We start from the raw sequence: 144,179 nt of genomic DNA, 5'->3' as shown, positions 1-144,179 counted from the left end.
CATACTGATAGCAGAAGCCAGGAAACTCCTCTTGAATACCAGATCGCGCTTGTCAATAGACACACTAGCTTGTCGAGTCGAATATGAGATCAGTGAATCTTATCTTGGCTCGGTTTGATTGCAACCCTACTCAGCACACTTTGCAAATTTGCATCGTCGCTATTTTGTACCACAAGATTTGCTCCCTCATATTCTTTTTTTTTCTTCTTCTTCTTCTTTTCTCTCTCTCTCTCTCTCTCATTTTTTTTAAATTTTTACAAAGAATAACTCACATAATAAATGGTTTAAGTATAATTTACTTGTCATTTAATTGTAGAAGAGCTATCTACCTTTGGTTAATAGAAAATAAATAAGTAAATGGGTTTGGAAGTAAACAAATAACAAGGGAAAGTGATGAGGGCACAAGATTCCCCTATTGAGCATGGGACTACACAGCAACAAATGAGATACAATTGCTAAAAACTGATTTGTTTCGAAAAATTGTGATGGTGTAAAACTTGACTTGAAGAGGAAAGAAACGAAGAAAAGACCACGCCCACAATCACCACCTACTTAGGTTGAACCAACACCAACTACTGCCTTCTGCCATCGTCTCACATCCCCTACCTCTCTGAAGTTGGTAGCTATGTTGTCATCGCTTACCACTGTCACACAACCTCCTACCCTCTGTCATTAATATACCCCAATTTTTGCGGTTGCTCGCAATCGCCCCACACACCCCTTCCCCTCTAAAGCACTACTTGTTGCTGTCACTCGTTACCATAGCCACTTGTCATCGTACACCCCTTGTGTTCGCTTGCCATCACTCATCGCCACCTCTCTGAATCACTATCCACTATTGTTGCCCCGCTGCTGCACACCTTCTTCTTTGCCACTGCTTATTGTCGCCACACACCCCCTTACTTTCTATCGCCACCACTGCACAATCTCCTCTATAGTGGTTATTTTCTTGAATACATACTCATAGCAAGTGCCAATAGGCTCCTCTTGAATACTAGATTGAGCTTGCCAATAAGCGTACTGGCTTGTCGAGTCAAATCCTAGCTTAGTGAATCTGAACTTACCTCAATTTGATTGGAACCCTACTCAACACTTTTTGCAAATTTGCATTATTGCTATTTTATACCACTAGAACTTATCGCTCCTATTCTTATTCCTCTCTCTCTCTCTTCTTATTCTTTTAAATTTTTATTTATTTATTTTGGCTAATTTTTGAATTCCTATTCTTATAATTAGTTTAGCTTAATTCAATTTAATTAACACCCTTTGTGATGGAAAGAGTGTGTATGATCAAAATAATTAAACCGCGTGAACCTCCATTATCATTTTTAAATCATAGGAGAGATTTTTCCACAAACAATAACTCAAATAACAAATGGTTTTGAGTATAATTTACCTATTATTTAATTATGTAAGAGCTATCTACCTTTAGTTAATAAAAAAATAAATTAGTAAATGGGTGTGGAAGTAAACAAATAACAAGGGAAAGTGATGGGGGCACAAGATTCCCCTATTGAGCATGGGATCACACAGCAGCAAATGAGACACAGCTGCTAGAACTTGACTTGTTTTTATATATAGAAGAAAAATTGAAAATTGTGAAGGTGTAAAGGTGTTTGTACCTAATAAAGCTTAATTATTATATGTTTAGGTACAACTGCAAACTGATGGTGAAATTTGTTCGTGCGATTGCATGTTAAGACAATTATTCCAACAACGAACCTATCAACACTTTTACACCCAAAATTAAAGCAGGCCCCAAGTGCCCATTCGTTGGCTTTTCTCTTTGCTTTTTACCTTTTTTTTTTTTTTAAATCCATATATAATATTATATAAACAATGCATCAAGCATGTATAACTTATGATGCATGGAAACACTATTAGGGCACCATTTCAATGTTTTTAAAATATTGAGCTGTTTTGTAATATTAAAAAAATATCAAAAATTAATTTTATATACGAGTTATTTAAGCTCGTTGATTAAAATTCTATATGTGGGCTTACCTCAGGAAACTTCAATCTATCCTACAATTGACAAGATATTCACTTATCACAAAGTCAATTAACCACCAAATTAATGAATACTATTTCCAATTGCAAGTACATTTTGTTTTATATGCATCCCAATAATTTCTTGCATTGTAAGCTGTTGTAACGTGTGTGTGTATCTATATATATATATATATTAATAGTACAATAATGTAAAAAACAAAATTATTGTGTTACATCACATATGTTGCATATTTGTTGAAAAATATTTATGGGCATTTCTTGTGATGACCAATGAGACTTTGCAAACTTAAATCGGAGTCTCAAAAGTATAAATTAATAGTCCAATAATGTAAAAAACAAAATTATTGTGTTACATCACATATGCTGTATATTTATTGAGAAATATCTATTGGCATTTTTTGTGATGACAATGAGACCTTGTAAACTTAAATTCAAGTCTCAAAAGTGACTATTGTGAGGTACATATTAATAGTACAATAATGTAAAAAACAAAATTATGGTGTTACATCACATATGTTGCATATTTGTTGAGAAATATTTATGGGATTTCTTATGATGACCAATGAGACATTGTAAACTTAAATTGGAGTCTCAAAAGTGGCTATTGTGGGCTACATATTAATAGTCCAATAATGTAAAAAACAAAAATATTATGTTACATCACATATGTTGCATATTTATTAAGAAATATTTATGGATATTTTTTGTGATGATCAATGAGACTTTGTAAATTTAAAACCGATGGTCTCAAAAGTGGCTATTGTGGCCAATCTTAAGGACATTTGGTTGCAAGTAGTTGTAGGTGGTACCTAAGTAATGATACAAGAAAGTTGTACGATTGGACCCTACACGCCATAAAAGGTGATGTAAAATTGTTTGGCACTACAATTGACTTTTCCTTCTTTTTTTTTTTTTTGTCACGTAGCTGTTGTAGAGCTCTCACGCCAATGAAAATTAAGTTGATGTACGTACACGTATTGAGCTTATTTATTCATTTAGTTACGTTTGTTGGACTGTTCTTAAATTTAGAATCATCACCTCTCTCACTCTCTTGTACGAATTTGGGATCGAAAGCAAAGTATACTCAAATTATCAAATACACAAAGTATTACACAAAAAATTTAGAGTTTATGTGATTACATTACTTAGAATTTAATTCTAGGTAATGATGGTATAGAAAACAAAAATCACCCCATCCCCTTCAAAAATAAATTCTATGGAAAGAAAGTTTAAATGCTTGTACCATACACATATTTTTTATAAAAAAAATTAAGGGTATATGATTATTTTCATAAAAAATATATGTAATAATTATACATGATTAGACATTTTTTATGGCAAATGTGTGCCATCAAACAGAGTCTTAAATTAAAAAATAATTATAAGAAAAAAATAAAATATCATTATGATAGTATTATTACAATAATTTTAAGGTATTACCTAGATCTATCATTCATCTATAAATGTATATAAAAAATAATTTTTATAAATCAAAAGATAAATTACGAAAAAAGTAAAATTTCAATTATAGATATATTTTAATTATAATTAAATTTATATTTTGAATTACAATTATCACACCACCCTAGTGGTGGTTTGTTGTAGAACCCCCATCATTGCATTCCCCTCTCCCATCTGGCTACTCTCCTCGCAAGTAATAGTGGTTAGTGGTGCCTTTTGCTCTCCCCTCCATCACTAGTGGCAACAAAGTAACAAAGTCACTCGTCTCTCTCTTCTCTGATGACAAGCAATGCCCCTTTCTTCCCACAATGGTTTAGGATCAATTAATTCCATAGATAGTAATTGATCCTAAGATTGGATCAAGACATTGATATGATCCATCAACAAAGTATAAACAATATAATTTATAAAAATAGTTATAGTTTTATAGAACTTTTATATAAGAATGTTTCTAGAATGATGTGATAATTATAAAATTTCTCTTTATATTTCAATTTCTTAATTTATAATTTATATATTAGGACATATATTCTAATATTTTGATGGGCCTTTTCTTTGTAATATATAATTAAGAATATTAATGAATAATGCATTATTTTATTTAAAAACTTTATATAAAATTTGTAATTGATTATTAGTGTTTAGGGGTATATTGAACGGATCGGATTGTTCAAATTGAATGAACTAAATCTATTTCAAAAACTGAATTAAATTGACTAAATAGATGCTTAAAACAAATAAATTGAAAATAAAAGAAAAATAAAAAAATCAGAAAAACCGAATTGATTGAAAAAATCAAGAAAAACTGAAAAAACGATATTGTTTTTGACATTTTAATCAATTTAGTTATTTTAATTTTTTTCATTTAAATATCGAACTGAATCAAAATAACCAAAACACACAAATTTAAAAACCGAACCAAACTAACCTATATTTTGAATTGAACCAAACTGACGATTTTAGTCGACTTGATTCGATTATTTTGGTTTAACCAAAATCTTACTCACCCTTAATTAGTAGACTTATTGTTTGAAAACAAATTAACAGCCTTTATATATACATTTACATTATTGAATTAAGACTAACATTATTTGTAAAAATAAAATGCACAACACATTGAAATTAAAAGTCAAAAATGAAGTGCTTTGGAGCATATATAACTCAAAATATTATTATAAAGATACTGCGTGCTTCTTAAATGTGTGTGTGTGTGTGAGAGAGAGAGAGAGAGAGAGTATGTAAGCAACACAATGACATTAAAATCATTGGGTGCTGTGGGGGAAAGACAAAGAGACCATCCCCGAACGTATGAAACAAACAGGCCTCCTGTTCATGGCCCACTCTCCTTGAAGGAAAATATTGTATATCCCTTTGGAAACAACATGACGGTACGTACTGACCAAAACCTAAAATAAAGTAATGAAAATAAACACCGTCAAGCCCAAAAATCTTTCATCATCCCTTTGGCAACCACCCTCTTCAGCTAGCTCTCTCTCTCTCTCTCTCTCTCTCTCTCTCTCTCTCATCGGCCCCTTAATGCTATACAAACAAACATTGAGTTGAAAAGGTATATCCCAACAAATCCTGGATTCCATCACGTTGAACTAATTAATAACCTGTTAAAGTCTTTCAATTCAAGAGTTTCGTTTCCCCTCTATTATCTCTCTCCTTTATTGCAACCATATAGACAGTTGCAAGTAGATAGTGCTCTACTACTCTTTCTCTCCTCTCTTGTTGTTCTTGATCTCTTTAGTACATACGAGTTACCACAGACAGACAGACAGACAGACACCATGAAAAGGAAGAAGAACAACATGGATTGTTTTGCTGTCTTGGACCCCTCCTTTACTTTTGAAGACTACGAGAGGTTTTCATCATCATCAGAGCAGAAGGGACTACTCCTTCTGGGATTTTCTCAACGCCGTCGGTGCAGAATTCTGGTAGATTTTTGTTTCCCGTGAAGAATTCGATCGCCGGAAAAACAAAAAAGAAAAAAAGGATTTTCAGCGGCGTACGAGGGAAGGCCAGGCATTTTTCTTCTTCCTCATCGTTCTTTTCCATTAATTGTTCATTTTCATTCCCCTAGATCAGTAGTTTTCACTGGGCTTTTAGATGATGAGTACAAGAGAGTGTACGTAATGAAATTGCTGCTTCATGAACTGATCTGAGTCAGATTCATTCAAATGAAACAACTTCTAGCTAGCTAGCTTGCTAGCTGCTTCACCTGGTCTCTTCTAATTAGAATGAATTAATGATCCATTCTGTTCCCTGTTTTCCCTTTTTTGTTTTCCTTTTCTTAATGTAATTAATAAGCAGGTTTTGTTTGGAAATTGAGTGATGGGTACTCCTCCTCAGCTGATGTATGAACACACAGTTTATTTATTATTTGGTGTCAGCTGGAATGAGCGAGCAAGTAGGGCTTACCTTGCATTATGAGTTAACAGTAGCACTTGGCATATTAGACATTGTCATTTGCACTCATATATAATTGGCCAAATAATGGTTGGTAAGATGGCATTTCAATTGAGATGACTTCATCTATTTGGTGATAAGTGTGTACCGAGCACATACCCTTTTCTAAAAATTTCAATAATGTTAAAGCAAAAAATATATCTTTAATCACACACATATATTTTACGTGAAGTCTTTATTTTTAATTATTATTTAATAAGATATTTAATAATTTTACTTTTTTTTGAAGTAGAGATGTTTAGTGAAACATTTTGAAAGTTTAAAGTGTCACACGACTTTTTTATAATAAAGTACATAGGTATTTTTATATCACCCATTTATCTTGTGTTGCTAATTAATGAGATTCAATGCATGGTTTAACTAGTCATTACCAAGTTAAAAGCATCTTTTCTTAGTCTTTCTTTTTCTTTTCTTTTTTTAAGTTTGTTCTATCCCTTTTTTTATTTTTTTCTCTCTTTATAAATTAAAATAAGGTTAAATTGCATACACACAAAACTTTATGGTTTGATCCATTATCAAAAACATTCCCTGTACTTTAAAATAAGCCAGCGCCATCTATTTTATATCAACGAAACGATGACGTAGTTTTGAGTTAGAAAATGATTAAAAAATAAAAAAAAAATCACTAAAATTAAAAAAAAAAAAAGAATTAAGAGAAAATGGCTCGTCCAGTCAGTTGAGAACCCATCGCCGACGATACACCACTCGATGGATTCTCTATAACTGTCAGAGAAGAAGAGAGACAAAGAGAGAGGGAGGAAGAAGAAGAAGAAGAAGAAGCAGAAGAAGAATCGTTGTTGCTACTACACCTTCTTCATCTCTAACACCATTCATGTTCTTTCTAGGTTTGTTATTGTTTCTGCTATTTATTCTTCATCTCCATTATTGATTCAGTCTTAGCAATAAGAGTTCTAGAACAGGGTCTTTCAGCGGGTTGTAATGACGACCATATCTGGGTCTTCAATGAGTTACATTGAATCACAGCTAGGGTTTCACCAATGGAAAGGAAGATGAACAAGTGGTGGTGAAGGCAATATTGAGTAGCTAGATGTGGTAATGATGGTCAGTAAGTGGGTTGGATCTTGAAGCTAAAACTCTGTCAATGGGTTATGGATTTTTCTAGAACCTATCGTGTGGGTTTATCCAAAATGGTGAGAAAGATAAATAGAAGAGGAAGGGAGGGAAGGAGGAGAAAAGTCATCGCCAACTATAAATGGTTTCCGACCAACGACTCTTCCTTCTTCTTCTTCTTCTTCTTCTTCTTCTTCTTCTTCTTCTTCCTTTTATTTCTTAATTCTATTTCTTGTTTTGTTTTCAATTAAATTTAATTTTATATAAGTTAATTAAAGATATTAAAATCAAACCCACATTATTTTGACTTAAAATAAATGATGTTAGTTGTAAAAATTAACTAAAGGGTGTGCATGCAAAGAATTGAAACTATAGAAGCTTTTAGGGTCAATCTTAAAGTACAAGCGATGTCCTTGAAAATGGGTTAAATTAGAAGGGTGCGTATGCAATATACCTTTACAATAAACTACATAATACTCAAAAATAGAATTATTTAAACAAATATATATCAATCATTCCATGATTTCATAACCAACAAATTAGGTGAAGAATATTAGATTAAGAGAGGAGGCTCGTGTTTGGTAATCAACAACCAACGTAACAATTGTCAGAACAAAAAAACAAAAACATGAATTCTATATAAATAAAAAAATGTTGGGGTTTAACTCTTCGTAATGATTGTACACTATTCGAATTAGTGACAATATATTGGTGCCCAAGTATAGTGTTAATTTTGCAAGGTTCTCACATTCTCATGGATGAATATGAGCATAAAAACTAATCCAAAATCATAGATTAAAGATTGAGATTTTGGATTGGGCAATCAAATATTACAACTTTGACAACAAAATCTTTTTTGACATTAGTGCAATATGTTTGACTCTATCACATCATGTCCCCAATTGCAATTTCAACACTAAGTCCTTAATCAAATCACATATACATATGTTATTCATTAACTTAGTGTAACACCCCGCCTCGTCAAGTATGTTACTATAAGGAATTATCGATTTTTTTTTCCATACATAAGTTCGACACACTTAGTATTTCAAAGAACAATCTTTACATGCTTACAAAATCCTAGAATCCTAGTCTTGCCTATTCAACTAAGAAGATCAATAGACTTAAGCCAAGTAAGACATACCATTACACAACGAAAATTAACAAGATCAAATATCATAGATTACTACATTTGCTCATACATAATGTCTTCTAATCATAATAAGGATTACAAGACTTTGAAAACGTAAATAACAACTATCATGCCTCGTTTGGAACGTTTGAATGTTCCATGAGTATAACCCAAATTAAATGTTAAATCATCTAAGTAATAGCATAAAAATAGTTTTCATAGAATGCACGAATGATCATGGGCATGACATATATAAACAACACAACACGTCAATCTTGAGAAATCTCCCTAGCATACTCAATCTCTGGAGTGCATATCGGCGTTCACCCGTGGAAAATCCATTCCACAACACACAATTGAGATTGATCTTACCGCAACATACTTAACCTTTGGGGTGCACATTGACATCACCCAAGGAAATTCGTTCCTCATACAATTGAGATAAATATTGCCCCATTCTCAAGGAGACCCCATCCCATCCCAATGGACATTATAACAATGACATGAATTTAAATACATCGATGTCATGAAAACCACATGATATGTAATTTTTACAAAACATTTCCAATTGATGCATCATGTAATAAATTCAATATGCTTGTAAATCAAAAGCATTTAGGGCAAACCGTTCACATGGAATAAACTGAGTTTGATAACAAAACCACTCAATTGATGCCAACCATTCACATGCCAAATCCATTTGTATGAAACCAAATCAAGTATAGGGTCGAACCACTCACCTTGAATGAAACTTAGAACATCTCAAAACTCGTGCTGTAACACCCCACCTCGCTGGGCATGTCACTATAAAGGTATTTCCGGGAATATTTTTTTTTTTTATTCTACATCATCACGCGCGGTGCTTCGTGAACGACCTCCACATGCACACACAGGATCCCGAAAGCCCCAGTCTTGTCCATTTAACTAAACAAGATCAATAATCTTAACAACTAAACGAGACATATCATAAAGCAGCGGATATATTAACATCAAACACCGTGATTCTTACATAGTATTTCCATAACAAATACGTATTACAGACATCCAAATGATAACAACGTTATCATACAACTATTCTTATACAAGCTGAAATACATACTAAAACCCTCAAAGGTTACAATGACTATCAAACTAAGCACCATAGACCTTCAACCGGCCATGTCCTTGCCCTCGCAGAAGTCCCTGACTAGAACATTGAATGTTCCAGGGGCATAACCCAAGTTAGATGACAAAACATCTAAGTGACGGCACGAAACAGTTTACATAATGCATGAACAAACATACGAGCATGGCATACATAGACAAAGTGACATGGAACACGTCTATCTTGAGAAATCTCCCTGACATACTCAACCTCTCGTGGAAAACACCTTCCACACACCGTTGGGGTTGACCTTGCCGCGACATACTTAATCTCTCGAGTGCCCTACCGTGTCACTCGTTCACCAGGATTAACCTTGTCCCATTCTCAAGAAGACCCCATCCCGTTCCATACTGACCCAATAATGACACGAAAATCAATACCCTGATGATATGAAAATCACACGCCATGCACCGACTCTTTTGCAAGTAAGAACAGTTGATGCAATATACCACATGATCAATATGCAAATGATGCCATATATACACATAAATAAAACGCGTAAGTATAGCATCCCGAGTTCTGGTCTCGAGTGCCCTACCGTGCCACTCGTTCACCTGAACTCACTACACTCATACCAAGACATATCCAAAACAAGGGTAAAACTAGAGTCAAACCACTCACCTTATGCGAAAAGTCAATTTTCACCTCGTAATGCGTGATAAGCCTTAAAATGCGTGTCTGAGTAATTTTTTGGCTTTGGCATGCTCCCATAACCTGAAATTAATCCTCAGAATTTTCTGGGATTTTTTCGAGAATTTTCTCTAATTTTTCCTATTTTTCTTCTATTTTTCCTTTTCTTTCTTTTTTTTTTCTTTTTTTCTTTTTCTTTCTTCCTCTTCATCTTCCTCCTCCCGCCGTCTCTGTTCTTCCCGCGAGCGCACCAGCTACCGCGTTGCTGGCCTTGCCATTGTCTTCTCCGGCCGCCATCGGCCTTGCCGTCCTCGCTGCCACGCACCGCCCCCGACGCGAGCCTCCACGCTGGACTCTCGCACGACCAGCTTCCATTGCAGCTAGCCATGGCTGCTGGCTGCTGCTTCAACAGGCATAGTAGCGTCGCCGGTCGCTGCTGGCCACTTCCCGGCCACCTTCGCCTCGGATGCTGCTTGTTACGACCACTTGGAAGCCCGTCGGTCACTGCCATGGCCACATCCAGCCTCCTCGCGGCTGCTCTAACTCCCAAGCGAACTGCCATGGTCACAACTTGCGGCCATGGATGCTGTTCGCCTGCTGCGAATTATCGTTTTGGCTTCTCTCGTGGCTGCCTCCGACCACCGGCATTGCTCCTAGCACTCACCCTCGATCCCTCAAGCTCTCAGCTGTTTGCTCACTCTCGGCCAGCGTCTCTGTTCGGCCATAGCTTGCAACCTTCTTCATTTCCATTTTCTGCTTCTTTCTTCTTTTCTCTTCTTATTTATAGGCTAAGCACCGACTAAATTTCCTTGGCCACCACTCCTTGCTCCCATTTGCATCAAAACTTGGCCACTACTCCAAGGAATTTCGGCCATGAAGCTTCTCCGAAGCTTCCTAGAAACCAACCACACGCATGCGTTATATGTGTATAGCTATATATATATATTACACTATTAATATAAAAAAATTACACATTAACCCCGAAATTTCCATCTTAATTTCACTTGGGTAAATCTCTAATTGCAATTACATCCTTCAACCTCAAATTAATTTGCATTATAATACCGAAAACGCAAATTTAATAACTTCAAAGTTACTCTATAATGACGATTTCACCCTAATGTCCTCACCGGGCTATTGTTTCATCCCAAAACCACTGAAGGGTTATTCCTTATGAAAAATCGGAGCCCCCTCAGGCTTCTGTTGACTTCCCGGAAGTCCCTTATAACAATTCGGTTTCTGAGCCTAATTTGCAGCTACATTTTAGATATACCAAAAACTGTTCCCGATCCCACTTCTTTCATCACTAAAAATCATAATTCGAATCACTTGTCAATACTATACAATTTTCCTTGGCTATCTAGGGTCCGGGGTACTCCCTCTAATTGATTCAGTCACTTAAGACTGCGATAGTGTACCCTAAAGCCTCATTCTTTTGATAATTCCAGTTATACCCTTCATCAAATACCATTTATACCCTTAATAATTTCTCAGGTATTACACGTGTCCAACCTCAATTTTCGTGCCAGGCCTTAATAATCGTACTATTACTCTACTTTGAGCCTTAATGATCCCTAAACATCATATTCATTCAAAGGAATATCAATACCTATCTTTCCATAATTTTCCTTCATTTTCTTCCTATTTTTTCCTCAATAATTCTAAAATAAATACCTCCTCAAGATTTTTCCAAAATTTTTCACCACCATCATTCATAAAATAATATTCTAAAAATAATTTCAAAAATACCTCAGACATCACGCGCCCTCATGCACCTGGTGCATGTGCTGCGTGCGGAATATGAGTGTGTATAGCACGCGCCTTTTCTTTTCAGGCGAGCACTTTGCTGTTGATGACCTAGAAGTTTCTTTGATGACTGATCTTACTCCACCACCTTGAAGCACTCTTCAAGTCAATCCTAAGGGTACCCTTGGTTGCCCGAAAACACCATCGAAAAAGCCTTAAATGATCGATTACAAGTTTGGCTCTGGCAGCCCTCAATTTTTTGGTGAACTCACTAAAACCCACTCAAACCTATACCAAACCTCACCAAATTCTCCAGAAAAACTCTCCAAGACACGAGGAATAAAATCCCCCTTATCCACGACACTCAAATCACTCTCAAACACCTTGAATTTAAGCTCAAACTTGAATGAAACCCTCGGCCTTGAACGTTCTATTTATAGCCAAATTCCAACCGAAATGTGTCAAATCCCGAGTTTACTTAACCCCTAAGCTTCAAATTTAGCATCTAAGTGGCTGGAGTAGCCCTAAATGATGCTAAAAATCCCTTAACTTTTTTGGCTAGATTTTTTGGTCATTTCGACATTAAATTCCATTAAATCACGACCAATCTCAGCCAATAGCTACCACAAATCGATTCATCATAGCCTGGAGCACCTTCTAGGACCCTTGGACAACCTTCTTGATGGTGGTAGGACAGTTGGTAGGCGATTTGCAGGTTTCACACCTAATTTTTAAAAATTACACTTTAGTCTCCTATCTAATTTCCAATTCCATTTTAGACCTTTCCTTGAAACCCCTGGGCTTTCCAACAATTCCACTTAGCCCCATGAGTTATAAGCTCTTCATTTTATCCCCAAAAATTTAGAAAAACATCCTCTTGACCTCCATCGGCCAAAATTAATAATTTGCACTTAGGTCCGAATGTCTGAAAAATTGCATTTTGATAATTATTTTGTGAAGCCTTTGAGTTATGAGTCCCTAACTTCTTTTCCACATTTTATCCTACAAATTTTGTTCTGCCACTTTCGTTTCACCATTTTTGGCCAAGATTCATAAATTATGCTTTGGCCCTAATGTGTGAAAAATTGTATTTTGACCCAAAAATTCTATAAATTCCAAAATACTTTTAATATAAAATTTTGGGTATTACACTTAGTGTCAAGGATGCCTTCCAAACATGTTCCAAACATTGAGAAATATCCTCCATCGTGCCATAAATAGCTTGTCATGACTTGTCAAAGCCCATAATTTATGTCAATGAGACCTTTTTAACCTATTCAAATGCATGCCTTGAATCTCAAACAAACCCAATACCCGAGGGGATATTAACCTTTCCAAGAGAAGAAAACTAGAATGTAACCTCAAGTTCTAGGCTTCAATGTTGTGATACCACTTCTGTAACACCCACCTCGTTTTAGGGTACCACAAGGAGAAAATGACTCATTTCCTTGGGAATAATACTCAATTGTTAACTTGAAAGTAAAGATAATTGGATTCAATTAGTGGTATAGGTTATCCCTCCCACCAAGCTAAGAAGGAAAGTTACAAAATAACATTCTCCCTAGTAAGTACTCCTTTTTGCATGACTTCAGTCTAGGCAAAGGTGAGAATTTTTCCATTCTGCACTTATAAACAATTTTGGATTTCCACCTTATACATGCATATCATGACATTTGAACTTGTTAACTCACCACAACATTTACATCACTAGCATTCTAGCAATCATACAACCAAAATATTGGGACTTAGGCCTACATACATAATTTACAACTTACAACTTAATTTACAAGTAATAATTAGTTAGAGAAAGTAAACAAGTGTAAAGGATGTGTAATATGTATGCATCTATGACATATGAAAACATTTCATCAACCACAAGACTTGACTAATCTAGCAAGTGCCTTAATTGGAACAGGTTATCAAACATCCAACCTTTTCCTTTGTACAAGAATTTTCCCTGTCGAACCGTGGCACTAAGAATTTTTTACAAAAGCTAGCCTTATAGTTCCTCAATCAAACGAGCATAACAAACACACCCTGGATCACAATCCTAGATGCCTATGGACCTATTTCAAAGCATCATTTATGTATAACACACTTCATGCCAAAATAATTCCATGCACATGCAATACACCATACATGGTGCCCATTCTAAATGGTCCTTACCTATTTCCTTTGTACTCGATCGACTGCAATTTCCATGTTGTAGGGATATTACAAAATCATACGTAACACACATGAATGTTAAATTTAGCATGTAGGTTTTACTATGACCCTCAAGCTCTTAGGAATTACATTTAGGCTTGAAGCTATGCTTTAATTATGTTAAAGCCCATAAGGTTCTTGAGGGCCCCAAACTATACAATATTTACATAAAATCCCATAACTTTCATAAATTAGGTTTTGGCCCTACATTTTACCAATACCCTAAAATCTTTGCACACAATCAAATCATGACCCTAGGGTTTTTTTTTTTATGTCATTTCCACCCCTCAAGCTCTCCATTTATTGCACAATGCCTCTATAATTTCAAAAAAAATGCACACAACCCCATGGATGAAACTTTTGATTTATTAAACTTCAAGTTAAACCCCAATTTATTGCAAATTAACCATATGCAAAGCACCAACTAGGGCCTAGGGACTCCATGAAAAGTGTGATTACACTAAGCACATACCCTAATAGATTCATTAAAGTTTTTGAAAATGTTTTATAAAAACATAAAACGCAGCAGAAATTGAAGAAAAATCTCTTGCAAACTTAGATATTTTTAATAATGTGCATATTTTTCTTCACAATGAAAACATATGGTAACGATTAATTAATGGAGAAGAAGTTATAGATTGTGTCCTTTTTGTATGCGGTTTCATACTCTTTAGAGTTTTTTCACAAACAATTATGTGGCTCATTCACAATTAGCTTCGTACTTGCTTTTACCTTTGGCTAACCAAGGCTCCTTCACAGGTGTAAAGGACCAAGTTAGTCCACACCAAGCAAGCTAGTTGAAACCCTTCGCTAGTCACTTGTGCTAGACAAAACGGAGACAAATATGACTCTAAGTTGGTTACTAGTTTCTTTTAAGAAAATCTGCTTGTTTCACAAACAAAGGTCAAGAAGAAAGAAGAAAAAGCAAAAAACTAATAAAGAAAAGACAAAGCATGGATAACCATTATCTTTTCCCTCATTCTCTACTCTTCTTTCATTCTCTCTCTAATAATTGCACTTTTCAGTGCACTTAATGAAGGTATCATAGCATTAAATGTTTCGATGATAGAAAAGAAAAAGATTGGCCTCGTTTCCAAAAACTCAGCCAAACAAAACTGTCAACTATTTCTAAGGATTGATTAACAATTTTCTCAAAAATCGACTAGTCAATCAGTTTGAAGAATTGATTGATAGCTTATTGTCTCTCGTGGGAACTTCTATCTAATTTACACTTAGGTTTGCTATTAATCTTAACAACACTTCCATTAACCCTTACTGAAACATAGACCCCCGTTAACTCTTAATAACACCTTGACCCTTTGTTGACTCATAATAGTGTTTTGATCCTTTGTTAACTCTTAACAATGTTTAACTACACCAACTCTTAAATGATAGCCAAGAACACAATGCCAACTAAGTAGCACTAATTCAATGTTTTACTTTCGAGTGTGTGACTTTCTAGGTTCACTGTCAAATAGCAACCATGAAACATCAAACCTCTTTGAAGCCGATTGAACTATTTGATCTATTTAGAGAATCTCTCCATTTTCTCAAAATACACTAAAAGATTTTGAGTTACATCTAGCATTATATCAAGACAATCCTCCCATTAACTAACATCTTGATCGAGTGAGAACTATAGACTGATTAAGCTCATTGGGCTCAATTTGGTGTGATTGAGATGACACATTAGAAACTCCTTAATTTTCAATCATTCATACCCTAGCCAATTGTGTCACCTAAAATCTGAGGATCAGTTACATAATCACAAACTAATAGCAGATTATCAATCCTCTCAACCATGTGATTTGCTATTCACGTCATGTTCTGTAAGTGTTCAACAAACACCTATCCAGATGTTTACTATATGCATCTCATGTAATATGGCATGTGAGTCACCATCCTTTATCCTTAACATTTTACTTTAATCAAAGATAGTAAACATGTACTAGTCTATAATCGATTAATCAAAGTCCCTATTTGAGAAATCTAAGGGCTAGGAATACTTTAAGAAATCTTGTATTAAAGAACTTCATCACAATATTCTTAACAACTTAAGAATGAGGTCTTCAACAAGAGATCTAAGGACTCATTCATGAAATTAAAGAGGTATAAATGAAGATAAGAACATTTTATTAATTTATAAGAATAAATCATAATGCCTAATAAATGTAAGCCAAATCTAGCATTAAGGTATATCACTAACAATCCCCCACTTGCACTACTGCTAATTTACACATCACTACTTCATTGTCTTTTAGTATCTAATACCTATCTTTTTAAGATGGCTATCCAGTTGTGATTGTGTCATTGCCTTAGTTAGTGGGTTTGCAACATTCTCTAATGATGCAACTTTCTACAGCTGCACATCTCCACGTGCTAGAATTTCTTTAATGAGATGGAGCTTGATGTGTTTGGACTTTTGGTGAGACTTTCGGATATAATTTCCTAGCTTGTGTAATGGCCTCATTATTGTTGCAATACAAAGGTATTGGTAACTTAGTGGTTGAAACCACTTCCAATTCAGAAATGAGCTTTTTCATTCAAACAACTTCCTTTGCAACATCATATGAAACAACATATTCGGCTTTTATGGTGGAATCCACAGTTATATCTTGTTTGGAATTCTTCCAATTAATTACTCCACCATTGCAAATGAATATGAACCCAGATGTAGACTTTTTATCATTTATATCATATTGAAAATTTGAATATGTGAATCCGTCAACACAGAGTTAACCTTTTCCATAAACAAGAAGCATATCCTTAGTCTTTCTTTAGTACTTTAGGATATGTTTCACAGATATCTAGTGTTCTAAAGCTATATATGACTAATATCTATTTGTAACACTTACAACATATGTTATATCAAGCCTCATACATAGCATCACATACATGAGACTTCCTATAGCTGAAGCATAAGGAGTCCTTCCCTTGCGATCTTGCTCTTTAAGAGTCTTGGGAGACAACCCCTTCTTGGAATTCTTCATGCTAAACTTCTTTAGCATCTTTTCTATGTACAAACTTTGAAAAAGACCTATTAATCCCCTCGCTCTATCTTTATAGATGCAGGTCCCCAAGGTATAGGTCATCTTTCCGAAATATTTCATGAGAAATTTATTGGACAACCATGCTTTGATTGACATCAACATGCCAACATTGTTTCTCATAAGAAGAATGACATTCACATATAAGATGAGGAACATTATAACACTCCCACTGACTTTCTTGTATAAACAAGGTTCATCAAAATTCTTTATGAAATCTATTGTTTCCAAAATACAATAATGAATTTACAATGTGGGAAAGGTGATCTTGACATTCCTGTGCAAGGATGATCAGGAGACTTTGAGGAAAATGATCAAAAGGCCAAAATGATCAGGAGGCCCTGAAATGAATGGCAACTCTAAAATGAATAAGAGGCCCCGAAACGAGGCAAACCCTCCAATGCATAAGTTAGTCTTCGAGTGTTTGAGCGCAAAATCTGAAGTTACAGTGGCAGAGTAAGCATACCAGAGAGATAAGGCAGGCTTCTTATTTATAGAGGAGGGAAAGAGGGACACGTGGTAGCCGTCCCACGTTTTAGGATGGAATATTCCTAGCATATTCAGTGGAATCTTAGCATATTCTTATAAAATCTTGGAATACTCCTGTGGGTCCCCCAAGAGGGTCGTGGGAAGAGACTCTCGGTTTGGAAAGAGGCTCTAGAGGGTGACGGATGGTGTGACCGAACTTTGGGAGTGGTGCGATCATGGAGATGGGGCAGATGGGTTTGGTGAGACATGACCAAGTGGGCACTCAGTCATGGCCGAGCTACCATTTGGTGAGATGACCGAGTGAGCACTCGGCCATGGCCAAAGTTACCATTTCCCTAACTTGGTGATACTTCTTCCTTGGCTTTCTTTTGGCTTGATTTGATTTCTTTTTGCTCACCAATGGACTATCTTCATAACTTGGTCTTTCTTAACCAAGTAGCCATTCATAGATTTTGACTTGGATCCACCACTTGGGCCCACTCCATATCCGAGCTATTTATAGGGTATATCAAAATTAAACTCTTCGATCTCATTATCAAACTGAATATTCCAACTTCTAGAAGCTTACTTAAGACTATAAATGGATCTATTTATTGTGTTGTAACACACTTGAATCACCACATACCCAAGAGATGGGGTGAATTGGGTATCTATAAAAAGTATGACACTTCTTTGAAAAACAACTTAGACATGATTTATACACATATTCATTTGATTTCAAACACATATTCTTTTGAGTTCAAGAAAATATTTCTTGAGATATTTTTCAAGATAAAATATTTACCAATGGAGATTTTATATGGCTTGTCAATATGTTTGGAAAAATTAGCATCCTTAGGCCATGTGTAATACCCCTTATTGCATGGTGTTGGAAAAGAATAATTTTCACTTATTTTGAAAGGACCTCGGGTGGTCTGGGAAGGCCGAAAGTTGATTTCAAGAAATTAATTTATAAAATTGTTAAATTGACGGCAAGGAATACCCCGGGACTTGGATGTCCAGGGAAGAGGGCATGAGATTAGTAAAGCATCTTGAGATGAGGTTAATGACGCTGGAAGTAGTTTGATCGGGAATAATTTTTTGAATAAATTCTGTATAAGCCCGAATGGGTGCCAGTACCGAATAGTTGTAGGGGTCCTCCGGGAAGCTGAGAGGACCCTAGGAGTGGTCTGGTTTTGCGAGTGAGGCAACCCTGAAGTGTTTTCGAGTGGAATCGAGATCCCATGCAAGAGTAGGGATGTTTCAAGTAAATGTCGGTAATTAATTTTTGAAGAAATCAAGATTTTTGTGCTGTGATGATAATTATTTGAGGTTTGGAAGGTCCAAGTGGATTTATTTAAAATTCTCAGGTGGAATAAAGGAAGTCCTCAAGAGGAATTATGAAGAATTTGGGGATTAATATATAATATGTATATGTATATATATATATATATTTGTGGGCGTGAGGTGAGCTTCTAGGAAGCTTCGTTTGTCTTTAAAATTTGAAATGCAGAAAGTAAGAGCCGAGCGAGAGAGATGAGATCGAAAGGGAGCCTGGTCGAGAGATTGTGAAAGAGAGAGAGAGAGAGAGAAAGAGAGATAGGTGAGAGATGGATGGAGAGATGAAGAGAGAAATGGCGAGAGAGAGAGCTTGAGGTGTGGGCGGCCATGGTGATTGTGGCAGCAACGAGCGGAGTTGGAAGCGTGCGCGGGGAGCTGGGGTGGCTCACATGAGGTGACCAATGGTGGCACATAGAGGCGGTGACGGTGGCCGGAGGTGGTGGTGATGATGTTGGAACAGCATCGCGCAAGCAGCGTGCGTGAGCGAGGGAGCCAGTTGCGGCTGAGGCGGCCTGTGGCAGAGGTCATGCGGTGTTCAGGGTGGTCGGTGGTGGCAAGTGGCAGTTGCAGCGATGGCCGAGGGAGCCAGATAATGGTGCGCGTCAACATTGTGCGCGCGGGAGCAGAGGAAGAAAAAGATAGGAGGAATGAGGAGAATAAAAGAAAAGAAAAAAAATAAAGAAATAAGGGAAAAATAGGAAGAAAATGTTAGAAAATTTCAAAAAAATTGGGAAAAATTCTAAAAATTATTTCGAGCATTAAGGAGCATGCCAGAGGCTCAAAGACGGGGTTTTGAGCGCAAGGCGACATTCTAAGAGGCAACGTCGATGTGGGTGTTTGGCCAATTTTCTCCTTCAGATGGATTGAGGTAAATGAGTTTTTTTTTTTTTTGAGTTAATTTATTCAACGAGTTAATGTAGAATAATTATTCATTGGATTAAACCCTGTGTCGGGGTAATTTGGAAATTTGTTGATGGATGGTTTTGGCGGTGTGTGGCGAATTTGAGGGCATTGGTTTAATGTCGGATGTTAATGGAGTTGGGTTTGTGTGTGTTTGCATCTAGGATCTATTGGGTAGGCGGTGACCCTAGAAGAATTCGAGGTTCAAGCTGTAGTTCGTGCCAAGGCAGGAGAGGCTTTAAGCCAGGTAAGGGATGACCCCAAGTGCTGAGGGGTCTTACTTGCATTTGTAAGTGTTTCTTTATGAGTTGCATGTAGTAGTTAACATCTTCATGATATGTGTCCTAGTGTACCTATGGTCATATGGAGGACTAGTGTTGTGGGAAGGGTTGGTCGGTGCCTTAACCTAAGGAGGTTATGAGGGCAGGGAAGACTACCCGTTTGCATTACATGCTCTCTCATACTTTATTTACTTATTCATTGCACCTTTACTGAGTCTTATGACTCATGAGGTTTTACCTCATGTTGTAGATGATGCAAGTCCAGATGGTGCTGGGAGGCTGTAGTGGTAACTAGCATTGTTGCCCGAGATGTGTTATTGTATATTCACCTGTATTTTCTTATGTGTTCCTGTATATATTCTTGATCGTGAATATAAATGTTGTTGAGCGCTAGATGTATTCAGTTGTTGTAATCACTATAATGTGATAGGTGTTTATGAGATTGCTTGCTATATATGACTTAGTTGGTGGAGTTGTGTTCGGATCAGGTAAGGACCGGAAATGTATGTTCCCATAAATCCCTAGTACTTAGTGGATGTTTGATGTGCTAGTTTTGTGCCTGAGTCACCTTTAGCTTGCTATGAGGCGGGCTAAAGAAAGGTGATGCTTACTCGGGTTTCAAGTCCCGGTCCATTGTGTTTCCTTATCTGTGTTTGGGATCGATTCCTCGAGTGGAGTGAAGGGAATGACGAAGCCTAGTGCTCACTTAGGGCGTTTCCTATTGAAACATAGTCCAACCCTTCAATTATTAGCTTAGCGAGTGAGTAATCCGATCGATTATTCACTGGTGACACTTGTAAGTGGGAGCGGGTCATTACACCATGAATGCTTCATTAAAAATTTCAAGGATATACAAACTATTTCATTTTCAAATTCTAAAATCATTAAGTTTTTAATCATTAAAATCACATTAAAAGCATAACACTCTTAACCTTGCATACTTTATTACTATATGTGGATTCAAAGTCTCATGGTTGTTCCATAAATATATCTTCCTTAAGATAACCATTTAGGAACGCGATCTTAATAACCATTTGCTAGATCTCGTAATCATAGTGTGCGGCGATAACTAGCATAATTCTGATAGATTTAAGTATAGCTACTGACAAAAATGTTTTCTCATAGTTAACCCATTATCTCTAACAATACCCTTTCGCCACCAGTCTAGCTTTATGGTCTATACCTCCCTATTAGCACCAATATTTCTCTTGTAGATCGATTTATAGCCTATAGGTACTATACCTTCAAACAGATCCACTAAGGTCCAAAATTGGATGGAATACATAAGATTTCATTTCTAACTCCATAGCTTCCTACCACTTCTTAGAATTAATATCAAATATTGTCTCCTCATAAGTGATAGGATTAGTCACATGATCACTATCTCCATACAGGAATATTTCTTGTATCTCCTCCATAATAAATCCATATCTTCTAGAAGATGAAATACTCTACCAGATCTATGAGGACCTTATGTCATGACATTATCTGAACCAAGTAATATGGATTCGATATCCTGATTTGGGTTAACTTGTGGTTCTGAGGACCCATCCTCCAATTTTATTTTCTTCCCAACGCCACCTTCTTGAATAAACTCTTAATATGGCATATTTAATGATCAACAATCTATGATCACTAGGGAAGTAGAAGTAATATTCTAAATAATCCTTAGGATAACCCACAAATCTACGCTTATCAAGATATGAGTTCCAACTTATCTACTTTAAACTTCTTTACAAAAGATGGACAACACCAAATCTTAACAAGCTTAAGACTCAAGGGTCTCCTAACCCATATCTGATATGGCATTATCCCAATAGATTTAGTCAATGCCTTATTTAAAAAAGACATAGTCGTGAGAAAGGTGTATACCCAAAATGAAATGGTTAAATCAATATAACTAATCATTGAGCACACCATATCCAACAAGGTATGATTTCTTCTCTTAGAAACCCCATTAATTTATGGAGTGTCGAGTGGAGTCAATTGAGATAGTCATTAAACTTTGTACTCAAGTATTCACCTCCCCAATCTGATTAAAGAAACTTAATACTTTTCTTCTCTAGTTTTTTACTTTAGCCTTAAACTTTTTAAAGGTTTCAAACTTGTACTTCATTAAGTACACATAACCATACTTAGACAAACCATCGGTAAAGGTTATAAAGTAGTTATAACCATCTCATGCCATTACACTAAATGGTCCACATACATCTATGTGGATTAACCCCAATAGTTCTGTAGCTCTCCCATTTTATCCAACAAAAGGTAATTTAGTTATTTTGTCAAGAAGATAAGATTCACAAGTCAGCCCAAGTCTAAACCCATGGGTTTATAAATCCACGTCATGCCAACTCATTTATCCTCCTCTCATTTATATAACCTAGTCTCAAGTGTCACAACTGTTTAGGATCAACTTCATTATTTCAAGAAAACTTCTCGCTTGTAATGGTTGTAACATTTAGATTTTTATCTCACATTCTTTCATGTAATTTAAGAAGATAAAGATAATTAATCAGTATTTCTATGCCAATACATTCATTACCATAATGAATTTTGCACATATTTTTGAAAAAGGAAATTTGTAATTTTCCTTCACGAGTCTCGGAATGCAAATTACATTTTGAATGGCATTAGGTATATACAAACAGTCATTTAAGTTTAATACATGACAAGAAAGTAAAAGTGCATAACTAGGCCCTGTAGCTAATACAATAACTATTGCTCCATTTCCCACTCTCAAGACTATCTTCCACTTCCCAAGAGGCCTACTTTGCTTTAGATCCTGTATGGAAACACATATATGAGATGTTGCACCAGAATTTAAAATCTAGAAAGTATACACTAAGCAATCATGAGATCAATCTCAATAACAAATAAGGAAGAATTACCTTCGCCTTGAGCCTCCAGACACTTGATTCTCAAGCTCTAAAGATAGTTCAGGCAATTCCTCTTTCAGTGTCTATCCCTTTGGCAGTGGAAACATTTTCTTTTGTTTGCCCCTTCCTTTAGCTTTGTTTTGGCAATGTCCCTCTTAGGCCTCAATTTCTTCTTATTTTTCTTAAATTTATTTTCTTTGAAGATAAAGAAGAGGTGATGGCAAGAATTCCTTCTTTGCACTTTCCTTTCTTTTGGATATGTGTTGTTGTTAACATATTTAACAACTCAGGGAGCATGGGCTCTATTTATTCATTTGAAGGTGTTAAAAATCTAGAAATCTTTGCTTATTGTCAGAGTTTCCTTTTATTAGAAATCTAGAAACTTTCTTCATTGTTAGAGTTTCCTTTTAGGATAAGATTCTACTTTCTTATTTGTATTTTTTCCCTTACTTATCATTCCTTGATTAAGTTGACTAATCCTTAATTTTTGGATTAGTTACCTAAATTAGGATACACTCTTTTATTTAAGGGTTAATAGACTAGTTTATCTTGAACATAGAGCCATTTTGCAATTTTATTATGTTTTGAGATTTGCTTCAATTGGGTCATCGAACTTTAACACTGGTGTCAATTTTATTCTCAATTGACTAGGCATATGGCCCAACTGACGTGGTTACTGAGGTGGTGTATTGATGTGTCGAATAATTGACACATTAGCAAAATAACGTTGTTTTTCCTTGCTCTTCCCGCAAACCATAAGGCAAAATGACCTCGTTTTGGTAAAATTAATAATCAAACACACAAACCCAATAATCAAGAATCAAATACACAAATCAATAATTAAATACATAAAATTAACAATCAAATACAAAAATCAATAATCAAATACACAAATCAATAACCAAATACACAAACCCAAAATCACAAAATATGAAAGTATTCGCCTCCGTCCTCACTCTTCCTCAACTCTGGCTTCTTGCTCTTACTCACGTGCTTAACTGTAGTATTCATCCTGTTTATTGTAGTTCCCTCGATTCTCTCTTCCATTGCCAAGATCTTCGGTGTAACGTCCCATTTTTCGAGCGTGTTATAAATTAGGACAATTTTGGGATAATAAAATTTTTTTCTTTCAAACTTAAAGCTAAATCATATCATTCCTCATATCTATCCCAAAATTTTCATATATTTATCTCGAAAAAGAATCATCATAAACATTAAATGCGGAAGCTGGAATCAAACCTTAACTTTAACAGTAATAATAATAGGGTTATACATCATCATTCCTTAAATGTTCAGAATTCAAAATAGTAGAACTTAAATACATGGGCTACATAGCATACATTTCATTCATCATGCACTTCGCTAAGTGACATTTTTCATGTCTCATTCTTCCTCATTTATGCTATAATCTTCATCTGGAACGTTTGAATATTCCAAGGACAAAGCCCAAGTTAGATGATGAATCATTTAAGTAAGAGAACAATAAACATATTTCGTGCATGAATGAAAAATACAAAATGTCATTTTTCATATCATTTCAGTTTGAGTCGACTACACCCAACTACTGCTCCCCATTTTTACAGTCTCCTTACCAAGCCAAGGTGTATGAGTGCACCATTGGCAGAGCAGCGGTACCAGTCCATAATCCCAAACCCTTATGCAATGCATGATCAATAATATTATCGTGAACATATGCATATTTCATCATCAATACATGTAAATGCAATCTACATGGTATATTTATATTAAGGCATGACAACATGATAAAATTATTTACTTAAAATCGGGTTTTTGGGTTGAACCACTTACAAACCAAGCATTTTCCATAAAACTAAATCCAGTTGGGAAGTACCACTTGCCTTCTCAAGCTAATTGGGCTACCTCGATATTCGCGCATTGCCTCAAAATTCATGCATCATCTCGATTTGTGTGTCAACCTCAAAATTTGCACAAGTCACTTCAACTTTAAGCCTTAAAGCATCATAATCACCATATTTATTTAAATAAGCATTAAAACCTATTTTTTCATAATTTCTTGCATTTTCTTTATTTTTTTCTCTATTTCTTCCTATTTTTCCTCAATAAATCCAAACTAAATATTTCTCAAATATTTTCTCAAACATTTCACTATGAAAATTTCTTATAATAATATTTCTGAATTTTTGAAATTTTCTAGAGAATTTTACTTACCTTAACTTAGCCTCTCAAGCTTTCTCAGTATGCGTTCCATATCCTCAAAATGCGTGCTCGAACCATTTTCTCGTACAAAATCTCTGAAATATTAATAAATATCCATTTCCTATTTTTTCAGGAATTTTCTAGGATTTTTCAGGATTTTTCTCCATTTTATTTTCCTTTTTTCCTTTCATTTTCTTTTCTTTTCTTTTCTTTTTTTTCCTCTCTTCCTCCTCATTCTTCTTCCTCCCGCTTGCAACTCTCGCGCACCAACCATGCGGCCTCCTCCGCTTGGCCCTTCGCCGGCCTCCCCAATCGTGCTGGACCATCGCCGACCTTCATTACTCCCGCGACCGCCCTCGACAGCCTCCCCTGCCTTGCGTCCGACCATCAAGCTCGTGGCCATGGCTACCATGGCCGCAGCTTCGCTGCTTCTGGCCGCCTCTTAGGCCTCTATCAAGCCCTCCTACCGCCATTGCACCATGCAGCCATCATCGTGGCCGATGCTAGTTGTTGTCGTCACCCCTGCTTCACTCGAACTTGTGGCCATAGCCGCTTGAAGCTTACAGCTATGGCCGTTTACTGCTTTGGGCCTCCACCGATCGGCCTCTCTCTCTCGCACACAATTCTCTCTCGATCTCATACCCGACCAAAGCCCTATCTCGGCCATTTCTCTCCATCGCAAGCTCTCTCTCAATCTCCCTGCTTCTCCTCCTCTCTCGACTAAGCTCGAGCTCTCTGCCTCTTTACTCTATTCCTTCCCCTTTTATAGCCATTTCCACTACCAACGGCCTGCCTTGCCCATCCCTCTTAGTGTGCAAAACCTTCCCAAACTTGCAGAGGTATGCCTTTCGGGTTGTAGAAGCATGACCATTGCATGCGAAGATATATATATATATATAACTATATATTACACTAATTTATACATTTAAATCTCACATTTCATCCTAAATTCATTAGGACAATTCCTTAATTGCAATTACATCCTCAAACACTGAATTAGATTGCATTCCAATACTGAAAATCCAAAATTAATAATTCTAAGCTTAGTTGAAAAGGACAATTTTGCCCCAGTATCCTCATTGGGCTATTGTTTCATCCCAAAACCACTGAAGGGTTGTTCATTACGAAAAATCGGAGCCCCCTCAGGCTTCCGTTGTTTTCCTAAAGGTCCCTTACGATAATTCGATTTTACAGCCTAAATGGCAGTTACATTTTAGCTATACCGAAAACTGTTCTCGATCTGATTTCTTTCAATGCCATAAATCCTATCTCGAAACGTTCGTCGAGACCATATCATTTTCCTTGGACAATTTCAATCTGAGGCATTCCTTAGAGTTGATTCGGTACTTATAACTACTATCAAGTAAATTTTTCTGTATTCTAAACTTCCTAAATTATGTGGCAACCTCACAAAAATATGGATTCTTACATTCTCTCATCCTTACAAAATTTCGTCCTCGAAATTTGTCACATGTTCTAAATCTCAATATTCCATCCCCGAAATTAGCACATGACTAATCAAATAACTAGGGAAGAACATACCTTAATACCTTATTTCAAATAATCCCGTTGTAACTCTTCACAAGAAATCACATATCCAAAGGAAAATTTATACCGACTATAATTCTCTCTTAACCACATGATCTTTGGCACGTATATCCTATTCGAAACTTGAGAATGCCACCGCGCATCCCAAATTAAAACCCTTAGGTTGGCCATGCTCACCAATCCCTAGACAAATACACCTGCATGCCTTCTGCCTTGGTCCCTAGGCTCAAATCTGCTGCTAACAGGCCACACACCCATGGTGTTATCGTCATTTTAGGGCCTTCTTGTCCCGTCTCCAAGAGTTGTAATTGACCCGACTCCCGTCACTTCTAATACTTTTCTCAATACCAACCTAAATCTCCAAATCTCATGGATCCTCGATCCTTTTCGGAGTTACACTTATTCAGGTTACCAACCTCTATTCAAACATTTGGCTCGTCTCCCGAAACCTATCGGGATATCTGACTTTTTAGAACTTCCAATCCTCATGGTGCTTATGACAATCAATCTTGATTTCACGTTCACCAACTTAGAACCTCGTACTCTCATAATTTCTTTCATGGTTTGCTTACGACCTAGCAAGCCAATCCCGTTCTTAACATCTATTGTGATGTTCCTTAACATTATCCTCAATGTTCCTCATGTGTCTCCTTGTCCAAGGAGTACACCAATATCATCAATAGACACAATTACGATGCGACTTCAATGTAGATGGTACTTTGGTCAAATCATTAAATCATGACTCCATTGCTGATTTTTGGAATACCTCATTCCTCGATTGCACATCAATCTAGAAAATATCTTAACCTCTTGCAGCTATTTTTTAATTCATCAAATTCGAGGTAAAAGATATCGACTTTTAATTATCAACTCTTTCAAAGCCTGATAATTTACGTCCTCAATCAAGTCGCACGCGGCTAATCATCCTAGAACCTTTAGCTATCATTGGCAATCATTATTAAGAAATAATCCTGATAAATCTTTCGAGAAACCTCCTAGTATTACAACAATGAATTTAGTTGACTAGAAACGACGTTGTCAAGCCGCCAAAATCTACAAAAATAAGAAAACAGTCAAAGGGCGCGTGGAGGTTCCCATGCAAACACTCCAATACTTAAATCAAATATTGAAAATTATGAAGGTTGTATTGAAACCAATATCAGAGACGTACCTCTTTATGAATGAGTGCCTACTATTTATAGAGGAGTATGGAATAATCCCAAGTAGCCCAGGAGTAGAATTCTTGTAGACAATGCCCATCTTGATTAATCATAATTTGATTGGGATTAGGATTACCATAGATGACATATATCTTTTATAGATGATGATTATCTTACCCTTTTTGGGGATAGAATTTCTTATGGATGATTGTTTATCCCAATATTCTGAAATCATTTCAGAATTTGAATTCTTCATGGATAATTACTTATCTTCCCAAAGAAATTTTCAGATGTCGGAGTTATCTAGTTTGTGTATTTGTGTGGGACCCCCCGCGTATGGAAAATTTATGCCTTTTAGCCCAAAAGATTATTTTGGGCTTTTGGGGTTATTTTTCTTTTAATGAGATTTTTCCCATGACATAACAATTGCTCCCCATTCTTGCATTTGGCTATAAGGCAAAGGTAAGAGTACACTGATTATCTTATCCCTTATGCCAGGGATATGTGGCCAGCAGCTAGTATCACTATCATTATCATGAACAAAGGGATGAATTGGCGGGACGATGGATATGGCATCTCTTTGCTGTTGAGCTTCTTGCAGGACAATAAAAATTATGTCATTCGGCCACCAGGCAAAGTGGTGTATGTCGCTCGCAAGGAAATAGATATTATGCCTCGTCACTGTCAGGCTACTTGCAGAACAATGGTCTTATACCTTCCCGTTACTAAGCTACATGTAGAACAATAGTTTTATTTTCTCCTCATTTCAAGTTATACGCGAGACAATGGGTTTGTTGTGTTTGCCACGTTATCGGGTTGTTAGTGGGATAATGGTCCTTTAGTGTTTACCGTGTTGCAGGGATGTTAAAGGGATAATAGGCCTTCAATGTTTACTGCAATGTCAAACTATGGGTGGGATAATGGGCCTTCTGTGTTTGCCATGTTGTTAGGCTATGAAGGGGACAAAGTGCCTTCAGTGTTTACCGCGTTACTAGGTTGTGAGCAAGACAAAAGGCTTTCAGTGTTTACAGCATTGTCGGGTTGTAAGAAGGACAATGGACTTTTGTGTTTATCACGCATGCTATGAGCGGGATAATAAGCCTTCAGTGTGTACCATGTTACAGGGCTGTGAGTGGGACAATGGGCCTTCAATGTTTATCGCGTTGCTAGGCTATGATCAGGGTAACGAGCTTTCAATTTTAACCATATTGTCAGGCTATGAGCAGGACAATGGGCCTTAATTTTCTCCTCGTTGCTGGGCTATGTGTGAGGCAACAGGCTTGTTGTCTTCCAGGTTGTCAGGTTATGTGCGAGGCAACGAGACTTTTGTTTTTTCCTCGTTGCTGGGCTATGTGTAGGGCAACTGACTTGTTGTCCTCCTCATTATGGGGCTATGAGCAGGGCAGTAGGACTTTTGTATTTCTCTCGTTGCTAAGCTATGTGCGGGGTAATGGGCTTCGTTTTCTTCTCGTTGTCAGGCTATGAGCAAGGTAACGGGACTTTTGTATTTCCCTCGTTGCTAGGCTAAGTGAAGAGCAACAGACTTCATTTTCTCCATGTTGTTGGGCCATGTGCGAGGCAATGAGCTTGTTGTCTTCCTCGTTGCGACTATGTGAGGGGCAACAAGACTTTTGTTTTTCCCTCATTGCTAACCCATATGCAAGGCAACATGCTTCGTTTTCCCCTCGTTACCATGCTATGTGTGGGGCAACGGGCTTTTTGTTTTCCCTCTTATTGCCGAGCTATGTGTAGGGAAACAGGCTTATTTTTCCCTCGTTGTCAAGTCATAAGCGGAGCAACGAATTTGTTTTGCCCTCATTATCTGGCCATGTGCAGGGTAATGGGCTTGTTGTCTTCCTCGTTATCAGGCTATGAGCATGGTAATGAGACTTTTTTCTTTCCCTCGATGTCAGCTATGTACGGGGTAACAGGCATCATTTTCTCCTCGTATCAAGCCATTTGTTGGGCAACGAGCTTGGTGTCTTCCTCATTGCTGAGCTATGAGTAGGGTAAAGAGATTTTTTGTTTTTCCCCTTCGTTATTAAGCTATGTCCAGGGCAACAGGAGTTATTTTCTCCTTGTTGCTGGTGTAACACCCCGTGTTGCTAGTGTTAGGAGAATGAGAAAGGAAGTGAGAAACTTCCAAAAATGCCCTTGAGAAGGTGATGGATATTTGAGATTAATGGTGCCCTATGAGAGGGGCATTTTGGTAATTTGGATAGTGAAGTCCAATAAAGGGTAATTTGGTAAATTGAAAATAATTCTTAGGTGGAATTAAGTATGGAAGTGAATCAATTTCTCATTTTTGTATTATGCGAAGATAAATGGGATTAAAAATTCAATAAGGGCATTTTGGTAATTTAGCATATAATTTTCGATGAAAAGTGGTTGAGTACATGAAAATTTAAGGAGAATGTGTATATATTTATGTATGTGGAAATTCTCCTCTTTTTTATCGTAAGTGATGTGATCATTTATGGAGAAATAAATGGATGGCCATGATTTAAGAGATAAAGCCAAGTAAGTGGTGAATTGTGGCACTTGGCAAAATTTTGAAAATTTGAGAGAAATTATGTATTTAGAAATATGGGTGCATAAATATATATATATATATATGTGAATTTATGAGTTGGAGAATGATTTATATAAATCAAAAAGAAAATGGAAAAAGGCGTCATTTTGGCCTATGTGAGTGTAATCATTATGGTGGAAAACAAAATTAGTCATGCATTTATGGTGGAAAATGGGAGAGATAAAATAAATGCCCATGAAAAAGATTTATGTCTCTCAAGTTGTCATGGTGAAATTAGTCTCCCAAAAATTAAATTGAAATATGTCTTTCAAGAGATATATATGCATGATGGATGAAAATAGTCTCATTAATTTAAATGAGAAAGAAATGAAATTTCAAAGGATGAGATTTATTTTTGGATTAGGAAAGTGATCTAAGGGCCACCATTTAGTCTTGAAAGTTGGCAAGGATTGCCAACATAATAATGAATTAAATTAAAGAGTAATTTTGGATGGTGGAGATTAAAAGGCTAAAGGAAGTGAATGGCCAAGATTTATTTTTATCAAAGCACATGGATTGTGCTTTTGGTGAAGGGCTAGGATTTATTCTCTTAAATCCATAAAGATCCAAAGGCTAGAATTGGTTCTTGAAAGATGGGAGAGTTAATATAAATAGGCAAGTGTAAAGAGGACTTGTCTTCTTTGGCCATTTGAAGAGAGAAAGAAAGAGAGAATAATGGAGAAGAAGAAGAAAGATAGAGCAAGAGGTAAGCTCTTGACTTGGTTAGTTTCAAGTAAAAGGTAATGGTTTTCTTATCTTTCTAGTTTTCAAGAAAGCTTCAATGATCAAAATTTTCCATTTTGTCTTAAGGGGATGGAAAGTAAGAAAGTCTTGGAAGTTAAAGAGGTTGAAACGCTTAAAGGATAAGAGGTAAGGGATGGCCCCATGGGGAGGTGGCCTTGCAATGGGTTGTAAGTATGGTTCATAAATGTGTATGTTGCATTTTGCATGTTCTATTATGTACATGAGACTTATAGCCATAGGGTAGATTGGGACATGGTGGGAATGGTGGGTTGATGCCTCTAACCTTGGTGGGTTGTGAGGGCAAAGAGACCTAGCCACACTTGCATGCATTTGGCATCATATATTCTTGTTATGTCCATATTTACTTTGCATTACACCCTTATTGAGCTTAATAGCTCATGAGATTTTTACCCTTACATATAGGTTGTCAAGGCATGGGAAAGTCAAGGCAAAGATGGGATAGTATGTGGAGGCATGAGAACGAAGATCCAAGATCATTGTATGGCTTATGGAAGCCTATTTAGATTGTATTTGATTCATGTTGTAATTTATTTGGTTGGTGATGCCTTGTTAAAGCTTAAGACCATGGGTGTATTTTATTTTGGTTGTATGTTTGGTGTTTGTTTTGGGTATTGGAAAATGGAGGAAAAAGTTGAAGACTTTTAGTGCTTATTTTTTATAAGTAATTTCTGGAAAATTTGGGCTATGAAGCCTAAAGAAGAAAAAAAAAAGGAAAAAAAAATTGGTGAAGGCTGGTAGCAGTAGTCAAGGCCACCAGGTGGCCCCCTATGGGGCCACAGCAAGCGGGTATGCAGGCGCACTAGTGTCGGGCCCGAGTGGCCGCTCAGCTCACTACCAATCCACGTGGCCAGTGCACTACAGGGCCCCGGGCGCGCCAGCTAGCCCAGCTGCCCAATTTTTTTAAAAAAATTTCAAAAATTTGGGGATTTTAGGGCATTTCCTGATTGATTTTGGGTCTCAGGAGAATTTTCAAAATAAAGGGATTTTTCGAGCATTTTTGGAGATAAATGTCAAATTTGTGGAAATTGGAAATTCGAAATTTTTCCTTGAATTTTGGGAAAACGAATGGGATGTTTGGAATTTTAAATTATATGGAGCCTGGTGGAATTCTTGGAAAGAAGAAGAATTAAAATAATAAAATTGATGATTGGGCAAGTTTAATGGAAATTAATCAAACCAAGTGTGGTATGGTTAAAGCCCAAGTTTGTTAGTCGATCCTGGGATTGAGGGAAGGGAAGGAGGATGCCTAATTCCCACCTAGGGCATTTCGTGTCGAAACATAGTCCGCCCTTCACAAATGGCCGAGCATATGAGCAGTTTTGTTGACTGTTCACGAGTGTCACCCGTAAGTGTGAGCGGGGTGTCACAATTGGACCATGTATGAGGTAACGAGCTTGTTGTTTTCCTCATTGTTGGGCTATGAGAAGGGAAACAGGACTTTTGTTTTTCCTTTGTTGTCTGGCTATGTGGGGGATAATGGGCTTCATTTTGTCCTCATTGCTGGGCCACTTATGGGGTAATAGGCTTGTTGTTTTCTCCTCATTGTCAAGCTATGTGTGGGGCAATGAGCTTGTTGTTTTCCCTTTGTTATCGGGCTATATGTGGGGCAGCAGGCTTGTTTTCCTCCTCATTGTTAGGCCATAAGTAGGACAATGAATTTATTTTTCCCTCGTTATTAGGCTATGTATGGGGCAACAGGCTTGTGTTTGCCTCGTTGCTAGGCTGTAAGTAGGACAATAAGCTTGTGCTTTCCTCCTCGTTGTCAGGCTATAAGCAAGACAACGAGATCTTTTTTTTTTCTCTCTCGTTGCCAGGGTATATTTGGGGAAACAGGCTTTGTTTTCCCCTTATTGTCAGGCTATAAGTGGACAACGAGACTTTTACTTATTTATCTCGTTGTTAGGCTATAAGTAGGGCAACGGATTTGTGTTCTCCTCATTGCCAAGCTATAAGCAAGGCAATGGACTTGTGTTTTCCTCATTGCCAGGCTGTAAGCGAGACATTGGGCTTGTGTTTCGTCCTTATTGTCAGGCTATAACCAAGGCAATGGGACCTTTTGTTTTTCCCTCATTATTGGGTTATGTGCAGGGCAACGAGCTTCATTTTCTCCTCGTTGTTGGGCCATGTACAAGGCAACGAGCTAGTGTTTTCTCCTATTTGTCACGTTGTAAGTGGGACAACGGGCTTCTTGAGAATAACTTTTACCACATGTGACCGAGGCGAGTCTTCTTGCTCATTGGCATTATTGACCCCCAAGCATCTTAATAGACATGTTTATAATGTCACGACTCCCCATTGTCGTGTGTATATGCTTGCTGGAATTGTGGGCGTAATGCTTACATTTGCAATTAGAAAGAATATCATATTTTATTTTTGCGGTTTGGCATAATGCCAACATCTGCAACTAGAATGAATATCTATTTTTTGGTTTCGCGATTTAGCGTGATGCCTACGTCTGCGATTTAAAAATAATATCCATATTTTATTTTTACAGTTCAGCGTAACCCCTACGTCTGCAATTAGAGGAAATAACCATATTTTGTTTTTGCGATTCAGCATAACCCTTACATCCGCAATTAGAGAGTAACTATTTTTTGTTTTTGTAGTTTAGCATTACCCCTATGCCCGCAATCAAAGAGAATAACCATATTTTATTTTTGCAGTTCGGCGTGACCACTATGTCTGCAATTAGATATGATAACCATATTTTGTTTTCGCAGTTCAGCGTAACCCCTGCATCCATATGTGTTCAGGGCGAGTCTTTTGTCGTCTCATGTTATTAACCCCTAAATAGTTTAATATAATTAATTAAAATCAAAATCAATGGTGGGAGTATAAGGAAATTAATTAAAAGTGATGAGGAGAAAAAACTCTCTTCCCAAATCTAGAACAAATCTAGGTGAACTCGATTCAACAGATCAGTCGCTCGCCCTGGCCCTCACCCGCGCCTGCTTGCTTACTTCTGTCGTCGTGCCACTTGCATGAAGTGGTTGTGTGGCTGTTTGCTGCTACACCTTGGCTTGCTTCTCCGCTGGTTCAAATCAAAACCTTGCTTCTGCCTATATATCTAGCAATTCTCCAATCAATAACAATTAAAATGCCACAATGATAAAAACAAGGGGAATGAGCTTTAACTAGAGCAATATTAACGAAGCTTCTATCGTGGTTGTGTTCACCATCATCGCTTCTTGTCGCAGCCATCGTTCGTCGTTGAATGCCACTATCGGCATTGCTACCCTCGCTAGCCATTGTTTAGTCGCTGCCTCCTTTTAGCCATCGTAGCCGTTTAAACCCCCCTGCATTGCGACCATTTTTGTTTTTCTTTCTGTTCAAGAGTCTTTGGTCTTGCTTCATCGCCGACTACTGTCGTTGTTGTCTCACAGGAGTTTTTTACAGATGTCTTCCTAGGGCTCTTAATAAGGCATCCAAACGAATAATATCTACTAGTGGGAGGAAGAAGCATTATCTATATATTGTTGTTGCCATACTGCCTGGCCCACTACTCAAGCTTTGTGCCACTACTTGAGTCATCATGTAGCCCTTGGCCTGTGACGGACTGCCTACTCATGTGACTTGCTTGCCACATTGAGGCTTGCTTGGGATTTGTATAAAGATTTAGAGACTTGGATCCAACAACTCTACAAAGGAGTCCGCTGCTGAGGAATGAACGAAAGAAGGATGACAATGATGAAATTAGAGACTACTGAATCAAAGCCATAATCCACTAATAACGATGACAGTGATGATAATGATATAGCGGAGTCGATTAATGGTGGCTCCCCCAATTTAATTGGTTGGACAGCCTTTTGGAGGTTGTAATGACAGCCTTCAAGAGGTTGTTATTGCTAGGGATACAGAGAGTAAAAATATATATGAAGATTACATGGTAACAACCCACCCTATACAAAATATCAATTCCAACTAATACAAAATATGAAATGAAAACTATAATACTTAACCACTATTATAACATCTGATAAACTTCTAATCTCAACAACAGGCGCTTCTAATTGGCAACAACAAACAAATAGTGACAGATAGTACCAGAACAGCAACACAGGGACGATGGGTGAACATAAGCTTTAGTAACAACCACCACACTTGGAATGTGGAGGAGACATGAACAAACTTATGAAACATGGAGGAGGCAAGAACATAAGCAGGTCGAGTCACACTTTGTGATGTCCTGAAGACAGTTAGCGCCCTACACTGGCGGCTAGCATACTACAACGACTGTCTCAGCAGGATGAAACAACCTTTCCGGTGAACGGCAACCACGAACAACCAGAGCTGGAAAAACTCAGAAAACGGACTTGATCTCAGTGATAGAAACTCTAGAAGACCAAGTTCTTCCCAAAAAATTGGAAGAAGCTTAGGGAAATATATAGGCTAGAAGAACTCGGGGGCCAAGCAAAACTAGAAGAACTTGGGGACCAAGCAAGACTAGAAGAACTTAGGGACCAAGCAAAGCTAGAAATACGTAGGGACCAAGAAGGATTAGAAGAACTTGAGGGCCAAGCAAAGGGAAGCATAAAAAGCCATGGGCATCCTTGTCACCTACCGAAGTGGGACAGCATCCCACTGCACACACACACACACTCACTTCCAACAATCCCCTACATGAGTGCATGTGTGAGGAAAACATACAAAACGACATGGAGTCACTAAGAGCAAATAGACAAGTTATGCATCAACAAGGTGTCTTTTGAACTTGAACCTTCCTTAGTGAATATCTATCGAACTTACTGAAGAAATAGTGAGACTGGCTCTTGAACTATCCTTCTGAGGGTAACTCGGGATAATAGACATCACACATAACTTGTCTTGACCCACTGAGTCCTATACGATTATGTCCATTTTGATCCTAAATAGCACCCTAGGTTTCATGAGAGTTCTAGAGAACCCAAGCCATTGAATAGTTCTCATAGAAGCAACCCCACTTCTACTCTCATATAGAGAAGCATCAACTATGAGTACCCTGTCACACTTTCCAATTTCTGAGACATGGGGAGAAACTAGACGTTTCTTAGTGTGTCACCTATGACTTATTCTAGCCAGTTGGCCAATTTAACCTGAATATTGGGATCTCTAGACAACTAGGTTTAGTTACCACCAGAAAATTCATTTTAAAGGCTTTAGCCCCATTCCCTTAGATGTGAATCTGACTTGCTCACAAGTCACTCCTTTTGTCAAAGGATCAGCTAGATTTTCTTTTGACTTCACGTAGTCAATGGAGATTATTCCATTAGTGACCAATTCTCTGACAGTGTTATCCCTATGCCTAATGTGTATTGACTTCCCATTGTAAACACTATTCTTAGCTCTCATTGAGGCAGCTAAGTTGTCATAGTATGCTTGCTCTATAACCCACTTCTCCCATATAGCCGATGACTATATAGTCGATGACTCCTTCTAAACACTATTCTTAGCTCTCAACATAGTCGATGACTCCTTTTAAAATGGATCGTCGACCGCCTTTCTTCTCTAGCACCATCACCGAAAAATCCCTTCAAGTTAAGAAAATACCATTTCCTCTGTGACTCACTTCTCCCATATAGTTATTAAGCCTCATTACAGAGTCATCTTGGATCAGTGGTTGCTTGGAGTGATTCAACTCCTTTGCTATTCTGGAGTTGACGTACTAATCTAGAGCTGTTTCTCAGCATTTCTTTGTGTTGCTCCTTTGCTTATGCTATGGTTTTTGATCCCGTCTATGTGTGGATCTTTAGTGTTATTTCTTATCCTATTTTATGTATTAATGTACACTAGGGTATGCCCTGCTTTGAGTTCTGTACAAATATTTTCTCTATCTATACATATTTTCTTACTTCAAAAAAAAAAAAAAAATACAAAGGAACTCACGTGTGCTTGACGTCCTGATGGTTGATCCAATCATTAAGTCACTTCCTCCCTTTTTTGTTATTTTTTTGTTTCCCAATAAGGCCCAAGGATATGATGAATTTTTCGGGTTATCTTCATAGGTTTCGGCCCGGGATTGAAGTATAGTCCAAAAGTACCACCCATTGGCAGCCCATAAAAGAAGTCGGGCCATAAGCCCTTTATTAAGCCTTTGGATGAGAAATGGGTCGAGCTCATTTACTCAAGGCTTAAGGAAGCCCGAGCCCAAGCCCATTTACTCCCCTGCCTTTCCCTAGCTTTGTCATATATAAGGGCTCTTTTTCTTTCTTGTTGCACTCATTGACTGTCGATTCTCTCTCTCTTTGCTTCCCGATAGTTTCCTTTGATGGCCGATCTTCGTGAGTCGGTTCTTCCTCTTTTAACTAAATCTCCCTTTCCATGGCAATGGTCTTGCTTTCCTTTGGAAGCCCTTGGTCGATCAGTGAGTAGCCTTTATTTATTCATTTCGGTAGATCCCTTAGAGGTAAGCTTTCGGTCACTACTCTTCATCCCATATCTTCGTGATTGCTCTTGTTCCTTGGTGGATCCTACTGTAAGCATAACCTGAGTGGTTTGGGTAAGAGATTTAGCATTCTAGCCGAGAGGGTTCGTGGTCGAATTTGGGGGTTTTTGGGGCTTGGCTCTTGTGTGCTTTCGTGTGGCTTGGTATCCCTATTCCTTGGAGTTACTTGGGTGGTACAAACTGGACAGATCCAGATCTGAGCCTTGAAATGCCTTTTATAGGGAGTTTTATTTTTTACTCGTTTGTGTTCTTGGTTGTTTCGATCTTTTGGTTTTGATTATAATCTGTACTAACCCTCTGTTTTGGTAAGTGTTCATCTGCAACAAATGGTATTAGAGCCTTGTGTGGCTCCTAGGTTGTGCGACATCAAAACCTAATCGGAAAACCCCTCTGGTTTTCTCGATTGATTTACACAATAAGCAATTCTAGGGTTTACGTTGAATCCGAATCGTTTTACTCCGATTGCTTTGTGCAATGAGTGATTCAGGGGAAACCAACCCCAGATCCGTGATCACCGGACCGAGTAGCATCATCCTGACTGGTGCATGCCAGCCTATTCTCCGGCCAGTGACGACACGTGTAGTGGTAGGCTGCGGAGCATAGAGGCCGGCATGTCCACGAGACCTGACCCATTTTCTTTCTAGATCTCATTCTTGAGATCTAGCTTGGTAAATCTGTATCAGCTTGTTTGAGATTTTGTCTTACAATTACTATTCTCTGAAATTTCTTTTCAGTGCCTATATTTTGTTTTGTGTGTAATATCCGAGATTTTTAAACCCAAATTTGGAAGGAAAAAGGACATTCCAAGAAATTTTGAAATAAAAGTTAAATTTCGGAGCTAGTGGCGAGATCGTAGATATTGAGACTGGGTAAAAGTGTAATTGACTCGAAGACTTTGGGGGACCTAAGTGAAATGGACTTCAAAGTTTTACTAAAACCAACTTTGGATTCCAAAAGTTATTAAAAGTGGCTTTGGATCTCAAAACTTAATTCAATCAAGCTTGAGACACATGGAAACCATCCATTGGCTCTTTGAAGATAAAAAATCAGGAGTAATCATCGAGCACCAATCTCAAGGGCCACTTGTCAAGAGGAGGGGAATCTCATGATTACGAGTAGCAAATGGCACAAATCCATTGAGCCAAGTGGCAAACTCTCATTAGTGTAAGATGCCTATATATACTAAAAACAATTTAAGCCTTTGGGCACCACTTTTGAGGGGGGAGGTAGCATATAAAGGAATGAAAATTCTGCTGGAAAGAAGGGAGGAAGCTCTGCCCGACTGGAAGCCAAAATTAGGCCGTTAGAAAATACGAATCCATCTCAAAATTCATGCAAGAAATCATCAAATCTGCAAGGTAAGCTCAATTTCTTTCTATAATCACGTAGAGGGTAGAAAGAGGAGTCTGTAGGTTCAAACGGGACTCGAATCGGAGTTAAAATGAGCAAGTTATGCCCGTTTTAATTTTCGAGGACGGAAGTCCGTGCGGCGCATGCACCACATGTAATACCCAGGAAATTATTAAGGGTATAAATGGTATTTAATGAAGGGTATAATTGGAATTTGTGGAAAAATGAGACTTTAGGGTACACTAATGCAGCTTTGAACGACTAAATTAGTAGGAGGGAGTACCCCGGACCCTAGACGATCAGGGAAAATGGTATAGTATCGACGAGTGATTTAATTTATGATTTTTAGTGATGAAAGAAATTGGATCGGGAACAATTTTCGATACAGCTGTGGATCAAGCTGAAAAATCGAATTGTTGTAGGGGACTTCCGGAAAGTCAAAGGAACCCTGAGGGAGCTCTGGTTTTGAGTAAGAATCAACCCTAAAGAGATTTCGGGATAAAACAAGGGTCCCGTGAGGGCCCGGGAGCGAAATCGTCCTTATCGAGTAATCTTGGAATTATTAATTGTGGATTTCTGGTATTTGAATCTAAATGAAATTTGCGTCTAAGAGTGTAAATATAATTGTGAAATGCTCAGAGTAGGATTTGGAATTAATTGAGAGATTTATATATAAATAATTTGAATATATAATATAATAAATTATATCTATATATATATATGGGGGGGAGCAGTGAAGCAATCCGTGGGGTGCACATTGGAAGCTTCCAAGGAAGCAAAGTTTAAATTGAATTTAATGAAACTGTGTGGTGCCCAATTGAAGTGGAAGGCAAGCATTAAGAAAATAATATAATATAGATAAGAATGGTGACTAAGTTACAGAGATTTCTTTAATATATTAAGAGATAAACTTTATGATATATATATATATATATTATGTTCAGGTGCGTGATGGCCAATCTTTGGCCAAGTATGATTAAATAATATATGCATGGAGCCCAAGTATTATGTGTATATATAAGGAGGGCAACTAGAAGAAGAGGGAAAGGCAGAGGCAGGGAGAGCATGGCCGAGTGAGCAAAATTAAGAGAGAGCAGAGGGAAGAAAAGGAGAGAAAAGAAAAGGAAAAGGAAGGAAAGAAAAAGGAGAAAAATAGTAGAAAGTTTTTAGAAAATTCTAGAAATTTATTTGAAGTTCGAGGAACGTGTTTGGGCTCGGAATTTAGTATTTAAAAGCTTAGCACCAGAGTTGAGGTTGGACGAATTTTGAGGCATTCTAAATTATATTCAAGGTGAGTGTTCTACCTAAAAACTTGGTTTTAAGTTATGAGTGTTCGCCCCCAAAACTTGATTTATTGTACTTGTTCTATCTGAACATGTGTGTGATTTCATGCAAAATGGTTTTGTGCATTGAAATGGTAACCAGTGACGGTTGGTTTTTATGAGGGAGGTTCATCCCTAAACGTTTTGAACTGGTGCATTGTATTTTATAAAATGTTGTTTATATGATGCATTGAATTGTGAAATATGGCATTGTCTTGAGTTTTGTGTGTACGTATGGAATGTCAGCCTCGGATGTTGTCTAGATAGTGTAACCATAATTCTCCAAGGGCGTGATGGAATAATAGGGGTATCTGATGCTGGTGTGCATGTTAGGATAGCCGTCTTGGTTTCCGTGCCAAACCGTTTGGTCAGGGAAGTTGCACTAGGACGACTAGGTGGTCCATATAGTGTTGTTCATGTGGGATGTCAGCCTAGGATGTTGTCTAGATAGTGTAGTCGTAATTCTCCAAGGGTGTGAAGGAATAATAGGGGTATCTGATGCTGGTGAGCATGTCAGGATAGCCGCCTTGATTTTCATGCCAGGCCGTTTGGCCAAGGAAGTTGCACTAGGATGACTAGGTGGTCCATGTGAAATTTTGGAGTTGGGATTGTATAGTGGTTCCTGGATGCTTAAGGTGGGAACGTATTCTGGTGAGATGCGTTGGCAGCCCCATTTAAGCTAGAATCGCGTCGTGTCGTCGTGTTGTCGAGTCGATATGGTGGCATAGCTTTTAGAGAGATTGCTCTTTTCCCGTGGTAGGGTTAAGTGCTGGGGATTCTCTTGGGCTAGGGCTTTCTGGGTGTATTGGTTTATTTCATGTCTTGCATTCATTCATGAAAAATGTGATTTTGAACTCTCACTTAGATGATTCATCATCTAATTTGGACTATGTCCCTGGAATATTCAAACGTTCCAGGTGAAGGCAGCGGTGCGAAAGGAAAGGGGATTGCCGAGGAATGATGACGATTAGTGGATAGTTTACTTTATGTCATTTTCAGTTATATCGTTTATTTTGATGACATCATGTAATCGTTGGTTGACTTTATATTATAAATAAAGTGGGTTTCGGTTATGGTTTATTGAGGTTTCGATCTAGCTTCCGCATTTGAGTTGATGTACCTATCTTAGTTTATTGATAGTTCATAATTGATATACTGAGAAGGTGTAACGGGATCTTCGGGAAATGGTGTTTGTGTTGGGTTTCTGTTATTTGTTTAGGAAAAAAATTTATATCCCCGGAATCTTACGTTACGTAACGCCCTCCCGGGAATTGGGGTGTTACATCACACGCGCCCAGCAGGGCTACGTGTCCAAGCGCGTGGCAGCTCTTTGTGGCCGCACGTGTGGGCGCGTGAGATCTCCTCTGGGCTTGAAATTTTGCATGTAAACTCCTATTTTTAAAGTCTACCTACCTATCCAAAAATATTTTAGGTTTGTTTACCAAAAGGTCTCAGTTTTTACAGAAACAGCTCACTTAGAGCGATGTTTGGCCTTAAACTTCGCAATTGAGAAGTGAGAAGCTTCAGTGAGTGGTTCTTGTGTATGTAAACTATTCTTGCATGTCTCTTGCTTCAACTTGATCACTCTTGACTTCATTTATAAGTGGTTGTGGCTTGCATTTCTTGGTTTCCTTGTTTCCGAGCATATCCTCCCTATTTTGCACGTATCATGGCATTTTGTGATCATAGCGTGAGTGGTTCCTTAATATACTTGTTTCATGTTGGACATTTGTTGGTTCATTTGTGAATGGCTTGTGGCTTACATGACATATTTCTCTCAGTTTGTGCATATCCCTTCTGTTTTGTCGTGTTTTATGGCATTTGGTGACTGTGGCTAGTCGTTAGGACATCATGGCTGATCTTGCGATGATCACATGCCTTGCATTCCTTACGGTGGGCCAAGGAATTTCCATGATGACTACGGGGGTGATTGCAACACCTTGACACATCATGGGTGGTCTTGCGGTGATCACGTGCCCCTGCGTTCCTTACGGTGGGACAAGAAATTACCATGATGATTGCTACACACTGGCATTGTTACCACAGGGGAGTTTTTTAAAGCTGCATAACATCTTATTTTCTACCTTTCCATTCACTTTCATTCATTCCACAAACCATCTCACTTTGATATAACTGTCTAACTTGGGTGTTTCATACTCCTGGAACATTCAACGTTCCAGGTATAATAGACATGCCAGGTTCTGGAGAGACAAGTAGGAGAATTGAAAAGGAAGTGATTGAGGCTCAACACAAAATCCTTGTGGTTAATATTGTATATCTAAAACTTTATATTTCAAGTACGGTGTAACAAGAACTATTGGGAGTCTTGAATCTATTTCTATTTCCCCTATGTAAAGTGTGGATTGCTTCCTTTTCCTTAGCTTTTGGGGTTGTGAGAACTTTAATCCATGCTTGTATTAAAGGCGTGTAATGGACATATCATGGATTCTAAGTCCTACTTGAACTTGTAATAAGAAGATCTAGTGGAAATCCTAGCTCTTAAGCTTGGCAGGTTCGATCCTTACTTCTGCTGATAAAGGATTTCCTAAAACGCCCGAGTGATGTACATAGCATGTAACAATGGTTTTTAGATTCTTAATGTATTAAAAACATGGGGCGTTACAGTTGGTATCAGAGCTAGAATAAGTAGTTTGATTTGGATTTGAGCTAACTAGCATTGAAGATATAATGGTGACATGGGATATTTTGGGATATGTTTGGCGTTACTAATCTTTAAGTTGTTTGGTGAAAGAATAGGTTACGTGACATTTGAGGTTGTTCCCGACGACTATGGTTAGTCCAACAGGTAAGTAAGCAAGGGATGAAGTACAAGTAAGTATTTCTATTATTTAGTAGACTAAGACCCGTTGCTACCATCTTAGGGAATGCACGAGATCTTTGGAAACATTTATATAAATGGTTTATTAGAGGATAATAAGCACCTAGGGAACTATTTCATTATCTATTTATTCTACATAAATTTTTGAGTAGGAAGACTATTTTTATCCTGTTGGAATGCCAAAATTTCAAAAGATATAGATGAGCGTCAACAGAATCTGGTGGGTAAGTAGAGTGAGGTAAGGTATGGGTAAGTATTTTAATTAAACCCCTAGTTAAGATCATGAGTGATTTGTTTGATTTTGGAAACATCCTTCCTTATAAGCAATTGCTTAGGGTTTTGAGAAATTACTTATATTAGATATAGTCCATTTTGAATCTTGCGTTGTTTTACAAGGACTCGATAAGTTTGGTGCTTTAGGAAATGCTAGGTGATAATCGTTGGGAGACTACCTCGCCTTACAGACCTTTAACCTTAAAGGATGTTGAAGATCCTAGGCACCAAATGCTTGAAGGATGCCTAATTGTCTGACAAGATAAGACTTGGTACGAGTGTTTGACGAATCTATAATCTTGAGGATTTTAGACAATAAGTACTCGGGAGATTATTATGAATTGTTTCGCAGGGATTGTGGAATTTGAAAGATTATCTGAACTGAGGTTAGGAACCTGGTATAAAGGTCTAGTAAGCACCTCGTTCATGAAATCCCTATGCCAATTTTGGAATTTGGATATTTGAAACTTATAGTAGTAATGGTTAGCTAGATCCAGATGAGGGGGGAAAGGTGGAAACTTATTATTTGTGTTTTGAGTCCTGTTAGTTAGATACAAATGTTTCGAATTATTTTACTGTTAAAGGTTTAAATGTTGACCTCGTGATTTTAGGTGTGGATATTTCAGATGGTGAAAACTCGACATTCTAGAAGATTTGAGCCTGTCACCCCAAACCATCATGAGAGCAACACCCAAGAAGAGGAAACACAATATTCTCGCAAGGAGATATCAGAAACTCCACAAGGAAATCCGTCTCAAGGAGAAAACTCGGAGGGTGGAAGTCGCATAGATCGAATAGAGAGGGTAATGGAGAATATGTTGAACTTCATGCAAGGGATACACCTAACAGGTCAGGCTAACCCCCGAACTCCTGATATCGTTGACAGATTTTAGCGGTTGAATCCGCCTATCTTTCGAGGCAAAGCAGAAGCCGACCCAAGTGGGAGCGAATATTGGATTGAGCAAATTGAGAAAATCTTTACTTTTATCGGTTGCAACAAGGGGGGTAAAGTAGGTTGTGCCACTTTTATGCTTCAGGATGAAGCAAATCAGTGGTGGAAGACCATGCAAAGGACCCTACAAGGATCCAGGGGGCAAGGTACACCAATTGCTACATGGGCACAATTTAAAGAACTATTTAATGCTAAGTATTTCCCTTTGTGTAAGAAAATGGAGGAAGGTCGAGAATTTATGAATCTAAAGTAAACTAGGGACATGATCGTTTCTCAGTATGAAGATAGTTTCACTCTGTTAATCAAGTATATGCCCATTTACAACTTGGACGAGGAGGCAAAAGCTCAGAAGTTCCTTAGCGGGCTGAAACTGGAAATCTAGCTAGCATTAAGTTCTTTAGGGGCACGTACTTATGCAGAGGTGGTTTTATAAGCCTTGACCGTGGAGAGCAACCTCCATCGAATGAACGCCCTGAAGGAAGAATTTCGAGAACTCAAGGGCAGGAAATTGGAGAGAAGACATGATCTTGGGGTTCGAAAAGAAAATTTCAAACAGAAAGAGAACTGTCCTAGGTGCCAAAAATTTCATTCAGGAAGACCTTGTGAAAGAAAGAATCAAAGGTGTTATAGTTGTGGAGGAAAGGACCACATATCCCGAGATTGCCCCAAAAGACCCGTGTGCTTTAATTTCTAGCAAACTAGCCATTTCTCCAAGGACTACCTGTGAAGAAGAGAAGTAAATCAATCCCGGGCGAACCAAGGCGGCCGAGAACTGCAGCAAGGATGTGTGTTCCAGTTGACGGCGAAAGATGTCGATGCCAACCCAATGGTTATGCCAGTTACTACAGATGTAAGCTCGGGCAAAGGTAAGGAGGTAGTGCACTGCTAGCTTTGAAATTTAGACCCTTCATTTACGTTTCCTGAAAACATTGTACACTTGTAACCTAGTTGTTACATTGAAAATAGCAGCTAGGATACTTTAGGATGAATGATGTACATGTGCGTTCTTATGGTTGTACCCCAAACACGTGTATCTGTGGACTACTATTGTTTCATAGTACGGGGTTGATATTTTGGTACTTGTCAGATTATGTTTACTTTAAAATAGTGGGAAATCCTATCCTATGCTTTCGTTGACAAGAAATTCCCTAACGCCCTTGGAATTGTCTAGGATGTAATTGGGTAAAGTTGTATATAAAGAGTGGGGCGTTATGGTTGGCACACCACCTAGGAAATAAAGATATGACGTGCCAACCTATAATTTAGCTGGAAATGGAATGCCAAGTAATAAGTTGGGAAATTGTAAGTTGAGGAATGTTATTGGTTAATATATGTTAAAGTAACGTTGGGTATGATTTGTGACTTTGAGGAAATTTGGTGAAGAATATTTTGGAAGTTAGCACAGAATAGGGCGTGACCAATAGAGGATTAAGAATGAAGATATGGCAAGATTACTCTAGATCCTGTTATGGATTATTATGATTATCTGGTGATGATATTTAAGTTAACTAACCTTTATGGGTTTAATGAATAAAGAGTTTGAACCATTAATTTGTGATGGTATTCATGGCTTTATATCTAGCTTGTTCTCTAAGGGAGAATCCGAGTATGAGAAAATGTTGGTACTAAGAGTATGACTACTGCATAATGGTCTGAGCGGGCTTAAGGATTCAGAGGTTTGAAAAATGAGTGGTGGAATTATGATTGCATACATGGGTTGAGGTAGGTCGTGACTTTGAGTGGTTTGTTCTCCCCAATATAAGCACGTGATGTGTTGTAGGCTTGCTGAGGAAATGTGTTTTCCCATAATAGCAAGCAATGGGATTGTAATTCCCATACTTGGCCTGTGGGGAAGGGAAATTTAATTCTGGTTACAGACCCGACCTTCGATTTAGTATGCGGACAGTTGTACACCCCAGTAATTATGAGCGGTTGGCTCTGATCTAGTTGTTTCAAATCTCTCTCTATTGATATAGCTATTGGTGCAGTAGTAGGTATACTCTGGTACATTTGGGAGCGTGAGTTGGCCTTTAAAAGTAGGAGAAAGTTAAGCTTGGGAAAAATGAGAATGAAAACTGGGGGTCTTGGCAGCTGGAAAATTTTGGGCAGTATTATGCCACCCATGGTTGGGAAATTGGTAGTAGATGGGTTTGCATTGGAACCTTGGCGACACTATATGAAAAATTTGAGGTCTTCATGGGAGCTTGAGGCACTTGTTCGCTCATGGGATTTGAATGGGGGTGGTGACAAGATAGAGTTTTTGAGGGATTGCACTTGTGTGGTCCAGCACCATCCCAGGTGAATGAACGTGGTGGCTAACAAGCCTATTCTAGGTGAACGTAGTGGCTAATGCAAGAATGAGCTTGTTCTAATGACCCGAGGGTGGGGACTGGTGGAGGCTTTCTAGCCTATAGTAGTGAATGTGATCCCTAAGGAAACATCTACTTACGTCGCTAGCCTGACGATTCTCCCCCATCTGATGAACAGACCTAGCAAGCTCATTTAGGAAGACTCAAAAGTGTGGTCATGTGTTGACAATTGGTAATGGGCTAGGAAGTTTGGATAAAATATTCCAATTCCTGAATCAAATTTGTGTGCCTAGGGGCATGAGTTAAGGCAAACCATGTTGAACGAGGCACACCAAGCCAAACAATGTCTCTTGAAAATGTGTTCTAGAGACAGCATGATGTTGAAAAATATGCTTGGAAAATGAGAATTGATGCAAATTTTTAAGGAATAAGACTATACCACAGGTAAAGGTGCTGTGGAAGCATCATAATTTGGGAAAGGCAACCTTGGAGAGAGAGAAGGAAATGTGCCAAAAGTATCCACACCCCTTCAACCAAATGGAAATGTAAGAACGAATTTCGAGGACGAAATTTTCTTTTAAGGGGGGGTGTAATATCCGAGATTTTTAAACCCAAATATGAGAGGAAAAATGACATTCCAAGAAATTTTGAGATAAAAGTTAAATTTCGGAGCTAGTGGCGAGATAGTAAATATTGAGACCGGGTAAAAGTGTAATTGACTCGAAGACTTTGGGGGACCTAAGTGAAATGGACTTCAAAGTTTTACTAAAACCAACTTTGGATTCCAAAAGTTATTAAAAGTGGCTTTGGATCTCAAAACTTAATTCAATCAAGCTTAGGACACATGGCAACCATCCATTGGCTCTTTAATGATAAAAAATCAAGAGTAATCATCGGGCACCAATCTCAAGGGCCACTTGTCAAGATGAGGGGAATCTCATGATTAGGAGTAGCAAATGGCACAAATCCATTGAGCCAAGTGGCAAACTCTAATTAGTGTAAGATGCCTATATATACTAACAATTTTGCAAGCATTTGGGCACCACTTTTGAGGGGGGAGGTAGCATATAAAGGAAGGGAAATTCTGTTGGAAAGAATGGAGGAAGCTCTACCTGAGTGGAAGCAGAAATTAGGCCACCAAAAAATATGAATCCATCTTGAAATTTGTGCAAACAGTCACCAAATCTGCGAGGTAAGCTCAATTTGTTTCTATAATCACATAGAGGGTAGAAAGAGGAGTTCGTAGGTTCAAACAGGACTCAAAACGGAGTTAAAATGAGCAAGTTGTGCCCGTTTTAATTTTTGGGGACGGAAGTCCGTGCGACGCGTGCGCCGCAAGCGCCCAGCAGGGCTGTGCGTTCAGGTGTGTGGTAGCTCCTTGTGGCCGCACATGTGGGCGCCTGAGATCTCCTCTAGGCTTGAAATTTTGCATGTAAACTCCTATTTTTAATATCTACCTACCTATCCAAAAATATTTTATGTTTGTTTACCAAAAGGTCTCAGTTTTTACAGAAATAGCTCACTTGGAGCGACGTTTGGCCTTAAACTTCGCAACCGAGAAGTGAGAAGCTTCGGTGAGTGGTTCTTGTGCATGTAAACTATTCTTGCATGTCTCTTGCTTCAACTTGATCACTCTTGACTTCATTTATAAGTGGTTGTGGCTTACGTTTCTGTTAGTGTAGGTGCTCTGGACCCAATCAGATTAGGCATGTTGTACACTGACAATTGTAATCATATTTATTATTTGAATAAGGAGTTATTCAAATTCACAAGAATTCGTTCTATTAGTTTCTTGTTATTATTGTAATAACCGAATGAAACTAGATAGAAGTCCATATGATGTATACTGTGATTAATCTATAAAGATGTGAGATGATGTATCACAGTTTCTAGACATCATTAAACGTCCCAAGTCATAGTAATATCAAGAATGGACATTGACAATTGCGGTAAGTCTTGTATGTGCTATGTTTTTGCTATGTGATAGTAATGAGGGTCTCACACCCATAGGTATGGGGATGCCTAGAAAAGTACATAGGTGACCAATGTTGGAAAACGTGTCACTGGACATGACTCGTCATGAGAATCCATTTTGGTTATATGTTGACGGTATTCTCATACAATATGGGTGTAATTAATCCTTGGACTTGAGGTTGTCATTGTCATCCCATAAGAAGACTGGTATGCTTTAACGTCGTTTCGATGGGCCTAGATAAAGGCTGCATGTGGGCGATCGTTGGGCATATCGTGAGGCTTATGGAGATGGGTGTATAACCAAGATAGGACTTGTCTATCTCTTGATAGAGGATGATGTATCTAAGGCGCATTCGGTAGATATTCACTTTAAATCCATGGCCATGGTGAAATAGATCAATAAGGAGTTATTGATTCATTTTCTATTAAGTGAAGATATCTGGATGATCGAAGAAAACTCATATGATCGTAATTAAGCAACACATCGCCATACTTGAGATTACATAAGATATATTGACGAGAGGATCGAATTACACAGTAACCATGCTCGTGAAAGGTTATTTGTGGATTATGAATCATTTTGAATCATTGGGTAGGCATGACGCCTTGTCAGAGGCCAATCTTGTCTTATGTGTTCGTACCGACACATTGCCAATATATTCGGAAACCTAATGAGTCATGCACAATAGGCATGATCCCTGGCTTAAACTAGGAGAGCGAAAATATGGTTAAGTGGGACACTTCGGCAAGAAGTTATGCCATTATAAGTTCTCACGGAAGAAGAACATATAGACGTAATGATGTCGATATGATGAGGGGTCGTCATAAAGGAAAGAGTTTCCTAAAATGGCAATTGATTAAATTAGGAAGAAGTTTCTAATTTAATAATTTTCTATTTGTTAGAGTGACAAATAGGAAATAATATATATTTGGGCTTAAGTTAATATTTGGACTAAATTTGATTTAGGCCAAATATTAAATTAAATATTATATTTGGACTAAATTAGATTTGGGTCAAATATTAAATATTATATTTGGGTTAAATTAGATTTGAACCAAATATTAAATAATAAATATTTGGGCTTGAATTAGATTTGGGCTAAATATTTTATAAATGGATTTGGGCCACTAATTATATTTCTAGTTGGACTAGAATAAGCCCATTTAAGATTCTAGTTGAGCCCAATCCATTAGGGTTTAAGAAACCCTAGGATGTAACTCTATAAATACCCCTTTACGGGTTGCCCAAACTAGTGATTATTTTGGTATAGTTTTTCAAGAGTTTAAAAACAATTGTCGTTCACTCTTTCCCATTTATTTTTGGCATCAATTTGAAACGTGGGCATTTTTTTCCATACATACACAAGCCGTAAAAAGGAGAAGGAGCTAGCACTCCTATTCTGCTCTCCTTGCCAACGGACGCGTGCCGCGCATCACGAATTAGAGGCCGGACGCTTGGACAACTCGAATCCGCGGATGACTTGAAAATCTAAAGGTTAGATTTATTTTATTTGTATGTGAATGATTTGATTTCGACGTTGATCCAATCGCTGGGATCGGGGTAAGGTTCAAAAATTTTTTAACTACGCTACTTGCCCCATAGCGATATTGCTTTACTTTCAATTTCATGGTTCCCTTGTTTCCGAGCATATCCTCCCTATTTTGCACGTATCATGGCGTTTTGTGATCAAAGCGTGAGTGGTTCCTTCATATACTTGTTTCATGTTGGACATTTGTTGGTTCATTTGTGAATGGCTTGTGGCTTACATGACATATTTCTCTTAGTTTGTGCATATCCCTTTTGTTTTGTCGTGTTTTATGGCATTTGGTGACTATGGCTAATCGTTGGGACATCATGGCTAATCGTTGGGACATCACGGCTGATCTTGTGGTGATCACATGCCTTGCGTTCCTTACGGTGGGCCAAGGAATTTCCACGATGACTACGGGGGTGATTGCAACACCTTGGAACATCATGGGTGATCTTGCGGTGATCACGTGCCCTTGCATTCCTTACGGTGGGACAAGGAATTACCATGATGATTGCGGGGGTGATTGCTACACACTGGCATTGTTACCATAGGGGAGATTTCTATTACTGCATAACATCTTATTTTCTACCTTTCCATGCACTTTCATTCACTCCACGAACCATCTCACTTTGATATAACTGTCTAACTTGGGTGTTTCATACCCCTAGAACATTCAACGTTCTAGGTATAATAGACATGCTAGGTTTTGGAGAGACAAGCAGGAGAATTGAAAAGGAAGTGATCAACGCTCAGCACAAAATCCTTGTGGTCAATATTGTATATCTAAAACTTTGTATTTCAAGTACGGTGTAATAAGAACTACTAGGAGTCTTGAATCTATTTCTATTTCCCCTATGTAAAGTGTGGATTGCTTCCCTTTCCTTAGCTTTTGGGGTTGTCAGAACATTAATCCATGCTTGTATTAAAGGCGTGTAATGGACATATCATGGATTCTAAGTCCTACTTGAACTTGTAATAAGAAGATCTAGTGGAAATCCTAGCTCTTAAGCTTGGCAGGTTTGATCCTTACTTCCGCTGATAAAGGATTTCCTAAAATGCCTGAGTGATGTACATAGCATGTAACAATGGTGTTTAGCTTCTCAATGTATTAAAAACATGGGGCGTTACAGTGTGCATCCTGATAATCTGTTGTGTGTGATATCTGTTATTTGGCCGTGTGATAAACAGGTTCAGAATACAGTTTACTTTATTAATCAGTTTTCTCTATCCTTGTTTAGTCCTGTTCCTATTCTGTTTATTATCCCTCTGTGAATTTGCTGCCTGAGTTAAATTTTAAACTGTGTGTTTGCATCAATTTAATTAGGCTGCATATTCTCTATGTAGTTCATATACTTAGTGAATATGACCACACACTTTGAATTGGGGGTTTTCAATGGGAAGGGGGACTTTTCTATATGGCAACAAAAAAATGAAGGGAATTTTAGTTCAACAGAAAGTATCCAAGGCCATAGATGGTAAATATCTTAAAGGTACTAAAGAAGAACAAAAACTTGAAGCTGATGAATTGGCATATACTTCTATAATCTTACATCTTTCTGATTCAGTGTTAAGAAAAGTAAGAAAACTTGACACAACTAAAGAATTGTGGGAAAAACTGGAAAAATTGTATGTGAAAAAGTCCACACCAAATAAACTCTATTTGTTAGAGAATTTTTTCAATTTTAAGATTGACCCCTCTAAGGATCTAGGTGACAACTTAGATGTCTTCAACAAATTAGTTCAAGATATCACTAATTGTGGTGAAACAGTATCCGAAGAATAAAAGGTTGCGATCTTATTAAATGTTATTCCTAATATCTATAAAGAGGTTAAAAATGCCATTAAGTATGGTAGGGATACCCTAACACCAGAAATTGTCATAGATTCCTTAAGAAGTAAAGAAATATAACTAAAACATGAGAAAAGACATGGTGAGGTCCATATGATGAGAGGTAGGTCTCAATCTAAGAATCAAAAGGGATGTGGTAAGAAAAAAAGTAGAAATAAATCCAAATCCAAAAACCGAGGGAAGGGTAAGAAGTGTTATGGGTGTGGTAAAACTGGGCACTTTATTAAAGATTGTTATGCAGAGAAAAATAAAAATAAATAAGAGGGTAGGGATCAAGAAGAGGCTAATGTAGTAACCTCATATGACCTTAGTGAAGTATACATTCTCTTAGATTCTAACTCCATTGAAATAAATGTTACATCTAGGTCAAACATGCATGAATGGATTTTAGATTTAGGTGCATCATTTCATGTCACATCACAAAAACATTGGTTTAAAAATTTGCATGAATCTGAAGGTGGGCATGCCATAGTGTGTAGCAACATAGCATATAAGGTCATTGGGGTAGGAGACATCTCTGTTAAGTTAGACACTAGTTATGTCTTAAAATTAAAAGATGTTAGGTATATACCTGAAATGACTAGGAATTTAATTTCAATGGGAGAGTTAGAAAAGAGTGGTCTAACTAGAAAAATTGAAAATGGAATGTTAAAAATGTTTAAAGGAGCAATGGTAGTCTATAAGGGGGTAAGGAGAAATGGGATTTATGTATTAAATGCTAAGGTAATTAATAATCTAAGATCCCATATTGCATCGATCAATCAGGATGCCACCATCAAGTGGCATAATAGGTTAGCCCATGTGAGTGTTAAAGGGCTTAAGTTGCTAAGTGATAAAGGTGCATTTGGTAAAGACTTTGTGTCTGATAACCCTTTCTATGATCATTGTGTCCTTGGAAAACATCATAGGTTGTCTTTCTCCTCTAATGTCCATAAAGCCTCTAGAGCCTTAGAATACATTCATTCAAATCTATGGGAGCCAGCATCAAATCTCACTTCAGGTGGTAATAGGTATTTTTTGTCCATAATTGATTATTACTCTATGAGAGTTTGGGTTATCCTCTTAAAAGATAAGTCTGAAACTTTTAAAATTTTTAAAAACTGGAAAACTCAAATAGAGAATCAAACGGACAAGAAGATAAAATACCTTAGAATTGACAATGGTTTAGAATTTTGTAATTCTGATTTTGACAATTTGGGCAAGGAATATAGAGTTACTAGGCATAAAATAGTCCCCTACACTCCTCAATAGAATGGAGTAGCTGAAAGGATGAATAGGACACTTCTAGACAAGGTTAGGACTATGATGATTAGTTCAAATATACCTAAGTCTTTGTGGGGAGAAGCTGTTATGACTGCATGTTATCTAATTAACCTAACTCTTTCAGCTGCTTTAAATGGTGATAGTCCTCATGAAAAATGGCATGGAAAATGTGTCAATTATTCAATTCTTAGAACTTTTGGTTGTGCTGCCTTCACTCGTCAAAATGAAAGAAAATTAGAGCCTAGAGCTAGGAAATGTGTTTTCTTAGGCTATCCTGAGGGAGTAAAAAGGTATAGGCTGTGGGATAGAAACCAAAAGGGAATAAGGATTATTGTTAGTAAAGATGTCACATTTAATGAATCTGAAATACCTTGTACAAAGCCTAGTGGTAACAAAGTTAGTGAGGACAAGAGTCCTCAATAAGAGTTGAAAAACTCGAGTATCCAAGTTCCTATAAACTCAAATGAGGTGGAGAACACTCCTTCAGCGTCTAGTGAGGTGGAGAGTCAAAATCAACCTGAAATAGATGAGGAGAGAGAAATAGTAGAAGAATATCCTAATGACCAGCCATCAGTTTCTGATTATCAGCTAGCCAGGGATAAGGAAAGAAGGTCTCATAGGTTACCTCAAAGATTAGCATCAGATTTTGAATTAGCCTATGCTAGTTATCAAGAGCTAGCTGAAAATGAGCCTAGCACATATGAAGAAGCCATAAGAAGCAAATATTCAAAAGAATGGATAGAAGCAATGAAAGAGGAGATGAGTTCCCTCAACAAGAACCAAACTTGGGAATTAGTCCCTAGACCTAAGGATAAGTCCATTATGGGTTGCAAGTGGATTTATAAGGTTAAAGAGGGTACAACTGATAGTGAACCAATAAGGTTTAAGGCTATATTAGTAGCCAAGGGATTCACACAAAAGGAAGGGGTAGATTATAATGAGATTTTTTCATCAGTTGTTAAGTACACCACCATTCGTGTCATGCTTTTAACTGGGAACTTGAACAACTAGATGTCAAAACTGCTTTCTTGCATGGTGATTTAGAAGAAAAAATCTTTATGTATCAACCCAAAGGTTTTGAAGATAAAAGAAAACCAGATTTTGTGTGTTTCTTAAAAAAATCCTTATATGGTTTAAAACAGTCCCCAAGACAATGGTATAAACATTTTGACTCCTTTATTTAACCAATTGGTTTTAAAAGAAGTGAGTTTGATCATTGCTTGTATTTTCAGTATAAAAATAAAAATGACTGTGTGTTTCTTTTACTTTATGTTGATGATATGCTTCTTATTGGACCTGATGTTAAAAAGATTAATAGCATAAAATCTGCTTTAGGTGGAGAATTTGACATGAAAGATCTAGGTCTGGCTAAGAGGATCCTAGGTATGGAAATTGTAAGAGATGGGTCAAATTCTATGTTATTTTTGCATCAAACAACACATGTGTTAAAAATTCTAAAAAGATTTGGCATGCATGATAGTAAATCAGTATCATTACCTTTAGGAAACCATTTCATATTATCTAAAGATAAATCTCGTGCTAATGAGGAAGAAAAGGAATATATTAATAGAATTACTTACTCAAATACAATAGGTTCGGTCATGTATCTTATATGTGGTGTGTACTAGGCCAAGCCTAGCTTATGTTGTTAGTACTCTCAATGGATTTATGACAAACCCAGGTCCCTATCATTGGGAAAGCAGTGAAATGGTTATTGAAGTATTTAAGAAGCACCTACAATGTAGGATTAATATATAAGTCCAATAATGTGAGATTAAAAGGGTTTTCTGATTCAGACTATGCTGGTGATAGAGATAATAGGAAGTCCACATCATCCTATGTATTTACTTTGTGTGAATCATGCATTAGTTGGAAGTCTCGGCTTCAACATATTGTTGTCCTCTCTACCACCCAGTCTGAATACATTGCTACTACAAAGGCTATTAAGGAAGCCCTGTGGTTTAAGGGATTGCTAAATGAACTGTGTGTTCTTAATAAAAATGTGATTGTTTTCTTTGATAGTCAATCTGCAATTCACTTATGTAAAAATCATGTTTTTCACGAACACACTAAACATATAGATGTGAGGTTGCATTGCATTCGTGATATTGTGTCTCAAAACATTATTAGACTGGAAAAAGTGCTTTCTAAATATAATCCTGCTGATATGGGGACTAAAATTTTGCTTGTGACCAAATTTAAAAGCTGCCTCGATCTTCTTAACATTGGTAAGGTTACTTGAAAATTGCTTATGCATTTGTTGCATCATTTGCATTATGTTGCATTCTTTTGCATATGCTTGTTGTTTGTTCTGTTTGTGTGTGCTGGCATTATTGGGAATCAGGTGGAGATTTATTGTTTTTTTGTTTCCCAATGAGGCCCAAGGCTATAACGAATTTTTCGGCTTTATCTTTATAGGTTTTGGCCCGGGATTAAAGTATAGTCCAAAAGTACCACCCATTGGCAGCCTATTAAAGAAGTCAGGCCATAAGCCCTTTATTAAGCCTTTGGAGGAGAAATGGGCCGAGCCCAAGCCCATTTACTCCCCTGCCTTTCCCTAGCTTTGTCATATATAAGGGCTCTTTTTCTTTCTTATTGCCCTCATTGACGGCTAATTCTTTCTCTCTTTGCTCTCCCGATAGTTTCCTTTGATGGTCGATCTTCGTGAGTCAGTTCCTCATCTTTCGGCCAAATCTCCCTTTCCATGGCAGTGGTCTTGCTTTCCTTTGGAAGCCCTTAGTCAATCGGTGAGTAGCCTTTATTTATTCGTTTCGGCAGATCCCTTAGAGGTAAGCTTTTGGTCACTGCTCTTCATCCCATATCTTTGTGATTGCTCTTGCTCCTTGGTGGATCCTGCTGTAAGCGTAACCTAAGTGGTTTGGGTAAGAGATTTAGCGTTCTGGCCGAGAGGGTTCGTGGTCGGATTTGGGGATTTTTGGGGCTTGGCTCTTGTGTGCTTCCGTGTGGCTTAGTGTCCCTATTCCTTGGAGTTACCTAGGTGGTACAAACTGGACAGATCCAAATCTGAGCCTTGAAACGCCTTTTACAAGGAGTTTTATTTTTTACTCGGTTGTGTTATTGGTTGTTTCGATCTTTTGGTTTTGATTATAATCTGTACTAACCCTTTGTTTTGGTAAGTGTTCTTCCGCAACATTTTCTTATTTATTTCTCTTTTTCCCAGGGGAAAGAGTGAATCTTCTAAAAGGAAAAAGTTCCACATTAATACATTATGGGGTTTTCCACAAAGGGAAAAGTTCCACATTAATACATTACGGGGTTTTCCACAATATCGTAATGGAAGTGAGTTTTGTACTCTTCACCAACCTTTCTTTTCTCTTCTTTTAACTGCAAATACTAATAAATTAATGCTAATGTGTCTTTTCATCTTGACTTCAACACTCTAAACTATAGAAGTTGGTCTGAATTTGTTTTAGATTTAATCACGCAATATGTTCTTTTTGGCTGTTTTCATCTATCATGTCTTTGCTTTCTCGATTAAATCTTAGTGCTGTCACTCAATTTGAATTCTTGGGTTATTTTGGTTTTATTTATTTGTTGATAGATTTGTTTTGAATGTTGGTTGGTTTAAAAGATAATCATTGTGATAACATGCATGGACTAGCTAGTGATCCTTGGTGAGATGTTATCAAAGTAGTCTTTTATTTCAATTTGATAACAAAGGTTGGTTCTACTTGTGCAAGTCAATTATTCCATTGACCAAGTTATAATAAAGTATTGGGTTATTCTCATAGTTATTGAATTATTTTATCAGTTATGAAATCAATATCTTTTGATGAATAGAAATAATTAACATTTGGTGATTTAGTTGAGTGATTCAAGTCAATGAAGGGTATTAATCCAAAATTGAATTTGCTACCAGACACATGAAGTCTATGAGGCCTGTCTATGAGAATTTTGATTAGTCTTGACGAGGAGTTGGAGAATAATTAATAAGAAGTTGGTAGACATGTTATTCCATAAAAGGCTCGTTTGTTGTGGATTGAGGGTATCTGTGTGGTTTATTGTAGTTCATCTAGTTCCAACAATGAGTAATTGTAGACGAGAGATGAAGGATTTTAAGGCAATCTTGGAGAGTTTGGAAAATGAAGAAAATCTTGTTGGGAAAAAGTGAAAAGTCCATTGGCATTTCTAAAATGATTTTGAACAATTTGGGTTGTTTTCTTCCCTTCCCCCTAGGGTGTTACTATCTTGGAGATAAAAATGTTTATGAACGAGTGAGTGTTGGGCTTCTAGCCCCCATTAAATTTTTACTCGTTAGTGATAGCTTAGGCAGTTGTCTTTTAGTCAAGCGTCTATCCATAGTCTAAGAGTATTCTTGAAAAGTAAAATTAGAAAGTGAAGGGCTATTATTTTTCTCCTCGTTTCTTATTGTTGTCACTCAACCACAACAATAAAATTTATTTGTTGGGGAGAACTATCTTCAAATCTTGAGAATTTCACAAAACAAAACTATTAAAGGGTGCAAAACATTCGTAAACACTCAGATGCTTAAGTTAAGTTCTTGAAGATTGCAAAAGGAAGTGTAGAGCTCTTGAACTAGTAAAAGTAACTTACTTGAGAGAAATGATCTTTCTCTATTTATAGATGAATTAGTTGGGAAGTGATAACAATCTTTAATATATTGATATCAGATTGTTACAAATAATCCTTAACCATTGTGAATTTTTATGAGAAGATTACAGAGGTAAATGTTTACACATTTGTCATGAGAATACCTCGCAAAAGACTACCCAGGAGACTATCTCGTAGTTTTTTAGCAAAAGGATACTGAGGGTGTCTCCTGGGGCCTCTCAATCAGGAAAGTCTCTCGGGCCCTTTCTGCGTGACTTCAATTCTATGCTTGGAGCTTTGAATTTCATGGGCCTTGTTGGTGGACTGGATATGCATCACTAATTGCTCTATTAGATCCATTAAAATTAAATGCTGAAATTTAATAAATAATTGAAGACTTAAACAAGCTTTTGTGAATAGTTTTAAATAATATCGTTTAATGAGATTATTGGTACATGTTATATAATTTGTGATGTGCTATGATTTGTTGTGTTAAGAGTATCATATTTTGTTTACTTGTGCAACTTGCATCATGTCTTCTAAATAACCCCTCAATATGTGTACCTTATCATGTTCCACTTAACATAGATGGTGCACAACTAGCATTTTAGCAAAAAAGATTTCCCAGATTTAAGAAATTTGTCTGACCCAAAAAAACCTAGAAACTACTAGTGGGGTTCAAAAGTTAATGTCATTTCCATAACATTTCTAATAAGGGAAATTAACAACTTCAACCTTGATTTATATGAATCATATATGATTATTATTATTATTATTATTATTATTATTATTATTATTATTATTATTTTATTTTTTTTGTAATGTGGGAAATTGGAAGGGTTCTTAATCATAGATAACCTTTGACTCAAGTTGTCCTACCCTCTTTAAAACTCATGGTCCATCTTGACCTAACCTAGGTATACGGACAGGTTCGTCAATAATCGAAACCTGGGGCCTAGCTCTTAGAATGGACACAAGCAATTTCATAGTCCGGGACAAAGACAAAATCGAATCCACAATCTCATAGTATTCCAAACTTCTAAATGTGTACGGTGAACAATTTGTGCTACCCCTTAGGGTTCATAGATGATCAAATTAGGGAATCAAAATAGGGAAGCACACTAACAAATGCCATAAAGCAATGTGGTGATAGATTATGAAGTCACAGTTCACAAGTTTGGTTCTTTTTAGTGTTGAAAGACTTCCTCCACAAGGTGAAAAAGAAAAGAAAAGAATGATCAGTTTGATCTAATAAGTCGTTTCTTATATGCAATTTTACCTCAAGATGCTAAGGGTCATTGCAATCTCTTTATGTTTTATGCTAATAGTATTTCCATCTAAATCCATTTTCCAACTAGCCAAAGACACTAATTTTACCTCAAGTCTTATCAGTTGTTGCTACCGTGACACAATGCTCAAGCTATATTTATATTTTTTTTTTATAACACGAAAAACTCGAAAGATCTTCGATTAAAGATAGTTTTTGGCCCGAACCATCCCATCTTCTCTAAAATTCATAGTCCGTCTTGATCCGACCTAAGTATATGAATAAGTTCGCTATGAGTCGAAGTTTGGGACCTGACCCCTATATAAACATAGGCAATTACATAGTTTCACACGGAGACATAATCGAATCCATGATATAGTGGTATTCCAATCTTCCAAATACTTGCGGCATATTGTATATGCTACCCCTAGGGGTTCTCAAGCTATTTGTCTTTATATTTTTATTGGTTTTTCTAATGATCTAAGCATTACATGTGAAAGAGCAATTCATAATTCAAATTGTACAAGTCTTTCATGAAATATACATTAGGCAACACTTTATAACTTCGATCATCCCTTATTCTATGTTTCTATTTTAGGGACAACCTTGAAAGGAAGAGGAGAAAGCATGGATACGAACATTTTAGGTGGTGGTTCGTATTTGGTCTCAAATATGGTATGTTTTGAAGAAGCAAGAAAAATAACACGACACCCCTTTTTATACTTGAAGATGTTTTTAATTTTTTTTTATAAATTTACAAAGAATAGTCTGATAGGATATCATGAAGTCGTGGGTTCAATTCTACTTCCGTGCAAGAATGCACAGTCGATTGTATTTATCCAAGCGGTCAGTCCCCTCAGGATTTGACTCACAGCGAAGCTATCCTTCTACTTTTGATAAAAGAACATGCTGACCATGAATTTTAAAGAAAGTGAAATCAGCTGAGGCCAAGAGTTAACAATGATCAAGAGACTCTTTGAGTTTCTGAGGTTAGCTTCTAATCATATATACTTGTAATTGGCGGATTTGGATTTTTATTATTATTATTATTAATGAAATATGATGTCTATTTTATTGTTTACCAAGTCTGCTTACCTTGTTTTGAAGTTTATATTATTGTTGAGATGCTATATGTGTGAGTTTGGCAATCAAATTGGACAGGTTAATAATTAAAAGACATCCAAAAAGTAGGGTTAGCTAAGAACAAAGAAGGTTTAGAATTAATAATTCACATTTATGAACAATTCTCGACATTTATAAGATAGGCATTATTTCAAGATACCCCCAAAAAAACCAAAAGTTTTAAAACCACAAACAATTCCCGACGTTTAGAAAACTGGGTAATTTTAAAATTCCTAACATTTTTCATAACTTCCCCACATTTTGGAAACTGACCTGTGCAATAAGTTTTCAACATTTTTATAATCGTTAACAATTAAAAAAATACAAATATTTACCGATATTTAAGTAATGGTGAGCAAATTTTACTTTAACTAAAATAACTGAATCGATCAAAATTGACAGATCAAAATTGACAGTTCAATTTAATTCAAATTAAGGGTCGGTATAATTTTCAAGTTTTAACAATTTTTATTATTTTGTTTCGATTTAATTTTTGTATTAAAAAAACTAAAATAAACTTATAATACCCTAAGAGACCAGAGAATGGTAGTATATATCGAGGATAAATAAAAAAGAAAATAACACCAGCTGAATATCTTTTGGATTGAATGTAAACAAAGAAATTTGGGATTAAGCGTGATTGAGCTGTGGAAGCTCAATGATGAGTGACCCTTGGGAAGTTCGCGTAAGCCCATAAGTGGTATCAGAGCTAACCCAGGCCGTGTTTTGAGATCATGTACTTGCCAAAGGTAGAGGGTACTGGACTAGGGACCGTGTACTAGCCTAAGGCTGGGGGTATTGGACCGAGAACATTAGATGAGGAAGAGCTGTGATCAATTATAAAATCGCATGACAAGAACGTCATGTGCTCAAGGAGTGAGAATGTAATACCCTAAGAGCCTAGAGAATGGTAGTATATGTCGAGGATAAGTAAGAAAATGAAACAATATCAGCTAGATACTTTTTAGGCTAAATATAAGCAAATAACTCTCAAATTAAACGTGTTTAACCTGAAAAAACTCAGAGATAAGTGACCTCTAAAAACTTCGTATAAGTCTATCAGGATAAGTTATTTCGATCTTTCGTATCGCTCGATACGGGATGTTATAAATCCAATCGACTAAATTTTTTATGTGAGATCACTTTTTACCAATATTTTGATAATTTTTGTTTGTTTCTGTCGATGTTTTAATTTTTTCCACATTTTTTTTATTTGTTTGATTTTCTCAATTTTTAATTTATTTAATTTTTGATTTTGCTCAACCGGTTCAATTCCAATTTTAACAAAAATCAATTATTTCACTTTTGACAATTCAATTTGATTCAAACCAAGAAAATGCCCCACCCCTAACACAGGAATAACAACCAAGCATTTGTGCCATTTCTCTCTACATTTCAAAGAATCCCCTTACCCAAATGCGCACATAGAGAAAGGTAGGCGATGTTGAAGCCCTAAGAACACCTCAAAAACATAAGACCATGTTCTCTTAACTATTTTTGTGTTGTTTTTAATTTTTTAAAATAGTAAAAACGTGTCTATTTTCATATTTTTTAAAATAAAAAATATATAAAAAAATTCAAAATAAAAAAAAATCATTTTAACATTTTTCATCACAAATGCTCAAAATTTTCAAAATGCAAAAAATATCATAGAAAAAAATATATTTTCAACAATCTCAAATCAGTCACTCAAAATCGAAAACTAAAAATAAATTTAAAATTCAAAACTAAAAATTAAAATATGAAGAGAACAACTCCTAAATAATTTAATATATGCACCAAGTTCAAGTTGATAACACAACACAACATGACACAACAGGACAGGACAGATCATAGGATTGATCCCACAAACCCTCACCACTCCACATAAGAGAAATACATTTGAGACTCCGAAGAAATGAATACATTTGATGAAAACCTATGGGACCATTAGTTTTACACTCACATTAACCACTCACCAATAAGAGAGATACATTTGAGACTCCAAAGAAATTAATACATTTGATCAAAACCTATGGGACCATTAATTTTACGCTCACATTAACCACTCACCAATCTCCCCCAAAATAACTAGAAGAAAATTAAGGCTAAAACATTTTAGCCCTTCATCTTTCCCTCTTTCCTCGTTCAAGTTCAACTTCGTCGAAATCAATATGTACAAAAATAATTACCATGTTCTAAAACAATGAAATTCCTTACCACATTGGCTCTTGAATTTAATACTCTCTATAGATTTTGATGAATATACATGCAGTTCAAGCTGCGAGCACCAGCACTTTAATAGTGCCTTGACTGTTGGCAGCCAACATGGTTGGGCTATCGTTCTTCCAGCATACGGCACTGATGAAGTAAGATCCAGAATCTTCATCGGTTTCATCTACAATCGGCGAACCGAATCTGTGCCAAGTCACAGGTCTTGAGATAGCCTGCAAATCTCAACATTTAAATTGGCTTTTAGGTTTAAATGGATCAAAAATGGGCTCGACTGGCTAAAGAAATTTCTGCTAACCTTATGATAAACAAATACTTCATTTGTTTCACTTCCACAAGCTATATGTCGGTTGTTGACAGCAAGACCGACAAAATTCTTCTCATTCGTATGGCCCCTGAAGGTACAAACCTGGAGCAGACATACGCAAAACTAGCCCGTCAGCAAACTGAACCAAATGCTTCTAAATAATAATAATAATAATAACAATTCAACCAACTGAAGAATTAGTTCTGTTAATATTCCAACTCCAAAATTCTTTATCATTCATATGGCCCAAAGGTACCAATCTGGGCAAAACATAGGCAAAGTAACTATCAATAAAAGCTTCGATATAGCTCTGAACAAAACAACTCAAATGAACAGAAAGAAATATATAAGACGGGCTCCACAAACCTAACCTCGTAGAATTAGGGAAAATGGTGTAGTGTGGGACTCCTTCCCCACATTTAGCGTAATAACCAACAGTTATAGTACTGCTTGGTTGTGATCACATTTAATTTGTTTTGTCAAACCTTAAGAACTAAAATGAGATATTTGTTTCATCATATATTTTAAACTTTGACAGTGAACTGTTGGATGCAACACCACGTTTGAGAAATCATAAATACGGTCAACACACACCCAAACAGAATGCATTTACCATGGAACACAACACTTGCAATACAAGCATGAAAAACTTATCTTGGTTTCTATAAAGCTACCTAAAAAAAAATGAGAGAACATTTAAAACTGTGAAATGTAGCAGATCCAGCCATGCTTCAGCATGAGGAGCATATGCCTTTGTTTCAGTGGTTGGTTTTGTTTTCTTTTTGCTTGTGCTCTCTCTCTCTCCCCCTCCCTCCCTCCCTCCCTCCTAGAGGAAGGGGGGCACCCTGGGGAATCAGTGTGGGAAGAACTATATACTTCGGCTGTCTAGGGCACAGGAGAATCCTCATAGCTATATAATTTCAGTATTTTATCTTCCTTCACAAAAGCAATTTTTAATATTAAGTTTAATTCACTTATAGAAGCTTTCTAAACAGCTTGTGGTGTCAAGTCTGACAATTTCTACAACAGTTTCAGAAATTCAAATCTTGTACATTCATGCAATCCCCCGTCGATTATGTAGTTACAATTCTTTTACAAGAAATGCTAGGGAAACGCAGAGCCACCACAATTTTCCAAGCAACCATATGCCAAAATTTCTGGCACAACTATGGGGCTGTTTGGTAGTATTGTGTTGTGCTATAAACATAGTTAACAATAGTCTTTGATAACTAAGTGTGGTGTGTGTTTATTAATGTTAAAAGCAAGTATATGTGTTTGGCAACTTGGTTAACATTTTACTGTTGTGCTATCTGATGTGGAACAGCAATCAAAAAATAGGGGAAGAAGAAAAGAGAGAAAAAAGAAGAAGAGGAAGAAGAGAAGACCAGAAGAAGAAAAGAGAAATCAATATATTTCAATCAGAAAAGCTGAAAAAAAAAGTTACAATGCGCTGCCTATTTATAGGCAATTAAGGATAACTATCTAAAAAAATAGCACTAATCTCTCTACAAGATGACTCTAATATAACTGAAAATAAAATCAAATTGCTCACCAAAATCATATATCTAACAGAATTGAAATATAATCTAAATCTTAAAAACTGAAATATATTTAAAAACAAAATCAAACTCAAACATCCCTATCACTATAGATATACAAAATGAATAAAAAAGATACTAGTATATTAAATAAGCATTGTAAACAAATATTTTAAACTAAGGATCCATAAACAAAAATGTAGAAGACTACTTCAATATTTTTGTATTTTTCATCTAATATTCACTCTTGTTCAGGATAGAGAGGGGAATAATATAAAAAACAAAATTAAATTAATATATCAAAATTATCACATAACATGTTAATCTTTTTAAATAAAAACAACTCAACAAAGCAAAAAACAAAACATGATAACAAAAAACTTGAAACACGATTAAATAACCATATCCCAAACAAAAATTAAAACTGGAAACTAAAAAATTTTAATTGTTATTAGATGCAGATTAAATAACCCTTTCCCATATTAACACACACATTTACTTTTTAAAGTAGATGGTCTCACTAAAAGTTGTGCCTCTTTTGTTCTTGTTAAGTAAAACAAAGTTGTTGTGCTTTTCAATTTAAAAGCAAAGGTCACTTGCTTTTGCTATGAAGCAGCTTAACTTGTTTTTCTAGAAGCAGCAGTTATGCTTTAAAAGCAAAGATGTGCTCTACAGAAACTGCTTTTTCTTAAATTTTTAATAAAAAGCAGTTGTGCTTTAAAAGCACAACAATGCCAAACAAATCTTAAATAACCCAGTTTTTGCTTCCCTGAAATAGAAAATTCCGCGCTCTTCTCAAATTGGGAGAACTTGCTCCCTGACTGCTCCTGTTACAGGCCAACTCCAAATGGCTTTTAAAATAAAGAGATGATTACTTCAGTAATTTCATGCAGAAAGATGGTCAAGCTAGGAAATTATGGTTTATCCACATCATGTCTGAGTACAAATAAGTGAAAGAATTCCAGGATCAAATTACTCACCGGTAAATTTTCCTTCACATCCCACAAACGTAAGGTGCTGTCAGTAGATGCAGAAGCAAGTTCATCATTTGACAGAAATTTCACATAGGAAACGGTCTTCTTGTGTCCACTGAACACATGGAGTGGATTGCTAGTATTTCTTAAATCATAATAGTGGATATGGTGATCTGCAGATCCAACCTGCAGAATGTGTTAAAGTTAGATACGATAAAATCTTCATCAATTCATAAGAAGGGGAAAAAATTGTGCTGGTGATGCCTGAAAAGCTGCAACAGCTATTGTTACAAACAACACCAAGCTATAAAGGAGTTAGCAGGTGACAACGGGTTTGACTTAGCCTAACACATGCACAGAGAGAGAGAAACCAGTTTACACCATTTCAAGGAACTGTCAGATTGTCTATAAACGAAGTCTACATAGTCCTCGAAAAGAGCAATAGACTACAGGAAATATGAGAGTTTCCAAGATATACCTCAAAAACCAACCTCTCTTATGCATGCTGCAGCAAGATTCAATTAAAATGCAAGTGTACCAACCTTGCTTATTCACTGAGACATTGATCTGTTCCATCCTCCCCCCCCTCATATGCGCACTTCAAAGTGCAATGAGGCAAGGTGATCACTTTCATATGCCACAGCAATTGGCAGAACCCAAATAATAAAAGCTTTATATGGAACACAATATAGCATTTTATAATGTCCAATCTACCCTTGAAGGAAAAATGAAAATGTAGTAAAGTAACTAAGAAACAGGTAGTGGTATGAAAAGAAAAAAGAAGCGTAGGAAAATGGTGAGTTCCTTAGAGGACATACCGCGACATAAATGCTAGATCCAGGATTGTACTTGACACTGCAAATATTAGCTTTCATGTCAATGTTAAGAACACTGGCTTCCTGCTTTGTGCACCATACTTTGACCTGTTAATCACACAGAAGAGTATGGCTAACTTTTCAGTTATCAACAGCATATAAGATTCCATTAGAAATCCAGAAATCTTTCCTTCCTAAAATATCTCTATCACCCCAACTGGCTTCCTAAGCTCTCTACCGACCTTCTCTCCATCCACCAACTCACAAACAATTTAAATTGCAAAGTGATTTTTTCTGCCAAAAATTCTGTTTTCCAGGACTTAAGAATGGGAAGGATGATTGGATTTGCTAGGGAGCAAAACGGGCTCTGCTACCTTGAGGATTCAAGCAAGTCCGTAGTGTTTCCTTTAACTCATCCAATCTTTCAAACTCATCTGAAATTTGGCTTCAACATTTTAGGCTAGGACATTTTTCAATTTACTCAAGAACATGTTTACTTTTCCAAAAAGTTACAATCAATAAGCTTCATGGTGATATTTGTGAACTTGCCAAACATCATTGTGTTTCCTTTCCTTTGAATAATCAAAGAGCTTCTAAACCTTTCTTTTTGATCCATAGAAATGTGTGGGGACCATTAAAGGTTGCAAGTCTTGTAGGGGCTAAATGGTTTGTCATTTATTGATGATTGTACTCGAACTATGTGATTGTATTTTATGAAAGTAAAATCGAAGGTTAGTTCGATCTTCTAGAATTTCCATTAAATGATAACTACTCAATTTCAGATATCAATCAAGAGGATTACATTTGATAATGGAAGAGAATATTTTAATCAAAATCTTACAAATTTTCTCCAAAAAAAGAGGAATTATCCATGAATTCTCGTGTTGATACACCCTAATAGAATGGAATAGCTGAAAGGAAAAATAGACACATTCTAATGTCACCCGTACCCTCCTATTCCACACTAATGTCCTTAAATCACTTTTGGGGAGAAGCTCTTTTGACCGCTGCCTACTTAATCAATAGGGTTCCCTCTAAAGTCTTACATAACAAGAGCCCCATACAGATATTATCTGAATTATATTCTAATTTCTCACCTATTCACAAAATACCTCCTAGAGTCTTTGGATGCATTGCCTTTGGTCATATACACAATCAATGCCAAAGCAAACTTGACCTAGAGCTCTAAGATGTATCTTCATTGGGTACTCCAACACTCAAAAAGGCTAATACTCAATGAAAGAGCCTAAGATGTATCTTCATTGACTCGTAGAGTCTTCGTCACCATGGATGTCACATTCAATGAAAGAGCCTTATTTCCATTCCTCCAATCCCTATCTTCATTGGATGATAGAGAGAGAGACAGAGAAAATAACAAAATTTGGAGAGAGAAATCAGATTCTTTCCATTCATGATCGGTGGCTAAGGCCATAGTATATATATATAACTGTTTGGCTGCTGATCTTCTGGAATGTACACCAAGAGATGTTAGCTAATAACTGCCTAGGAACAACTCCCAGCAGCTTCCAAAATTTTTTGGACTATTCTACCCTTAGGAATGTGACAATACCCCTCCCATTAAAGACATTTATTGTCCTCAAGAAATTACAATAGCTGAGCAACTTGGAAAAATTGCTTGAGGTCAAGTAGGTACTCCCAAATTGGGTGATTAGGGTGGTGGTGGGTCCACTACACCAGCACCTATGTAATTGGGATAGAATTTTGATAGATCACCCTCTTGTCTAACACTGCAAGGGGTTCCTCCCTCTCTTCTAAGCCTGCTTCCAAGAGAGGGAGGTCTGAACTTGTGAAGTCCAGAGGCCCCACCAACTACTTCAGCAATGAGACATGGAAGACGGGATGAATTCCTACTCATTTGAGTAGTTGCAATCTGTAGGCTACCTTCCCCACCTTAAAGGCCACCGAGAAGGGCCCGCAGTATTTCGGGCTCAGCTTGGTGGGAGGATGTCCAGCCAATAGCTTTTGTTGGGACCTCTTAACCTTCAAGTAGACCATGTCGCCCACCTCAAAGCTTCTCTCACTCCTTTTCTTATTTACAAGCTGCTTCATCCTGTTCCGAGCCACAACCAATTCTCTCTTGATCACCTATAATGCTTCTTGTTTTTGTTGCAAGTATTGATCTGCTGCCAACTCCACCTTAGAATATTGCATGACTACTGGTATCAAAGGGGGTTTGTACCCAAAGAGGGCTTCGAACGGGGATCTTTTTAAGGATCGGTGGTAATTAGAATTATACCACCACTGAGCCAAGGGCAGCCACCTGTTCCAACTCTTCGGTTTAGAGTAGCATAGGCATCGGAGATATGATTCCAAACATTGGTTGATTCTCTTAGTTTGTCCATCAGTTTTTAGATGGTAGGCTGTTGACACATGCAGCCCCACCCCCTAGTTGCTTGAAAATTTCCTTCCAAAACTCGCTAGTAAACACTTTATCCATGTCTGATATAATTGATAGGGGCAACCCATGTATCTTTACCATTGTACCAATAGCAATTTAGCCACTTTGGGAGTTGTGAATGGGTGAGTTATACTTAAAAAATGGTTGAACTTCGTCAATCTATCCATTACTACCAGTATAGTATTCTTCCCTTCGAATCTAGGCAAACCTTCTACAAAATCCATGAAAATTTGCTGCCACGCCTGCTTTGGTATGTCTAGAGGTTGGAGCAAGCCCGTCCGTGTAAGGAACTTGCTCGTGTTTACAGCGCTGGCAACTGGAACACTCCAACACAAACTCGATCACATCCTTCTTCAATCCCAGCCAGTGAAAGAGTTGTTTGACTTTGTTGTGAGTGACATTCATACATGAATGTCCTCCAATGGGAGAGTCATGTAAGGATTGTAAAATCCTCCTTTTGAGTTGAGCATCATCTCCTATAACCAACCTCCCTTTGTATCTCAACAGTCCAACTTTTAAGCTGTATCCTTTGTGATTCGTTGGTCGAGCGGCTAATTGGGTCATAAGGTCCCTTGCCTAAGGGTTTGTTTATAGCTGTCTAACACTTCCTTCACGCAATCCGGCACCAAGGCTGAAACTACCTAACATTCCCCTTCCTCCTCCCTTCTTGACAATGCATCAGCCACTGTATTCTCCTTTCCTTTTCTGTATTATATCGTATAGTCCAATCCCAACAGCTCGGTTACTCCCTTTTTCTGTAACTGAGTGTGCAACCTCTATTGCATTAAGAACTTGAGGCTCTCGTGGTCCATTTTTATCACAAATGGACTCCCTTCCAAATAACATCTCCACTGCTATGAGTACTGCGATTAATTCTATCATAAATGCTCAACCCCAAGTGTTTTGGGGCCAGGGCTTGGCTGAGAAAGGCTATGGGTTTTCCCTCTTGCATTAGAACTATGCCCACCCTCAACTCACAAGCATCTGTCTCCAGTGTAAAGGGTTTAGAGAAATCAGGTAGAACTAGAATTGGAGTGCAAAATGTTGTCTTTGCCCTGAAATTCCATTCAAACCCATTCTTCTTCAGCAACTCAGTAAGTAATTTTCCGATACTTTCATAATTCTTGATGAATTTTCTGTAGTACCCCATCAATCCAAGGAATCCCCTCAATTCCTTCATCGTTTGTAGTGTCAGCCGCCATTCCACCATGGCTGGACTTTTTCTTGGATCGGTATTTGACTGCATTCCCCGTGATTATGTGACCCAAATATTTCACCCTTTTTTCTATGAAGATAAACTTAGACCTCTTCACAAACAATTGGTTAGATCTAAGAATTTGAAAGGTAGTTCGTAGGTGGGTCAAATGTTGATCGAAATTAAGGTTGTATATGAGTACGTCGTCAAAAAAGACAAGGATGAATTTTCTGAGGTGAGGGCCAAAGATGTGGTTCATCAAGATTTGGAAAGTGGCAGGTGCATTGGCTAGGCCAAAAGGCATAACCAAGAACATATATAGGCCTTGGTGGGTCTTGAATGCAGTTTTAGGAATATCTTTGGGGTTCATCCTAATTTGGTGATATCCAAACCTTAAATCCAGCTTCAAAAATATGGTGGCCCCAGATAATTCATCAAGGAGGTCCTCTATAATAGGGATGGAGAATTTGTTTTTGATGGTATGGGAGTTTAGTTGGCAATAATCGACACCAAATCTCCATGATCCATCCTTCTTTTTTATGAGAAGAATAGGGGAGGCAAATGAGCTTTAGCTCGATTGGATTATTGATTTGGACAACATGTCTTTCACCAACCTTTCAATCTTTGGATTTGGAAGGGAGAATACCGGTAGGATCTGACATTAATGGGTTCTGTATTGGGTTGTAAAAGGATGGTGTGTTCTAAGAATCAGTTTGGGGGTAAGGTAGATGGCTCAACATACAAATCCTCAAATTCAACCAATAATGAGTGTAAAGAGTCGTAAGATTGTACCTCACTTGAAAAGGTCACTGTAGCATCCAAGTTGAACCAAGAATGATCAGCTACTGCCTTTCCCTCGGTATCCCCTTATTCCTCCTCTAACTCGATTGCATACAAGGAGTGTAATTTAGCTACGGCTGCCCCTCGACGCTCAAAACATTTTCTTAAGTTGCTGCCATATATCACTTTACACTCCCCCTCCTCTAAACTCCTGATTAACATTAATCTCTTGCCTTCCCTTTCAAAAGTCACTTCCAATCTATTAAAATCAAATATCAATGGACTCACTGTTCCCATCCAGTCAATGCCTAACACGATGTGGAAACCTCCCAAATGCAAAATTCTTAAATTGTGGTGAACTCATGCCCCTGCATCCTCCATGTGAAGTTTTTGCACCTATACTTACTGATCATTTTGCTACTGTTTGCAACTGTAACAGCTAGGGGAAGGGTGGCCTGCAAGGGGCATCGCAACTCTTTGGTTGTGTCCTCATCCAGGAAGCTATGTGTGCTACCACTGTCAATAAGGACTACCACTCCTTTCTTCCCTGCCACCTTGAAACGAGCGCAACATTCCTATACTAGTTCAAGCCACCTCCATTTTGTTCTTTATTAGCTCCACCCTTGAAACCATGAGTTAGCCACATCATTGAAATAGGTCATTGCCATGTTTACCTTGTTCCCTTCTGCTATTCGGTAGTGGTAAAAAAAAATGTTCACATCGTCTAATCCACTACCAAGGTGTATCCCGTTCAAACATCGGAATTTCGAGTCATGGCATAGGAAGATTATTCTGGTTCGTCGGGGATCCTCGAAGAGAGCCTTCAGCAGCATACTGTGTTCGTTCATCCACTTCTAGCCGACCTCTTAGTTCGATGAAGATGGGTGCTATCGTGGCTCATGGAGTGAAATCCACCGGCAGGCTTGCATTAGGTTGCCAAGAAAACATGGAGAGGGTAGCACTCGACTGTCAACTCAACCCCCAAGAATTCTTCTCAGAGGTTCCTCCCCATCATCGACACATCTGCTCAGTTGTGGCTCCTTCCTGGGTGTGTCGAATTCCTGCCTTGACCATATCTAGCCTCTCATCCACTTGCTCATGGTTCTATCAGAGGCCCAATTCCAAAGCATCCAACCTTGACTCCAATTGTTTCATCAGTGTGCCTTTCGCCATCCTCCTCTCGGTTGCTCACTATGTCTCCTCCTTCGTTGGTTGGAACCACTAGACCAAGCTGTCTAATCCTATACTTTTGGTTCTACCCTCATTCGTGACGGAATCCTACCCAACTCGATTGATCGATACTTCCAATCGAGGTGGTGTCCAATTCATTCGCACGAACTACTTGGTTCGCCGCCTTCGATTCTACCCTTCCTTGTTGCAGAATCCTACCTAGCTCGATTAGTTAATACTTTTGATCAAGGTGGTGTCCAATTCATTCACTTGAAATTCTATCTCAGGCCAATGACTGCCTTGCTCTAAGACCAATTGCCAACATCTCCAAGCTGACAAGGGTATTATAGGATTCTCATGAGAGAATCCTGAGAAAACCCAAAGAAGAGACACAGAGAGACAGAGAGAGTGTGAGAGTTACAGAATTTGGAGAGAGAAATCATATTCTTTCCATTCATGATCGGTGGCTAAGGCCACAGTACATATATATAACCGTTTATGTTGATCTTTTGAAATGTACACCAGGAGATGCTAGCTAATAACTGCCTAGGTACAACTCCTAGTAGCTTACAAATTTTTTGGACTATTCTACCCTTAGGAATGTGACATCCTTCCACTCCCACTTCTTTCTCCACTCATATACCACCTTCTTTGACTCCAATTAATCCATTGGAGGACACCATGGCTCAAGAACAACACCAGCCTGTTGAACCAGCTTCGAAGCTAGCCGAACTGCATATTTACTCAAGGAGGCCAAAGTCCAACATGCACCCTAACACAAATCCAAGCAACTGAACTTGTATCAGGTAATGAAATCACTCAACCTACTTCAGTTGTTGATGAACCTAAATCTTATGATTTAGATTTACATTGAGAAAAGCTAGTAAGAAATGTATCCATCTCCCAGTTTGTTTCACTTCACAGACTAACACCTCAACACAAAGCCTTTATCACTATTCTTCATTCAGTTGCCATTCCCACCTCGATAAGCGAGGCTTTAAAAAATAAGGATTGGGTACAAGCTATGAAAGAAGAGATGAATGCACTAAAGAAGAATAAACATGTGGGAAGTTGTAACTTTATCCATGGGAAAGAAACCGGTAGGATGCAAATAGATCTACACCTATAAGTATAAGGCCTATAGAACCCTTGCAAGTGTTGATCCAAATTGCTCCAATCAACCCATTGTATATTTTGATATTTAACAAAACATAATTTTAGTAAAATTATTTTTGGTATATTTAAATCCCCTAATGAATTTTTAATATGTCTTATGGCGGAAAACATATTTTAAATATTATAGTATTTTGTGTATCAAAATTAACCAAGAAATGTTATTTCTCTAAGTCATGAAGATTAGCACATTATAAGGGGACATATAAGAAAATGTTTTCATTTTGAAAAACTATCTCCCGGTATTTTGATAACTAATATTCATTGTTGTTAAAATGATTTTTAATTAATTTTTCAAGAAATAGAAGATAATGTATTTTGGGACTGGTAAAATTGCTAAATCTCGAATTTGTACTAAAACCAAAATTTCATTTTCTTATTTTTATTGAATCCAAATGGGGGTACTTTCTTATTTACATTTATGTATTAAAGTAAATATCCAACACTTAAACTACATAAATGTAAATATGTTGTAATGTATTCATGCTATGGATTGTATCATCAAGCAAATCTAATTTTTCAAGAAATCTGGATTGACAGTCGACTCTCAGTGAGGGACAGTTGACTGTGAGTTATGCAGAGTCGACTTAACCGAGAGCAAATTATGCAGAGTCAACCTGGTAGCATTGGTGTATTTCGAAGAGTCGACTCTAGCAGTGGAGAAGTTAACTCTTTTATAACTAGAGTCGACTCTCACTTAAAATGGTAGTCGACTCTTGTTTCAGGAAAGTCGACTCCTTGAATCGAATGGTCGGATTTTTCTAGCCGTTACAAATCCGTTGGAAGTTCAAGTATATATATCAAGAAGAGTTTTTTGGAAAAAGCTAATGCTCTATCAAGTCCTACATCTTTAAAGCACACCCAAGCTCTCAAGCAACCATTTCAAGCAATCTAAGGCTCAAGCTTAAAATCAAATCTTTGGAGCCCAAAGCAAAGGAGATATTCTCTCCAAGAGTGGTAAAAATTGTATCATTATATTTGTTCATTTACCTTGTATATTTTTCATTGTACTTATATCCATATTTGGCCAAGATTGTTGGACTTAAGATTGCATTGTAACCATTTTAATTGTGGATTGTGAGTGGCCTCCTAGACCCAAGTAATCTAGGTGTATTGTTGTAATAGTTTCTGAGGTGAGCTAAAGGAAAAATCTCAGGGTACAAGTTTGCTAGGTGTTCTTGTGTGGAAACCTAGTGGTGGTTTTAGTGGAACCTCAAGTGTCGGGTTGACCTTGAGAGAGTGGACATAGGTGTTGGAGACACCGAATCACTATATATCTTGTGTTAATATTGTGGTTGTTTGCGTATTTATATTGCTATTACTCCCAAACAACATATATATTTATAACAAGTATTTTCTTTGTATAAGAAAAGCCGAAGAGTTTTAAAAGGGAAGAATTTGGTTTAATAAGTTTTTAACACTCAATTCACCCCCCCCCCCCCCCCCCCCCCCCCTTGAGTGGCCATTGTGTATCAAGGGACCAACAGAAAGGTATAAGGCAAGGTTGGTCACTAAAGTGTACACTCAAACTTATGGAGTTGATTGCCAAGAGATGTTTTCCCTCCCTTGCAACTAATTTCACTTGATGTTTGCAACAATTCAATGTGAAGAATGCATTCTTACATGGGGAGCTAGAAGAGGAAGATTTTATAAAGCCTCCACCTGGTTTTGACAACTTCAAAGCCAATCAAGTTTGTAAACTAAAAAAGGCTCTGTATGGTCTCAAGTAGTCCTCACGACCCTAGTTTGGAAGATTCACAACAATAATGCTTGGAATGGGCTAAAAGCAAAGTAGGGGAGACAAAACACAATTTATTAAGCATATGCAAGTAGTAAGGGTGTTCAAAGAAACCAACAAACCGTGGAAACCGACCGCACCACACGATTTTTTTAGGGGAACGGTTTGGCACAGTTTGAGAATACCTCAAACCGCACGGTTTGCGGTTTAAGCAAAATCCTAACCAGCTAACCTAATCTTCCATTCTTCCTCTTTACCCAGCCCCGCCGCACCAGATCAACGACATCCATTCCTCTTGGCCTTTTTTTTTTTAGTCTCCACCCCGTTGGTAGCCGCACTCTTGAGATTGACGACATCCTCCCCATTCTTGTTATAGAACTTGAGGTTGAGGCGCTCTCAAGAATTAGGATCTAACAAGAAGATCACCAAGTGGTCCAATTGCCAAGTGGTCGACAACATCGTCTTGGAGTCGAAGGCATCCAAGTGTTGTCAGAGGAGATCCCCTTTCGGTCACTCATTTCCCTCTGCCTCCGTGCTGTCGCCTCTCGTCGACACCTCCAACAAGATATCGTAAGAATTTGAAAACTGTGATTTTATGCATTGGCTTTATTGTTTTACTGTGATCATAGTTATCAAAGGCGCGCCTAGGTGCAAGGCGCCAGTTTGGCGAGGCCCTCGCCTTGGGCGCCTAGGTGCTGGGGCATGAAGCGCGCCTCATGAAACATAGGTCTTTTAATTAAAACTTGCAGCCCAATCGCTCCTCACTCCTCCCAACTCTAGCATCCAGTCGCGCTTGCCTCCTCTCCAGCCTCTCCTCTCCAGCTCGTTGCTCGCCCGATCTTCCTCTTCCTCTCTAGCCCCAGCCGCGCCTGCCTCCTCTCTTCCTCTCCTCTCCAGCTCACCCGATCTTCTTCTTCCTCTCCTCTCCAGCCGCGACCCCCTCCTCTCTTCCTCTCCAGCTCGGCCCGATCTTCTTCTTCCTCTCCTCTCCAGCCGCGACCCCTCCTCTCTTCCTCTCCTCTCCAGTTCGACTTGATCTTCCTCTTCCTTTCTTCTCTAGCCGCACCTGCCTCCTCTCTTCCTCTCCTATCCAGCCACGCCCACCTCCTATCTTGTTAATTTCCTCTCCAACCGCACCCTCTTCCTCTATTCTCCTCTGCCCACGGTCTTCCTCGCCTCTCTTCTCACCTGCTCTTCAAGTTCAAGCTGTTAAGGCTGCCCACGGTCTTCTCCTATCTTGTAAGTTCTTAACTTGTTTTTTATTTGTTTATTTCTTGCATTCTTGCCTAATTTCTCTTGCTGGCAGCTGGTTGTTGATCTCTCTTTTAAGTCTTTATAGTTTATTTCTATCATTAGGAGAATTTTGTGGAAGTTGGAATTGTGTTGCAACAGCCCAATAAATGTCGTCAACCACTTCCAAAACGGACCCGGCATGGAATTATTTTGAAACTGATCCTAATGATAGAAATACCACGACATGTAAATTTTGTCGTAAAGTAACAAAATGTGATATATTTCGGGCAAAACAACATCTTGTGGGCGGTTTTAGGAATACTAAAGCTTGTCCAAAATGTTGTCCATCAGTAAAAGAAGAGATTGGAGAGTACATGCAAAAGAAAAAAAAATAATAGGGATGAGTGAAATATAGCATCGTTGGATGATGATCTTCAATTTGGTGAAGGGTATGATGATGATGATGATGAGCCGCTGCCTCAAAGTAAAAAAAGACCCAATGTATCTACCAAAAGTGGAAGCGGTACTGGTAGTGTTGGTAGTGTTAAAGGGCCAACACAAAAGGGTCCACTTGATGTTTTTCTTAAAGACCCAGAAGTTAATGTGTTGAAAAGCAAGGGCAAAGAAAAGCAAACAAGGTTGGGTGAGCATGATTTTGCAAAAAAAGAGTTAAGAGCTCGAGTTTGTAGAAGCTTTGCACGATGGATGTATGATGCAGGCATTCCATTCAATGCAGTGACATATGACAGTTTTAAAGTATTTATAGAAGCAGTTGGTCAGTATGGTCCGGGTGTGAAGCCACCTAGTTACCATGAAGTCAGGGTTCCCCTTCTCAAACAAGAGGTGGAAGCCACTCGTGAAATGATGAAAGATCATGAAGAGGCGTGGGCCAAATATGGATGTTCCATGTTGTCAGATGGCTGGAAAGACAAGAGGGAAAGGACATTGATTAACTTTTTAGTCAATTCTCCTAAAGGAAGTATGTTTTTGGAGTCTGTTGATGGTTTTAGCAATTCAAAGACTGGGGAAAAGATGTTTCAATTAGTAAGTAAATGTGTGAAAAATGTTGGAGTAAGAAATGTGATGCAAGTGGTCACCGATAGTGCTTCAAACAATGTTTTAGCATATATGAAATTTATTTTTGTAATTTGTATTATGTTTATAAATAGAACAATTTGAATATTCATTAGATATTTATTATTTACTAATATCTTGTTAATTTCACTCTAAATAGTAACAGGAAGATTTTTGGAGGCAAAATATCCTACGTTATTTTGGACACCATGTGCAACGCAATGCTTGGATTTAATGTTGGAAGATATTTTCAAGTTGCCTAATATGAAGAAGACATTTGAGAGAGTTGTTATGGTGAATAACTATATCTATACTCGTTCGGGTCTAGTAAACAAGCTTAGAAGGTTTACTGACAAGAAAGAGTTGTTGAGGCCTGCAAAAACACAGTTTGCAACTGCCTTTATCACTTTAGACAGGATGCATAGTCTGAAAAGCAACCTTAGAAGGATGTTTACCTCCGAGAAGTGGATGACAAGCAAGTGGGTAAAAGAAGCGGGGGCTAAAAAGGTTGTAGAAGTGATTTTGATGCCTTCATTTTGGAACAATGTTGTATATGCTTTAAAGGTGGCTGGTCCATTGGTGCGTGTATTGCGCTTAGTGGATGGTGAGAAGAAGCCTACTATGGGATACATATATGAGGCCATGGATAGGGCCAAAGAAGCGATTGCTAACTCTTTTAATGGGGATGAAAAGAAATATGCACCCATTTTTCAGATCATTGATAATTGATGGGATGTTCAGCTTCATCGCCCCTTGCACGCAGCTGGTTGGTACTTGAACCCAGAATATTTCTACAAGGCTGAATGTATAGATCCAGAGATCATGACTGGCTTATATGAATGCATTAGAAAGTTAAATCTAGATGTAAAGGTTCAAGACCAAATTGATGTTGAGCTTTCAATGTATAGCAATGCAGATGGGTTCTTTGAAAACTATATGGCTATTAGAAAGAGAGCTAAAAAATCACCAGGTATACATATATATATTACATTATATATATATAATCATTCTAGATAATAGATAATAACTAACCCATGAATTTTATTGGACAGCTGAATGGTAGGCTTCATATGGAATGTCAACACCCACGTTGCAAAAATTTGCAATTAAAATTCTTAGCTTGACTTGTAGTTTATCTGGGTGTGAACGTAATTGGAGTGTGTTTGAAAATGTAAGTGCATTGTACATATAACACTTACAATTTTTATTAGTAGTTGGTTTGTTTCATGTAGCTTATTCTTAGTATGTTTTTGCATAAATTGTTGCAGCTTCATACTAAACGGAGAAACAGGCTTGATCAACTTCGTTTAAACGACTTGGTGTTTGTGAAATACAATAGAGCATTGAGGCGTCGGTATCAAATGCGTGATATCATTGACCCTATCATATTGATCGACATTAATGAAAGCAATGAATGGTTGACTGGAAAACTTGATGAGGGGAACGATAAAGATGATGAAACTGTTTTTCCAGATGACGTTGGGGATGGGTTGACATGGAGTAATGTTGCTGCAACTGCAGGAGTTGGAGAGCCTAGTTATCAATTTAGAACTAAACAAACTCGATCACAATTGGGATCGACTTCGACTTCGACTTCAAAGCGGTGAGTAACTCAAGAGATTGAAGAGGAGAAGGAAAGTGAGGCAGGGACTGAAGATGATGAAGACTTGGAAAAGGGAGAAGAATTGAGAGATGAAGAAGAAGATGAAGGGGTGATTGAAGGGGATGATGAAGATATTGACCTTGATGTTGATGATCTCATTGATGATGATTGATTAAAAAACTTCTTTATATTGATTGTGGACTTGTAGTGTTTATGTGTTTGTTTAGAACTTTGCATTATAATTGGTACTTGGTATAGTTTGAGACTTTAAATTTGAACTTTGATGATATTTCTAGTTTAGAATTTGCATGATGAATGAATTAACTTTGATGTTGTTAGTTTATAGAATTTGAAGATAATGAATCATGAATTATATGAATGTGTCATTATTGATAATTTGATAGTTGTTTATGATTTTACAAGATTTTGAGTTTTTTTCCTAAAAGGTGCGCCTCGCTTCGCAAAGGCTCGCCTTGCCTCGTGCGCCCCGCGCCTCAGGCTCCAGGACCTTTTGCGCCTCGCGCCTTTCAGAACTATGACTGTGATAGTTAATAGTTGATTGGTGTTTGGATAGTTAATATCATTGATTTTATGCATTAATTTCTTCTAGCTCATAATTGGCTTCTTCTAATTGCGTTACTAAATTAGAGCAGAGGTATTGACATCTTAGGTATTGCATGTTTTGGACAAACTATGGAAACCACACTAGACTGCACTGCATTTTGTAGTGCAGTCTAGTGTGATTTCCATGAACCAAACCAAACTGCAAGGTTTGGAGTAACAAAAAAACCGCACATGCGGCTTGCCGTAATGAAAATGCCTTAAACTGCCCAAACCGCATCGTGAACACCCCTAGCAAGCGGTCTTTAGAATCCTTCATTATCTTTAGGCATCCCAAAGGAAAGGTAAGCTATTTAAGAAAGATACCAAGTATATTGATGCTGAATATGCTAGGTCTCTCACGAATAGAAGGTCCACATTAGGTCATTGCACTTTTTTTGGGGGGAAATTAGTAGCTTGAGAAGTAAGAAAAAAAATGTGGTTGTTAGATCTAATGCGGAAGTTGAACTTAGAACAACAACGAATGGAGTATGCGAACTTCTACAGCTCAAGGTCATTGTTGTAGATCTCAAAGTTATGCAAAGGGGGTCTATGAGACTTTATTGTGACAACTCGGCCATCAATATTGCTCACAATTCAGTTCAACGTAATCAAACCAAACATATTGAAGTAGATAGGCACTTCATCACGGAAAAGCTTGATTGTGGATTGATTAGTACTCCTTACACCTCAACTAATGACCAGCTAGCCGATGTATTAACCAAGGGACTACTGGTGTCAAGATTTCAAGACATCGTCAGCAAGTTAAAAATGGATGATATCCACTCACCAACTTAAGAGGGAGTGTTAGAAATCTAAATTTTTTTCCTACAATTGTTTCTTTCCTAAAATATCTCTACTTCCTTATTTCTAGAGTTTTGTTTTTATTAGGATAAGATTATGTTTCCCTTATTTTTTTCTTCCTTGATTAAGTTGACTAATCCCTAATTATTTGGAATTGGTTGGCCTAAATCGGGATCCACTTTTGCAATAAATACCTAGTGTACAATGTATAATTATACAACACAATACAATATAGAAAAGCATTCTTTTCCACGGATTCCAATGGGCGTTTAATTCATTTGAAATTAAAAACAGGTTCACAAAGCTGTATATGCAAGTTTATTATTTCTTTGAGCATTAACAAAATATTTAATGAAACTAACCTAAACACAAAATTAACAGGTATGCAAGTCTAGTGTTAACTAGCTGATATAGGGACAGAATAATAAATTTTAGGAATAAGTATTGTTTATTTTATTTAGTTTATTTTATTTATTTAATTTGTTTCCTAGTTTCCTTTGATTTCTTTTAGTATCTTTTTATTTCCTTTAGTTAGTAGAATCCTAATGAGATTCGGATTATATTCACAATCCTAATTAGAGTGGATTAAAGAATCCTAGTTAGAGTAGATTTTTAAATATTGATATTGGGTTAAGTAATCAGGATTACTCGTTACTTTGTTTTGGGTTCTGCATCACTAGCACTAAAGTAGACTGGACTTTGGAGTTAAAACCCTGTTGCAGATAGAAACTAATTTAACAAGACAAGGTTGGGACAAAGTCATATTTTACTTATCACATAAAGGCAAAAGCATTGAACCATCAAGTACTGAATTCTAGAAAAACAAAGGTGTAACACAGCTCCAACTCCAATCATAAACCAGGTATATCTTTCTTCCCTCCCCTTTAATTAAATGAGTACTACCTAGCAAAATAGGTAAGACATGATTTGAATATAAATAGCATTTTGAGTACCTTGCAATCATCACTTCCAGACACAAGCATCGAGGGTTCCGTGCGTGAAAAATCAACACTCCATGCTCGTTTCTCATGTTCCTCATATTCCATGACACTCTTTAATAAACCAAAATGAAAAACCAGGAGAAAGAATTAAATATAACCACAATGGCACTTTATTGAAGCATGATAAATATAACATTTTTATGTAACACTAGTAATGGAAATTCCCCATTACCTGTCGTGTTGTAACATCCCAAACAGTTACTATTCCCTCATAATCACTGCTGGCAATATGGTTCTTGGTAAACTTGTTCCAACTTAAGCAACTAAGCTTCGATCGTGTTGACATTTCCACAACAGGACAGTGTACATCTGCAGGCTCATTTACGACCTGACATAGAGTAACAAGAGAACCAATTAAATTCCATCTTGAGAAGAATATATCTTTCATTCTAAGTCGGATTTCAAAAAAAGACCAAACTTGCGGCACTTCTTTAAATATTTTCAGCTTAATTGTTTTCACCATATCATTTAAACAGATGAACATGAGAAGCTCTATCTTTATTGTTTAATAATGTAAATCAACCACATCATAGTATAGACACCAATATAGTTAGTTGCAACCAAAAGAACATCCAATTGAAAGGACATATAATAACAATTTGAATCTGCATTCAAGTCAAAATCCTTGGAATCCAATGCGTAAAGCACCCAAGCATGATGAAACATTTTTGCATATCTTAATGTAGCTTTCTTTTGACAAAGAATAAAAAGTGTTGATGTTTTGCCCAAGTTAGTGTGCTAGGGGTAGTTTAGACTTTGTAGAATTGGTTATATCCTTAAGTTGGTCTGCCCCATAGTCTATAAATATGAGGGCAGGGATCGATTGTGATCATCAAATCAAACAAATCATTCTATTCTCTTGTACGAGTGCAGTGATAGAGAGAGAGAGCTGTGAGAAGAATAGTTCTTGAATTCTTTTGTGAGAATTGTACTCGGGTTGTATGAGAGGGAAAATGACTCTATTGTACTTATGCTTTCATTCTTAGTGGATTGTTCTCTCAATAGAGTTGCTGGATGTAGTGCCATTTCCGTGGCATGTACAACATTGTGGTTTGATCTTTCTTTTGTATTTTAGTTCTCTCTTTCATTTACTTTCTAATTTGTGTACATTTTGTGGTTAAGTTGGTGAGTGATTGAGTGAGATATTGTGTACCGACAACTCCCAGTTTTAACAATCAGGTATCAGAGCCAGATCACTTAATCAAGAACTACCAAGAACTCTTAGAATATTTGTCAGTTACCACACCCCTGCTGCCCAGTATGACATTGAAAAGTTTGATGGCACTAATGATTTTGGACTTTGCAAGATAAAGATGAAAGCCTTGATGGGAAACCTAGGGTTAAAAGCAGCCTTAGAACCCCAAAAGCCATTGCCTGAAACAGCTACTACTGAACAGAAATTAGAAGCAAATAGTCATAGGCAAGAAATCTGTGAAATGGCCTTTAATACCCTAATCTTGAGTCTAGGGGACAAAGTCCTAAGGAAAGTGTCTAAGATGGAAATTGCCGAGGGCTTTGTGGTCTAATTTAGAAAGTCTCTATATGACTAAGTCTCTCTTGAGTAGGTTATATTTGAAAGCTAAATTCTTTACTTTCAAAATGCAAGAAGGACAAAAGCTCCAAAACCATATTGATGATTTTAACAAATTATGCCTTGACTTGGAAAACCTAAATATATCATATGAAAACCTAAATATATCATATGAAAAGGACGATAAGGCCCTAATTTTGTTGCATTCATTACCTAAGTCATATGAGCATTTTCTGGACATTCTAAAGCATGGTAGGGACACCATATCCTTAGAGAATGTTATAGGTGCTCTTAACTCTAAAGAGCTGCAACAGAAAGTGGAGATGAAGAAATCTGTTGAGGATGCCCCTACAACTAGATATAGATATGAAAAGAGAGATCCTAAGGCTAATGGGAAGGCTCGATCAAAGTCAAGAAGCGATAGGAAAAACATTAGATGTTTTCATTGCCATGAGTAAGGGCATATAAAGAAAAATTGCCCAAAGAAAAAGCAAGAATTTTTAGATAAAGGTAAACTAGAATTCTCAAACTTTATATATGAGTTTGACTATGATAGCTCGGACGCACTTGTGGTATCAAGTCATTCAGATAGAGAGGTGTGGGTATTTGATTCCGATTGTGCCCCCCCATATGTCACCCCATATAGAATGGTTCTTGAATTATAGAGACATTGGTGGGGGGAAGGTTTTGTTAGGGAATAACCAAGAGTTTAGCATAAAGGGAATTGGGGACATTAAGCTTAAGATGTTTGATGGGTCACTAAGGACCCTCTCATCAGTAAGATGTCCCTGACTTAAAGAGGAACCTGATTTCCTTAGGGGAGCTAACTAAGAGTGGCTATAGTTATAGTGGCCATAGTGATGTCCTCAAGGTAGCTAGAGGATCACTTGTATGTATGTAGGCAGTCTTGAAAAATGGGATATTTGTTATGATAGCTTCTACATTATGTGGGGATGTGCTTGAAAGGGAAAATAAGACCTATAAGCACACAGAGTGTAACATCCCGCATCGAGCGAAAAAAAAGACCGGAACAACTTTCCCTGATGGGTCTACGCGAACTTCCCAGGGGTCACCCATCCTTGAGCTTCTCCAGCTCAAACACGCTTAACCCGGGAGTTCTTTGCCTACATTCAACTCAAAAAGTATCCAGCTGATATTATTTCCTTTTTTACACTATCCTTGATATATACTACTCTTCTCTGGGCTCTTGGGGTATTACATTCTCCTCCCCTCGAGCACATGACATCCTCGTCATGCGACCTTACAACTGGTCCCAGCTCTTTCCCGTCCAATGTCCCCGGTCCAATACCCACAGCCTTTGACTAGTACACAGTCCCCAGTCCAATACCCCCAGCCTTTGGCTAGTACACAGTCCCAACACACGGTCCGGGTCGGCTCTGATACCACTTGTAACATCTCGCATCGAGCGATAGGAAGGACCGGAATAACTTACCCTGATGCGCCTACATGAACTTCTCAGGGGTCATCCATCCTTGAGTTTCCCCAGCTCAAGCACGCTTAACTCGAGATTTTTTTATCTACATTCTGCCCAAAAGGTATACAGTTGGTGTTGTTTTCTTTCTTACACTATCCTCAATATATACAACCCTTCTCTGGGCTCTTGGGGTATTACACATAGCCATGGCATTTTAGGATTGCTCATATGAGTATCTAAGGGCTCAGAGAACTAGTTAGTCAAGGGATTTTTGGCTCCAATAAGGTTACAGATTTAGACACATACGAATCATGTATCTATGAAAAATTTGTGGAGGTAAAGTTCCCTAAGAAAGCACTCCATACCTCTAAAGGCCCACTTGAATATGACCATTCGGACTTATGGGGCCCTAGTCAAACCCTAACTCATGGTGGAGCTAGGTATTTCCTTTCTATAATAGATGACTACTCTAAAATGGTTTGGGTCTTTGTGTTTTGATATCCAAAGATAATACTTTTGATGCATTTAAGACCTAGAAGACTATGATTGAAAATTAAAGTGGTGTAAAATTGAAGGTCATTAGAATTGACAATGGCCTAGAATTTTGTCAGATTATGAAACAAGAATCTATTGAAGAGCAATATAGTAATAGATTGATAATAGTTGTTAGAAGATATTTTAGATATTTTAGCAATTGGTTATAAGCACATGGGTGTTGTTATGCAGTTAGTTAGGAGCAAATATGCCTATATAAAGCTATGTAAACGGATGGGATAGGATATGAAAAAAATGATAAATGAAAACTGATTCTCTCTCTACAATTCTCCCAAATTTCCCTCTCATTTCTCTCTACTTCTCTCCCTCAATTCTCGCTACATTCTCTCCCCATTTCTATCCATTTCTTCCTCTCAAATATTCTGCTCTTCATTCTACTCATCAGCTCATTCCGATTGTCATTCCAATCCTAGGCTAAACCCTAGGATCATAACAAATGGTATCAAAGCATCATTCCTCAGCGGTTTTTCTTGTTGATTAATTTCCGATGGGAATGGACGACTGCTGTCCAACGCAAGCAAGATTGGTTATCGGACTTTGAAGACGACTTCGAAAACCAAAAGCAGCGGTGGAGCGAACTAAATTCAGCAAATTCGATTCCAGTTAGTCCGACGGAGGAGTGGCTCTCGGCTTGAAAAATTCGGAAGTGTTGTTCGATCAAGAAAGGCGACCTCGGTTGTGTAAGAAAAGTGGAAGGTTCGACTATTGAATTCTGAAGCAGCAGATTGATTAGCTGCTATATTTTCCGAGTCGTTGCAGTTGCAATTCTGATTTAAGGGGAACCCGATTGTCAGCGGTGTGTTGCTCATTTGGATCGGAAGGTGATTCTGACCAGAGTAGTCATTCCTTGAAGCTGTTTGCAGGTGAATTTCGAAAAAACTGCGGCCATCGATTCTCAATTTTGGAGAATTCCACTGGTTGCATCACAATCGCCTTCCGCTCTGCACCTTCTTCGATTATTCTGTTGGAATTCTGTGGGTGTGGCCGCTTGTTCGAAAGGCACAGTGGTGTTGCAATTTTGGGTCGAGAAGCAATTCTGACCGTACGAGTGAAGCAAGCTACCTACCTTGATCGGAAGGCAATTCCGACCCAAACGATGAACCGTCCGACCAGTGCGTTGCTGGAACTACCGCTTTGATTGGTCAGTGATTTCAACCCAGACGGTAAGAAGCGAATCTGGGCGACTTCTTGAACCCATTGTAGTTGCTACCAGATTTCGGAAATACCAGGTGAGAGCAGTTCCTTGGCCGTCGACTCCTTCTACTTGAGTTAATTGAGTGGCCTTCTTCAGTTGCTTCAACCTTCTTCCTCCATTACCGAAACGAGAGCAAAGCAACCAAACCAACTCTCACACGAGCTCTCGACGGTTTATTCATCTGACCATGGACTAGAGCTACTTCAGCAAGGAGTGTTGTTGTGACACTCCAGACTTGAAGGCGAAGCAAACCCAAATCGCTACGGATTCCATTTGAGGCGGATTAAGTCTAGGCGACTTCTTGAAGCAATGGTGAGGTGGCGCTCATTAGCCATAAGCCACAGAAGTGGATTATACGTTGCCAACTGCTTTGAGGAGATTTTTGGTTGAATCTCGGAATCAATTCCGATGGCTCTCCGTGGGATTGATCAAGCAGAGATTCAAGGTGATTTCTGAGAATTCCAAGAACTCATCGGAAGCCGCAACAGATTCTCGGATCCAATTGACTCTCAGCGCCACTAAAGTGTGAAGTAGGTGTTGGACGGTGATTGGGTAATAGCAGCTCTTGGCTGCAATTTTGATTTGAGTTGAAGGCAGAGAAATCAATTTCTGTAGTTAAAGGTCCGAGTCTTGAAGAGGAAGGTGGACAGCTAAGGCCGAAAGAAGAAGCGCGGCTGGGAAGATCGTTGAACCAGTTCAATTCCATGTGAGAAATGGATTCTTCCAGCTCATCCAGCTCGTTGATTGTTGGTGCTTGAGGCTATGAGCAAAGGGAAACAAGGGTTAATTTCGGCTTTGAATTTTGGGATAACTTGTTTGAAGAAGAAGTAGTATGTATATAGCTCCTTGGTCTTCAAAGTCTGTTGTTGGTGAAAAGGCAGTCAAGGGGAACAGTGCATATATGAGACCATTAGAGTCTCAATTGCAACAGGAGAAAGCTTCCTTTTCAGCTGGAATGGAGCCTCAAGGGCAGCCTAAAGAAGGCTGTATTTTTAGTTGGCAGCAACAGGGACAAAGGAACAAGCAATGAGATACATGATGTGAGCAAGGAATTTGGTCTTATGATACGCGAGAAGTTGCAAGAGTTTGCAATGATACTATCTAAGGAGTATCATTACAGTTTTCCTACCGAATACTTTGATGACTATCATGAAAGTTTTAATAAGGAGGAGTTTCTTAAAAGGGAGCAGCCAAGGCAGGAGTTAATACACTTGAATGTGCCAAATGAGGGTTGGCAGGAAAGAAATGAAGGGTTAAGCCAGATTGCAAATTTCTCTTCCAGCCAAGGCAAGTTTCTTGCGAATTATGACCTTGATAGTAGCTCTATCCACCAACAGTAGATTCAAAGTGATGAGAAATTCTTGAAGCCGGTTGTAACTGGGGAAAAGCTAAAGGAGGCAGTTGAAGAAGTCAAAGCTTTTGTCAAAGGGGACAAAATTCCCACTGCTGTATTGGTTCTTCCTCTAGTTGGTAAATCCGAATGCTTGTCTATTACATTGAAGGACGAACAGATGGATGGAAAACTAGTTAATCAACCCTCTGTATTCAAAACGACACACAATGAAGATGATGAGAAGGGGGAAACATATGTGGTAGCTGGTCAGTTGCGTGAGTTTCGGAATGATCGACATTTGAAGGATGTAGGGTTGCAAATTTCAGCTATTACCAACGACAAGGAGCGGCTAAATTCATTGAAGGCATTTGATGTGAACACATTGACAGCTGAAAAGTATCCAAGAACAAAGAAGAAGCGGCCTAGAAAGGGAATGATAAAAGAAAGAACAACCAAGCTAGAGAGAGTTGGTATTGGTTGAGGAGCAATGGCTAAATTGTTGTAAGTTCTTGGGGACAAGAACTCTTTCAAAGAGGGGAGAATTGTCATGACCCAAGAATCTATTGAAGGGCAATATAGTAATAGATTGATAATAGTTGTTAGAAGATATTTTAGCAATTGGTTATAAGCACATGGGTGTTGTTATGCAGTTAGTTAGGAGCAAATATGCCTATATAAAGCTATGTAAACGGATGGGATAGGATATGAAAAAAATGATAAATGAAAACTGACTCTCTCTCTACAATTCTCCCAAATTTCCCTCTCATTTCTCTCTACTTCTCTCCTTCAATTCTCGCTACATTCTCTCCCCATTTCTGTCCATTTCTTCCTCTCAAATATTCTACTCTTCATTCTACTCATCAGCTCATTCGATTGTCATTCCAATCCTAGGCTAAACCCTACGATCATGACAAGTATTTCCTATCTATAATAGATTACTACTCTAAAATGGTTTGGGTCTTTGTGTTTTGATATCCAAAGATAATACTTTTGATGCATTTAAGACCTAGAAGACTATGATTGAAAATTAAAGTGGTGTAAAATTGAAGGTCATTAGAATTGACAATGACCTAGAATTTTGTAATAAAGAATTCACCCAATTATGTAAAGAGAGTGGCATTCTAAGGCACCTTACTACCCCCGATAACCCTACGCAGAATGGGTTAGCTGAGCATATGAACAGAACCCTCCTAGAAATGGTGAGATGTATGTTGTTTCATGCTAGGCTTCCAAAAGCGTTTTGGGGAGAGGATGTTGCTATAGCAGCCTATGTGATAAACTAGTCACCTTTATCAGCCATAGGTTTTAAGACACCTTATGAAATGTGGAATAATCATAAACCAAACCTAGATCATCTTAGGGTGTTTGGGTGTATAGCTTAGGCTCATGTAAAATAAGGTAAATTAGAACCTAGAGCTAAGAAATGTGTGTTTATAGGTTATCCATTAGGGGTTAAGGGTCAAAAGTTGTGGAATTTAGAAGAAGAAATGCCTAGAACCATGGTAAGTAGAGATGTAACCTTTAATGAGAATTCCTTTATTGATCAAGATAAGGAGAACAAAGATAGGAAAGGGAAGGCAAAAGTTGTAAATTTTGAACAACAACAATAGGATGATGTTGTTGCATATGATACTCTCTTAGAACCTATTCAGGACCAGCTAAGTGCTAGTGAAGGATCCTCAAGCCGAAATAGCCTTAACAGATCTATAGATGTGGGGGATTCATCAAGTTATAATCTAGGTTGCACGGAAACGGTAACAAGAGACGTTTCCGATAGAAATGGAAACGCGAAAATGGCATTTTTCTAAAAAAGTAGGAAATGGAAACGTGGGATAAACTGTAAATTTAAAAAATATAGGGATTTTTTGTAAATATAATTTTTAATATAGAAAAAAAAATTCAAACATAAACAATAAATATAAATTCTATAATGTATTTAAATAAATATAAATATAAATATAAAGTTCATAATATAAAATGATAAATAAATAGAAACATATATATATAATGATAAATATGCATACTCTTAAAGTGTTAACATATATATACATATAAATATGCTCATATATATACATAAATATGCATACTGTATACTATTAACTTATATATATTTTCGCATATATATAACTATTTACTTCTTCTTCTTCCAGCCATTTGTTATATATATATATATATATCGAGAGAGGGGAGGGGTGTTACCTGCAGTCTATGAAGCATTGGAGCAGACGACGGAACATTGGAGCAGATGACAGAGCACCAGAGTGAACGACGGAAGGTTGAGAAGGACTAGCGACGAGGGCGATCGAAGGAGAAGAAATGGCTGGAAGAAGAAGAAGAAAAGAGGGAAAAAGGGGGCTGCGCAACACTCGTTGAAATGTATTTCTAGGCTGGAAACACGTTTCAAGTAAGTTTTTTAAATTTTGAAACGGCTCGAAAGTTTTTAAAAATTACACAAACGGCCCAAAAAACATTTTGGGCCATTTTTCCCGTTTTTGAAACGGGAAACAGTTCAGAAACAGCGTCTCCAAGCCATTTCCGTGCTTCATAGGTTATCATGAAGACCAACACATGGACAATGTTGGTTCATCAAGTACAGTTGGAGATTTAATTGAAAAAGGTATAACATAGGTCAAGATAGGTAAAGAAGGGTCAGTAGGCCACCAGTGAGATATGATTTCTCTAATTTGGTGGCATACGCACTGCTAAGTGCGGCTGATATGGCTAGAGAAGAGCCTTAGTCCTATGAAGAGGCTGTAAACTCAAAGGAATCTCAGAAATGGAAGGCTACCATGGAAATTGAGATGGAATCCTTGAGGAAAAATGAGACCTGGGTTTTGGTAAATAGACCCTTGGGAAAAAGAATAGTAGGTTGAAGGTGGTAATTGTCACAAGCCTAGTGGCTTATGTGTAATAAACTAGAGATGCATAGCTATAAGTAGTAATAACAGAATGGCTATAACAGATTGCATGTGCGGGCGGTTTTGCCTAAGCCACTTGCAGGAATCAGTTGTGATAACAACTAGTTGGGTAAGCCTATAAATGGGCATTGTATGTGAGGATGGGATCTATCAATGAATACATTCAGATCTTTCCCTCTCTAATTCCTCTCTCTATTTCTCTCCCTCTTCTTAATTCAAATTCTCCCTCTCTTTCTCTTCCTCAAATTCCCGATTCTTCTAGAATTGCCCAAGCCTCATACTCGAGGCTTGACAATTGGTATCAGAGCTAGCGGCCTCGGCAGTGTTTTTTGAAGAAAGTGTGAAGCAGACGATGGCGGAAGGAACGAGACTCAAAACAATTGGAAACAAGAATGGAAGCACTGGAGTTCGGAATGACGCAGACACACGAGGCTATCACCCAAAGCAGGGAAGATGTGGCTGCAATGTGAGAAGGAATGCGAGAGGAACTGGCGACTTCTCACGAGGATATGCACCGCGAGCTGGAAAGGCATAGAGAAACGATGGATCAGTTTGGTCAAAAGATCAATAGCATGTTTAATATGCTATCATCCTTACCACAATTCCGTTTGCCAACGGAATTTCCCCCGCAATCTGGAGCTGGTCCAAATTCGAACGGATCTGGAATACTCCCAAGACCTACAGGAGAAGCAGAGTCGGAAGGGGTGCAAGGAGTTGACACGGATCCTCAAGTGAGGGAATTTCAATTACAACCTGATACTCACACACCAATGCCAAGGCTGGAGATACCATTATTTGATGGGACAAGGCCAAGATGGTGGGTGCGCTAGTGTGAACATTTCTTCCAGTATTATAATGTGGATGAGACTCAGCGAATTACATTGGCCACAGCCTATCTTAATGATACGGCTGATTCCTAGGTTCAAGGATGGTATAGTTACCAAGGAATTGGGGTGAGATGGACCGATTTTGCCGAAGAACTGTGTAGGCGTTTTGGAGAAAAGAATTTGGCAGATGTGATAGAAGAATTCAACAAACTTCGGCAAGAAGGGACGGTAACGAAGTATTTAGAGAAATTTGAGGAGTTAGGAGCTCTAATGTGGAACGCCCAACCATCACTTACTGAGCAATATTTTGTATCCAGCTTTATTAGTGGGCTCAAGGATGAGTTGAGATCCATGGTAAAAATGATGCCACTCACGGTTAGACAAGCCGCAGAAAAGGCCAGATTACAAGAATTGACGTTAGAAGCTATCAACAAAAGGAAAAGGGCCTCCTCTCAAATAGGATCGTTAATCAGTCTACCTCCTAGTGGTCATGCGCGGGAGATAGGGGCGGCAGGAGGTACGGGTCCACCCAGAGGAAGTTAGCAAGTCGTGGCGGTCAGAAATCCCACTATAGAACAGAGGAGACAGTTGCGGCTCTGTTTCAGATGTGGAGATCCTTATAGTCCTGGCCACCAATGTAGAAGGCAGCTACTAAACATGGAGGGTGGAGAGGAGAAAATATTAGAGAAGGGGCAAGAATACCTTGAAGAAACAGAGGCGGAAGTTCCTCAAGGTGATCCCGTCAATGAAAGGAGGGGAAATTTCATTTCATGCACTATAAGGGGAGCATGCAGGGCAAATCATTAAGGTTGAAGGGAGAGTGGGCAGGAGAAGAATGATGGTGTTGATTGATAGTGGTAGCACCCACAGCTTCCTCAATGAAGCAACTACCGTGGAACTAAGGTGTGCCTTGGTAAATACTCCCTTATCAATAACGGTAGCTAACGGCAACAAAATGTACAACAATCATAAGAGTGTAGGGTTTAAATGGCTGATGCAAGGGGAAGAGTTCTCTACAGATCTAAGAATTGTGGAACTAGGAGGCTGTGACATCGTCCTTGGGGTGGATTGGATGAGGACGATAAGTCCTCTAACTTTCGACTTCAATAAATTAGAAGTCACACTGGATTTGAAAGGCAGGAAGCTGACGTTAAAAGGGTGCCTCGAGGCAGGGGAATGCAAGATGATCGCAGGAAAAAAATTACAGAAGTTGCTAATGAAAGGAGAAGGGCAGATATCCCAGCTATTTTCCATTCAAACGATAGGAAAAGATGAGCAGGAGAGCCCTCCCACTTCCGACCTCTTTGCAAAGGTAACCTTCCCTACTGAATTAGGTCCATTACTTATAAAATTTCAGGAACTATTTGTGGAACCATGCACCCTACCTCCAAACCGTCTGTTTAATCATACTATACCTTTGAAACCCAATTCTGAGCCAATAAACGTTCGAGCCTACCGTTATCCCCCTATCAGAAGGCTGAGATTGAAAAACAGGTCAAAAATATGCTCCAAACGGCCATTATCCAACCGAGTCAAAGCCCTTTCGCCTCACCCATTCTTCTCGTCAAAAAGAAGGATGGTACTTGGCGCTTTTACACAGACTATAGGCAGTTAAACAACCTTACCGTGAAAAATAAATTTCCCATTCCCTTGATTGAAGACCTATTAGACGAGCTAAATGGTGCTTCCATCTTCACAAAACTCGACCTGAGGGTAGGGTATCATCAAATTAGAATGAACCCTGCCGACATCTATAAAACAGCCTTCTGCACACACCAAGGCCTCTATGAATTTTGGGTGATGCCATTTGGGCTCACCAATGCCCCAGTCACTTTTCAGGCCCTTATGAACCACCTCTTTGCCCCATACTTACGGAAATTTATTTTTGTCTTCTTCGATGACATTTTAGTTTACAGCCCCAACCTCAAACAACACCTAGCCCACTTGCAAACCACATTTGAAATCCTGAAATTTAATCAATTGTTTGTTAAACTCTCTAAGTGTTCCTTTGCAAAGAATGAGGTGGATTATTTAGGGCATATCATTTCTGGCCGAGGAGTCAGCACCGACCCCAATAAAATTACAGCAATGTTGGAGTGGCCCAAGCCTTTGACAATAAGGGAGCTGAGGGGATTTCTTGGCTTAACAGGATATTATAGAAGATTCATACAGAATTATAGAGTGATCAGTAAGCCATTGACTGAATTACTCAAGAAGGACAACTTCGGATGGAATTCCCCGGCTGAGCAAGCTTTCAACACCCTAAAAAAGGCGATGACACAAGCCCCAGTTCTGGCGCTGCCGGATTTCTCTAAGGCTTTTGTGGTGGAAACTGATGCATGCGACATCGGGGTAGGCGCAGTGCTGACACAAGAAGGGAAACCCCTCGCTTACATCAGTCAAGCACTGGCTGTTCGACACCGAGGACTAAGTGTGTATGAGAAAGAACTGTTAGCCATGATTATAGCTATCGACAAGTGGAGACATTATTTGGAAGGAGCCCCCCTCATAATACGTATTGACCATGATAGCCTAAAACACCTCCTCCAACAGAAGCTGCATATGCATTTGCAAAGGAAGGGAATATCCAAATTGTTGGGCCTAAATTATGTGATACGGTATAAGCGGGGAAAGGAAAACATTGTGGCAGATGCTCTGTCACGAAGATCGGAAGCAGGAGCATGTGAGGCAATCACCGCCGTGGTGCCTGATTGGGTCAAAGACATTACTAGAAGCTATGAGAAGTCTGAGTGGACCAAATCCCTCCAAACCCAATTAGCCGTGCGGCACACCAATGAGCAGGGATATTCTATGGCCGACGGGTTGATCAGGTTTAAAGGCAGATTGGTCGTCGGCAATGACAGGGAACTACGAACTAAGATCTTACAAGCATTACATAGCTCTCCACTAGGGGGACACTCGGGGGTTCGAGCTACTTATTACCGGGTTCGACAGATGTTCTTTTGGCCTGGCCTCAAGAAAGAAGTTATGGAATATGTGGCAGCTTGCATGACGTGCCAACGATGCAAGCATGAACAAGTGGCTTATCCAGGATTGTAACAGCCACTGGCTATACCAGACAGAGCATGGGAGGAGATATCCATGGATTTCATCGAGGGCTTGCCCAAATCAAAGGGCCAAAACGCGATTCTAGTTGTGGTTGATCGGCTGACCAAATTTGCTCACTTCATTGGCCTCACTCACCCATTCATAGCCCAGGAGATTGCTCGAGTGTTCATTGATACAGTGGCCAAACTGCATGGCCTACCTAAATCCATCGTCTCAAATCGAGACAAAATATTTACCAACCACTTCTGGCAGGAGTTGTTCAAGAATTTAGGGGTGAGTCTACACATGTCATCAGCATACCATCCGGAGTCTGATGGGCAGACCGAAAGGGTCAACCAGTGCTTGGAATCCTACTTGCGATGTATGTGTTTTGCTCGGCCTAAGAGTTGGGGTAAGTGGCTTTCTTTAGCTCAGTGGTGGTATAACACAACTTACCACAGCACTATTAAGAAAACTCCCTTTGAGGCTCTATTCGGATACCAAACACCTATAATGCCTACCATGACGGGTACCAATAGGGTGCAAACTAACTCAGCTGAGTATTTGCAAGACCGACAGAGATGATCTCACTCCTCAAGCAAAAGTTGGCCACCGCTAACAACAGGATGAAACAAGTCGCAGACCGCAAACGAAGTGACCGAAACTTCGAAGTGGGCGATCGGGTCTTCTTAAAGGTTCGACAGTTCCTACAGTCCTCTTTTTCTAAGGTCACCCCCACCAAGCTCAGTCCTAAGTACTTTGGACCATTTCTCATCTTGGAGCGGGTCGGTCAAGTCGCCTACAGATTGCAGTTACCTCCCCACATGGAATGTCACCCAGTATTTCATGTCTCCCTATTGAAGAAGTTCATCGAGCCTAACGCTATTGTAAGCTCAGAACCACCTCCTGCAGCCGAAGAGGCCGACGGCGACGGGGAACCATTAGCCATCATCGACCGGCGAGTAGTCCATCAGGGCCTCGTACCTCTCATCCAAGTTTTGGTTCAGTGGTCTAACCGTCACCCAGAGTATACCACTTGGGAATACCTTCCCCAACTGCTAAGTCAATTTCCACGCACTGCTCAGCTACTCACCTTCCTTGGGGACAAGGAAGCTTTTAAGGGGCCGGGACTGTCACAAGCCTAGTGGCTTATGTGTAATAAACTAGAGATGCATAGCTATAAGTAGTAATAACAGAATGGCTATAACAGATTGCATGTGCGGGCGGTTTTGCCTAAGCCACTTGCAGGAATCAGTTGTGATAACTAGTTGGGCGAGCCTATAAATGGGCATTGTATGTGAGGATGGGATCTATCAATGAATACATTCGGATCTTTCCCTCTCTAATTCCTCTCTCTATTTCTCTCCCTCTTCTTAATTCAAATTCTCCCTCTCTTTCTCTTTCTCAAATTCCCAATTCTTCCAGAATTCCCCAAGCCTCATACTCGAGGCTTGACAGTTATTTAAGGTGAAAGAAGGAGCTAGAGTTAGCCTTAAGCCTAGGTATAAAGCTAGGCTAGTAGCCAAGGGTTGTACCCAAGTAGTAAGGGTAGATTTCAATGAAGTGTTTTCTTCAGTAGTGAGACACACTTCTATAAGAACCTTGCTAGCTATGACAGCCCATCTAAACCTCTACCTAAAGGAAATGGATGCTACCACTGCATTCCTCCATGGTGAGTTAGAAGAGGAAATTCTAATGGAGGAGCCTAAAGGGTATGAAATTAAGGGAAAAGAGGACAAGGTTTGCTTGTTGAAGAAGTCCTTATATGGACTAAAACAGTCTCCTAAGCAGTGGTACAAGAAATTTATTCATTTATGATAAGTCAAAGGTTTAAAAGAAGCTCATTTGATTGTTGTGTCTACCTTAGACATGTTTCCTCTAAAGTAGCAATCTATCTCCTGTTATATGTAGATGACATGCTTATTGCAAGTCATTCACCAGCTGAAATCCAAAGTTTAAAGGTGAAACTTAGTTCATCCTTTGAGATGGAGTTAGGTGAGACTAAGAAAATTTTAGGGATAGATATAACCGAACCCTCCAGCTATCCCAAAAAGCCTATCTAGAGAAAATCATAAGGAAATTTCATATGTTGGATTCAAAAGTGGTAAATATACCCTTTGCACAACATTTCAAGCTATTGCATGCCCAATCTCCAGCGGATGAAGAGAGCCTAAGAGAAATGAAGAGAATTCCCTATTCTAATGTTGTTGGCAACCTTATGTATGCTTGGTGTGTTCTAAGCTAGATTTAGCTCATGACATGAGTGTGGTAAGTAGATTCATGGCTAATCCGGAGAAAGAACATTGGATAGCTGTAAAATGGATGTTTAGATACCTAAAGGGGTCAATTAATAAGGTTTTAGTCTATGGTGGAGTTAAGGAATCAGAAGAGCCGAATATTATAGGATATACAGATGTAGATTATGCATCAGACCTACATAGGAGAAGGTCTTCCACCGACTATGTGTTCCAATTATGGAACTCCACAATTAGTTGGAAAATTAATCTTCAGCCGGTTGTGGCTCTTTCAACCACCGAATCAAAGTATATAACAGTGACCGAGGCTGTTAAGGAGCCATTGTGGTTGAAAGGATTGGTTAGTGAGCTCCTAGGAAATAATGTGAAGGCTATTCTAAAGTGTGACGGCCAAAGTGCTATACACTTGGCTAAAAATCAAAGTCATCATGAGAGAACTAAACATATTGACATTAGATACCATTTTATCAAAAAAAATCTTGAGAAGAAAGAGATTAATCTAATTAAAGTTGCAGTTGATAATGCAACTGATATGTTCACTAAAGTTGTTTCCATGTCCAAATTGCAACATTGTTTAAGGTTGTTACAATTTTATGTTGTTTGATTGATCATTTTTTAGGTTTCCAGGGAGAGCAGAACAAGAATGGTAAAGTTCTAGGTATTACTTGAGGAAAAATGGAGATTTGTTGATGTTTTGCCCGAGTTAGTGTGCTAAAAGCTTAAAAGAAATCAAAGGAGTCGAGGATGATGATCGAGTGGCAGTTAGTGTGCAGGACATTTTTGTAATTAACTGGATATACTAGGGGTAGTTTACACTTTGTAGAGTCGGTTATATCCCTAAGTTGATCCGCCCCATAGTCTATAAATATGAGGGCAGGGATCGATTGTGATCATCAAATCAAACAAATCAGTATATTCTCTTGTACGAGTGCAGTCACAAAGAGAGAGAGCTGTGAGAAAAATAGTTCTTGGATTCTTTTGTGAGAATTGTACTCGGGTTGTAAGAGAGGGTGAATGACTATTGTACTGATTCTTTCATTCTTAGTGGATTGTTCTCTCGATAGAGTTGCTGGATGTAGTGCCATTTCCGTGGCATGAACTAGGTAAAATCAACATGCAACAATGTGGTTTGATCTTTCTTTTGTATTTCAATTCTATCTTTCATTTACTTTCTGATTTGTGTACATTTTGTGGTTGAGTTGGTGAGTGATTGAGTGAGATATTGTGTACCGACAGCTCCCAGTTTTAACAAAAAGTATGATTGAAGACCAAAACAAATGCATACATAAAACAAAAGGTTTAACCAAGGGAAAGCGAGAATAGGCATCATTGTCTCAATATATATTCATATTAACAAGTACAATATATATATATGCATGCATTAAGACGTGAATATTTAAATATGTATGGTATGAACATGAATCTGTTTGACACATTTAATCACTGTAGATGCACATCACTAGGCATTAACATAACTAATAACATCTTTTTTGTGGGGCATTAAGGTGACTATCTACAAATTTTCTTGTCTTAAAGCAAGTCAGACAATAACTACAAACAGATAACCATAAATAAGCCATTTAAAAGCTAAATGACAAGAGAATATTGACAAGCCCTACCAGAAGAAGACTGCTCATTTTCCTCACCACCACCTATTTCATAATTGACTATACCTAACAAATATGTGAATCCATGTGACCCACGATATCCACAATCTAGTTTCTAAAGACATCTTTCAACTAAATTCATCACCATGTGTACCACTAAACCAAACAAAGAAGCAACACCAGGGCAAGATACTTACTGTAGAAAAGTCAAAAACCTTTATGCGTTTCGAAACACCAGCAGTTGCAAACAACTCGTCATCACGGTCAAATTCAATGCTGCAACAAGATATGAAAGTTTCATAGTTCTAGGGCATATAATTCTTGGAGGATAACAAGGAACAAGTGAAGAAGAGTGTAGTGTACCATGACAATAAGAAACAGAATTAACCTACAGTCTCAAAAAGGGGAAGGCTAGGAGATCACGCAATTATATTTACATTAATTTTCTGAATCTTTAATTGTATCTATTTTACTACAGTGTGCTACTGGATAAATTATCTTCATTACATTATGGAAGGAGGGTAAGTATTTCTCTTTCAATTTTTGCTTCATGACGACCCAGTGGGTGATGGGAGGCTCACCTAACCTCTCAAAATTACATTGAACCTTTTGCCACTATTTCTTTGAAGAGCCGGTCAATTTCATTTTGGCAAAACAAACCCTCTCAATATCAATCATGTTATACCAAGTGAAGTAATCTTCCATGTCATTCAACCAATCTAAAATCACATTAGGGTCTAACCTACCATTATACTCGTGAACATCCACTTTCACAATCCTATTATTTTCTCTATAGTCTTCACATCTATACCTCTAGGGCAGAGGTGATTGCCTATATTCTTGTTCTAGATTCCTTTCATGATGTGTGTCAATTCTAGGATTGTCACCTACAGGTTCTTCAAAGTTTAGAAGCCTACAATCATACTTAGGTGCTTCATGATGTGACGTGTCCTTCTATCATTAGGTTGCCTCGGTTCGAAAGAAGGTAATGTCTCATGTGAGTGAGGAATCTCATTGGAAGCAATGTGTATTGAATGTGCCATACAGAGACACATTAGACTAGAGAGACTAAAAATCATTTCCCATCTTTTACTTACCTAGTATTTTGAGGGCATGTGCTATCTATTCAGTAAGTGTTCCTACTATATACGAAAGACTTTCGATATAGCTCATTTTGGTTTTGGTGGATTTTTTATGAAATTTTGTAATGACTAGATCAATTGGTGTAGTGGAAGAAGGTTGTTTGTGTTTTTTGGAAGTCAAGAGCAAGTAAACAAATCATAATGGGAATGTTTACCATAATGGGAGAAGGCTAAGGAGTGATGCAACAACATAAGTGATAATTGAGAAGACTCAAATTGCAACTTAAATGGAAACAAGAAACCTACTAGGATGCACAAATAGGACTCAAAATTTTGAATTAAATAAAACAAAAATAATGCTCGAGATGTGACAAATAGGGCAAGGAATTATTTTTTTTTTATTTTCCGGCCCCTCTCTCTCTCTCTCTCTCTCTCTCTCTCTCTCTCTCTCTATATATATATATATATATATTGAAGCTACAAAATAAAATTAAATAGACCTAAAAAAAATTTACAAAAAATACTCAAGAATAAATAAATATTAATCAAGCTTTCAGAGTAAAGAATGTACCTTAACCAAAACAAGGTTGAATTTAATTTTGGTTAGAAGAAATTATTCCTGCAGTAGGCTAGACTTTGGGATAATTAGTGGCTGAGTTAATCAATGGTTTGATTCATAGTAAGGTGGGTAGTGGACAGGCAATTGGGTTGGGATGGATGATGGTTAAATAAGAAAACTTTGGGCTGGCCTGAACAAGTTAAGGGTGCAGGTTGTTGACTTAAATTGGATGAATAACTGGGTAGATGATTGGGTTTTGACATTGGGTTAGGGTTTGGGTTGAGAAATTGGGTAAGAGAGCGAGCAAGAATGGCTTAAAGTGAAAGCAAGGGGTGGAAAAAGGTGTGACTTTGTAGGCTTCCGACAAAATCGCAGCAAGGAATTACAACAACAAAGGAGGGCACGTGTAGCAGCGCGTGTACAACAAAGGAGGGCGCGTGTACAATAAAAGGTGACTTTGGGGGCAGCGCGTGAGGGCACGTGTAGCCTTCTTTTTCCTTGAAATTTTTATGGAATGCTCCCCTTTTATTCCCAACAACTCTGTATAAAAATATTTGACATTTACCCTATGAAAACTCGTGTTTTAGCAGTAAACAGCCTCGGTTTGCGTGCAAACGGTGCTTTCTAGTGAACTTGAAAGTGAGTGGTTCTTGTGCACCCGAAAGTGGGTGGTTCTTGTGTATGCTTCATGCTTCCTCTTAATCACTCCTGATTTCATTTGTGGATGGTTTGTTGCTTACGTCTCATGTTTTCTTGGCCGTGTCTAGAGGTGAGGCATGAGGGGTTGGACCACGATCATGCGCCCAGAGGTGGGGCTTAGTCTAGAGGTGAGGCTAATATGTTTGACATGATGACTGGTTGAGGAAATGATGATGAGGGAAGATTCTTGTTGTTTATGCACAAACTGTTTCCTTTCTTGAATTACTCGTTGAGATGTCTCTTGTCTCACGTATGCATGCATGTATTTTTTTCTTGTACCACTCACTTAGATGTTATTATCTAACTCAGGTGCTTCATACCCATGTACATTCAACGTTCCAAGTATGTCAGATGAGACAGGTATCCCAGGCTCTAGCTCGGGTAAGGGCAAAAAGGTGATGCTTGGCTAGTTTTGGAGTTTTAGATCTTTAGTTTACGAAATCGGTGTTTATACATGTAACCCAAGCGTAGTACTTGTATTTCCAATATTATATTGTAAGTAGCAGCTAAGATACTTAAGGATGTATGGTGTTTGTGTTGGATTCTACGGTTGTACTACAAATTCAGGTATTCATAAGCCTGCTATAGTTTTCTGGTATGTTGGTGCGAAACGGATTTTTATTAAACTTGTGAAAATTCTAGCTATTTAGCGTGCTCAGGTTCGATCCTTGCTTCCGTTGATAAGGATTTTCAATAACGTCTGCATGCTGTAAATAGCCTGACCAACTGTAACACCCCACTTTTCAAATATACAATGAAACTAAATACAAGCTAATCAGGTTATTTACAACACACAAACGTTATCGAAAACCCTTAATCAACGAAAGCATTGGATCGAACTGTAAGCCTAACCAAAGCTTAATAAAAAGGGTTTCCACTAGATTTCCTTCACAAGCACAAGAAATGCATACGACTTTCAATACTCCAAAAAAACACAACACGTCAATATAGGTACAACTGCAGGACACTCACACACACCTCTTACAACCTTGAGTATCCTAGCCGTTATTTACAATACATCATTTGGACTACCAGGGTACATAATGAAATAAAACCCAGAGCTAGCTGCAAAACCCTAAGCTAGCCAAGCACCACATATTTCCCCTTACTCGAATTGAAGTCTGGATCACTTGGTACGTCTAATATACCTGGGATGTTGAATATCCCAAGGGTATGAAACACCCGAGTTAAATTGTTACATCTAAGTGAGTGGTATAAGAAATGAAACTATGCATGCAAGAGTAATATGCAGTTATGCCAGAAAATATGCAGAGATAAGTACAAATCTCCCCAGATCATGTCAATACAAAACCTCCCTGAGTCACCATTATCCATGCCAGCACTCATCTCAAACATCTCAGCCTCGCCTCTAGGCTAAGCCCCACCTCTGGGCACGTGATCGTGGTCCAACCCCTCAAGCCTCACCTCTAGGCACAAGATTGCCCCCCCAATTATCGTGATGTTCCACCAACACGTTGCCAATCATCATGCTCAAATTCTAGTCCCATCAACTAGCCATAAATACAAACAACGAGATGCGTTTAAAATGGGCAATATATGCTCAAAGTCAAGAAACATGAGATGTAAGCCACCAACCATGACATGCTGTATGACAAAGCAGAAGGAATATGATATGCAAATCACGCACGAAAGTCGTCATGGTCAAACCCGATGCAACAAGGTATAAAGGATATGCTCGAAACCAAGAAAACATGAGACGTAAGCAACAAACCACCCATAAATGAACCCAAGTGTGATCAAAAAGAAGTAAGAAGCATGCATAAACCAGTAACCTTTGGATTCGCCAGAAAGTACCATTTACACACAAACCAAGGCTGTTTATTGCCAAAACATGAGCTTTAGTAATGTAAATGTCAAATATTTTTACATGAAAGTATGGGTATTGAAGTAAAGAAAGAAGGCCGAACGCGCTCTCACACGCCCCAGGAAGGGGCCTCACGTGCTACCACGCGCAACCCTCGCCCGGCACGTGAAGTTCACGCGTCGCCCATGTTTTTGGACAGCTTCCGATCTCCTTCATTTTTCGGCCATAACTCGATCGTTTTAACTCCAATTTGACCCTCGTTTTTTCCTATAGCTCCCTTTTTCAACACTCTACAAGATTATAACAAAAACCCAGAGTTACCTCGCTGTTTTTCTACTGATTTGTCCCGAACTCCGGCGGGGTGCAATTTTCCGTCGAACCTTCATATCTCCTTCGTTTCTCCACCAAATTCACTCCCGTTTTTTGCAGAACCTCCCCCTCCCTTTTAAGAATAGAATCCTTACTTAGAAACCTCTCAAAATAACTTCCCTTCTCTCCCTTTGGAATGGCCGAATTCCTTCCCCTAGTGGCCTATTTATAGAGGTGCTCGGCTAATCCCATTCCGCCATGTGTTACCCTTAATCGTAACTCATCATTATTCTCATCATCCTTTGCCACGTGGTGCCACAAGATTAGGCCACTTGACCTTGAGATTTGAGCCTCATAATTGCTCTTCCATTTGTCCCAATCCCATGGTGCCAAGTGTTATCTAGATCTTCATTACTTAGCTTTGAAGATTTGGCTTCATCATGCTTACGCCACTTGGCTAAATAGGATTTTGACACTTGTCATTGAGATTTGCACTCTAATCATGACTTTTCTCCCTTTGTGACAAGTGGCCCTAGAGATTTGGGCCTAATCATGACATATCAAACCTCTTAACAAATAGTTTTACGCCACGCGTCATTAGGATTTGAGCCACCATCATTGCTTTTATCTTATGGCGTCATGTGTCTCTCGAGATTTGGGTCACCATCACTACTTTCACAAAATTTCTTTTCCAATAATTACATATGCATCTCGAGACCCTTAAATTTTTGAAAAATATTTCATTTATTCAACGACAATAGCTTACAAAATCTTCAAGTGTTACATCCTCCCCCCCCCCCCCTAAAAAGAAAATTTCATCCTTGAAATTCCACCTCATTCCTCAAGACTACTCAATTCTCTCTTCCCAAGCAAATTCCTCAAAATCATGGTGTCTCTAGAACACCTTCCCCAAGAGGTATTATTTCATTCCTCAAGACTCACATCAGGATGGATCGCATACCTGACTTGGTGTGCCTCGTCCGATATGATTTGCCTTAACTCTTGGCCTCAGGCACATAAATTCCATCCAATACCCACAGTCAGGGTTTTTGACACATTCCCAATTGTCAACACATGGTCATACCTTCAAGTCTTCTAAAATAGCTTGCTAGGTTTGTTCATCAGATCACCAGGCTAGCGACGTAAGTAAATGTGTTAAAATGTTGTCTAGAATATAGGTTAAATAAGATCAGTTATAGCAGTGTTTTTTAAGGGCCAATAAGGTATTAAATAGAAGTTGTAACCCAAATTGTAATTAGTGATAAGTTGGGGGTGTAAACTGTAAATATTTGAAAGTCTTCATTGGGGTTCCGAGTGCACATTCATTTAGAGAGAAAAGCTAGTGTTCAAGACTGCCTTGTAATTTTGGAGAGTGAGTGTTGATTATACTTGAAGAATAGGAGATTTTTTTTCTCAAGCTGTTGTACTGATCATCCTTGGTAATAAGAAGACTGCTCTTGGGGTGTTTGAAGGCTGGATGTAGAGTTGCTTTAAAGCAATTTGAACCAGGATATATCTTGCGCCTATTGTTTTGTTTATGTCTTGATTGTTTCTGTTTTTTCTTTCATTTAAATTTTGTTCTTGCTTTCTGTCTTGTGTTTTTTGTTGGTTAGATTGATTTCGAGTGATGAGTTGAGAGAATTGGCATTAGGAATCATTGATTGAGTTGTCAAGAGTGCTCCTAAACATAACAAGATGTTCCATCAGGAATCACATCCACTAACAATGGGCAAAAAGCCTCCACCCAGTCCCCATTCTCGGGTTATCAGAATAGGCTATCAGAGCAAGTTCGTTCCCACCACGTTCATTCTCCTGAGGTGGTACTGGATCACACAACCACAACCTTTTGAAGACTCTATCCATCGTCGCTACCCTAGGGGATACATGGCGGCCCAAATCTCGAGGGACACATAGCGCCATAAGATAAAGGCAATGATGGTGGCTCAAATCCCAATGACACGTGGCGTAAAACTATTCGTCAAGAGGTTTGATATGTCATGATTAGGCCCAAACTTCTAGGGCCACTTGTCACAAGAGGAGAAAAGTCATGATTAGGGTGCAAATCTCAAGGACAAGTGTCAAAATCCTATTGAGCCAAGCGGCGTAAGCATGATGAAGCCAAATCTCCAAATCTAAGTAATGATGATCTAGATAACACTTGGCACTATGGGATTGGGACACATGGAAGAGCAATTATGAGGTTCAAATCTCAAGTCCAAGTGGCCTAATCTTGTGGCACCACGTGGCAAAGGATGGTGAGAATAATGATGAATTATGATTAAGGAGGACATGTGGCGGAATGGGATTAGCCGAGCACCTCTATAAATAAGCTACTAGGGGAAGGAATTCGGCCATTCCAAAGAGAGAGAAAGGAAGTCATTTTGAGAGGTTTCTAAGTGAGAATTCTATTCTTAAAAGAGAGGGGGAGATTTTGCAAAAAACGGGAGTGAATTTGGTGGAGAAATGAAGGAGATATGAAGGTTCGACGGAAAATCGCACCTCACTGGAGTTCGGGACAAATCAGTCACAAAACAGCGAGGTAAGTCTGGTTTTTTGTTATAATCTTGTAGAGCATTGAAAAAGGGAGCTATAGGAAAAAGCAGGGGTCAAATCGGAGTTAAAACAACCAAGTTATTGCCGAAAAACGAAGAAGATCGGAAGCTGTTCGAAAACATGGGCGGCGCATAAACTTCACGCGCCAAGTGAGGGTTGCGCATGGTAGAGCGTGAGGCCCCTTCCTGGGGCGCATGAGGGCGCGTTCGGCCTTCTTTCTTCTTGAAATTTTGCACCAATGACCCTTATTTCAATACCCACACTTTCATGTAAAAATATTTGGCATTTACATTACGAAAACTCATGTTTTGATAGTAAACAGCCTCGGTTTGCGTGTAAACGGTACTTTCTAGCGAACCCGAAGATGAGTGATTTATGCATACTTCTTATTTCTTTTTGATCACACTTGGGTTCATTTATGGGTGGTTTGTTGCTTACGTCTCACGTTTTCTTGGTTTCAAGCATATCCTTTATATTTTGTTGCATCGGGTTTGACCATGACGGCTTTCGTGCGTGACTTGTGGCTTGCATATCATATTTCTTCTGCTTTGTCATACATGTCATGGTTGGTGGCTTACATCTCATGTTTCCTTGCTTTGAGCATATCTTGCTCATTTTAAACGCATCTCGATGTTTGTATTTGTGGCTAGTTGATGGGACTAGAATTTGAGCATGATGATTGGCAATTTTTTGGTGGAACATCACGATAATCAGGAGGGGGGAATCCCGTGCCTAGAGGTGGGGTCGTGCCTATAGGTGAGGCTTGAGAGGTTGGACCACGATCACGTGCCCAAAGGTGGGGCTTAGCCTAGAGGTGAGGCTGAGATGTTTGACACGAGTGCTGGCAGGGATGATGGTGACTCAGGAAGATTTTGTATTGACATGATCTGGGGATATTTGTTTTTATCTCTGCATACTTCCTGGCATAACTGTATATTGCTCTTGCATGCGTAGTTTCATTTCTTATACCACTCACTTAGATGTAATAATCTAACCCGGGTGTTTCATACCCCTAGAATATTCAACGTCCCAGGTATATTAGACGTGCCAGGTGATCCAGGTTCCAATTCGAGCATGGGCAAAGAGGTGGTGCTTAGCTAGCTTAGGGTTTTGCAGCTAACTTTGGGTTTTATTTCATTATGTACCCTGGTTGTCCAAATAATGTATTGTAAATAATGGTTAGGATACTCAAGATTATAAGAGGTGTGTGTGAGTATCTTGTAGTTGTACCTATATTGACGTGTTGTGTTTTTCTAGAGTATTGAAAGTCGTATGCATTTCTTGTGCTTGTAAAGGAAATCTAGTGGAAACCCTTTTTATTAAGCTTAGGTTAGGCTTACAGGTTCGATCCAGTGCTTCCGTTGGTTAACGGTTTCCGATAACGCCCGTGTGCTGTAAATAACCTGATTAGCTTGTATTTAGCTTCATTGTATATTTGATAAGTAGGGCGTTACAGTTGGTATCAGCACAACCCAGGCCGTGTGTTGGGACTGTGTACTAGCCAAAGGCTGGGGGTACTGGACTAGGGACCGTGTACTAGCCCAAGGCTAGGGGTACTAGATAGGGGAGACTGGATGGGGAAGAGCGGAGACCAATTGTAAGGTCGTATAACGAAGATGTTATGCGCTCAAGGGGGGAGAATGTAATACCCCAAGAGCTCAGAGAAGGGTAGTATATATCAAGGATAAGTAAGGAAGGAAACACCAACTGGATATCTTTTGGACTGAATGTAGACAAAGAACTCTCGGGTTAAGCGTGCTTAAGCTATGGAAGTTTAAGAATGGGTGACACCCTGGAAAGTTCGCGTAGGCCTATCAGGGTAAGTTGTTCCGATCCTTCTTATCGCTCGATACAGGATGTTACAGGTGGTATCAGAGCCAACCCTTGGTGAAGGCGATCCGATGAGGGCAAGGAGTGGCGCCGGGGCTTGAGGGCCTGTACAAGAAGCGGCTTCTGGCAGACTTCTAGAATGGCAACCTCCAAAGGGGAGAAGATCCGGGACTAGTTGTAAAGTTGAATGATGAGGACGTCATGTGCTCAAGGTGGGGGGAAAATATAATACCCCAAGAGCCCAGAAAAATGTAGTATATATCGAGAATAAGTAAGGAAGGAAATAACACCAGGTGGATACCTTTTGGGCTAAATATAGGCAAAGAACTCCCAGGTTAAGCGTGCTTGAACTGGGGAAGCTCAAGAATAGGTGACCCCCTAAGAAGTTCGTGTAAGCCTATCAGAGTAAGTTGTTCTGGTCCTTCCTATCGCTCGATAAGCAAGGAAAAGGATAGAGTGAGGGACCTCATGCTGTATGATAAATAGAGGCATCCAGTTAATGAGATAACATGCAGTGAGAACAGCATTAGCCCAAAAATGGAAAGGAACGTGACTAAGCAATAAAAGAGTGCGAGCAGTTTCAATCAAATGACGATTTTTACGCTCAGCAACTCCATTTTGCTGGGGTGTATAGGCACAAGATGATTGATGTAAAATATCCTTGGAAGTCATGAAAGTAGTGAAAGAATTTGAAAAATATTCTCTAGCATTGTCACTGCGAAAGATACGAATAGAAATATTAAATTAAGTTTGAATTTCAACACAGAAGCCCTTAAAGATAGTAAATAATTCTGAATGATTTTTTTAGTAAAAACACCCAAGTACATCGAGAGTAATCATCGATGAAAGTCACAAAGTACCGAAAACCTAAAATAGAAGGAACATGACAAGGACCCCAAACATCACTATGGACAAGTTCAAAAAGAGACGTAACCCGATTATTGACACACTTTGAAATGAAGTACAAGACAATTTTCCAAACTGACACGACTCACAATTTAAAGTGGAAACAGTAAAAAGACATAGGACCATCTTTTGTAATTTGGATAGACTCAAATGTTCCAAACGATTATGAAAAAGAGATGGAGATTCAGTAGATATGCGGGCAGCTGGTAAAGATGGCTTGGCGAGATAATAAAGTCCCTACAACTCACACCTGACGCCAATTATCTATCTTGTACCCTGGTCTTACACGACAGCAGAGTCAGTAAAAAAGGTTATGGAACAAATAAGAACACGTGTCAGTTTACAAACAAAAGCAAGACTAAAGGGACTTCCAGGAACATATAAAATAGAATCTAAGGGTAACAAAGGGAGCAGTTGTGCTTGACCAATGCATGTAGCAGATGTTTTGGAACCATTGGCAAGAGTATCAATTGGTAGACAGGAAGAAGTAGAGAGAAAGGAAAAGAGACTTTGGTTACTAGAGAGATGATCGGTTGCACCAGAATCGAGAACCAATAGTCCAAGAGTGGTAGATCGAGTAACACAAGCAATAGAATTACCAGTGTGCACCACAAAAGCAATGGATGACAGCGCAATCTGTTTAAAAGCCTAATACTAAAGGTAGTCCTCATAATCACTTCCAGTCAAAACAAGAGATGGAGAAGAACGATTCTCATGATTCTCATAAGATTATGTTGGGAAGCTAGCAACAACAGACTGAGCCACATTAGCAGCGCATGGCAATCGACCATGCAATTTGCAGCAACGTTCTCGAAGATGGCCCCCTTATGACAGAAATTGCATTTAAGGCGGTTACCTCGTTGTGAGTTACCACCTCGGTTGTTCCCTTGCTCTCCTCTAACAAAAGTTTGTGACCCTAAGACAGAGGAATCAACCTAAGAGCCATTAATGATTGAAGACAAAGAAGAAACCCAAAGAAGTTTAGTTAAGGCATCTTCTAGCGTTGAAATAGTGGGACTGGATAATATTTGATTCCGGACCGGAGCGAGTTCAGATCGAATAGCAGTCAATCCCAGAACCATAAAGAATTTATCTCATTGCCGCAACTATTCTTCTGTAATATTACCAACTGGTAACAGAATATTGAACTCTTCTTTCAGGGATTCTAGGCAACCAAGAAATTCAAACATATCCATATCTTGTTGCTTCAAATGAACGATAGTGGAAACAATAGAGTAGAGACGTTGGATATCATTGGTATAAAGAGATTTGGCCTTGTTCCATACCTGAACACAAGTCTTATATGCCTTGTAAATAACCTATAGTTTTGGATCAATGGTCTGCCATAACATATTGCAAAGAACAGCATCAATCTTCTTCCAAATTGCTCTCTCAGCATCGGGAATGTCATCTGCTTTCTTATTGAATCTTCCATTCCTTGACCCATGAACCATAACTCAACAGAGGCAGCCTAAGACATATAATTGGTACTTCCAACCAATTTTTCAGAAGAAATGATAGGTGAGGAAGAAAAAGGCAAAGAGAAACCTATAAATTTAGATCCAAAAGTAACTGAAGATGCTGGACCCTCCATAATCTAGATCTGAACAGCAAATATAAACAAAGACAAATTTTGGACTTGATGACAAATCTGAAGAAACAAAAAAAAAAAAAAACACGAGAGACCGTCAATTACAGGAGACCAGCTAAAGGCGGAAGACCAAAGCAATGTGACAAATCGATGGTGGCGACAGCTAGCAACGATGATGGTAGCGGCGACTAGCGGCAGAAAAGACACTGACGCCAAATCTAGGCAACGGCAGCCAGCCTTAGATTTGGGCAGATGCTGGGCGGCGGTGCGTAGATCTAGGCAATGGTAACCGATGACGATGCAGATCTAGGCGGTGGCGGTGGCGGCAGCGGCGACTAGATCTGGGCAATAGAGGCAGCAGCGGCGGCTGGATCTGGGCGACAGCAACTAGCAATGGTAGCGAATATGGGTGGCAACGGCCGAATTTGAGAATCCAAGACTGACGCGAGAGTGGCGGCGACCTTAGGATGCGATGGCGAGGGTGAGGCAGCACTTGGTATTCTGTCACAAGCGTGTAACAGAGGCAGCAGATCTAAAGGATCCGACAATTGTAGGTGGCAGATATGGGCAAGACAGCTGCAGACAGCAGCGACGCAAGGTGGATCTGTTGATTAGCAGTCAAAATGGCAAATCTGAGTTGCTTTGGGTCGGTCGCAAACAAGTAACAGAGGCAGCTAACAATTGGAGCGGCAGATCTTGGAGATGGTGACGGCCAATCTGTAAGTAGGTAACGACAATCCACACGATGGAGCAGGAGACTAAGTAAGCGGCAGCGAAGGCAAGGAGCTCACAGGTGCCGAAACTAGTGGTGAGCTAGCTCGCGTCTTCGAGGACGTTGTTGACACCAGAGCAGTGGGTGCTGAGAAGAAAGGCACCACCAAAGGGATAGCACAATGAGAAAGAGAAGAAAGGCACTGCTAGAGGGATAACACAATGGGAAAGAATTTTTTCACATCAGCTCTGATACCATGTTAAATCACAAAACTTGGTAACCTCTTCCTCTTGAAATTTATAGTAAGGCTATACAATAATCAAGGTTACAATTAAGGCCTAATTACATGCTAATTGACAGCTAACTAATTGACAACTAATTACATTTATTTTAACACCAATCAATGCAGAACCCAAATCAAATAAACAAAAGTAATCCCGATTACCCAAACTAAATATCATTAATCAATATTATTCATCAATGTTTACTCTATAATACATCACTAAAGGATTATTTATAGACAACTAATAAATAAAAATCTGTTCTAACTAGAATTTCATGATCCAATCTAATTAAGATTATAAAGATAATCACAATCTAATTAGGATTCTAGGAAATAAAAAAATTAAAAATAAAGGAAAAAAATTAAAAATAAAAAAACTAATAAAAAAGTATTAATTTCTATTTTTATGCCTAAAATATTGTTTTCCAAAATAATTGTTTCTACCATCTTCATCATATGTTCTTCAAAGCTAGGGTGGGTTCTAGAGGTGGTTCTGGAGTTCCTCAATCTTTTTGTGTTCAATAGGGTTAAAAACGCAATTGTAAACGATTTTTAATACTTGTAAGCAAGTAGGTAAAATGTGGTTTCCTCAATTTACATGTAGCCTCCATAGATGGAGAATTGTCTCCACGATTGGTCTTTCTGGAATGCTCAAAGACCAAGTCATTACTAAGGATAGTCCTTTATTGCCCAGTCAATTTTTGTTGTTCTCAATGATATGACCAGGAGGGTGGTTTCCCCTAGAAAGCAATTTGAAAAATGAGACCGCCACCTAGGATGGCCTTCTTTGCCTAAACTATTTCACTTGGTTCCATCCTCCCAGTTGCTAATAGAAGGAAGAGGAGACACTATAGCTGACTGGTTCTACTTGTGCAAAGAATCTAGGAAATAGTGGACCATGTTTTGTTACAACATCAAGTGGCAAGACCAATGTGATGTTCTATTTTTGCATTGTCTAGTGTTACTACAGAGATATGGGCTACAGTTTCTATCTTGTCACTATTGATAAAGCTTATAGTATGAGAAGTGTAGAATATTACCCCACTTTGTATAATGGGCAGCATATGAATAGAAAGAAATATAAGAGCTTTTGCAAGCACAAGAAGCATGATTAATCTTCTTAAGGGAACACTCCTTGTTTTTCCCTATTTTTTTGGGTCAACAGAGGATTCTCTTTATATTTATCCTCTTCTGTCTTGTTCACATATGAATTATGTGGTCGATAGGCTTCTACAGTTCCCTTTTTGTTTCTTCTTCTCTTTGTACAGGGCTTACCCCCTTTGGAGTTTCTTAAATGGTATTTACTTATCAAAGTCTTAATCATAATCATCATATACGGGAACTAGGTATCTTCCAACTTAAAGGAGGTTCTCAAGATTGACCTTCTTAAGTCCTATGAGCAACTTAAGGGACTACGCATTTAAGCAATCTGAAGGCAAGTTCCAAAAACTGTTAATCCACTGAGCAGCTACAGGAAAATGGTTGCAAAGCACTAACAGAAGTGTTGGATTAGCTGTCAATTAGCTATTAGACTAGCTATGATTAATAGACAAGTATACAACTAGGCCTTAATTTTAGGAGTAATTTTAGCCTTAATTATTGTACATTAATACTATAAATCTTAATAGAAAGAGGCTAGACCTCACTAAATTCTCTGATTCAACATGGTATCAGAACTACCATACAAACCCTAGATCTAGCCTCCACTGAGTGAGTCTCCTCCACCAACAGCATGCATCCCCTTCCTTCCAGCAGTGGCCGTTGTTAGTCCCTTACGTAATGGCCACTCGAGAAGGGGGGAGATGAATTGAGTGATTATAAAAAAAAAATTCGCTTATTTAATTATATATGTGATTATTCATTTAATCTTATATTGTATTTATGTTACAACAAACAACAACACAAATATCAAAGCAATAAAGAATGAGTACTGAACATGGCAATATATAATGGTTCAGTGTGTCACAAACACCTAATCCACTCTCCTAAGATCTCAACCACTCTTGGGGTTCCACTAAACCAATCAACACCAAGGTTTTCCCTTAACTTACCTTGGAAACTACACACACACCCCTAAATTTTCACCGAATCTAGGAAACCGGAACAAACCACACGAGAGTTTAAATATTACAGATATCGTACTCACAGGGACACAAATAAACCACGAAATCAAAATATCACAAGGCAACAAAAAATAATAAACGATTATACCCTCAGTTGATGGAGATGAAAAAAATCAATATTCAACGCTTCGACCTCCAACTGCCTTGGGCTCGTTGTTGAACATGCAATAGGGCATGCAAGCCTTGCGGATCTTGGATGTGACAATGGAGATTTTGAAAGCTCTTTTGACGGTTCTTGGAATGTTTAGAATGTGATTAAGAGACCCCTTAAATCCGTGCTTAACTCGTATTTATACTCATTAGGGCGACCTACTTTCCTTTTAAATTTTTTTGCCCATTAGGCTCAAGTAGTCGACTAAGCTGAACCTTTAGTTGACTAATGCCGAATCTTTAGTCGACTAAGATTAATCTGGAGTTGACTTATGGGGAGGTTTAGTCAACTATTTGAAAAACACTTCTCGGCCAAGTCGACTAATGTTGCAAGAAAGAAAAGCTTATGCAGAGATGCTCTCTATTCAGTTGACTAATGCCATAGGCTTAGCTGACTAATAACCCAAAATGTGCAAAAAATAAATTTGCTCCATTAAATTATATTTGCAAAATGGTTTTAGTAAATAAAGATATTTTACTGGTATTTCAAGCCATAGAAAATATTAAAAATAAAATTGGGGGACAACGATTTGTACATAAGTCACAATTGGTCTTTTTATTAATCATCAAAACTTTAAAATTAATTCAATATGTCAAGTTGGCTCAACAGTCGTTTCCTCCCCAATGTGCAATCTCCGACACCGCTATAGCTACCTCCAGCCCCTCGCTAAAGAGATTCCGTCAAATCTCGTCTGGATCTGTTGAATGTAAAAGAGATCTCGTCCGAGCATCGTTGTTGATCCTACTTCACATGCGACCACCATCGTTGTTCTCTGCCACAGCGCTGCAACCCACGATCGGCATCGCTATTCTCCGCCACAGTGCCACAACCAGCAACTATCGTCACCGTTCGCCGCCGCAGCCCCCACGACCGTCATCCTCTTGTCACAACACCTCGAAGCCTTCGTTAGATCCCAGATCTCACGATCGTCACTAGCTCTTCCGCCCAGATCCAATCGTTTCCACCCTCCATCTGCCTAGATCCGACCTCCGATCGCATTTACTGCAGGAAGCCGTAGCCACTAACCTTTAGATCTGGACCAGATCTGTTGTTGCTGCCATCTCTCGCTAGCCATCAACCTTCAAATCTAGCCACTTCTTTTAGATCTTCTGCTATTATTGACATCCTCAGCCTTTACCGCCCCAAAACTTCTATGTTCTCAGCCTTTGAAGAATAAGCCAGATTTTTAATTTGTGAGGAGTCAAAAGCAAAAGAACAGTTATACTGCAAAAGAACAGTTACAACAACGAGATAAGATTTTATGGTTTTAGGATTGACTGCCATTCAATCTGACCTTACTTCAGTTCGAGATCAAATATTATCCAGTCCCACTATTCTGACACTAGAAGATGCCTTTGCTAGACTTCTTCGGGAATCTTCCTCGTCTTCAGTCATCGATGGCTCTCAAGTCGATTCCTCCGTCTTGGCGTCATAAACCTTTGGTAGAAGAGAACAAGGGAACAACTGAGGCGGTAACTCACAACAAGGTAACCATCCTAAATGCAGTTACTGTCATAGGTGGGGCCATCTTCGAGAATGGTGCCACAAACTAAATGGTGCCACAAACTACATGGTCGACCACCACGTGCTGCTAATGTGGCTCAGTCTGTCGCAATCAATTCCCCATCAGCACCTTTTGAGGATCATTCTTCTCTTTGCCTTGTTTTGACTGGAAGTGATTACGAGGACTATTTTCAGTATCAAGCATCTAAACAGACTATGTCGTCATCCACTACTTATGTGGTGCACACTGGTAACTCTATTGCTTGTGTTACTCGACCTACCACTCCTGGACCGTGGGTTTTTTATTTTGGTGCAACTGATCATCCATCTGGTAACCCAAGTCTCTTTTCCTCTCTTTCTACTTCTTCCTATTTGCCAACTGTTACTCTTGCCAATGGTTCCAAAACATTTGGCTATAGGCATTGGTCAAGCACGACCACTCCCTTCGTTACCTTTAGATTATGTTTTATATGTTCTCAGAAGCCCTTTTAATCTTGCTTCTGTTAGTAAACTAGCACATACTCTTTATTGTTCCATAACCTTTTTTGTTGATTCTGTTGTCGCACAAGACCGAGGTACAGGATAGATGATTGGCGTCAGACGTGAGTCACATAGACTTTATTATCTCGACAAGCCATCTTCACCAGCAGCCTGCATTTCTACTGAATCTCCAACTCTTCATAATAGTTTGGGACATCCGAGTCTATCCAAATTACAAAAAATGGACCTGTGTCTTTCCACTATTTCCACTTTAAATTATGAGTCATATCAACTTGGAAAACAGTCTCGTACTTCGTTTCCAAAACGTGTCAATAATTGGGCTACTTCCCCTTTTGAACTTGTCCATAGTGATATTTGGGGTCCTTGTCATGTTCCTTTTGTTTTAGGTTTTCGGTACTTTGTCACTTTCATCGACGATTACTCTCGATGTACTTGGGTGTTTTAACTGGAAAACCGTTCAGAGTTATTTACTATATTTAAGGACTTATGTGCTAAAATTCAAACTCAATTTAATGTTTCTATCTGTGCCTTTCGTAGTGACAATGCTAGAGAATATTTCCCAGCTCCTTTCACTACTTTCATGGCTTCTAAGGGTATTTTACATCAATCCTCATGCGCCTATACACTCCGGAAAAATGGTGTTATTAAGCGCAAAAATTGTCATTTGATTGAAACCGCTCACATTCTTTTATTGCATAGTCATGCTCCTTTTCATTTTTGGGCTGATGTTGTTCTCACTACATGTTATCTCATTAACCAGATGTCTTCCTCCGTCTTACAACATGAGGTCTCTCACTCTATCCTTTTCCCTGCTCAAAGTCTTTATCTCTTTCCACTTCGTGTTTTTGGGTGCACTTGTTTCGCTCATGACATGACCCCTGATCGTCCCAAACTTTCAGCCAAAGCTGTCAAGTGCATTTTCCTTGGTTACTCACAACTTCAGAAAGGCTATCGGTGTCGCTCTCCTGATCACCAACGTTATTTCATCTTTGCTAATGTTACCTTTTTTGAGGCATCTCCCTTCTTTCTCTCCTCTCCTGTCGAGAGTCGTCCAATTTCTGAGATTCTTCCCACTCCTTACCTTTGTTCTCCTTCCTTCAATACTGCTCCTACTGTCCCTGAACGTCCCCTTTAGGTTTATCATCGCCATCCACATCCTCTTGCGGCTGCTGACGAAGAACCTGATAACTCACCTCATGCTCCGACATCTTCACCTGCCTTAAACCAACCAGTTGCTTCTGAGCCAAATGTTAACCCTTCTCCTAAACCCATTGCCACTCGAAAAGGTATATGCTCTACTCGCAACCCTCACCCCATATACACCTTACTTAGCTATCATCGCTTCGCTTCCCCCTATTATACTTTTGTGTTTACTTTATCTTCTATTACTCTTCCTAAAATTACCAGTGAAGCACTTTCAAATCTAGGGTGGCGCCAGGCTATGGTTGATGAGATAGATGCTTTACATTCTAGTGGCACTTGGGAATTGGCTTCTCTTCCTCTTGGTAAATCTATTGTTGGTTGCCGCTGGGTCTATACTGTGAAAGTCGATTCTAATGGGAAGGTTGATCACCTTAAGACACGTCTGGTTGCCAAACGCTACACTCAAATTTTTGGATTGGATTACAATGACACTTTTTCTCTAGTAGCTATGATTGCCTCCGTGTGCTTGTTTTTATCCATTACTACAATGAACCATTGGTCTCTCTATCAGCTAGATATTAAGAATGTTTTTCTTCATAGTGATCTTCAAGAGGAAGCTTATATGAAGCAACTGCCCGGCTTTGTTGCTCAGGGGGAGTCTGGATTAGTATGCAAACTTCGCCGCTCTCTTTATGGGCTAAAACAATCTCCGCGAACTTGGTTTGGATGGTTTAATACAGTTATTCAAGAATTTGGTATGATTTGCAGTGAGGCCAACCACTCTGTTTTTTATCACCAATCATCCAATAGTCAATACATTTATCTAGTGGTTTATGTGGACGATATTGTCATCACTGGAAATGAATAGGATAGCATCCTTCAACTGAAGACACATCTCTACAACCATTTTTAGACTAAAGATTTGGGAAAATTAAAATATTTTCTTAGCATTGAAGTGGCCCAGTCCACAAGTGGCATAGTTATTTCACAAAAGAAATATGCCTTAGACATTCTTGAGGAGACTGTCATGCTTGATTGTAGATCGATTGATACTCCCATGGACCCGAATATCAAGCTCTTACCGAGACAGGGGGAGCTATTATCTGATCCTAGTAGATATTGCAGACTTGTTGGAAAGCTAAACTACCTCACTATCACTCGTCCAGACATCTCTTTTGCTATGAGCGTGGTTAGTCAATTTCTGCAATGTCCATGTGACAGTCATTGGGATGCCGCCATTCGCATTCTCAGATATATCAAAGGCGCACCAGGATAGGGATTGTTATATGAAGATAAAGGCCATACCCGGGTGGATTGGGTATTCTGATGCCGATTGGGCAAGATCTCCTTCAGATAGACACTCTACTTCTGAGTACTATATTCTAATTGGTGGCAACTTGGTATCTTGAAAGAGTAAGAAGCAGGATGTGGTTGCTAGGTCTAGTGTCGAAGCAGAATACTGTGTTATGGACTTGGCAACATGTGAACTTATATGGATTAAATAATTGCTTCAAGAATTAAAATATGGCAAGGTGACACAAATGAAATTAATTTGCAATAATCAAGTCGCCTTGCATATAGCCTCGAATCCAGTCTTTCAAGAGAGGACCAAACTCAAAGAAATTGACTGTCATTTCATGCAAGAAAAGATTCTATCCGAATGTATTGCCACTAGTTTTGTCAATTTAGCCGATCAACCGACAGACATCTTCACTAAGTCTCTTCGATGTCCTCGTATTAGTTTCATTTGTAACAAGCTTGGTACATATGACCTATATGCTCCAGCTTGAGGGGGAGTGTTGGATTAGCTGTCAATTAGCTATTAGACTAACTATGATTGGTAGACAAGTAGACAACTAGGCCTTAATTTTAGGAGTAATTTTAGCCTTAATTATTGTACATTCATACTATAAATCTTAATAAAAAGAGGCTAAACCTCACTAAATTCTCCTATTCAACAAGACGCGTTGTTTCTCCACAAAAGAGTCCAAACCTGTAGGATTACCTATGTCTTTATATTTAAAAAGTACTCTAGCACATATTCAGAATGGGGTCAAATTGTAGTCAAATTGTATTCCATTCAGCAAAGTCTACAAATAAAAATATAGACCCAACTTTGAAAACTTTGGCATAATCTTAACATGTAAAACACTTATCTTACCTTGATACAATATTGGCAGAATGAAAAAGATCCTCATGCCTAAGTTCCGCAATGACCCTAAGTCGACTGTTCATATAAATTCAAAAATTGCAAATAAGCTATAAGTTGAAAGTAAATAAAAGTTTCACAAAATCTTCTAATAAAGTAAGGATTGAAAATCATACCTGTATTGCGAGAAGGTAGTCAACACAGATTGAAATTCAGAAAGACCAGCAGTATAACCTTCCCTATATATGACATCTTTATCCCCTTCTTCCTGCTTATCTGGCTTGTTTGCCGGCTGACGTCGCTTTTGTAAGTAACATTCTTGTAGGTCATTGAACTATCGTACATTAGGAAAAAGGAAAATCCCAACAGTTAGTAATTAACATATAGACGACTAAAAAAGATCAGGATATTTAGTTTCACAGCACCAGACATGTGCATGCATAGATCACCATCAGTTCCAAAAATTTTCACTTGTGAGAACCACCCATAGTGATTTCACAAACAGGAATTCTTAGAAGGATTAAAAGGTGAAAGAACAGCTCATATGGACAAACACATGTAACAGAAAGAAGGCTTTGTTTGAGATGGATTAATTTGACTAAATTACTCATTAAGTAGACAACAGCATGTTCTCTCCATTCTTCAAAAATAGGAGACAGTATAGTGGCCCTTACCCGCTTCTGAACCCAAATGGCAAAAAAATAGTGTGGCATAAAGCTCTTGAGATTGATTCTTTTGGTTTATATTGTATATAAAAACTAATGCACGCTCAATTTCATGATCCAGCAGGAAAACTGCTGATTCATTACCTGCTAACAGTACATCAGTCATGTGGAAGAAGACCAACAAATGAAGCCCAGATAAGATTATTAACCCAACTTGACACTTTTCAGAAAATAAAAATAATAATAATAATCAGATTTATCAATAGAAGGAAAGAACGAGCGCTAACCTGTGCCTGCACACGCTTTTTCTTTGCAACAGCAAGGCCAGATTGACTCAAATGTTCCGAACCCAGTCCACTCAGACTATCCTTTCGCTGGGGAGCAGTAGTGCTTACTTGAACCTTTCCATCCACTTTCTTGTACTGAAGACTTCCCATACCCATACCTCCTTTTGCATTACAAGAACTGGAAATAAGATTGCCATTATTTTTGTCTACTGATGAAGACCAAGCTTTTGCTGATGTAGAATCATCAGGAAGCATTCGCAGCTTCACTGAATACCTGTCCCTTGCCCGATACAAGTCAATTCTATGTCTCTCCACTGCATTTATGTCCTCCTTAATAAACTGGAGGTCATTTTGTATCTAAACAAGAAACAGAGATGCATCAATCATCAAAACATTTAATTGTTTCTAGTGAAAAGAGTTATCCATCTACATCAAAAATGATTAAGCACTTATCTCTTCTCCCTTATGTCAAGTCTCGGATTAGAGACTTGGACAATTCTGAGAGAGTCGTAGATTTAGAGAGAAATTGGAGAGAGAATTTGAAAGAAGAGAGGGAGAAAGAGAGAGGGAAAGAATATTTAGAAGGAAAGAACCGAATGCTTTCATTGCTAGTTCCCATCCTCTTTTACAATGCCTTTTATAGCCTATCACCCTCAGCTTATTGGTGTAACCGGCTAGGTACAATCCTCATAAGCGGTAACCGCAAAGTACACATGCTATTGTAAGTTTATTACAGTTACAATTATGCCCTTATAGGTTTATTACAATTATACCCTTAGGCTCATGACAGTCCCCTCCCCTTGAAATCTTCCTTGTCCCCAAGGAAGGTAAGTAATTGAGCAACTCATGGAAACTATTTCAGCAACTGTGGTAGGTATTCCCAAGTGGTGTTCTCAGGGTGTCAATGAGACCACTGTACCAACACTTGAATTAAGGGTAAGGGCCCCTAATGGATTACCCTTCTGTCTATGATAGCTTGTGGCTCCACTTCCACTTCTACGTCTTCATTCACTAGCGGTAAGTTAGGGCTAATAGTAGCATTAGGTCCCACATACTTCTTCAGGAGAGACACATGAAACACCAAGTGGCTTTCCATGCCCGTAGGCAATTGCAGTCTGTAGGCCACTTTGCCCACCCATTCAGTTATGAGAAAAGGTCCAAAATATTTTAGGCTTAGCTTGGATGGGGTTGTGGTAGAAAAGGAGTGCTGCAAAAACCTCTTTACTTCAAAAAGACCTGGTCCCCCACATTGAAACTCCAGTCACTCCTCTTTCAATTGACATTTTGTTTCATTCTGTTATTAGTTGTAGTCAACTCTTTCTTGAGTATAGTGAGCATCTCCTTCCTACTTTTCAAATATCCTGCCACAGTGGTTTGTCTCTTGGAAGTCAGTTACAGTAGGCAATGTTAAGGTCTTATATCCAAATAAAGCCTTGAAAGGGGTCTTCTTGATTGAGTTGTGGTAGCTCATGTTATACCACCATTGTGCTAGGGATAGCCACCTTCCCCAACTCTTAGGCCTTGCAAAACACATACACCTCAAATAGGACTCCAAGCACTAGTTGACCCTCTCAGTTTGACCATCTAACTCAGGGTGGTATGCGGACGACATATGTAGCCCTACCCCTAGGTCCTTGAACTGCTCTTGCTAGAAATGGCTTGTAAATACTTTGTCTCAATCTGAAACGGATTTGGGGATCCCATGCACCTTAGCCACGTATCAAGGAACACCCGAGCAACTTCCTGGGCTGTGAAGGCGTGTGTGAGGCTGATGAAGTGAGCAAACTTCGTCAGCATGTCAACCACTACCAAGATCACGTTCTTACCTTCAAACTTGGGTAAGCCTTCAATAAAGTCCATGGAAATCTCCTCCCAGGCCTGCTCCGATATAGCCAATGGTTGTAACAACCCCAAGTAAGCCACTTGTTCATGCTTGCATCGTTGACAAGTCATGCAAGCTGCCACAAAATCCGTCACCTCTTTTTTAAGCCCTAACCTAAAAAACATCTGTCTGACTCTATAATAGGTAGCTCTGACCCCCGAATGCCCTTTTCGAGGAGAGCTGTGTAGTGCTTGCAATATCTTGGACTTTAATTCTCTGTCATCCCCCACAACCAATCTACCTTTAAATCTGATCAGACCATTGGAGATAGAATACCCCTGTGCATTAGTATGCTTGACTGCTAGTTGAGTCTATAGGGACTTAATCCACTCGGATTTATCATAGCTCTCAATTACATCTTTGACCCAATCAGGCACCACAGCTGTAATGGCTTCACACGCCCCTTCTTCTTCTCTTCTAGATAGGGTATTTGCCACTATATTCTCTTTGCCCTTTCTATATTGTATTACATAATCCAAGTCCAATAATTTTGATAGCCCCTTTCTTTGTAGCTGTGTATGCAATCTCTGATGTAGAATGTGCCTTAGGCTTTCATGATCTGTCCTTATGATGAATGGAGTTCCCTCCAAGTAGTGCCTCCACTTATCAATGGCTATGATCATGGCTAACAATTCCTTTTCATACACACTCATTCCTCGATGCTTAGCAGCCAATGCCTGACTGATGTAGGCTAAGGGTCTCCCTTCCTGTATCAATATTGCTCCCACCCCAATGTCACACGCATCTATTTCAATCACAAAAGGCTTAGAGAAATCAAGTAGGGCCAGAACCCGAGCTTGTGTCATTGCCCTCTTAAGTATAATGAAAGCAGCCTCAGCTTGGGGATTCCATTTGAAGTTGTCTTTTTGGGTAACTCGATCAAGGCCTTACTGATTACCCCATAATGTTGTATAAACCTCCTGTAATACCCAATTAGCCCTAGGAATCCCCTCAACTCCCGTATGGATGAAGGCCTAGGCCATTCCAAGATGGCTTCAATTTTCTTGGGGTCTATGCTGACTCCTTGACCCGAGATAATATACCCTAGATATTCCACCTCACTCTTTGCAAAGGAGCACTTTGAGGGTTTCAAATATGATTGGTTGGTTTTCAAGATTTCAACAGTGGTTTTAAGGTGGATTATGTGTTGTTTGAGGTTGGGGTTGTAAACCAAAATGTCATCAAAGAAGACCAATATAAATTTCCTTAATTGAGGGGGCAAATAGATGGTTCATTAGAGCCTAGAAAGTGGTTGGGGTATTGGTGAGCCCAAATGGCATCACCCTAAACTCATAGAGGCCCTAGTGGGTTCTAAAGGTTGTTTTTGGTATGTCTGCAAGGTTCATCCTAATTTGATGATACCCCACGCGTAGGTCAAATTTAGTGAAGATGGGAGCCCCATTTAATTCATCTAGCAGGTCTTCAATCAAAGGAATGGGAAATTTATTTTTCACAATGAGGTCATTTAGTTGACTATAATCTATGCAAAAGTGCCAGGTGTCGTCCTCCTTTTTGACAAGAAGTACGAGAGATGCAAAGGAACTCTGGCTAGGCTGAATGATTGAAGCACTAAGCATGCTTTTTACTTGATTTTCAATTTCAACCTTTTGGGAAGGCGAGTAACGGTAGGCTCGTATATTAACTAGCTCTAAATTGGGTCTCAAGGGGATGGAATGGTTGAAAAGTTGGTTTGGGAGCAATGTGCGTGGTTCAACAAATAGGTCTTTGAATTCTAAGAGTAACGAATGTAATTCAGTAGGGTAAGTTACCTTTGCAAAGAGGTCAGTGACTGGAGGGCCCTCATGTTCTCCCTCATCCATCTCCATAGCTCGGATGGAGAACATCTGAGATATCTGCCCCTTCCCCTTAGATAGGGGCCTTTGCAGCCTTTTACCCGTGATCACCTTACGTTCTTCTACATCTAGGCTACCACTTAATGTCAACTTCTTTTCTTTCAAATCCAGAATGACTTCCAATTTGTTTAAGTCGAGGGTCAAAGGGCTTACTGTCCTCATCCAATCCACCCCTAGGACTATATCACAACCTCCTAGCTCCAGAATTCTCAAGTCTGTAGAGAACTCCTCCCCCTGCATCAGCCATTTGAACCCCACACTTTTATAATGGCTATACATCTTACTTTCGTTAGCTACTGTTACTGAGAGGGGAGTAGTAGCCATGAGTGTGCACCCCAATTCAATGGCAGTTGCTTCATTGAGGAAGTTGTGGGTGCTGCCACTGTCAATCAGCACCATGATCTTCCTCTTCCCTACCCAACCTTCCACTTTAATGATTTTACCCGCTAGTCCCCCCTTGAGTGCATGAAATGAAATTTGCCCCCCTTCATCAACAGGGTCATGTTGAGGGGTCTCTTCCACAGCCTCCCCATTATCCTCTTGCTCCTCTCGACTATCTTCTCCTCACCTTCTTCCATGTTCAACAATTGCCTTCAACATCGATGGCCGGGGCTGTAGGAGTGCCCACATTTGTAGCACAACCTCATTTGCCTCCTCTGCTTCATAGTGGGGTTTCTGATGGTCAGAGCCTGCTGATTTCCTCTTGGCAGGCCTGAAGTCACTGCTACTCCTAACTCCTTAGTGTTTCCACTAGGAGGTAGACTAATTAGGGGAACCGCCCGAGAGGGAGCCCTGATTCTCTAGTAAATCGCTTCCAACATTAATTCTTGTAGTCGAGCCTTCTCTACTGCCTGCCTAATGGTGTTTGGCATCATCATCTTAACCATTGATCTCAACTCGTCTTTAAGTTCACTAATAAAGCTGGAAAGCTAGACACAAAGTATTGTTCAATAAGTGTTAGCTGAGCATTCCACATTAAAGCTCCTAACTCCTCAAACTTTTCTAGATACTCTGTGACAACCCCCACTTGTTTGAGTTTATTGAACTCTTCTATTACGTCTGTCATATTCTTTTCTCCAAATCTCTTACACAACTCTTCTGCAAAGTCAATCCATCTCCACCCCAATCCCTCTAGACCTGAACCACCCTTGGAACCAAGAATCAGTCGTATCATTGAGATAGGGTGTTGGCAAGGTAATTCATTATAGCTCAGCCACATTGTAGTATTGGAAAAAACGTTCACACCGGCAGATCCACCACCTTAGTCTGGATCCGTCAAACAACGGTATCTCCAACCTAGCCAGATTGGGAATTGAAATCCATTACCTGAAGGTCCGGCTCCATTCCTAGCACCCCCTCTGACTCTGTTTCCCCTGGAGGCCTCAGAAGTATGCCAAATCCAGTTGAATTCAGTCCAACTCTAGATCAAGGGGGAAATTTCGAAGGCAAGCGGAATTGTGGTAGGGACGACAGCATGTTGAACATGTTGTTGATCCTTTGGCCAAACTGATCCATCGCGTCCCTATGCCTCTCCAATTCCCGCTGCATATCCTCATGAGATGCCGCCAATTCCTCCAGCGTTCCATCTCTGATTGCAGCTACATCTTCCCTGCTCTAAGTGATAGCTTCGCGTGTATGAGTCATTCCAAACTCCAGCGCTTCCATTCTCAACTCCAATTGTTTGAGTCTCATCCCTTTCATCATCGTCTGCTCACAATCCACCACGCTTCCAATCTCAGAAACACCGTCGAGGATCGCTGAATCTAATACCAATTGTCAACTCTCGAATCAAGGACTTGGATAATTCTAAGACAGTCGTAGATTTAGAGAGAAATTGGAAGGAGAATTTGAAAGAAGAGAGGGAGAAAAAGAGTGAGGGAAAGAATATTTAGAAGGAAAGAACCGAATGCTTTCATTGATAGTTCCCATCCTCTTTTACAATGCCTTTTATAGGCTATCACCCTCGGCTTATTAGTGTAATCGGCTAGGTACAATCCTCATAAGCGGTAACTGCAAAGTACACATGCTATTGTATGTTTATTACAGTTATAGTTATGCCCTTATAGGTTTATTACAGCTATGCCCTTAGGCTCGTGACACCTTAGTACACAATGAACTCACTAAACATTTCCAGGCATAGCTGTCTTAATGTATGCAATTTGCAGATGATATCATCTTGGTAGATGAGACAAAATAAGGCATGATTACTAAGTTCAAGATATAGAAGAATGCATTAGAATCTACATTTTTAAGTTTAGCAGATGAAAAATTGAATATATGGAATGTGTTTAGTAAAAATACAAGTGCAAATGAATTTATGATAAAACTTGAAGAACAAGTCACCCCAAGAAAAGACCAATTCAGATATCTTGGATCAATTGTCCAAAAAAGTTGAAAGATTGCTAAGGATGTTCCCATAGAGAATTAGGAGAAGATGGTTAAAATGGAAAAGTGTGCATGTCATTTATGTGAAAGTAAGATTTCAACAAAATCTAAAAGGAAAATTTTATAAAATGGCTATAAGACCAGCTTTGTTACATAGTGTAGAATGTTGTGTTGGGCAGTAAATACCAACATGTGCAAAATATGAGAATATGGAGATAAAATGCTACAATAGATGTGTAGTCAAACAAGAAAATGTAAATTTAAAAATGAGATTATTGGTAATAAAATCAGAGTGACTCCTATTTAAAGTTGCAATCAAATCAAGCTCAGCTGAGCTAAGCCTAGGCTCAACTCACGTGTCAACTTCCAAGCTCAAGCTCAACTCACATGAACCGAGCTCGAGCTTGACAAGCTTCTGGCAAGCACAAGCTCAAGCTTAAGCTCGAATTCACTAAAAATATTTTTGAAAATTTAATATGCAAATAATCAATAAATAATAACTTTTAATCAAACCTAATAATCAACAAATATAACATCAACATGATAATCAACTAATAATAACTTCAAATTACAATAAACATAATATTGTTCACCATAACTTAAAGTTTGATAATTTTATGTTAAACAATATATTTATAAAATTACAAATAAATTTATTAATGTATTTATAAACAAGTCTATTTACGAGCTATTCACGAACTTCTAATCAAGCATGTTCACAAGTCTCTAATCGAAAATGTTCGCAAGCTTTAATAAGACAAGTTTTACTCAGCTCAAGCTCAGCTCGTTTACAAATCGAATTTCAAATTTAGACTCAAACTCAGCTCGTTTATCGTAATAAACGAATTTTTGCCAAGTCAAACATTGAGTCGCTCACGAACGGCTCGGCACATTTGCGATCCTACTCCTACTGAAAATAAAATACACAAGACACAACTAAGATTGTCTAGTTAGATGAGAAAAAGAAAACCAACAAAGGCTCTTGTGAGAAGAGTGGATGAGGTGGAATGAGTTTTTAGCAAAAATGATAGAGAAAGACCAAGAAAAACTTTAGAGACTCTTGGGTACGAAATGAGTTATAAGGGCCTCTCATAGAAGCATGGCCATAGCCAAAAATAATTGTCAAGCTAAAATTCATGTATGACCCATTCCACTCCTAGTAGAGAATAAATTATCAGTTATGGAGATTACAAAGAGCAGGACCTCTATAAACTAAATCTCAAAATCCATATTTAAAACACATAAGGCTAACAAAGCATCTCTCAATTCAATAAAAAGTATGAAAAAAATAAAGAAATAAGGAAAATTTAAAAACAAACAAAGATAAAGAAAAGATTGCATAGATGTAGAGTGGATAAGACATCAATATGTATTTAAGTTACAAACCTCATTTAGCTCATCAACCTTCTGTTTCCTTAGGCAGTGCAAGAAGTCCAATAAGATTTGCATATTTCTCTCAGCTTCTTCTTGCTCTAATTTTCTCTTTTTCTCTGCAAGCAGTGGCAGAAGAGCATCTATCTCCTTAACTGACACCTCACAGCCCTGTCTAAGGACCAAAAGTAAGACTTACATTATATTTGTTTACATTAAAAAGTAATCTGACGTAGTAGAAACTGTAGTCATGGAGTCACAAGCAGGTTCCTTCTTTACTACCTAGGAAGACTGAAACCCAATTTCAGTCAAAAAAGTAAACAGTTGTACATGAACAATAAATTCTATTTGCCCCAGCAAAAAGAGAAAAAAAGGAAAAAAGGAAATCTATTTGAACTTTCTTCATAATAATCAAAAGTAATCACAATGAATAGCATAGTTAGTGCTCACGAAGTTGTTTTAGCTATTCCTTTATATGAAGTATGCCATGGTGATCGTAATTTATATTGTTTCTAGCTACATGTTCAATTACTTAGAAAAACAAAATAAGTTTAGTCAGATCATATCCAGCATGGACTGTAACAATCTTCTGAAAATTATCTTGGGAAGAAAGAATAGTTTTCCAAATATGAGAAAGTTTCAACATGCAAATAATGTGTCATTTCATGAGCATCCTTACAGGAATACCCTAAATATAAGGCCTTCAGATTCATCTGATGGAAACAGTTCGTACTTGATTGTGCACGGAAACATGGATGTTTGCCCGTGAAGTTTCAACATGCGAATAGTGTCTCATTCCATGAGCATCCTTAAAAGAATACTCTAAATAATAACATATGGCCTACAGATTCATCTGACAGCACCAGTTCATACTTAGTTGTGCATGCAAACACAGCAAGCAGATGTTTGCTACAAAGTTGGACTGCACTTGGAGGTGCTTTATCTTGACGATTTATGACATCCTCAAAGATGGCATAAAGAACCAGTGCCTCCAATCATTTTTGGTGTCTATTGGGGGCACCACATATATATTTCAATCCTGCCTGAATGTTACAAGTATTCTCAATCTCTGTTGGGAGTGCAAATGCTTTTCCAGCAACTATAGAGCAAATGCAGTGATGCAAACAGTTCATCTGGGGCAGAAAGAAAATATACAATTTTCCTTGATTGCATAACTTCTAAATTAACCAGATTTTCTATATAAATTGTTTTACAGAAATGTACATCTACATAATCAAATAAATGGGAAATAGCAAAATGCTGCCAGAATTTCACAAAATGTGAAATGAAAACTGACCTGTTGCAACGCCTGACAAAATTGTTCTACAGGGGATGCAGTGTTCAATTTTTGGTGAGCAGATATCTTCTTCAATAGCTACAAATGTGGTACAGAGAAACCGTATAACAATAAGCTGCATTTTGAAGAAGATAATTTCAAGATACAAATCATTGTCAAACAAATAATTTCAAGAAACAAATCGTTGTCGAGGAAATAAATCAAACCTAATGCCAGAATACTAAAACACATAGACAAATTACAGCTGAAAGACAACTCTGTGATTCATCAAATTCAGTAAGCAGCAGCAAAATGACTATAATATTAGAATACGAGATGAAAATTAGAACGTATAGGAGGCAAGCCGATTAGTCTTCTAATGGCAATTCTCCTTGGATTAATATCCCCATCCACCCCCCCCCCCCCCCCAAAAAAACCCCCAAAAGAGAAACAAAAACAATCAAACCAATTATCATAATGGCAATTGTAAAAAATGACAAGGCACATCAAAAGTTTGGAAGGAGACTAAATTTCATATTTGGTATCCTGTACCATGTTCATGTAGATCTATAGCATACAACAATTTTCTACAATAACGGTAATAAAAATTTTCCTTTTATAATAAAGAAGTGACTGTTCTTTTTTGCTTCTTTGGCAATTGATAAGTGATAATTACAACAAGACAACATATCACAATAGACACTCATTAAAAATTTTCTTTTCTCAAGAAAGTCAACCTATGTCACATTTAATCCAATAAGCACACAATTATAATACAAACCATTGACGGTGGGAATCAAACTGCAACTTTAAATCAAACTTAAGACATCAACACCGGACTACCCTATCTGACATCATTATATATAATTCATTCATGGAGGGCTAAGTCCGCACAGGCCAATCATCTTAATCAATCAGATAGATTCAAATACCCTCCATTCCGTTGCCGATACACGTATTTGCACACAAACATATTTATAACCAAGTAAACCACAATCACAAATCATTACCGCATATTACACAGAGTATCATAATTGTGTTTCCACCTTCTGTGTTTTTCCCTATCTGTAGCCTCATAGGTAAGATAAGGTTTGAGCATAGGACAAGCAGCCTCATTTTCTTTCTCATTTTCACTTTTCTCGACAACTAAAGCACAAATTATAATTGCGAATTCATCCATAATCAGTGCATAAACGACTATCACTAAAACAAAGGAAATCAGAGAAACGTTAAACAAACCCACCTTGTCGAGGAGGAAATTAGGGAACAGCTGGTTATTGGTGAGGTAACGGCCACAGCAAGGGCAATCGCTCTTGTTGCGGAGGTGAGTGACGATGCAGAGGTAGCAGAAGCTGTGACCGCACGCCGTGAGGAACGCGTCCTTGATGATCTGCATACAAATCGGGCACGAATAGTCCTTGTCCGTCTCCGCCGAAGACGGTGGACCTACATCAACCGGATCAACATGCGGTGGAGTTCTGACCTCCAGCTTCACCGCCGGCACGGAAGGCCCCGTCGAGCACTCCTCCATCACTGTAGGAAACTGGAATCAATGTCCGGTTTGAATCTGGTGAGTCTGAGAGACTGGTTGTGTTAAGATACAGAGAGAGGAGAAAATATGCTTGAGGCCCACTGCGATTGCCTCTGCGGTTGCCAACGGCCCACGTCATACCTCTGGCCCTTCCGCTTGTCGGTCAAATTTCCAATCACACCCGGTGGGTTCCATTCCTTTCACTATTTTGGAATTAAAATCATTATTTTTAGAACAAATAACAAGTTCCCACCGTCCATAATTCGTGAAAACGTTTTAGGGCCTCGTTTTGAAGTTTTTAAAATATTTTTTTATCAAAATTCTATAATTTTATAAATGTTTCGAAATTATTTTGTAATATTAAAAAAATATCAACAATATATTTTCATTCATAAAAAGAATAGAGATGAAATTTTTTTTTAAATTTATTATTTGTTTCTAATTAGTAAAACTTAGTTTATGAATAAGAAAATTTATATTTAGAGTGTGTTTAACTGCACACATTTTTCATGAAAAATATGTAATTTTTATGAAAATTAATTAAACATTCTTAATTTTTTTATAGAAAAATATGTATGGTACAATCATTTAAAACTTCTTTCCATGGAATTCATTTTCCAAGGGGGTGAGATGGTTTTGTTTTCAAGGCAATATTACCTAGAATTAATACAATCAAACACACATTTATATTTGTTTAAATGTAGTATAGAATTTATATTTATTTTTAGATTAAATAAATATTTTTTATAATTTTTTGTATTAAAAATTACATTTACAAAAAGGCTTTTATATTTTTTTTACTTATGCATTTCTCTTGTGTTTTGGTTTTCTATTTTTTTTTTAAATATCATTTCTTTATTTCCATTTTGTATCGTAATTGTTTTGTTTTTCATTTATGTGCAAAACTAGCCCATCATTTTAGGATTATATGTTAGCGAGTCATATTGATGTGGCACCACCTAAAATTACCAAAATGCCCTTATGCGCCAATAGTCTTACTCGCCACGTGGATCGCTTGAGAGACTGACACATGCCAAGTCTACAATCTGGAGCGGAGGCCTAAAAATTCGGGCCGAGCTGCAGGACCCGTTCCAACTTGACCGAGATCCTCGGGAGTCGTGTCCTCGCTCATCACGGGTTTATCTCGGGTACACCATAACGGGTCTGCATATAAAAGACAAGAGTTCTCACCAAGTATGATCAAGCTTTACAGCTCTCACAATTATTATTACTTGCATTTATTCTACTAATTTGAACGTCGGAGTCCACCCAGGGGGACCCTAACCCCGCCACTCCGTTGTCTTGCAGGTCCTATTACCGAGGTCCAACATCGCCAAGTCCGAGATCTGATTCCCAAGGTCCATTCGTAGAAGTGGCACGTGATGGTTGGTCCCAAAAACCATCATCACATATAATACATAAATTAGTTTGGTACATAGATTATCGAGTGATATTATCATTTGACATAGTTACACAATTTTTGAATAATCATTGTGACTTAAAATCTTAATTCATCTATGATTGAGTTTCCTAATTTAATTATGATTATGATTTCATCATTTGACATAGTTACACAATTTTTGAATAATCATTGTGACTTAAAATCCTAATTCATCTATGATTGAGTTTCCTAATTTGATCATGATTATGATTTCAAAATTGACTGTGACTAAAATGTCTTCAAATTCGATTTTGACTTGAATTTATCACATCTGAAGGAATATCATCGTAAATCATTTTCTGATTACGATATGATTTCATTTGTATATCTATAAATAATTTTAGATCTATAAATAAGTGACCAATGCTATTAAATTTTGTATAACAATGGGCCTGTTTGTTGTAACTTAAAAGCTGCAACTTTTAGCTTCTAGCTTCCAAAAAGTTGGAATGTAATGTTTGTTTTAACTTATAGAATTCTAATTTATAACTTTTACTAGCTTTTAGAAGGGGTAGAAGCTGTTTTTTTAAAGTTGGGGTACCCCAGCTTTTACAACTTATGCTTAAATAATTACATTTTTATGACAATTTTGCCCTTATTTTTAACAAAGAATTACCCTATTGTCTACGCAATCATGGGTTTTTCTTCTCCACCACCATCTCTATTTTCAGATCTCTTCCTCTCTCTCATCATCTTCCTCTTTCTCTATACTCTAGTTAATTTTTTTATAACACTTGAAACTTATACATATACACTAATTAATTTTTAAATTATCATTCTATAACTACTAAAGATATTATGGACAATTATACAAAAATAAATTATTTTACAGCTTATGATATCAAACACCACAACTACTTAACTACAACTTCTAAGAAGTTGCAACAAACAGGTTCACAACTTATTCTAAGTTTTAGAAACTATAATTTAAAAAGTTAGAAACTATAATTTCTTTAATTAAGCTGCAACAAACGGGGCCAATATCACTTTTGTACTAGTAATATTTGTTTAGTGATATTTTTTTTTTCTGTCAGTAATTTTTTTTATTTAGATTTTTTTCGTAAAATTATATGTTCGTGTGTATGATTGATGGTTTAATTATACTTTGTATTCTATCCAATTTCGTAACAAATTGATATCATAGCCGTTGGATATGTTTGGCGGACCTAATTCGTTAAATCTACATCATAATCATAATCATCTTCCTCAATTGGTTACAGGTTGCCCAGCCCTAGCAGACGCCACCATCGATGGCCACTGTTGTCGTTGCTGCCAACGACAGCTACTGCCGCTGCCGTCGTTAGACCATTCACCCCCTACATCGCGACCGCTTCTATTTTTCTTTTCTTTCTGTTCAGTCATTTTCGAAGCCACCACTGACAGTTTGCTCTTTCTCCGATCGCTTCGGTCTTCTCAATCGACAGCCCACCTCAAGCCTATTCCTCGGTTAACGATTATCTTCCTCCTCCTCGCAGCTGGCAGATGCCTTTGGCTGTTGGCTTCCTATCGCCATTTGCGCGATTGAACAACAGCTCTACCTTGCCATTATCAACCGCCCCCAACATTCGCCGCTGACTACTGACCATCAGCCTTCTTGTCGGCCTTTTGCTCCTCGTTGCCAATCGTCTCCATCGCCAACAGCATTGCTTGCAAGCTTCTACCATTGAATAAGCTTCAAATCTAAAACCCATATCTCAACCTAGACATGGTCCGACCCCACTAGTCCGACCCACCTAGATCCATGACCCACTTCAGATCTGTCAGCCCAAATCCAGATTTGACAGATCTGACAACCTAATTTTAGATCTGATCTTTTACCAGATTTGGCTCAGATTCAGTATTTTTGATCTATTTTAATTGGATTTCTTATTTATCAATTATTTAATATTATTCGGGGTTATTTGATGGCTACGTTGAAGTACGATATTCCCTTGTTAGACCAAAATATCATATTTTTGCTATGACAAGTTATGATGCGTGCAATTTTGGCACTATGGGTTTAGATTATATGCTTTTATGTTTTAAAAAAATGCCACAATTTGAGTATTGAGGAAAAACAACTTAAGGACCATAAGGCCTTGTTTCAGATACATCTTCATTTATTGAATCAAATTTTGCAAGATGTTTTGAAGGAAAAAAATCATTGTGGCTTTATGATTAAAATTGGAACAGTTGTGTATGACGAATAGCTTAACTAGTAAGTTGCATTTAAAGTAAAAGTTGTATTCTCATCGAATAGTTGAAAGTACGTCTATTGAAAGCCATTTAACAGTTTTTAAAGAAATTGTTTCTAATTTGCAAAAACTAGAGGTTAAGTATGATGGTGAGGATTTAATTTTTTGATTTTGTTATGTTCTCTACCGGCCTCATATTCAACTTTTAAAGACACCATACTGTATAGTCGTAATGCTCACCCTAGATGAAGTTTATGATGTTTATTTTTGAAAGAAAAAATTGATAAACAATTATTGGGGAATTCTGAAAATCAAGGTGAGGGTCTGTTAATTAGAAGGAGAACACATGATAAAAATTCTGGTGGTAGAGAGAAAAATAGATCTAAGTCTAAAAACAAAGAAAAAAACCTATAATTATTGTAAGAAAAAAAGACACATAAAAAATAAGGGTTATAAATTATAGAACAAACTTAAGAGACAAGAATCTAACCAGAAAAGAAAACAACCAGAAACTTCACGAAAAACCAATGCTGTTGAAAGTAATAGTAGTGATAGGCAACTTATGGTGGTTACTAATGAGGTTATTAAACCTAGTGAAGATTGAATCCTTAACACAGTATGCAGGTTCCATATGTCTCCTAATAGGGATTGGTTTTTTACATATAAAACTTTGACTTCTAGTGATGTGTTGATGGATAATAATTTTTCTTGTAAAATCGTTGGTATTGGAACAGTTAAAATTAAGATATTTAATGGTATCATTTGAACTTTAACTAATGTTAGACATGTTCCCGATCTCAAAAAAAATCTAATTTCATTGAGTACTCTTGATTTGAATGGGTACAAGTTCATTGGTAAAAGTGGAGTTATTAAGGTCAGTAGAGGCGCTTTTGTTGTGATGAAAGGTACAAAATAGTACGGTTGATTATATGTTTAGTAGGGTTCTATTGTTACAGGTGATGTTTTTGTTTTTACTTTTTTATCTAATACCGATATCATTCAGTTATGGCATATGCATCTTAGATATATGAATGAAATAGGTATAGTTGAATGAATTGAGCAAAAGAGGACTTCTTGAAGAGCAAAGTACTGAAAAATTAGAGTTCTATGAGAATTGCGTATTTGGTAAGCAAAAACAGGTAAGGTTTAATAAAGACATTCACAATACGAAAGGTATACTAACTATGTTCATTCTAATCTCTGCGGTCTAGCTAGAGTACCCTTTAAAGTTGATGCCAGATATATGTTAGACTTTCATTGATGATTTTTCTAGGGAAGTTTGGATATTCTTCTTAAAATAGAAAACTGATGTTTTTGCTACTTTCAAGCAGTGGAAGATTATGATTGAGAAACAAACTGATAGATAGATTAAGTGTCTCCACACTGATAATAGTTTAGAATTTTGTTTACATGAATTTAATGATTTCTACAGAAATGAAAGAATTCTAAGGCATTTAATAGTTTCAGATATGCCACAACAAAATGGTGTATCTAAGTAGATGAATAAAACCTTGATGGAAAATGTATGATGTATACTGTCTAATTCTGGTTTATCTAAGTCTTTTTGGGACGAGGCTACTTATATGATAAGTTTTCTGGTTAATCGGTCTCTTTCATTCGCTGTTAATAAGAAAACTCTAGAAGAGTTATAGTCAAGTACTCCTACAAATTATTTTGATTTGAAAATTTTTGAATGTTCTGCATTTGTTCATATTGATAATGGAAAAATTAGAACCAATGTCTAAATGGTGTCTCTTTCTTGGTTATAAATATGGTGTTAAGGATTATAAGTTATGGGATGCAGAAGTGTCTAAAGTTGTAATTAGCAAATATGTAAATTTTGTGAAATTGCTATGCTTCATGGTTCGTCTGCAAAACAATCTAACCCTACAAGTCACCAGAGTTCTAATATTCAGGTGGAGCTTGAAAATGACAAGAGTCCACTACAAGAAAATAGGTCATTTGAGATAGATTTTAGGTTTGAGACGAATTTTGATTGTCTCTAATTTAAGATGGATTTTGAGAGAGATTAAGAGACGGATATTTTTTGTCTCTAATTTGAGCGGATTTAGAGGTAGATATTTTTTATCTCTAATTTGAGATGGATTTTGAAAGGGATTTAGAGACGGATATTTTTTGTCTCTATTTTGAGACGGATTTAGAGACTAAATTTGAGAGAGATTTAGAGACGAATTTTTTCAGTCTCTAATTTGGGAGGGATTTGGAGACACAAATTTAGGGACGTATTTAAAATCCATCTCAAATTTAAATTTAATTAAAAAATAAAATTAGTTTCTTTCATAATTTTAAAATTAAATAGATAGACACAATATACAAAAAAAATGCATAAATGTAAATTCATTACAATAAATCCATGTAGTATTAATAATAATACACATCGTCCAATGACAAATTCTCCTAATAATCCAAACATCTAATGACGAATTCTCCTAATGATCAGAAGGATTTAAGGGCAGTGATGGTGAACTATCCTACAATTTACCTTCTAAGGCTAACAAGTGATGGTCCAAGGGTTCTATAGCGTTTTTAACAGCTTGTTGAATCTAGTCTGCTAATGAGAACGACGACGACGGCGATGGTGATAGTTCATGGTAGGAACCAGGGATGACACGCACTTCTAACCCCATCTCATACATGCGACCTTTCTTCTTCCCCCCTACAATCTCCAACCATAATTGTCGCGACCCAAAATCAGGGGGTCGTGACAGGCACTACCCTCTAATATGCCAAAGACTTCAATAAGGGATAACAAATCTACAATACACATAATCCTTTGACATTTGAACTTTCAAATAATTTATAAAAAATATCATTATTCTTTTAATACATAAATTGAAATGCCTATCACCCCATAATTCATCACATGCTTCCAATATTCAAAAATTTTCAATTTACATATGAAGGAAACATTAAACCTTCCTATATTTAAACCCATGAGATGAGATATATCCGCTGTAGCCGAAGGATGATTAGAATAAATGAAGTAGAATCATTTACCATGACTCCTACTATCAAAATTAATGCCAACCTACAAAATTTGAAATATTAAGAAGTAAGCCTACCACTGGCTTAGTGAAGGGTAAAAAGCATTATAATGGGGGAATTATAGAATCAATGCATCCAAGAATAATCATCATGCCATGCCATGCCGAACAATACTTATAACAATACATGAGATGACGAATAAACATGCACATATATGAGTTAATTATCTAGAACCAAAGTTCACATATTCCATTCTCTTGGGGCAGAATGACTCTCACCCACAAGATTCGCTTCGGCAGAGCCATTCTCGCTAATTATAAGCGGACCCACTCTCACCCTAATGTATACGTGGTGCACCAATAGCTAACATTTACTATAGTTAACAATACAAGGTTTTAGCCATCACTCCACTTAACACACATTTCATACCATCATTTCATATTATCAAATGCCATATGCAACATATCATGTATAAGTACCACCATCTATAATCCACATCAACAGAAATGCAATTAACCACAAGTGTCAACTTGCGCAAAAATAGACAATATGGATTCCAATTTCCTATATGCAATTTATGAACGAAATCATGAATAGTATATATAGAATATTAGAATAATAAGAGATATGAATGCAACAATTGCCGCTATAATACGATTTACCCACTCACCATGATATGCAAGATTTGGAAGTCCTTCAAACGCTTTTTGGTTGGGGCGCGTCAAAATTAGCTATCAAAATTATCAAATTACATAAGAATTAAATAAATACAAAATTAAGTCACTTAAGCTTGGACCAAACTCGAAGGATGCCATAACTAAGCTCAACCTAAAAAAGAAAAAAAAAAAGAAGCCTAAACCAGCCATACTATCGCCGTCGTCGATGTCCATTTCTGGCCACCATCGGCTAAATATTCCCACAATCAGAATCTACCATTAGAAATACCAAGCCAAGGAGGTTAACATATCCAAAAATAGGCCCAATCTAATTGTTGGATTTCTGTAGATCTGATTTTTAATTTTCAGCCAGATTTAAAAAGTACACTATCAGTTGTCGCCGGCTACCACGATTGAAATTTTCTAGTGATACAAGGCCACTACTCGACTCCCTTACCCCCATCGACCAACATACCAAAAAACGAGCAAGATCCAATGGTTAGATCTTTGTATATCTAAACTTAAACTTTTTGCCAACACAGCCACACGTATATACATACACATCTCACGAATCTATGCTAAAAGTAAAGCTAATAAAACTAAAAAGCTTACGTTGTTGTAGATTGGGGTTGATTTCATAGTGAAAATGTGGTTAGATCTTAGATCCAATGGTTGGATTTCGCAAAATAGATGATTTACAGAGCGTTCTTAAAAGAGAAAATGAGAGAATGAGAGAGAGAGAGAGAGAGAGAGAGAGAGAGATTGTAACGACAGAGAAAAAGAGAGGGGGGAAACAGGAGCCTTAATGGCTTTATAATCACATGGGCTTGGCTGGTTATCCTTGGGCCTTCTCAAACATAAGGCCCAAAAGTTGGGCCTTACAATAATGATGTCTCGTCAATAGCTAGTTGCAAGGGCTAGCTAGCATCACTACCCTCTAATGGGCCAATCGCCGATGCCTGTGATGATGCATCTTGTAAACACCCCCGCTCAGATATCCCAACCACCCGGACTACCTAAACGGGAATGCCTACGGAAGGAGAAAGAATGAAACACAAGACACCCTGGCATGCATACATAAGAATTAAAATAGCGGAAGCTAAGTTATACACATGCATGCACTACAGGTACTCTGTTAACACAATGATCACATGATAAATAAATGCATACATACTTATGTGTCGACATACATGAGACACGAGGAATAACCTGGCACAGTAAAAAATAATAGGGTAAATCCCTCTCAAACATCAGAGTTGACGGGGATTGACGAAACTGCCTGTACACCATACCGACTCTGCCATTAGATGTTATCTCCCTTGCCTTTAACCCACGCTGCCATTACCTAGAATGATGGAAAGTAAAGTGAATCGAGAGACTCAACAAGCATAAAGAAAGGAAAGCAGTAGGCTGATCACATCCAGTAAACTCTCCCCAGAACACCAACCCCCAAGTACACACAAGCCATGAGACGCCCAACACAGTATAAAAGCGTAAATAAAGGCATGTATCAGTCTTTGGGGCCCACATAAGACACATGGCACTTATGTCCCATACCAACCTGTCGTTGCTTTGAAAGGTAACATAAATCTCTAACAAACCTGTGCGCGTCATCCCGAGTCGGTGCTCCCGTCACCCGAATGCTCGCGTTGGTCCTCTCAACACCTGAGCTGTAGAATAACCGAGCCGTAGGCTCCCTCAGAACGGTCCTCCCGTTTGAGACCTGTGAACTATCAGTAACCATGCAATGCACATAAAAATGCAATGGTGCAGTGAGCATCAACGTGATACACCGACGCCCATACATCCAGGCATTAGGCCATACTTCGCCCACATAGTAAACCACACACGATGCATATGCTCGTTCTAGATGCAATCTAACCGCGCTAGAATGTCCGTGTCCAAGCATACTCAATAAATGAATACCACAACATGCATCCCTTACCCATGTGCATATCAAATCATGAACGGTAACACAACATATCAAATCATGCAATAGAAAACATAATGGTAGAGCTAGTCAGTAGTGTCTGACACCGGTTAACAGCCAATGACTAGGAGTGTCCGTCCGAAAGTCCACTTTAGGGCCATACAATAGTTTACTCCAACGTCACCCAACAACCAACCCCTGCCCCACTGTTCGATAGCTCTAGCCTACTCACACCCAAGAAATCCATAATCACCTGCACATCTAGGAACCAAGTCCCCAAGTTGGGTTCAGCATCATTCCAAAAGGAATAGGGGCAGTATATAATACCCCGTAGGCACACAACAAATAAAACCCCAACGAGTCTCATATTTAATTTAAATCAATTCATGCCAATAAAATCCTCGATTCATATAATTAATACATGAAACCAAAACGAATTAAGGGAAGGCGTGGGCTTCATATAATGGAAGGAGATCGCAAAGGTAGAAGGGAGCTTGCCTTGTTTTAGCAGATTACAGCATTTTTACGCCCACATGCCACCAAATTAATACATGCTGGAAATTAACATAAACTCCCAAAATTAATAAAATTGGACTCAAAATTAAATTCCAACCATACAGAATGATTAACACATGTCTCTTCACTCACCTAGCTAATTAAACCTCGATTAAAGCTCGTTTAATCTTGGATTTCCCTAAAAAATTTCCAACTTCTTCACCATTGGCGCGCCTTCTTCTTCTCTTTATTTCCTCTCTGCTTTCTGCTTCAAAAATGGCCGAAATTGGCCTTAAAAACGAAGCAAAATGGAGGCTGCTCATGCAAGAGAAATGGGCAGCTGAGAGGGGGCCACGTGGCATAACCAGCAGCCGCGCATACTGCCACCGCCTTAGGCCGAAACGATGTCATTTCGGCCTTCATCTAGCCGAATAAAATGGGCAAAACCCCCAGCCTTGCACGCGCCCACGCAGGTTTGATCCCACGACCACCTCCCTTGCACACTTGCACACGACCCCCGCGCCAGCTGCTCCCACATACATATAATGCACCCAAATTATATTTAACATGCAATCGTCCCACTTCTTGGAAATTACAAAAGCGCCATAACACTTCCAGAAATCTCATATACACCCTAAACTCTCATTTCCCTTTATTACACTTATACTCCAAACATTCCTAAAAATTCACCTAATTAATTCCATCATTATTTCCATAAATATTTCAAAATAATTTAATTAATTACCCTTAATTCCCTATTTCCACAAAACAACATAAATTATTATTTTTCCTTAAATCTCCAAATACCCACTAATGACCTCAACACTGATATTTATAGTTATTATATATCTCCAAATTTTGGGATGTTACACATCCTGTTGTCGCATTTGGAAGTCAACCTGCAATCATAATGGATACATGGAATAAGTTCTATTATCAAAATGCAAGTTAAGCATAATAAGATATAATAAAACACAACTGCTCTATACTTACATAAGTATCCTTAGACCTCCTATCCACGAATCTTGAATTATTTTTTTCTTTTGTGTGTAGCAAGGAATAACTCAGTTTGTGTGGGTGGGCGACCAAATTGCCTAGATTGCAATGGGAAACATGTTAGATTATCGGGTGATATTATCATTTGACATAGTTACACAATTTTTTAATAATCATCATGACTCAAAATCCTAATTCATCTATGATTGGATTTCCTAATTTGATCATGATTATGACTTCAAATTTAACCATGATTAGGATGTTGTCAAATTCAATTTTGACTGGGATTTATCTCGTCTAGAGGAATATCCTCATGAATCATCTTCTGATCAGGATATGATTTCCTATATACATCTATAGATGATTTTAAGTCTATAAATAAGTGACCTATACCATGGAATTTTGTGTGGTATTATCACTTTTGTACTAGCAATATTTTCTTAGTGATATTTTGTATATTTTTGCCTGTGATTTTTCTCAATTTAGGGTTTTCAAGTAAAATTCTGTGTTTGTGTGTGTGATTTGATGGTTAGATTGTGATTTGTATTCAATCCAATTTAGTAACAATCATGTCAGGTGAGATAATCTAAATTTGAAATAATTTTATTCCATCAAACCAAACAAAAATTAAACTTATTAACCAAGATTACAATCTCCTTTAATAAATTAAGAGATACTATGATAATAGAATGAAATATGGCCGATTAAAGGACTCCAAACAAGTATATTAGACCTTAAGGGGAGCTGAATGAAAATTTAAATTATCAAGTGTTTCATTAGTTAAATGTTATGGTGAAATGGGTAAATATAATTGGTTTTGTTCTCACTTGAATACAATAATGAATTTTTTGATTGAGAATATGATTGTCAAGTCACTTGTATCTTATAAGAAAAAGAACAATCAGAAGATGCAAGAACGTTCCCACGCAAATACTTCGATGCATAAATTAGATATTGAAGACTTGAAAACTGCATTGAAACCAGTATCAAATATGTACCCCTTTTGAAATGAGAGCTCATCTATTTATAGAGGAGTATGGAGCTAGGGGTGTGCAAAACTTATGTCTAACTGAAATAACCAAACTCAATTGAACTGACATTATCGATTTGGTTCAATTTTTGTGAAAATTCGGTTTGGTTCGGTTTGTTTTTTTAGAAATGTTATTAGTTTTTTGGTTTCAATTCCATTTTTGGGTTGGAAATAACTGAACTAACTGAACTGGCCGAAGTTATAAAACAACATCGTTTTGGGCCCAGTATAAAAGAAGAAAAACATATTGAATTAAGGACAGAACCGATGCTTTAATCCTTTCGCTTGGCCCTTTCCCTTCCCTTTTGTCTCCTATTGTCATCTCCGATCGATCCCATCACTCCCTCTGATGTTGATGTTGACATCGATGCTTACCATTCTTCTGTACCTCCAACGTCAATGACGGCTAGCTAGCTCTATAATGACTTGTTATTGGGTCTATGGCATTAATGATATTTTTATTTTATTTTGGTGCATATATAAATTGGCATTATAAGGAAAATTAAGGGATTGGAAGTTTAATAAAATGAGTTGAGTTTAACGTATAGGGATGGGCTAATGTGAAAAGCCCAAAGGCTTGGGCCAATAGCTAAAAATTTAATAAAACCCATTTTTAATGGATTGGGCTTAAATCATGTGATTTGTGGATTTAGTTAAATTCAAATGTTAGGTTGGGCCAATTTGGAAAAATAAACTCCTTGGGCTTAGGTGAGTTGGGCCTAATTAATAAGAGTTGAATTAATGGGTTGGGTTTAAGCCCATTTGCAAAAATAATGAGATAAATTTAAATAGAAATGTAATTAATTGTGAATGTCCAAGAAGGGTATGAGAATAATTGTGGTTGTGTATGCAAGTGAAGGGCAAAAGGGTCATTTGGTGAGAGACGTGGCCCTCTTTTTTCCCCCATTTTTCTCTCATTTGTCTCTCAATGATTCTCCTTCTCTCTCTTCTTTCCCTCTTCCGAGAAGTCTTTTTTTTCCTTCTTCTTCTTCTTCTTCATCTTCTTGGTCTTCATCTTCTTCATTTGGAGCTTCAAGGGTGAATTCTCAAGTTTGGAAGAAAGTTTCTCCTTGGTTTATCTCCATAAAAAAAAAAAGGCAAGTTCTCCTTGCATCTCTTCTTGTGATGCAAGTTCTCTTCTCCATTTTTTTTTTGCTGCAAGTTCTTCTTCCTCTTTTACATTTAAAATGCAAGCTTCTCTCATTTGAGATTTGTTCTTGAGAATTATTTTTGGTATTGTGGGTCTCTTATCCTTATTCTTCTCATCTTATGGATTTTTCTTGATTTATGTTAAAACATGACGAAATCTTCAAAATAGAGCCTATTCTACCCTATAACCCTTTGGGAATGATGGGATTCTTGTTAGGATGTAGTTGGTGCAAGTATTTGTGCTTAACTTTCTGTTTTAAGGGTATTCGGGTTAGCTCTCAACTCCGAACTATCGATCGTTTTTGGAAACAGTTAACCATTTTTAGCTTGTGGCAGCCAATGCATGCTCTACTGTTTTGGGTATAACTTTCAGTAGAAATATCCTATTTGAGATATCTTTCTTGCGTTGTAAACTAGAGTTGATAAGATTCGATTTGGTGCATAATTTGGATTATTTGGACAAGAATTGGTCCTGTTAGAGTCCCGTGAAGTACTAACTCGAATCTGATTTTTCTATTTGTAATCCGAAAATGCTTTGGTTTTGGGGGCATAACTTCCTGTGGTGTTGTCCAAATTGAAATCCGATTTTTGTACCATAATCTCAACCTTAGAATATTTGTCTTGGCATATTCTTGGAATTAATTGGTTACGTTTTGAAATCATAACAGCTCGGTAAACCTTGCTTAAATATGAAATTTGTGAGATGGTATGCACTTAAATCAAGCAAGTATGCATGATAATCATGTTGGGAAATTGTCATGATATGTACATGGTTGGTGGGCATGATCATGGGATTTCATGTGTGATATATAATATGATTATTATCTTTACACACCTATTATTTTATGCAGCGACTATGTCCGAGGGTGATGAAAGAATATCCTATAAGCGCTTGACAAGGGTGAGGTGACCATCAACCCAGTAGGCGAGGCTCAAATTGTTATTTCTTGTTGATATATTTCCATGATGTGTATATTCATGTATGGATATGGTGACTGTGGGAGCCATGGGGAATATGTGAAAAATTCTTTACTATTGATGCATGTGCATGAGCATGTAAAGGAATATGTTGTATGTATAATAATCACAGCATGGAAAATGGTTATAAATGGGAAACCTTATGAGTTGTGTTTTACTGATATCTTTTCATAGAGTCGTTGTTTACTCTATCTTAGTTATCCATGTCTTTGATTCTATATCTCCATGCTTTATATATATATATACTTGTTAAGTCTTATGGCTCTCCTTGTTTACTCTCATGTCATTCCAGGTAAAGGTAAAGCAATGGTTGAAGGTGAGTCCAGTAGGAGTAGAACCCAGGGTTAAAGGTGTATAGAGACATCCCAGACTAGACGGTCCATGTTAATGGTGGTGATGAGGGCGTGATGTGAGGAAATTTTATTTTGTAAATTATTTTGTAAATTTTGCTTAGTTCCCTTGTATTTCATTTTGTGTAGGCTATGGTGCCAAGATATTGTAAACTTTTATGTTGGCTTTCCCTGAATTTATCAAATGATAGTAATATGGTGTTGTATGATATTGTTCTATATCATTCGTGTGATGATCGCTTTTTGGATATCCTATGCTAGCAGGACTATTTGGGAGTGGGCCACTACAAGCTCTATTCCTATCGACCATTGCTGTTATCATATTTTTCTCCCTCTGACTATTTCCTCCCATAGCAAGCTATTGGCTCAATTGCACAATTCTCACTATTGCGCTCACCTATCAACGCCACCTTGGCAGCCACTATCGCCTCAAACATCACATTTGTTTCCTTCAGTGATTTAGCCCCTTCAGTAAGTTTTCCGGTGACCTTCTTGTGGATCGGTATTTTACATTAAAATCTAAATCTACTAAAATCTATCCATTAGATCTTTTTCATTTTTGGGTATGTGGGTCACTGACTCAATTTTTATCATCAAAATCTACCATGGATGGTGGTCAACAACGTTTTTCCAAAAATGAGTTTTGAGTATTTTAACAATAAAATTAATTTTTAAATCTACAAAAAATGAACCGTTGGATCAAACTCATTTTTGGATATATGAACCATCACGGTTTGGGGAATCTGATAACCAGTTCTAATAATTGGAATCACTACCTAGCTAGGTGGCCGATGGCAATAGTAAGGCCAAAAATTAGTTCGGCTTGTTAGAGTATTTTCTAGTTTTTTGGGTTTGTTCAGTTTATTCAGTCAGTTTTATTTTTATGAATTTTGTTCGATTTTCGATTAGTTTAATTTTTGGGTTTGCTCGGTTGATTTGGTTTAATTTTTTCAATGATTCAATTTTCGTCCGTTCGATAATCGAATTGACTGTTTGCACACCCTTACATGGAGTTTTCTCAAATCTTTTAGTATTAGGATTCTTTTAGATAATGTTTATCCTAATATTTCGAGGTCCACTGAGAGTAGTATTCTTATAGATAATTGTTCTAACATACCTTTCACGAGGTTCCCTCTAGAGGGCATCCGAGGAAGTTCCTTCGGAGAAGTCTGTTTAGGCTTGAGAGAGTCTTCTATCTTGAGAGGGTCTTCCACGGCCTTGTTCCTCAAAGACCTAAAGAGCTCACTTGAAGACCCTTCAGGACCAGCTTCCCCGAAGGCTTAGATAGTCTTCCGAGACCATTTGGGGATTACTTCCCTTAAAGGTCTAACTCGTCTTTCGAAGACCTTTCAAGGGCTAGCTCCCCCAAAGGCCAGGTCCTCCTGAAGCCTAACCCAATGGCATTCAGATG

The 144,179-nt window shown here is 38.2% G+C and overlaps 1 protein-coding gene across 1 annotated transcript; it reads right to left on the bottom strand.

Annotated features, from left to right (window-relative positions):
• Positions 1 to 61,797: 61,797 nt before the first annotated feature.
• LOC127811378 (E3 ubiquitin-protein ligase COP1-like) lies at positions 61,798 to 128,670 on the bottom strand. The gene is made up of 13 exons (XM_052351170.1): positions 128,276 to 128,670; positions 127,054 to 127,131; positions 125,772 to 125,927; positions 118,266 to 118,622; positions 117,490 to 117,647; positions 117,326 to 117,391; positions 97,592 to 97,670; positions 80,863 to 81,018; positions 80,643 to 80,741; positions 65,904 to 66,008; positions 65,092 to 65,271; positions 62,565 to 62,675; positions 61,798 to 62,481 (listed from the first exon to the last, which is right to left on the bottom strand). The coding sequence occupies exons 1-13, from the start codon at positions 128,561 to 128,563 to the stop codon at positions 62,311 to 62,313; spliced, it is 2,004 nt and encodes a 667-aa protein (XP_052207130.1). The 5' UTR covers positions 128,564 to 128,670; the 3' UTR covers positions 61,798 to 62,310.
• Positions 128,671 to 144,179: the final 15,509 nt, after the last annotated feature.

The sequence above is a fragment of the Diospyros lotus genome, chromosome 10, assembly GCF_014633365.1.
Source record: "Diospyros lotus cultivar Yz01 chromosome 10, ASM1463336v1, whole genome shotgun sequence".
NCBI classification, from domain to species: Eukaryota; Viridiplantae; Streptophyta; class Magnoliopsida; order Ericales; family Ebenaceae; genus Diospyros; species Diospyros lotus.
Note: the sequence above shows the minus strand (reverse complement) of the source record. Positions and strands in the feature narration are given on the sequence as shown.

Excerpts from the sequence above, each read along its gene's own strand:
- LOC127811378 (XM_052351170.1), bottom strand. The coding sequence starts at position 128,563 with ATGGAGGAGTGCTCGACGGGGCCTTCCGTGCCGGCGGTGAAGCTGGAG. Across the intron at positions 118,623-125,771 it reads AGGTTGATGAGCTAAATGAG|ATACAAAATGACCTCCAGTT; the intron begins GTTTGTAACTTA and ends TTTCTTGTTTAG. Across the intron at positions 80,742-80,862 it reads GGGATGTTACAACACGACAG|AGTGTCATGGAATATGAGGA; the intron begins GTAATGGGGAAT and ends GGTTTATTAAAG.